At 39.7% G+C, this 144,179-nt stretch overlaps 1 protein-coding gene across 1 annotated transcript; it reads left to right on the forward strand.

Moving 5' to 3' along the window:
• The first annotated feature begins 18,022 nt into the window (after window positions 1–18,022).
• WT1 (WT1 transcription factor) lies at window positions 18,023–71,076 on the forward strand. Its single transcript, XM_032222201.1, has 9 exons — window positions 18,023–18,872; window positions 26,845–26,967; window positions 28,444–28,546; window positions 45,697–45,774; window positions 59,294–59,396; window positions 60,099–60,249; window positions 64,102–64,191; window positions 67,192–67,284; window positions 69,066–71,076. Exons 1-9 carry the CDS (start codon window positions 18,470–18,472, stop codon window positions 69,185–69,187), a joined length of 1,266 nt encoding a protein of 421 aa, XP_032078092.1. The 5' UTR covers window positions 18,023–18,469; the 3' UTR covers window positions 69,188–71,076.
• Window positions 71,077–144,179: the final 73,103 nt, after the last annotated feature.

The following is a 144,179-nucleotide window of genomic DNA, read 5'->3' on the forward strand; positions in this document are numbered from 1 at the left end:
TTCCGGTCTCAATTCAATTTTTTGCTTCATAATTTCTTCTATCCATGTCTTTATTTTGATCCAATATTTCCTGGCTTTTGGGCACGTCCACTACATATGGAAGAATGTACCTTGTTTATATTGGCATTTCCAGCATTCAGTTCAAGATTCTATTGAAGTCAATAATTTCACTAAGACACTTACAACTGAAGATAAGACATTTACCATTCATTTACAACTGGTTGGTGTAATGCTGAAATTAAACAGGGGGGCAGTTTTTTCTTTCTTTCTTACCTATTTGAGAGCTCTTAATCACGAATGCCTTCTCTAAGCACCCTCAGCTAATCTTTGCACAGCTCCAGTTATGCAGCAGAGACTTTTAAAATGTCACAGCGATCTGAACAATGATCCAGTGCTTACTGGTGTATGAACTCTTGTTCACCAGAGTCTGCGGAGGGATATTTTATAGCTTTACACATCCTGGTGATTTATGGTCAGCTTTGCCCTAGCAATATGCTAATAAATTTAACAAGACCTCTCTAAGACCCTCAGCCTTCACGTAAAATGAAGCTCGGTGCAAGGTGAGACGTCGCTATGCTGGGGAGGGGGGAAATTTATCCCCCCCTCCAAAATGGAAAAGCACAATTCACTAAACCGCAATGCAGCCAGTTCATGGTTGATGAAGCAATCACGGGAATTTAGAAAGCTATTCATTTATTGTTGCATGGCCTCATATTCCTACACCGGCTAGATATGTCTTCTGCTGAAATCAAGAGGCTTATGTAATAAACCTCAAGGATATGAAAATTGGTTTGAACAGATCTTCCATCTGTTTATTGGGATCAACCTGAACTGTAGGCCTAAACACATAGACTAGGAGGTAAACTAGTCCTATTCCCATGTCAATTTGATAGAAGTTGAATCCCTGCTGAGCCAAGGTGGAATCGGCTTTCTAGTTAAACAGCACTGGGTCCAGCAAGAGTCCCATTCCAGCAAGTAGACCTGAGACTTACATCCATGGACAAGAACAACACAAATTTGGATAGTTCAGCCATCAAGCCTTATATAGCATGAACACTCTGAGATGCCCAGTTGCATGTGTGGGGAGGCAGTGTGTGGATCACTGCCTCCCCACACAGCAATTAACAGGGATGGGGAGATGTCATAATTAAGAACACCTGAACTCTGAGAGAATTGAGTTTAAGAGAGAGGCTCAGAAATCCTTTCTGTAAAATTCCTTTCTTTCAATATATATGGATAATATAAAGATGTGGAGATAAGCACAGGTAGGTTAATTTCAAGGTGAATAAAGTTATGGGAAAAGAGACATTAGAAAATATTTATTTCCTACAAGTGCAATGTTACTGTAAATAATTTTCTTTTATTCTTCCTTTTCTTCCCAAACTTTTCCTTTCCTTTTCCTTTTTCCTTTCTTTTCCCTTCCCTCTTTTCTTCTTTTCCCTTTTCTTTTCTTTTTTTCCTTTCTCTTTTCTTTTCCCTTCCTCGTTCTTCCCCAAAGTTGAATCTGGGGTCAGAAATTCTCATTGTAACCTCAGACTGGAATTCCAGATGGTGTGCTGAGGACTTGGAGCAAGTCTCAGTTCATCAATTTCATGTACTCAAGTGTCTGTTCTGGCTGTGGCCCCGACTCCATTCCCAACGTGGCATTAATGCAGAACAAATTGAGACATATCCTCTCGATAATTAGTTCCAGGATTGCCCAAGATTTACGGTAACATAATAGAGCAGCAAGTTCCACAAAGCGGGTTTCCCTGTTGGCCGCCTTCCGCCCAACCAGAGGAGGAGGAGGAGAGAGGAGGAGGAGGAGGAGGGGAATCATGGCTAAACGCTGAAGGATGCTCTGCAGTGAGAACACAGAAGCAGAGAGAGGGAGGGGTGGAGGGGATGCTTGGGTTCAGTAGCCCATGGAATGGGGAAGGTAAATATTTGAGAAGGGGGAGAATGAGAAAACCTTTTTGGGGCCAGAGGGGGTCATGAAAGAGATCAGAATCCATTAAATGCCACAGCAGCAAATCGTATAAGAAAGATCTCTATCTATCATATAAGAAAGGTCTCTATTTCATTTAAATGGCTGGTTATTAATGCAAACTCCCTGAGTAGCTTAGGAAAGAGGAGCAAAAGATCACTGTAGAGAAAGGGTTCCTAAAGGTTTTGCCTCCACACCTCTGGTTGTGGTGGTGTAATCTTAAAGTAAACACTTCCTCTAAAATCTAAACATCAAACCGAATAATGAAATAATAGAACGAAACACAGGTTAAGATGAATGTATTAGAATAATATGATTATTATAACAGAGGGATATAATGATGTGGTAACAGAGGGATAAAATCAACATCACTAATCAAGTTCAAGATTAGTACCCCTTGATAAAGCCTTAGTAAGACCATACTTTGAATACTACATTTAGAAATGATATCAAATTATATTTGGGTTTGTGGAAATACCATCCCAAGAAAATGTAAACTGAGATTTGAAAGAGAAACCTATAACAACAGACAAGGAAAGGGAGAAAGGAGGAGAGAATGAGAGGAAGAGGAGGGAAAGAAGAAAGAGGTAAGGAGAGGAGCGGTGAAGGGAGAGAAAGAGGAGAGAGGGTAGGAAGGGGAAGAGGAAGAGTAGGAGTATGGGAGAAATATGGGAAGAAGAAAGGAGAGAGGAAGGAAGAAAGTAGAGAAGGGAGGGAGAAAAGAAAGAGAGAATAAGGTGGTGTTACAACAGGCAGAAGGGATGGTAAATAAAGCAACCCAAACTGCATATTATAACCTATTAAATGAAATAACAAATGTATAAGAATGACAAATTAAAGAAGAATAACAATTATGTGTATGTATACTTACAACGGTATGTAAGAGAATAAAAAATAAACAATTTTGGAACTGAAAAAAAGAATACTACATTTAGTATAATAGAAAAAAAGTAGAGATTCTGGAAAGAGTGCAGAAAAGAGCAATAAAGATGTTTAGGGGCTGGAGGCTAAAACATATGAAGAACAGTTGCAGGAACTGGGTATGTCTAGTCTAGTGTAAAGAAGGATTAGGGGAGACATGATAGCACTGTTCCAATATCTCAACCACAAAGAAGAGAAGATCAACCTATGTTCCAAAGCAATGGAAGGCAAGACAAAAAACAATGTCTGGAAACTAATGAAGGAGAGAAGCAACTGAAATAAGGAAAAATTTCCTAACAGTGAGAACAATTAACCAGTGGAACCGCTTGCCTTCAAAAGTTGTGGGTGCTCCATTACTGGAGGCTTTTAAGAAGAGACTGGCCACTCACTTGTCTTGAAGGGTCTCCTGCTTGAGCAGGGAGTTGAACTTAGAAGACCTCCAAGGTGCCTTTCAACTCTTATTCTGAATAAAAGGTTCTTCAGTTTTCTGCCTACATCTTACTGTTTGGGAATCCCTGTTTCACTAAGAGCCTCAAGTACTGCTGAGGGTACGTTTGTCTTAGCGGACAAAATTGCTCGGTTTCGGTCGGACTTGGACTTCATCTCTGCAGTTCCGGCCGAGGCACAAGAGGATGAAGTAGACCATCTCTGGGTTGAGTTTCAGGATGTTGCCCCCGGGGATGTGGACAAGGCCATGAGGGCTGTAAGTGCCTCCACCTGTGTACTGGACCCGTGTCCCTCATGGCTGGTTACTAACAGCAGTGAGGTGACACGAGGCTGGATCCAGGCGGTTGTTACCGCCTCTCTTCGGGAGGGGAACTTCCCCGCCGCGCTAAAAGCGGCGGTGGTGAGACCCCTCCTGAAGAAGCCATCTCTGGATCCAGCTGTTCTTAATAACTATCGCCCAGTCTCCAACCTTCCCTTTCTTGGGAAGGTTGTTGAGAAGGTGGTGGCCTTCCAGCTCCAGCGGTCCTTGGAGGAAGCAAGCTATCTTGACCCCTTCCAGTCAGGCTTCAGACCCTGTTACAGCACAGAAACCGCTTTGGTCGCATTGACCGATGATCTTTGGAGAGCCAGAGATGGAGGACATCCCTCCATCCTGGTTCTCCTTGACCTCTCAGCGGCTTTCGATACCATCGACCATGGTATCCTTCTGCGACGACTGCGGGAGGTCGGAGTGGGAGGCACCGTGTTGCGGTGGTTCTCCTCCTACCTCTCGGACAGGTCGCAGTCGGTGTTAGTGGGGGGGCAGAGATCGACCCCTAGGCCCCTAATATATGGGGTGCCTCAGGGTTCGGTCTTATCCCCCCTACTATTCAACATCTACATGAAACCGCTGGGAGAGATCATCCGCAGGCACGGGATAAGATGCCATCAATATGCGGACGATACCCAGTTGTATCTGTCCGCCCCGTTCCAACTCAATGAAGCGGCAGACGTGATGAACCGAGGCCTTGAGGCCGTTATGGACTGGATGAGGGCTAACAAGCTTGTACTCAACCCAGAAAAGACCGAGTGGCTGTTGTGCTTCCCTCCCAAAGATTCGACCAATATTCCATCACTCAGGCTGGGGGGTCAAATTTTACACCCCTCAGAGAGGGTTCGCAACTTGGGAGTCCTCCTGGATCCACAGCTATCCTTTGACCACCACCTGACGGCTGTGACCAGGGGGGCATTTGCCCAGGTTCGCCTGGTACGCCAGTTGCGACCCTACCTGAATCGGGAGGCTCTCACAACAGTCACTCGGGCCCTTGTGACCTCTAGGCTGGAATACTGCAATGTGCTCTACATGGGGCTGCCCTTGAAGAGCATCCGGCGACTTCAGCTAGTCCAGAACGCGCGAGTGATCTTGGGTGCACCTCGGTTCACCCACATAACACCTATCCTCCGCGAGCTGCGCTGGCTACCTGTCGATCTCCGGGTGTGCTTCAAGGTGCTACTAGTCACCCATAAAGCCCTTCATGGTAGTGGATCTGTGTACTTGAGAGACCGCCTTCTGCCAATTACCTCCCTGCGACCAATTAGATCTCATAGATTGGGCCTCCTCCGAATTCCATCTGCCAGCCAGTGCCGGCTGGCAACTACAAGGAGGAGGGCCTTTTCAGTAGTAGCTCCGAGCCTTTGGAACGAGCTCCCCATGGAGATTCGTACTCTCACCACCGTCCAGGCCTTCCGCATAGCCCTTAAGACCTGGCTAGCCCGTCAGGCCTGGGGACAAAGATAGCCGCCCCTCCCGAATGATGAATGAATGTTGCTCATTATTTTTACTTTATGTGTGTCTACGTCATTGTTTGTATTCCCCTTTCCTGATTTTATGTGAGCCGCCCTGAGTCCCCTCAGGGAAAAGGGCGGCCTATAAATGTTAATAAACTCTTAAACTCTTACGTTCCAGCTAGGAGACCATCACCAAAACATGATGTTCATCTAGTAATTTTTGACTATTCCTCATTTGGCAAAGCATTCTGGAAAGGACCAATGCTAGAGCATCATAAAATTTGGACACATGCAGAGGAATATAAATCAATATTTAGGGCTGCTGGACTTGGAATTGAGTCCTACTGATCTTATAGGAATGGATTTTAAATAACATTAAATCATAATTCCAGTCATTTGCTTTTAGAAGTGTTTGGGGAAAATAAATGGTAGGAGCTTTGTCTCCTAACAAGATAGCTAAACATCTCCCAAACATGCAACAATCCCCATCTGATTAAACTGTAATGAGGCACCACAGTTGACATGGAGACATTGAATGAAGGACACTTTCATTTTCAGGATGGTAAACATTATTTTTTTGCAAGGAAAGCAGAAAACATAGAACCTTAAAGAACAGACTAACTTATTATGTACACCACACGTCACTGAATCAAGTTCATAGTACAGTGATGCAGAAATGTTGTGTGTGTGTGTATGTGTGTGCACGTGTGTAAATAAGAGAAAAAACAAAGTTGCTTTTGAAATGACAAACATACGTAAATCTAATAAAGTGAACGTTTTCACTTAACATAGTTAACCAGATCAAGTAAATGCCTAATGGCAGTCTATGCATAATCCATTAAATTTGACTAACTTTACTCTTGAATATGCCTTTCTAATGAATTAATACATTGCACAAAGCCTTTTTATTTTGTGGTTCAATGTATTGTGCAAATCCAAATGATAGATTACTTCAATAATCTGCTCAATTTATTTATGTATTAACTCAATTTATGACCATCCATCTCTGGGCAAGTAGCAGAAAATAAAAACAAGATGAAAATATCCAAGAAAAAAAATAAGTAACAAATATAGGGGCCAAGATGAAACATGGTTAAGATATAGGCTGAACTAGATGTCCATTTCCTTCTCCAAACAAAATAGCAGAGCTTGGCTTCTCTGTTTTCTTTGGAATTGGAAGAAAAAAATTGCACTGGAGATGAATTGAGGGAGGAAAAAACCTAGTGGAGGATGGCTAGTGATGTGGGGGGGATCATTTGTGCCTCCCAACATTCCCCGAGGTGGCGCAGTGGTTAGGGTGCAGTATTGCAGGCCACTTCAACTGACTGTTATTTGCAGTTCAGCGGTTCTAATTTCACCGGCTCAAGGTTGACTCAGCCTTCCATCCTTCCAAGGTGGGTGAAATGAGGACTCAGACTGTGGGGGCGATATGCTGACTCTGTAAACCGCTTAGAGAGGGCTGAAAGCCCTATGAAGTGGTATATAGGTCTAATTGCTATTTCTATTGCTATTCCCCACAGATGCTTATATTCTCTAGAGATCAGGTGATTTCACTTCCAAGCTCCTAGGCAGCCTATCCCGTGGCACGACAAAACCGCGCTCATCAAAATCGCAGTGATAAAATCACGGCGCTAAAGCCGCGACGTCATCACCATGCGTCATCACCGCCGTGACAACAGCGTGGCAACAGAAGGGTGCTTTAAAACGGCGCCGCAGCAGAAAGCCGACTTCAATTAAGGTAAGGGTTAGGATTAGGTTTAGGGGTTAGGTTTAGGGTTAGGTTTAGGGTTAAGGTTAGGGTTAGGGTTAGGTTTAGGGTTAGGGTTAGGTTTAGCGTTAGGTTTAGCATTAGGTTTAGCGTTAGGTTTAGCGTTAATAGCAATAGCAGTAGACTTATATACCGCTTCATAGGCCTTTCAGGCCTCTCTAAGCGGTTTACAGAGAGTCAGCATATTGCCCCCAACAATCTGGGTCCTCATTTTACCCACCTCGGAAGGATGGAAGGCTGAGTCAACCCTGAGCCGGTGAGATTTGAACCGCTGACCTGCTGATCTAGCAGTAGCCTGCAGTGCTGCATTTAACCACTGCGCCACCTTGGGTTAGGTGGCAGTTTAGGGTTAGGTTTAGATTTAGGGTTAGGTTTAGGGTTAGGTTTAGGGTACTGAGTGCTTGGGAATGCGCGAATTTGCCCTCCGCGATTATGTCATCGCGGTAGGGTCGCGTTTTTCCTTAGCGCTTAGAACGGCGCGAATTAGTCTTCGCGCTTATGTCTCCGCGGATAAGGCCTTCATGGATTTGTGGTGGAACCGCCTATCCAGGTTGGTGTTAGAGAACTTTTCCCACCAACATCTTATCAAGACCAAACATTCCCATGTCCCATTGTTTTCATCTTATGTAATTTTTTTTATTGATCTACATTCACCTTTATGGTTTTTTACAAATAGTTCAATAGTTAACTCAAACAGCTATTCCCCCCATAAAATAGTAGAACGGGCTGGGCTGAGAGAGAGTGATTGGGCCAAAGTCACCCAGTTGGCTTTCATGACTAAGGCTGGACTTGAACTTTCAAGCTCTCACTTTTTAGCTTAGTGTCTTAATTTCTAGACCAAACTGGTTCTTGTTCCCAGTCCATGCATAAAATGTATTTGAATCATTCTCAGCCATAAAAGCATTCAACAAATATTTCCCCTTGTTCTGCACAATCTGAAAACGCCTATTACTTTGATGGAGGTTAGATGTTTTCAGAGGGGAAAAAGTCAGAATGACAACCATAACCATGTTACCAGAGCTCCAACATATGTGCATGGGCAAAGGTCCCCTGCCATGGTTGTGAGTTTTGGCACACGCATGCCCCCAGTGGGCACCCCTGAATTGCAGTGATATGCAATGGAGGCAGGATAGAACTTCACACTGCTGATTCAAGATTGGATAGAGAGCATTTCAGCTCAGGTGGAACATACTATTTTTAAAGTGGAATAAGGTAGAGTAACATGGAACATACTATTTTTAAAATGTGGCCACTAATGGTGACATAATAGGCTGCATCTGAGCTCAAATTGACTTCTATGGAACAAGGAGAGGACATTTATGTCATAAGCGCACTCTGGTTAAGCACATTGGGGGGGGGGGACATTGCTTGAATTTGCAGCTGTATACATAATTTCTTTCTAATACCTTCCAGATGGGTTAGTAGGGGCCTCATTAATTATCAGGTTCATTATCTTGGCTATGAATGATGGGAGGAGATGGCACCAATTTGGCTATATAGGCTTATGTAGGGGATCTAGTGGGAGTTACTTATGAGTAGCTCTGCAAAGGATTGCATGGTTGGACTGTTATCTTTCTGGATCAATCTGAGAGTCTGGGTGTTTGGGCACTTCTGAACTCTCCCAGTGAGGTGAGTGTGAATCCACACACCTCCTCCATCTTCCTCCCATTTTTAATTGGTCAATATCTAGAGATTGGCAGAGTGCTGCAATCCAATTGCATTCCTGCCCTGGGATCGCATCATACATACTTGGGCGCTGGTTGAGGCCAAAGGGAGGTCACTGGGGCTATTTATTACTTTGTTAAGTTCCAGCACTAAGGAGTTCACGAATCTTGACAGATAACTCGTCTCTTGTCTGTTTTTACAGTTGTACATTGCTGCTGAGGTTACAGAGGAAGCGGGAAGAGACGGCTCAAAGTACTTTTAATTCCCTGGCGAGGATGAGCTAACAGAGCCCCGGCTCTTTTCCCCTCCCCACCTTTCTCCGCTTAGATGTCGATGACAACATGCCAAAAAATTTTAAAAAGGGAGTTTGGAGGGCAGAGGGAATCCCTCTCCCTTCCAGCGCCTTCCTTTTGATCTCCCAATTATATACACAGATCAGCTCGAGTGGTGATTTCAGTTTATCAAACGTTCCTTTTACGCGGCGGTTTCCTGCCTTCGCCAAATTCATTGCAGGAGGGACGTTTTCACCCTCTTCTGCCTTGGAGGATCGCTCTCCCTTTTCTGCCTTAGAGGTTCGCGCGGGCCGCAAGGTTTATATTTAGAGGGCACCGTGCGCCGCGCGTCTGGCAACATTCATTCGGTAGTAGATTTGGCGAAGAGCTTCAGTGTGTGGGTTGGGTGCGCGCGCTCGCGCTGGTTGTTTGACGGAACCATTGTTTTCCAACCAGCGCTGCCAAAACACCGCCGCGCTGGTCGAGGGCGAACTAGAAGGAAGTGCGGGGACTCTTCACCTTGAAATTCATTTAGAGGCAACGGGGCAAACATTCAAACCCCGTTTTGTGGCTTGGGAAAGGAGGAAAAGATAGGTTAGGTACCTCTGTCCTCTGTTCTCAACAGAGTAACTTTAAAGTAGGTTGTTTGAATTACATGTGAAGTGACCAGAAGTAGAGGATCGGAGTTTAGAAACATGATTTGGGGGTATAGAGCTGAGGCGGTGCAGTGGGTAGAGTAAACTGCAGTCTGGCAGTTCAAATCTCACCGGCTAAAGGTTGGCTCAGCCTTCCATCCTTCCGAGGTGGGTATAATGAGGACCCAAATTGTTGGGAGCAATAGGCTGACTCTGTAAACCGCTTAGAGAGGGCTGGAAAGCACTATGTGGTGGTGTATAAGTCTAAGTGCTATTGCTACATCATAAGGACTTCCGCATGCATTCCAGAGATCTGTTGCTTTATTGATTAGTACAAGATAATCCCAATAGTCTGGAGTTAACTCCTCAAGCTTCATTGCTTTTCTATCCTGCATTGCATTTCAAAGCTAAATCTTGTACAGGTAGTCCTCGCGTTACAACAACTGAGCCCAAAATGTCTGTTGTTAAGTGAGACATTTGCTAAGTGACTTCTGCCCCACTTTATGACTTTTCTTGCCACTTAAGTGAATCGCTGTAGTTGATAAGTTAGTAACCTGGTTGTTAAGGAAATCTGGCTTCCCCATTGAATTTGTTGGAAGGCTACCGATCAGTGACCTCCGCACCACAGCTACGGTCATCAATATGAACCCATGGCCAGGCATCTGAATGTTGATCACGTGATCACGGGGGATGCTGCGAAGGTCGTGAGGGTGAAAAACGGCCATAAATCACATTTTTCAGTGCCATGTAACTTTGAATGGTCACTAAATGAACTGTTTTAAGTCAAGGGCTATATGTATTCCCCAACCAGATCGTAATTCACGATCGATCGTGGTGTCTCTGCTTAATGAAGAGATCTGGGTGACCAATAGGTGTGACACACCTGCATTTATTTATTTATTTATTTATTTATTTATTTATTTATGTATGTATGTATGTATGTATGTATGTATGTATGTATGTATTTATTTATTTATTTATTTATTTATTTATTTATTTATTTATTTATTTATTTATTTATTTGGTAATGATTAGAGGAGAATGGGATGGCAAGATATAAAGCAATGCCGATAGGGTAGAGTTTCGCTCTTTCTCTATCTTCTCTTCCTGGAAAAGGCCGCTAAACGTTGCTTTTTGCTGCAAAGCAGTTCTGGGGAAATGGGGATGGGGGAGAGGGGGGCAATAATTTGGGTTCGCTTGGCTGAGTCTGACGTTCTCTCTCGGAAGTTTCCACCCCAACCCTCATCCCGCCCACCACCACCGCTGGCCCAGTTGCTCCTGCCGCTGCCTAGGCGGGCCCTTTCGGAGCAGTTCCCTCCAAGCTCAGTGGGTGACAGTTCACGCCTGGAAACGGGGGGGGGGGGAGGAGTGGGGCTGGAGGTGGCAGGAGGTGAGTGGGGGGTGGTGGGGGCTGCCTGCCAGTGATTGATTTTCTTTCGCTCAGCTCCTGCCTGAGGCTGTTTCGCAGCTTTGTTTCTCCTGGTGCTGGCACTTTAAATAATCAAACTCTGAACGCAGTGAGAGGAGACAGATCTTCCGCTTCTTTCAGAGATTTAGCAGTGATGAATAAAGGATCTGAAAAGAATCCTCTCTGTCTGTCTGTTTGTCTGTCTCTCTCTCTCTCCCCTCCCCCTCTCTCCTCTCCACCCTCATTTCGCTTGCAGGCTGCCCTAGGCCTGGTAGCGAGGCCTTATAAAAGAGGAGTGACTCGCTCCTCAGTGGAAAGGCGATTTCGCCTCTCCGATCAGCTGGTCAGCAGGGCAGGGTCTCAACTCGCCTAGAGAGTGCGGAGGAGAGTTTCAATCGGTCAGCACCTTCTTGCTTCCGTTCCCACGTTCATTAGCGAATGGGTGCTCTTCAGATGGGCGACGCTGAAATCTCTTCTGTCGAAGAAGGCCTATATGCTTGCTGCGACCCCATTCAAGTGGCCTTCCAAAACAAAAGGCGAAGTAGATGCACGAATAAGGGATTTATCCTGATGTTAACACTTCCCTACTTTTGGCAGGAATGGGTGACGGTTCTTGCGGCTGCCGTTCCTAATGCAAAAGTTTCTTTTCCCCCCCTTTTTATTAAAACAAATTCCTTGAAACTCTGGAGGTGGGACAGAATTGAAGATCGCAAGCACCAGAACTGCTATTGCTGTTGGGATTTTAATGTACTCGACTTGTTTCTTCTTTTCAATTCAAAGAGTCCTGAGCACTTCTGACTTCTTCGCTAACCCAACTGGGTGATCAATTTGGGGGAGGAGGAGAATCGGAGTTGTAATGTCACATCCTGAGGACGGTACTCTGTTAGACATGACCCACAACTGAGCCCCACAAGTCATCCTAACTATTTCCTTCCACTGAGTTCTTCTAGCTAGACGGAAGCGGCCAACATGCTTGGTAGTTGGTTGTTTTTGTACCCTGCTCCTTCTTAGGGTTGAGTAAAGAATTGTTCCTCTTTGAAAAACAGAAAAAGAAGAACTGCCATTTTCCAAAATGATAAATGGTAGTCCCCTTTATAAGGGAGATGGGGGAAAGGCAACAGGAAACGCTAACATGGGGTTAAAAGCAACAACAGCTGCAGTTAAACCTTGTTACGATCCTGGGTGAATTTGAGGAAAAGGCAATCTTGAAAATGGGTGGATTGACAATCTGCAACAAATCCCAGCCTTTCCAAATTGTCTAGAAAAGGTCTTTTAATGACGACAATCGAACAAAGTCTAAAACTTATGAAATACTTTGGAAGTGGGAAATTAAAAGACAAGAAACCCACAAAAGTGTCATCCGAAGGTAAAGTCAGTTGTTAAGGCCAACGCTCACATTAGCCAGAGAGAAACAACTAATAAGAGGTCAATACAGGCCATCTCCAGATGGGGCAACAGTGCTATAGCAGCCTGCCCTTCAGATTGAGTGAAGGATGATTCCCTAACATCAGCCCTGAAATAAACCACCGCTAAGTGACAGAGCAGTGGGGTATTTTTCTTTATGGGAAAAAAAGAGGGGTTATGAATATTTTGCTTCTCCAAGCCTACTGCAATGTTTTGGGATACCCCTGTCAGCTGGAATGCCTTACCAAAGTTGCTCACCTCTCTAAATACAAGTGGGATTTCAAGAATCCACTTGATTGTCTATTTGTGTTCAAGGTGATCATATCTGAAGATATTTCATTCTGGACTAGAAAGAGGTTTTTTTGCTTGTCAAGAGAATATTTTAGAGACAGAACCATTGGGCAGTGAAAGGATCTACACTTAAAAAAACATGATCTGAATAGATGAGAATTTGAAGCACAGGTGAAAAGTAAGATGCTTTACTTGTGGTATTTTATTGTTCCGATCTGAATGAAATGTCTGAAACAAACCTACTCAAAAATGAACTGTTGGAAATCAGATGTCTCTTCTTACGTATTTCCAAACTACCCATACAGTTTTATAGAGTCAGAAGCAGACTATGTTATTGATGTTATTACTATTAGATTTACCTATATAATTGGCAATAGGAACATTCTCTACTATTGCTTTCAACTGATCTACCCAAATGTAGCAATTCCTTTCAAAATTAATGTCACCACCACGAGGAAAAATGTGTCCAAAGCGCATCTTAAAAAAAGGCAAAATAGGGGTTTTTTATATAAAAAATTCTATTTTGCAATACTGATAATTGCTTACTTACATTTTCTGAACGACATAGATTTCGCTGGCTACTTTGTTTTATATTAGCAACCTTTCGCAATATTGTTGAGATTTGAAATGAATTTACTGTCTTGCATCAAACAATGGTATCTCATTTATTCTTAATTTTAAAAAGAAAACATCAATGTTATACATTTGACATTACACATTGTGCTATTAAAGAAATACTCTGGCTGAAATTTTAGATGTTGCCCTTTTCATGTACCAAGTAACCTGGCCCCTCTTGGGAGCCCTGCGTTAACTAGGCTCTTTAATACTTGCTGAAAAATTCCAAGTGACATTAGAAGAGTGATTTGCAACGTTTTGCTTCCTCTCCTGTAACATACACCAGCAAGTTTATTGCACTAAATTTCATCTGTTAAGAGCTGTCATCAGAGCCAGATGTCAGAAACATCTCAGGCTGCCATCTTGAGGCTGTGAGAGCATGTACTTAAACTCCATCTGCCTCAATTGGGCTTAATAGATGGAACTTTTAGCACTGGTGTAGTTTGTTGTAGTGTGTGTGTGTGTGTGTGTGTGTGTGTTTGTGTATGGAGTGGGCATATACAACAGCAGTTGTCCATCTGGATCCTTCCTTGGGACCCCAGTCCACAGCGTCAGTCAGCCAAAGGATCTGGAGCATCATCACCCAACATAGGAAGTCTGGCTTACTTGAAGTGTATCCATCCACCCATCCATCCATTGTTCCATCCATCCATTGTTCCATCCATCCATCCATTGTTCCATCCATCCATCCATCCATCCATCCATCCACCCACCCACCCACCCACCCACCCACCCATCCATCCATCCATCCATCCATCCATCCATCCATCCATCTACCTATCTGGCTACATAGCTGCTTGCCTGCCTGCCTACCTGCCTGCCTGCCTACCTACCTACCTACCTACCTACCTACCTACCTACCTACCTACCTATCTATCAGCCCTCCAAGTAAGACAGACTTCCTAGTAAGCCAGACTTCCTATGTTGGGTGACGATGCTCCAGCTCATTTGGCTGACCGATGCTCTGGACTGGGGCCCCAAAGTAGGATCCAGATGGACAACTGCTGCTATATATGCCCAGTTAAAAATAAAAGCTAAGAAATTCAACAGGTTTTACTTCCAGGTAAATTGGTGGTTGCAATCTAACTGTTCCCACTGATGGGATTTATTTGGAGTCAATTTATTCCTTATTTTCTTCACTTGGAAGAAAATCCCAAATTGCCCCAAGGCATTAGCATTTTTGAGAGAAGGTGGGAGGACCCAAACATTCATTGGTTACTCAGGTCAGTTTAATGCAGAGATAGATATGAGCTTAGGGAAATAGAAAAAGCACACGGTAAGATTCAAAGATGTGTTTATCTTATTTCCCAAGGCGCTGATTAAAAATAATCCCCAATCCAGCCCTCCTCAAACTTTTTTAAACATATTTTTTTTAAAAAAGAAAGTGTCCTAGAAGGGCTACTGTTAAATTCTTTTTCGGCTTGTCCTGTTGCAGCGCGGCCGTCCGTTAAAGAGCAAGAGATCACAAATCATATATAAACGATTTTACAAGGAAGACTTAACAGCCGTTGCTACTCGTCCAACACTGGAAACTGAGTCCCCTGGCCCCTCCATCACTCCCCACCCCCACCCCCAGGTGCTCCTCGGAATCGCTACGAATCCGCCTCTTCAGCCGAACAGGCAAGTGGGACTTTAGGAGAAAGTGCTTCCTCCGCAGCCTTTTTCCTTACCCGCCATTGCAGGTTCAGACGAAGCCAAACCGGCGAAACGCAGAGGAATCGCGTGATTTTCTCCTTATCCGCAGGCTTTAGACTCCTACGGTTCTTAAGATTGATAACGCCACCAAATTGGTAGGAATAAAGGCATTCTCTTTCTGCAGAAGGGTTCGCCCAGGACCGCAGAAGGGAAGGGCTGCAAAAGGCTTGGAAGTCACGAAGGAGCGCGGTGCCAGGATTAAAAATCGCGGCTCATGGGAGCTCTGAGCCAGCAATTTCATCCCAGCAATTTCCCTTTAAATCTGACTCAAAAGCTGGCAATTGGAGCGAGCAACAGGTTTATTCTCACACAAGCCTGCCAGAGATCAACACGTGTGTGTGTGTGTGTGTGTGTGTGTAAAATATAGTTCTGCAACACGAAGGTTGCCCTGCAAGCACTTGCGCTGGGGTTAGTAAAGTTTAGGGATTCAACCGTCTGTGCCTGCTCGTTGGATTCCCCTTGCGCCCGGGCAAGAGGAAAGCCGGGTGAGGAATTGCCAGGTGCGCCTGCGGCATCTCTTGCGAGCGAGTCTCTCATTCGCCCCATTCGCTTTCTATCAAGGGGCAGCAAAGCGCCTCTTTTCAAATGCGCGGGGCCTGGGAAATGATTCCTGGAGAGATATGGCTCTTTTACCAGAAAATGGCTGGTGGAGGCTTTAGAGAGGGATGCAGAAAAGAGCAAAAGTGCATTTCAGGATACCAAGGAAGACGTGGAAAGCGTCCCGAGATAGCCGAGACTTTGAGGAGAGTTGAGAAGTTTCGGGTGGATCTTTAAGTTTAGTAACACGTGTGATTAGGGACCGTCTTTCCAGGATCTGCGCACAAGATTAATCCTTGAGCTCTCAGAGGTGGGAGCCGTCCTGGGAGGGTTGCGGACAGAACTGCCTTCTGTGGAAAGCAGTTCAAGGCTAAAGGCTGGAAACGGAAGAGGACAGAAAAAAAGCTTTCCATTGCCTTCCAATTCGTTCAGCCCAGCTGTTCGGGGCAGCGAGTTTACTGTGTGTTGGCGGGGAGCATGAGCACCCGCGAGGGAAAACTCCTGAACTATATTAAACTCTGCTGGAAAGCCCCGAGTATTTCTTTGGGATTTTTGGCCCAAATTCCTTCCTTCAGGCTGAGTTCGCCGTCTGACTGTGGTACGGCGAAGTCAGCTTGAAGGAAAGAATTTGGTTCCTTTCTTAAAACACTTTTTTTCCCTTTAAGTCTCCCCTTCCATCTTTCCTGCGACAAAGGCATAAGATCACCTCTATCTCTCTCCGCCCCCCCCCCCCCCGGTTGGCCAGCTAACGGTTAAACCCATAGATCTCTCCCCCTGTCCATTTAACTAGATGCTGACCGCCAATCTGGAGAGCTTTCCGTTGCCGATGCTACCGAGAGGTAGTTGTGTGTTGCCACCCTCATCGAAGTTTATGTAACAATGCTGGCTAGTGGCCAACCATAAAACCCCTATGAGACTTCTGTAGGCCTGCAGCAGATGGCAGCAGCATCGCCACTCAAAGGCTAAAAAAACGGTCGGACCAGATTAGTCCGCGGATGGGAGACCATCAGGAGTTCTTATAGCTAAGACTAAAGACCAAGCTGGAAAATAAGTAAATAACAAACCACAAAAAATCTTGAAAACATAAATGATAAACCGCTTTCGCGCCAAGCAAAGTGTGTAAATGTTTCCATATAATCACTAGGGATCAAGTTTGATTCCAACTAACACTCCTTTTTTGGGGTGTATGTGGAGAGGGTGAAAGCAGAAGAAAGATGAGATGGAGAAAAAGTGGGACCAAATTGGGTGTGGTTGGTCCGATCCCTCCTGATATTGCAGGGAGTTCACCAAAAGCATTTTGCGAAGTCGGGCCCGACCCATTGGGACCCCATGGTCCTCCAGGCCTTCCATATATAATCCTCTGGAGTCCATTTAAGCTCACGCCTACTGCTTCGGTCCATCCACTCACCTCATTCTCTGTCCTCCTCTTCTTCTTTTGCCCTCAATCGTTCCCAGAATTTGGCTCTTCTCCAGTGAGTCCTTCCTTTCTCATTAGGTGGCCAAAGTATTTGAGTTTCATCTTCAGGATCTGGCCTTCTAAAGAGAAGTCAGGGTTGATCTCCTCTAGGACTGGTTGCAGTCCAAAGGACTGGCACAAGTCTTCTCCAGCACCACAGTTCAAAGGCCCTTAGTTCTAACTAATTCCAGAACTAACCTGTCAGGCTCCCCATTATTGGAGGAAGGTTCCCGTGCGCTCAGGGGCCCGAGCCAAAAAGATTTCGGATCAGCTCAGCCGCTTGGCAGAAGGTGAACCAACCTAGCTCCTTTCTTACCAGCCAGACCTTCACCAACCATCTCGGAACTGAGGTCCATCCGGGCGGCTGAGTTGAAAGCGTTTACGGGGATCCGGATTCTTGTTTCGAGGTGGTGCAGGGAAGTTTGGGAAGCGGTCCTGGCGACTGGCTGGCGGAATTATGTCACATTTCAGAAGGTATTTGGGTGGGGGGAAGGGTTAATCTTTGCCTCCTTATGTAAATCGGGCTACATTTCAAGTAGCCACTGACCAAGTTAGGCACCCCTCTCCAGCCCCTGTAAGCGAAGGAGAGGGGCGGAAAACCCGCCTCTCCTCGCCATAGAAGCCCCTTTTCAGAAGCAGTCACTCCTGGGGAATTCCTTCCCCGCTTTCCCGCTTCATAAGACCAACAAACAAGAAAAAGAAACAATGGCTGGACACTAATCAAGGAGAGAAGCAACATAGAATCAAGGAGAAACTTCCTAACGGTGAGGACAATCAACCAGTGGAACAAATTGCCTTCAGAAATTGTGGGTGTTCCATCACTGGAGACTTTTAAGAAGAGACTGGGCAGTCATTTGTCTGAAATGGTATAGGATCTCCTGCTTGAGCAGGGGGTTGGACTAGAAGACCTCCAGCGTCCCTTCAGTTTTGTTCTGATTGACCCCGAACGAAAAGGGCTTTGCCAGGCGAGGGGTGGGGGGGTCGCGTCTTGGCCTGCGGGGGGGGGGGGAGCTGCGTGTTCCTTGCCCCTCCCGCCCTTAGTCCTCCCTCCACCCCCAAGTCGCCTGAGCCCCGGGCGGCCGCCTTGCTGCGGGAAGTGTGAATGGAGCGGCCGCGCGCGGCTGACTCCTCCTCCGTCTCGCGCCGCCAGTCGCTCTCAATTAGCCCAGCTTCGGGGGCCGGAGGGCAAAGCCGCGGCTGAAGGAAGAAAGTTCAAGTGCGGCTTTTCCGATCGCTCCTACGGAGCCTCCGCCGACCGTCTTTCGGGGAGCCAGCCAAGCCAGTAAGCCAGCGCGTCCAGGAGCGATCGGTCCCTCGGGCTTCTTCCACTCCGGGGCTTCGAGCCTTTTTCTTTTTTTTTCATCCCCGCGCCGGTGGGCGGCCAAAGGGCGACCCTGGAGACCAACCTGGCCCTCTCGCTTCTGCCGGCTGCCGCAGGGCTGGAGGCCTCCGCTTGCCTGCCCCCCGCGGACCCGGTCTCCCCGAAAGGACTGAACTCGACCGCCTGGTGTCTCCAGCCGGACCCGAGCCGGGCTCAGAGTGCCTGGAACAAGTGCAGCGGCGCCGGCGGGGCCCGCGACTGGTTCCCGGCTCCGCGGAGGAAAGTTTGTGCCAGCGACCAGATGGGCTCCGACGTCCGCGACCTCAACGCTCTGCTGCCGCCGTCGGTGCCGCCCCTGCCGGGCAACGGGAACTGCTCCATGCCGGTGAGCAGCGCGACGCAATGGGCTCCGGTGCTGGATTTCCCGCCGGCGGCCTCTTACGGCTCGCTGGCCCCGCCGCCCTCGGCCTTCATCAAGCAGGAGCCCAGCTGGAGCTCCGGCGAGCCCCACGAGGACCAGTGCCTGAGCGCCTTCACCGTCCACTTCTCCGGCCAGTTCACCGGTACGGCCGGCGCTTGCCGCTACGGCCCCTTTGCGCCGCCCCCGCCGCCCAGCCAAGCGCCCTCCGGCCAGGCGCGGATGTTCCCCAACAGCCCTTACCTGCCCAACTGCCTCGAGAGCCAGCAAGCCATCCGCAATCAAGGTAAGACGAAGGGAATTTGAGGGGGGCGCTTTGGGGGCGATCCGCTCGCTTTCACCCAGCCTGGGGTCCCCGCTCGCTTTCCAGGCATCGCCAGCACGAAGGATAGGGAGAGGCTGGAAGACGTTCAAAGAGCCTTTCTGGGACCAAGCGATCCTTGGCAAACTCCCGAACCTGACTTGTGATCAGAGGCAGCAGTGGCAAGCCGAGGGTGGGGGGACCTATGGGCCGATCCTGATAAAACTTTTTAATATTTAAACACAGTAACCAAACAATTATTAAAGGGGAAGGGTTAACTTCCAAAGGCGGCAAATTGGTTTAAAGCCACTGTAATGAACAAAACTAACCACGATTGTTTGGACAAATGCTAGGATGGTTGTTAATAAAGGGTGCAAAAAACTGCGACCGCCTTGACACTAGGAATCAATCAATATCCGTGTAGAAAATCGAACCGGAATTAAAGTTTTTCACTGCATGTGCAGAGGACTGCTAGGGTATAAAATTAGTACATCCGGAATGTTGCTTTTCGGAGTACTGCATGGCTCAATCAGTTTATGGCTTTGAATAGACTGCAAGTCAATGCTTCAGAGTTTGTCTTGGACTAAGCGGGTGTATAGTAGATTAACATACCGTACTTCACGTGCCTTGAAAGCAAAGCTGTGGATTAAAATGTAAAGATGCGAGAATGCCCTGTTAAATTGAATAAACCTAGTTTCCAAATAGATTTATTCAGGGATGTGCCATTCATTTACGATTTATGTTATAGGTTCCTATCGGATAGAGATATACATGTGTTAAACTTTATGCTGATTACCTTGTGTATTATAGTGTTTATGTATTTCAAATGGATTAAATGGGTTTGCTGCTTCTAAACGCAACTCTCCCCACGGAAATCCCTGAGAAAACTATTTGGGAAAAGAGGGCTAAAGATCGAAATAAGCTTTTTCTGTTGATGCAATCCATATCCATCCCAATGAGTGGAACTGTGGGCAAGGATTTACTGTATGGTCTCTCCTATATGGTAACATCCTTTTGTAATATTATGCTTACTGGGTTTTCAAGCATTTAATGAATCATGCAATCGCTCCACCTTCTCCTTTCATAGTGGTATATATTTGCTTCAGAGCGAAATTCAGCCAAGCTTCAGGAAAAGAAACTCTTAACATTTGCAATTCTGAATTAAATCGAACTTGCTTCATTCCAGAATTAAAATCAGGAATGTCGTGCACATACAACTGTTAAAAGTACATTGTCTTCCAACACGAGTATCAACAACTCTAAATTAGCAATCTGATTATTCTCACATCCAAGAAAAGAACCTATTGAGCTACATGTCCCAGATTTCGCCCTTCCTGAGTGGAATTAAGCACTCAGTGGGTTGCTATTACAACTTTAATGTGTATGGAATTTACTTTTAATAATTGTTTCACATATGGGCTTTCCTGTTAGTTTATGTTTATTTGCTAATGTCTTTATGAACTGAACTTGATATTCTCTTGCAGATGTTATTTTAAGCAAACAGGTACTACTGTTTGTTTATAACTGGGCTGGAGATACAAAAAAAGCTTTTTTAATGTATCTAACGGTTCAGTTAATGTTATTGCAACCAACTGTTGGAATGATTTATTTCAACACGATGAAAGAATTGATTCCTGTGGAAATAAAATTTCAAAACTTTATGGTGCATAGGTACTCATATATAGCAAATAGTGCTAAATGGATATTGATGGGGGTAGGGAATATTAATAATATCTAATATGGCTTTTAATGCATCAAATGTACATTGAAGGAGCATAATCAAGACATTTTGTTAACTCATCTATATATTTTAGGAAGCTAAAACTGCACAGAGGGAGTTATATTGAAAGGAGGAAAGGAATGTTGTTCCCTGGATATCATTTTTAACCCACAGCAGTTGCAAAAAAATCACATGCCAAATTTGTTTTTTGAAATACTGTAATTTGGCTCCCTAATCCTATAGAGCTATGGTGCAATCTGAGAATGAATGCCATTGATCTCAGTAAACCTAGGCTGGAGATATACACAAGACTGCACTGCTACATTTTCAGAATGTTGGGTTTCAACAAACCAAAATCCTTTGTGTTTGACACTTGGCATCACCATGCCTTAGGCAAGTCTATGCCAAAACCTACAGATATATGTTGCTTAGGCTGTAATGGGACATTGCGCCCAACAAGTAACACAGTTATCAAATGATAACTCAAGAAGGTCCCAGAGTAGGATCTTCTTGAAGAAATGACCATTGCTTGGTAAATGTATGATGAAATATATTGATCATTCCTACACAATGGAAACAAATTGAGATAGTTGTGTCCTAAAACATTAGTTTTTATCTTGATATTTTTTGTATGAACCAGAAAAGAATATTTTTTGTGAAATTCATGAAACCACAAAATAGCTGATCTTAACAAAAAGATACAAATAAAAAACAAAGGATCTTTTTTGATGGGGCATGTGCAAAAGAATGAGAATATCATTAGAATATAATTCTAGGCAATAGCTTATTACAGCAGATATATACCTAGTATTATTAGGCAGAAAACAGTTAATGATAAATTCCATAATTGTTTACATTTAGTTTGTTGTTAAGCCTGTTGCAGCAGCTACCGGTAGATTATGTACTGCTTTGGAGGGGTGTAATTGTGGTGAACAGTTTACAGCAAGAGAGAGAATAAGTCATTTTAATAGCACATTTATTTTAATTATTCTTAATGCTGCACTTAAATATTCTTTCCATGACTTTAAATTCCATAAAAAGGAGTTTATTAAACTTTAATGAAACAGAACTTTACAGATAACTTTTATTGCATCTAAAATAGTGAAATGGTCAGTGTTTTTCAATACATTGACCTCTCTTACTAAATAAGATGCTAAGTTGTGAAGGCAATTTCTTCTTGGGAACACACTTTCAGAATTTAATTTCATTCACTAAATTGCTTTTTCTCTTCTTAATCCCATTTATTTCTTGCATTTGGTTAATGGTATTATTTTTTTATGCAACACATTATTGGAATTCTGGAATTTAGCTATGGACTCGGCTTATATTTAAAACAATGAAATATCTTTATTCTAGATGATGAGGATACTGAATAAAAATTCACGTGTTTTTATAGTGTGGGACAAGAGGAAGTATCTCAAATCAATGAAATCAGCAAAACTATCAAAAACCTAAATTGCAATTGGAAGATATTTGATATCTTTAACTACTATGCAACTGAGTTTACTATAAAACCCTCAAGAGTTTTTCTCTTATAATATTCATGAAATTGTATGTGTGTGTCTTTCTCCCTCTGTGTAAAACACTCCTCAGCTCTTCCAAAGGTATATGCATGTTGTACGCAAGCAAAGAAAGGACTGACTTATTGAAAATCTCCCATTTTGCATATGTAAGTGGCTACCTTACAGAGTTGGTTTGCATTTATTTTATTCTTAAAACTCTTTTTTGTTTAACTGCATCTCTTGATTGTTCTAGTGATGGAGAAATTAGCAAAAACAAAACAAAAAAACAAAAAAAAAACCCCACCCCGTGAAAAAAGTTTATCTTCTGCATTTTCTTAACACAACGCTTGGCAGTTGTGCTCAAAGTAGAACTTTAATCAGAAAACCTAGAGATTTAGTTGATGCCATGGATGCTGGTGTCATTTAAGAGCTGGGACTTAGCTTGATTTTAAATGTGAAAACTTGGTCTTCCGTTCTTACTCCAAAATCAAAAGAAAACTCCCGTGTTCTTGATTTTTAAACGGATGGACTGAGAAATCTAAACGATTCCTGTTGTACGGACAGGTCTAACCAAACACAAGTGCTTTAGAGTAGGCTGCGATTCCTAAAAAGCGGGAAAAAGATCGTTTTTTTAGTTGCTACTTCGGAAGAATAGCAATGGGTGAGAAACATGTATAATTTTTAAAAGTCGTGAAAAATGCTCTGATGACTCCAAACCAAAAAATGGGCGAGGGGAGGAGAGGAGAGGGAAAATATCGGGTACCATATACAGCACTCACACACACACAACTTTGTTATAAGAAAAAAGAGACAGAATTTGGGGACCTCGATGAGTATGGGTAATGAATAAAAGGTCCTGTGCTTTGAGTCTATCACATTTGAACGTTCCATTGGAGACGGGTGGGGTTTTTTTTCCACCGTGGGAAATAAGTTATCTTGGCGTTTTTGCCAAGTCTTCTTCGAGAGAAGGAAGTCTTCTGCTTTGAACTTTTTGCTAGGCCTCCTGGCCCCGTCTCCGTCTCCTCCCTCTCCCTCCCCGCCAGGCAGCTGGGTCCCCTAACAATTGCACCCCTTTCAGAAGAGTGGCCTTCTCCGCCAGATGTCCACGTTTCAATTATTTTCAGCACATTTTAATCAGCTCAGCCTCTGATAAAGCCCTAATTAAAGAGACCTCGCTATCAGGGGGACGGCTCAGAACTCCAACCTTCTTATCGCATTCTTGAAGCTTTGGGTCATGCAACACCGGAAAATGTGGCCAAAACACCACAATTCTGCTCCGGGCAGCCTTTTGAAGGCCGCCGAACTGCTGGGCAAATAGGAGCTCCGGATCTAGAGCTCCAGTGTTTCGAGGAGCGATGGGAGAGCAAAGAGGAGGAGGAGGAGGGAAGCATTGGCTTTGTGTGTTATGAGCTGAGATAAGGCGGTTCGGAGCGCAGCTGGTGCTTGGGAGTGAAGGGGTTGGGCATCGGCCTGTCATCACTGATCGCGGCCGAATAGACAAGGGACGCTTAAGCACCAGAACGCGCCAGGCGCATGCGGCAGCTTTGAAGGCTCAGGCCTCGCCAGCTCCCAGTTGCCTGCCAAATAGACGACGGGTGGGAGGAAAAGACGGAGGGGAGGGGAAGGGGACGACGACGATCTACTGGGCAAGGTGTTTCTAGCCACCCCTCTCCCCTTTACCTTCAGGTCAATACACTGGTAACTTCACTCCGTGGAGATGGCAAGGTAGAAAAACCTGGAACTTTTCAAAAGACTCTCTTCTGCGGACGCCAAAATAAAGTAGCCCATTCGCCTTTTTTTTTTCTTTGAACGGACCTGTTCTGGCTTGAAGCCCATTTCATCCCCGGCTTTTGGAAAGTTTTGAGTCACAGCAGCCCAGCCTTAGGTACGAGTCCCCTTCGGCACAGCGGCTCGGGTTTTGTAGCAAAGGAAGAGGTTCAGAGATGAAAAGGGCTGATTGATCCCCACTTTCTTGACAGCAGGGTCCCCTGAACACGACAGAGCAGGCAGGCTGAAATAAATTGTTTTCCCCCAAAAAGGTCAGGATAAATACACTTAAGATCAGGGGTGCTGACTTGAAACCTGAATGGTGAAATGTCTATTTAAAAGAGTGAAGCGTGGTGACAAAGGAGGGATCCCTCAGAAGTGCCTTGAAACCGCTATATTCTAGGGACCAATGAAGCTGCACAACGTAGGAGGTGATCTCCAGCTTTTGGATCAGGCTTGCACCAACCCGTAAACTCCATAAATTCCCGAGTCCGGGAACCTTTGGAAGAAGAATTAAAAATTACGATCCAAGCAACTTACCTGGAAAGTAAACCCATCGAAACAGGCAGATTCCTACATTCAATTTTCTTCCTTTTAGAAATATCTACAAATGTGCAGATTGGATTCACTTCCATGTGTTGAAATTCATCTGGAGAGGCCCAGACTTGGGGAAAAGTGATGTAGGCAAAACGGTTTAGAGATTTCAGACAATGGAATTTAGGAGGCTTTACTTTGAAAGTAAAGAAGTTAACTTTGAGACGCCGGTATTTCTCAATAAATAAAGACAAAAGAAAAGCGAGTTTCTGAATTGAGAAGATTCATAGCTTTTTATTTCCGAACCCACGCCTGAGAACCGTCGCCCCATACCAAAACTGAGACTAGATTACAAAACCAGAATAAAGCAGACAGCGAAACGTTTTCCTGCTGTCGCCCATTAAAATATTTGCGCGGGTTTTTTCTCCACAAGTTTTGGTTCATCTAGAAAAGTCCGAAGTAAGAAATTTGCGTCCTCAAGATGAGAGAATTAGGGCTAGTAACATATTAGCAAGAGGAAGAAGGGGGGGTCGTTTGAACTGAACGGGCAGATGATGAATTAAGGAGCGCAAGTCTACTACGTCTTTTAGCAAGGTCTTCTTTAGTCTTGAGTAGCTGGTGAGCTAAATTGCATTTCCTGGGTATTCAGAGATACATTTATGGGAGGGATCCTCAATTCCTCCCCCCACCCCCAATTTCTCTCCTATTTCTTCAGTTTTGTTACAATCCGTTCGCGGTTCTGTGCAAAATCCTATCTCTTTTTCTAAGCACCTAAACGGCTTTTTGGACGGTGGGAGTTTGTCCGCAAAAGCAGGTTGTAGGATTGTTGCAGGGAAAAAAAACACATATGCTGTTGTTTTTTTAAAAAAATCTCCAGCAAAGTTACGACTTATTGTTCCTCTTGAAAAGCAACGTTGGTATTGTACAAACCCTGTTCTCTAAAGAGTCGCGAGTTTAAACGTAACTGCGGAGTTCCAACTAAACGTCCCGGAAGCGAAGCTCCCATAAAGCGATTATTTACTTTAAAACAAGCGGTTTGGTGTGGCATTGGGAAAGCAAGGGAAGATTTCGTAAGGACTACGCTAAACATTTCACGGTCTTAGGGCAAATGCTGATGCGCTGAGAAGCCTTAAAGATAATATTACTTTGTAATTACTTTTTAGCCGAAGTTGTTTAACTGGCTCCACGTAATTAATGAAAGTTGGTGTCTAAACGCCTGATTTACGATTCGGTCTCACCTTGAGGTCACGATAGGCGATTTTTTTCTCCCTCCATCTGAATTCACTCCTTTCTTTTTCTTTTTAAAATAAGCTGTTTATTATTATTATTTGAGCGGGTAATTTTCGGCTAAAGTAGGAGGTTATTTTTTTCATTTAATGGGCTGCCATCTTTGTGGCAGGCTCTTCAGAAAGTTAATCTTACAAAACAAGCGAGAAGCCAGCGAGAACGAGATTAAAGGGTAACTTTAACATGTGGAATGGCAGGCAAGTTTGTTCAGCAGATTGTTTTTTTTTAAAAAAATTCTTGTAGATGGGGGACTAATAATGAAAACGTTGCTCAATGGGGGCGGGGGAGACGGCTGGCACGGGGTTTTAAAAGATAGCCAACCCCCGCGAGGATTCCGAAACTGGGAAAGTCCTTTGAGACTTGTTGCTCCCAACTCTTGCAGGCACCAAAAGTTTTAAACACTGGAATTAACATCTAATGTGCACCAAATTCCTTGTGTGTCCAATCACACTTGGCCAATAAAGAACTCTATTCTATATTCTATATGCTCTGGATCCAGCAGTTTCTGCAGCTGTCATCACTTTATCCAAGGAAGGATACGAGAGACACTCGTACAAACCCCAATTCCACGCTTTGAGTAATACTTTCATTGAGACCAATTGGAAAATGGTGTTTTCGACGTCCCCAGAACTTTTCACCGCTGGATGAAGAGTTTTGGAGAATTGGAAAACTTTTCCCTACCATCTCGGGTTGGTGTAGTTTATTTATTAGTCTTTAAATAAAAGTTATTTATTTACCCTTATATGAATTTTGACTTCACGGCTGGTGGTTGGAAGACGCGTGGCTTGTTCTCTGCTTTGAATGGACATCTATAATCCACTTTTTATCTTTTTAATGGGCAGCAACAGCCTCTTTGCCCAGCCTGAGTTGGATGTAAAGGTAGGAGGCACTGCAGGAAAACAAGACCCTGCCCTCCACCCAGAGCGGAGAGGGTCCTTTCCTTCCTTCTCCGTTTGGGTGATTCTGAGTTCATGGTTTTGGCCCTCTCTCTTGCAGAAAGAAGCCATCTGCTGCTGTACAGAGCAGAGGCTTCCTATTTCTGGCAGCTTTTCGCCTCCTGCTTGTCTTGGAGGGACGTTCTTGCAGGAAGAAAGTTCAAGGCCAGGCGGTTCAGCCCCTGATTCTGACCCTGTTGTTTTCTTGGCAGGTTACGGCACAGTGGCGTTTGATGGAGCTCCAAGTTACGGCCATACTCCCTCTCACCCTGGGGCGCAGTTTACAAACCACTCCTTCAAGCACGAGGACCCCATCGGCCAGCAGACGCCTTTAGGTAATGGTAGCGGAAAGCATCTGTGCGAAGAAGAGAAGAAGAACCGATCCAGTGGGAGAGAGGGAAGTTGTTTGTTACAGACACATCCATCCTCTTTGATACTGTGGCCGTGCCTGTACTAACAATTGAGAGGATTTGGTGTGTCTGTGTGTCTAATTTGGTTCATCCTAATGGCAAAGAGCAGTTGGATAATTGGGAAGCTGGGGACAGATGTCAATAAAAGTGTAAGAATTACAAACCTCTGTCGGAATATTGTAACACTGCTCCCCACCCCTCCATACGAGCCAGCAGAGTAACTTCACTGGCACTGAAGACACTTCGCTCCATCATAAACCAATGATAGTCAAATACAACCTGTGGAGTTGTGTTAGTAATTCTTCATCCACAGATTAGTCCAATTTTCCTCAACCCCTCCAGGTTTTCTATTGGGGCTTTCGGCTCCCAGAATTTCTAGTCAATATTGATAAAGATTGGCTGAAGATGGCAGGAATAGTTGTTCAATATATCTGGAGGACATCAGAGTGGGAAAGGAAGACTTGATTAAATTAAGCCAGTGCAAATGAGCTCTTGTTTACCCAGAACTAAGACGCCAACCATGGTATTCTAAACTTTGCAACCCACTTACCTAATAGTAATCTTTTGTGTCCCTCTCTTTACCACTGGGTGAACCTACTTAAGACTGAGCCCAGTAAGTACATTTCAAAGAAATCAACAATATCTACAAAAAGTATTTAGGGTTTCTAAAGTGTAGATCTAGAAACCTCATAAGTATATCAGAATCTTGTTGGTTTTGATATTGCTACTTTATTATAATTATATTTATGCTCCAGCCTTTCTGCCTTAAGGCAGTAAAATAATGTTATTTCCCATGTGAATGCTAAATCATTTGGGCACAGATCTAAAGATTCAGCATCGGTTTCAAATACTATCAAAAGCAAATGGGACTTCAAAGGTATGTTCACTCACACATTCAGTTAAAGGAGTTTTCTGGTTTGCAGGAGGCTTTGAGCCATGGCCTAACTATACTGGGGATGGCTGTGTTCGCATAGCGCACCAAGTAAAACATGGCCATTTATTATTCAGTGTGTTTTGGAAACCCAGCCATGGGGAATATGGTGCATTTGCTATGCTTGGTGCTCAGGATTTCTAACAAAGGAAAAACTGCAGCTTTACAAAATTGGTTACCAATATCCCTTTCCCCATATTATAAACAGGAAACAAGTGCTTGGGGAAATAATAATACAAAAATGGACTGAAATCTGAAACAAGGCTCACTCATCAGACGGCCCTCCAATAACCTGTTAACGTTTAGTCAAACGTTTTATTATCCCCACAAATGAATGCTACAACTGAAATAAAGAACTCCTTGCTCCAGCTGACCACCCTTTGAAAGTGGCTAGAGAACACTGCCTCCCCACCCCAACATTAATCAGTTATGCAATGGGATTGTGATTTTTTTTAATGGTTTGTCTGCAGGGGACCAACAGTATTCAGTGCCTCCCCCAGTGTACGGCTGCCACACTCCTACAGACAGTTGCTCCAGTAGCCAGGCTCTTCTCCTGAGGAACCCTTACAACAGGTGAGAATCATTACTGTATCCTCCATCTTCTTTTGCCTCCTGAAACTTGGCAAATCAGTTTTTGGGGTTGACCCTAATGCCTTGTTGAAGTAAAGAGCTCCTTTTTCTCTTCTTCCTCCTTCCTTCCACTTGGCTTTATTCTAACTCTGAGAACAGGACAAAGAGCTTACCATGTCACTACCTTTAGTTCTCTTTGAGGAAAAGGAAAGAGAGAGAGAGAGAGAAAGAAAGAAAGAGAGAGAGAGAGTGAAAGAAAGAAAGAAAGAAAGAAAGAAAAAGAAAGAAAGAAAGATAATCAACACCGGGGAGGGAGAATGATCATGATATAACTGGCTTATTAAAGGAGTATTCTTTGTCCCTCCAGGTTGTCCTCCTGACTATAACCAAATATTATTAATCCCATCAGACTAATAGAGGAAACTAAGAAAAAGAGATGTAGTATCCAAACATAAATAGGACTTGATTTTTTTTTTTCTGAATAACTACCAGTTGCAATATAGGCAAGAAATGATGGACTTTAGAGTCCTAATCCCTGCAGGGCACTCAGTTGGAGAACTTCATTGCAAACTTTACTGTCCCCATGAACAGTTCTCTTTGGTGTCAACTTTTATCATTAACAAAGGCTGAAAATCTGCACAATATTCATTTTTTAAAAACTTTCCCAGTGGAATGATTGCCAAAAATAGATGAGGTTTTTTTTTGCCATTCTACTCAATTCTTCTTTTCAAATCTGCTCTTGTACTCTGGTAGAAACATGTGACTTTTTGAAAGAGAGAATGATTTTTTCCAGTGTATTCGCTCTTTAAGTGTTTGCAATATATCATCCTGGTCTGCACTGAAACGCATGAGACTAATCTGGTTTAAGAGAAAAGTATTAGTGATGGAAGTGTGATAGAAAGTTACAGAATACATTCAACGGCCAATTAGTGAGCTGGAGGACTGACTACTTAGTTGCTTCATTTTTCTTCATTCTAGCCAGTGGCAAAAGCCCATCTCCTGACATATGGGAGAAAGGGAACAATCGGGTGTCTTCCTTTCCACTAATACAGAAGGACAGAAAGAAATAGAGGTACTTAAAAAGTGTTAAAGGCAGGAGAAAAAAAATGTCCCAGAATTCTTGAGTTTTAAAATTAATCAGGACAAATGGCCTCTTCCTGCAGTTCTCACCAACTGTGAGACAAGAGAACGTTACTATTTTAAGTTTGTAGGTTGCTAGTTCAGAATGCACCATTCTTCTTTCCTCTTTTGGACTGGGCCCAGCACATTCCTGAAAGCACACATTTCAGAGTTTATATCAGAGAGTTGTGGGGTGCATCTACTCTCCTATAACCACCTGGGTCTTTAAGGTGAATTCTAAAGAGAGTGATGGCAACTGCAGCTGAGAATATGATTGAGAAGACTATTCATTGCGTGTCTATCTACCAAACTGAAGCTATCAAGCAGTTAGCTTCTATCTTCAATAAGCTTTAGTATTTGATTCTCAGACAGTTAAAAAAAAGCAGCAGTGGTTTGTTAGTCCGTCCTTGGGGCCAGCAGCCTTTGCTGTTTTGTTGGATAAGACCATGGGGGAAAGAGCGGGGGCAGCTTTTCATTTATTTTGAGCTTGCTTACCAGCCAGAAATAAATTCTCTTCTCCCCCTCCTCTTTCCCCCACCTATTCTTCAACTTTTGGTGAACTTGGAACAATCCTATGTCTCGGAAGCTGCTGAGAAATATTATGCCCCAAACAAAGGGGAGCTCTTCAAAGAGGAACTATAAAACATAGTTTTATAGGCAGATGCCCTCCATAAGAATGGAGACTGTACTTCCCAGAATTCCTAATCAGCATAGAAGCTGTAAGCACATTGGTACATCCTAGGTGGGAAAGCTGCAACAGGACTTAATTGTACTGTAGAAGAGTATGCCTGGCTGTATAGTTGTGCTGACTAACAAATAGCAAAAAAGTCAGCATCTCTCCTGTTCTCAAAACCTACTCTTCCTGAACTATAGTGATGCCAAGCATAAAAAAATTAACCAATCAACCTTATTTGTATGGAGAACAAAGAAGAGAACAAATATGTTGAGGCAAAAGCCCTAAGGTATGTATAGATCTGGACTTGACAATGGATCTATTAGATGTGTATTTGGTATTTTAATAACTCTGTCAACATTTTCATAGTATCTTTAGATCAAGCATGGTCCGCGTCAAGCTTTTGAGTTCTTTAAAACCTTTAATCGGGAAAATGGTTACAAATAATAAATGATGGGGAAAGAGGATGAGAGTCCAAAAGTTAGATTCAGAACTTTATATCTTATCAGAAGTAAGTCTGAATTAAATGAGCCTGTGCACAAAGCTGAATATCAGGCCAAAGGGAGGCAATTCCTTGTCCTATTATAATCAAGGACAAGCAAGTGAGACCCCAAAAGAAGATAAGAGCACAAAAAACCTGAGATCAAAATGACTGTTTAGGAATTTGCAGGCAGATCCAAGGTCGCACTGGACTTTGCTTCATTAAACTTAATGAGAAACAGCTGAGCTGTAGAGTTATCAGTGGTCAGCTGTGGAATAAACTAGTTTCCCCAGCATCTACAGCTTGATGCTAAACGCAACGCTGCAACAAATAGACTGGGAAAAGATGTTATTTAGGCAAAGATCTGGCCTTGTCAAATTCCACCTTCCCCAAAATGGCATCCTCCAGATGCATTTCAATTGTTGCAATTCCTAATCGCCACCATGTGAACTGAGAATAATGGGAACTGTGTCTCCCAGTGCAGGAAGTCTTTGCTCTGCTCATTTAATGATCTTTAAAATAGACTTTTACTTGCTGGAACCTCATTTTGTCCAAGCAAAGATTTATCTTATTTTAATTAATATTGATTCATTTATAGATATATCTTCCTGAGTATTACTATTTCTTAGCAGCTGGCTTTGCAAACTTATCCAATCGTAACTGGAACCTTTTAATGTATTCACACATTCATTCTAAAATATGTATACTCCCCTTTTCTCCATAAAGGTTTAAGGTGGTCAGTACAGTTACGTTTACTTTTTTAGTCATATATTTTTTAAGTCTGCATTAGTTTTTTTAAATGTCTATTTATAATCTTTAAAACTTCGTTTAAAACAGCCAACAGTTACAAACTTATAGATAGTATAGCTGAAGATAAAGAGAAATAGCAGAGAAACATAATAACATTTTAAACATAATTTATTTTTTAAAAAGCAATATTATATGTGAAAATAAATTATTTCCCCAATTCCCACAAGGTTGCTAAGCACAAATGGCTCCCTTGAAAAGTTGTTCCAGAGGTTTAATATGGTGATTGAAAAGATCCTACAATTTGGTAAATTCCCTGAGCTCAGTGGAATTTATCTCCTACATGTTTATTATCTGAATATTATGGTATTGTTATTCTAATGGTGTGGTGAAGATAACAAAATGTTTAGGCCTTAAGAAGTGTTGTACAGAAATAAATCTGGCTTTTCTATCTAATTATAACCCATTGTAAAAAAAACTTGTGAGGATTTACTGATTTTTTTTCTACGTATTAGCAATAGAATTATAATCTGTAATCCCTATTTAATCTGTGGGTTGACAGAACATTGATTCTGCAGTATATTTAGCTGCTTCTCTTATCTGCTCAGCAACACATAACCAGACTTAAAAATTTTTAAGTCTATAATTTAGAAGCTGATACAAACATGTTTCCTTAGTCTGATTTGCTGCAAAAATATACTGCTACCAACCACTCATAAAAAAGTTACATTTTTGACATTTACTGTACTCTTCTGTGTCTTTCTATTTTAAATTTCTCCTATTTTAAACCTTAGTTTGTAGAAATAAAATTCTAATCTTCAAGTCCCAATGTCAGACTTCTGATAAAGCTGAATTATGTATCTTGTATACATTTTGGCAATCTGGGCTCCAATTGGAACTCTTCAAATCTTAGCTTTTAGTGTTATTTCTTTAAGTATTTGTTTCCTTCATTGCAAAGTAAGAACTTCAAAAGGCACTGATGTCCCAGAATCCTGATTGAATGAATGAGAATTATTTTTTTCAATGTACAGACCTTAAATAACTGACTTTCCAGTAACTGTTGAACCTCCATAGTGCTTACTGACTTGAAGTTACAACTTCAATAATTTCATAATATAGATTTCTAAAGATAATGATACTAGACTATGATACAATAACATTTTGGATTATTTTTCTGAATGCTTTGCTTTTTTATTTAAATTCAAATAAAAAAACAGGATAATTTTTCAGTTTATACAGATTACTACAAAGGACTCCTCAATAAAATTGAATGTGCAAATAAAACTGTATAGATTAGAACAGGGTGGTGAATTATATTGTAAAAATGCTCAAAATACCACCCAAGAAGGTAAAATCATAGCAACCAGACCAAAGTTCATTAAACTTGTGAGAGGTTTCTTTACTCATCCAAGTAACTTCTTCAGTCAAAATAAAAAAAAAGTTAGGCAGAGAATCAGATGCACCAACTCTTGCCATAATAATTGTGGGGGTTTCTCTCTAAAATGTATTGCAAATGTAAATGAAGACTCAATCATTCAGGCCAAAAATGCCCCAAAAGATTACCGTATTTTTTGGAATATAAGATGCACTCCCCTCCTCGAAAAGAGGGTGGAAATGTTGGTGCGTCTTATACACCAAATACAGCCATTTTTGACCTCCCAAAACCCCACCCCACGTGTCTGTTTTTTGTAAAAACAGGGTGTGCAAAGAGTTTGAGAAGCCTACAGAGTGCTTCTGGGGGCTGAGGAGGACCAAAATAGGCAGCATTGGGGTTTGGGATGCATTGGGGGGTTTGGGAGGCCAAAAACAGGCTCATTTTTCACAAAAACAGGGTGTGCAGAGGGTTTGGGAGGCCTGCAGAGTGCTCCTGGTGCCCAGGGAGGGCAGAAACTAATTTTCTTTCTTGTTTTCCTCTTCGAAATCTTGATGGTTTAGGTTTAGGTTTAGGTTTAATTTATTTGTATGCCGCCCTTTTCCCTGAAGGGACTCAGGGCGGCTCACAACTCAAAAAGGGAAGGGGAATACAGACAGAGTAACAAAAACATAAAAACCATACATGATGCGTCTTATACTCTACATTCCAACAATTCTGCCTCTAAGTTTAACTTAAATTTTTCATTTTGACTGAAGAAGTTACTTGGATGTGTAATGAAACATCTTAGTTTAATGAATTTTGGTTCAGTTGCCATGATTTAATTATTTTTGGACGCTTTTGGCTTGGATGATTGAGTCTTCATTTACATTTATGCTCAAAATGCCAGTTTCTTCCATTGATCTGCTCTAACTCTCCCTAAAGATTCTGAGCAAAAGACAAAATTGCCTTTCTCACCATCAGTTCCATATTTCTCAAGACTATTAAGATGTCTTTTCACATTGCCTTTCAGGAAGGAATATTGATCCATGCCCGACTATAAGCTATTCTATGAAAAAGTTTGTTATTGTCTCATTTATTTTATTTTATTTTATTTATTTTATTACTTTTATAGCATTCAGTTCCCAAATGCATTTATCTCTCTCTGATCATGCCACAATTTCCCTTAAAGATCTACTCTGACTTCGAGCGTATCCCTTCAAGTGATACGTATCTTGCTTCCCCACCATTTTCTTGCAGTTATATCCCAATGTAGTTATACTAGATTTTCTTTGTTCACTTTTGCCCCTGGCAGAAGATAATGGGAACTTTGAAGATTCCTCCTTTCTTTCTTGCTACCTTATATTGCTGAATATGGGAAACTCCTTTAATATAAATTACTTCTCTATAGTTAATGTAAAGGGATAAAAAAGCTATCTATAAATTAACAAATTTAAAAAAATTACAACACAAAAGTAAATTGAAATACAAAGTCTTGATTTTGATGCCAGTGAGCATGCTGGAAATATTGGAACTCAGCCAATAGTATTGATTTTTCTAGATTGCATTGACAAAGACTGTGCCTACTGTAGGCATTACTGAGCAGATGGGATCAGGTAGAAGTTATCTGTGCCTTGACTTGATTACATTATTATAATTGATTGTTATTGTGCACTGAAAATCTGCATTAATTGCTGACCATTTAGGTTTATTTTTTTTATGGGATTACTTCATCACATCTTAAATTTACATGCCAAATTATATCAGCAGAATGAAAAGGGCTTCTTCCTCCCCTCTTTTTCAGTCCTCTGTGTACTTTGTGGGATGGGGGAGGGGTTTCACTCCAAAGTCAGACAGTATCAACCTAGAACTAAGGATAAATTTCCTGACAGTTTGAACAATTAATCAGTGGAAGGACTTGCCTCCAGAAGTTGTGGGTGCTCCAACACTGGAGGTTTTTAAGAAGAGATTGGAAAGCCATTTGTCTGAAATGGCATGGGGTTCTGCTTGAGCAGGAGGTTGGACTAGAAGACCTCCAATGTCTCTTCCAGCTCTGTTTTTCTGTTATCTATCATATCCATCTCAATTTCTATTCTTGGACTTTGTTTATAAGGTTCAATCCTTCTTGTTGTCCATGTCTGCATTTGTTTCTGTTTGCTTGATTGATCCTTTAAAGTATGATGCGCAGAACAAGACACACTGCAAACCATTGTAGAATTATTGCTGACACAATAAAATTGTTACTTTCTGTAATTTGAAAAAGAGGCTTTAGTCGGCACAGCCTTTCTCGCAGGAACAAGAAGGCTTTATTTAAGTCTTTAAAGTTTTTTTTGAACATCTTAACTTTCCACGTATATGTTCCTTAATCTCACTTGAAAAGCTTGTTTATTAAAGTCATTAGAATCCAATGTTAAATAAAAATATCTAGGAATGAGATATATAAAACTGAAGCAACATTGGATAATTTCCTCTCTTTTTTCTCTGATCTTTGTCCCTGAAGACATCTGTTTGTTTTTTGTCTTTGAGTGTGGAATGAACATATAGTAGAAGTACTATGGATAAATTGTTGCTATTGCCAAATATTATTATGAAATGAGACAGGCCTTTCCCTGCTTGTTCTTTAGCAGTGGTGATCTCTGTTGTAAGTTCATTAATAATTCAAAACTTTTTTGCCTTGCTGAATGACCAAACATTTATATCCTTAAGATTGCTGTTTTAGACAAATATACTATCACTCATTAAAGTGATTAGAACTGAACCAGATGTAGCCTCTCTTGTTACAGTGAGACAGCAGGGGGCGGGGTAATGTCCATGGTAACTTCTTTCTTACATATGTAAATGAAAGAACAACACTGTAAATTAGTAGAATTGATAAGATGCCTTGTGAAACCATAATTGAATTTGCACAATATGCTTGACAGATCAATAAAAGTTGAGTGTGCTTAGTTGATTTATTAACCCAGATAGATATGAGAGAAAGTCAGCCATTTTTCTAATATTTCAAAAATCTAGTCCGCTAGATTTTCAAGGAAATTAAACAAGGGTGCAGACCCAGCTGAAAATACAATGACTTCTTATTAACACTATTTCCTTTTATTTTATTAAAATGACTTTTACCTGCCAATTCCTAGAAACTAAAATATATCTCTCAAACACTGATTGGTCACAATCCTCAAGTCATGCCTACTGTTGTTTCCTTGCCTAATGAGTAAGGGGTCCAAAGAGAGCCTGTCATTATTCTAGTGCCGTGATGGCGAATCTACAGCACATATGCCACAGGTGGCACACAGAGATGGCTGGCATGCCTCTCTTTAGGCATGCCAGCCATCGCCCCAGCCCAACTCCACCATGCATCCATGGCAGAGACCCAATGACCAGCTGGCCAGCGGGAGGCACGCATGCGGGGGGGCGCATGCATGCCTGGGGCAGGGTAGGGCGCATTCATGGGGGAAGGGTGCATACATGGGGATGGGAAATATGTGCAGGGGTGGGGTGCTCACATTGCATTTGGGGGGCTCATTTGCACGCACACGCGCTTTGAGCACTTGGCACCAAAAAGGTTAACCATCACTGTTCTAGTGTAAGGATCATACTGTATCAGACAGGATTGGAGGAAGTAGCTGGGGACTCTGTTTTTTTTTCAAAATGGTAATTCTTTGCCTAACCTGCCAGATCCATCAAAATAGAGGCATGATTTAGGTATAGCAGCTCATTGAATTAAATTTAAAACATAGTCTTCATTTGGTGGGAATATTACATTGGTGTAAAATGGCCAGGCAGAGGAAAGCAAAGCTGGGTTTAAATATTCATTGGGTATGCTCTATTCAAGTTACAGTGTGAACTTTTCTACATTATGCATTTTGATACTGTAAACATGTTTGAAGATGAAAATTTACTATGAGTCACACTTGCAAAGTCTTTAAGAGTGGAGGAGTTGTAGTTCAGATTATAGCTCTTTCTGCACCAAGGTCAAGAACTCGTAGGCGGCAATACAGGCCAAAACAAACTTTTAGTGATCTACTACTGGCTTCCTTTTTAAGATATTTTCCCTCTCAGTTTTAATTTCCTTTTATTTCACTCCAGCTAACATTAATTCTGCCTGCACAAATGTTTTCCTCTTCCTTATTCTATTTCTTAAAAAAAACCAAGTAGTTAATCTCCAGTGATTTGGAAAATTTACTTCAGACCGTTGCAATAATTTTCTTTTGAATTTAGTTCTTTTGAATTTTGCTTTAAAGCAAATATTTGAAAAAAGGGGCATTGGTCCCAAGAATGTATTTTTCTGTACCGATAAGACAACAAATTATATATGAATAAGTTACATAACAGTTTTTAATTCTTCTGAGATGATATCATAAATAATGTCATGCAGTTATTTTCTGATTCCCTCATGAATTAAAAGGCATAGTAATCTGGATTTTTCAGATTTATATTTCAGTTAATTTTCTTTAATTGCAGTTGAAATATATATATTGACTTCTATGCATGTTTATTCAAAAGTAATTCTACTGCTTTAGATTTATAATGGAAACTCATAGTCCCAGAAAATGTTTTTTTTCCTGTGTAACAAAATACAGCAAATATTTTTTGCTGTTCTTCTAGACATGGGGATTAGATTAGTTTCTCAATTTATCTTTAATAGGTTTTCTTGATTTCCATTTTCATTACACATTATTATTTTTAGAATTTTAGGATTTTTCACACTCATTTAAATGGATTGAGAGATTGTAGTTTATAAGATATTGTGATTGATTTTTATGCCGGGTTGAAAATCTATTTCAGATATTCAGATGTTCTAAAGGAGATTTAACCATGTAATGGCCTCGGAGCGTGGTCTGTTATCTTGTCTAACTCACTCATAGTCAATGTACTATCAGGAGCTGAGAAGTAAAAATAGTCACAATTATGGATTACATTTTTTTAAACTATACACTTATATTTAAAGTGGTTTTCTATCCATCTCCAGAACAGGGTACTGTTTAACTAAACAGATGAACCATCAATGGTTACCATTTTGCCTAGATGGAATTTATTGATCCTCATTCAGTCCATTACTTTATGTAAGCATTTAAGTAATCATAATTTTGATTATGAAAATATAGTATATTGTAATTTAGGATAAATTTTGAGTAAGCAGTTATTTGGAATTCTATTACTCTTTTGAAAAAGGACAAGCATTATCTGCATCTTTCAAAACTGCAGTTGTTCCTGTTCTTAAAACAAGATATTATTTTTTAAAATCAAGTCTGTCCTTATAACAATAACAACATTTTCTGTTCCTGAAAAAAAAAACCACCACAGTCCTAAATTAGTCAATGTATCAACACTTATATTATGTGTTATTTGCAGTTCCTGTATGAAATGTCTCCCTAAAAGTAGAATATAGTTATAGAGACACTGAGCCTATATAATTTTTGTTTTGATGAACTGGCCATGCTTGGAGATTATTAAAATGCAGAAGTTTTTGATAGCTATATCAGAGGTGGTATTCAGCGGGTTCTGACCAATTCTGGAGAAACAGTAGCATAAATTTTAGGTAGTTAGGAGAACCAGTAAATATCACCTCTGACTGGTACCGCCTCCATCTATTCTCTGCCTCCCAAGTCCCAGCTGATTGGAAGGGAATGGATATTTTTCAGTATCCTTCCCCCAGAGTGGGAAGAGAATGGAGATTTTATAGTATCCTTCCCCTGCCACGCCCACCAAGCCATGCCCATAAAACCAGTAGTAAATTTTTTTGAATCCTACCACTGAGCTGTACAGTATCTCCAAAAATGTATTATGCCTCTGAACCCAATGGCCTCCAAGCTTTGGGAGCTGGTGGGCATTTTTGGAATTTTTGCCTGTCTCATTAAATGACTGCTATGATATACCATTCACAAAACATCAATTCTCCAAGCTTGTGGGTTGGTTTCTGAACATTTTGTTACCAGACTAGGTAATATCTTCAGTTCCCCTAAATTTAGTTGAAGATGTTACCGAGCCTCGTAATGAAACTTTTGGAAACTAACCCACAAACTTGCAGAATGAGCCTCCATCCTCATCCTCCACCCAAGCTACAGGTATTTGCCACTGTCACAAACATCCATTTATCTTAAGACATTTTGATGAGATTATTCCCCAACAACTTTTCCAACCTTTCCATGAAGCGCTCTACCTTCTCAAAAATGTAAATTTAATTGAAAATGCAGATTATTTGAAGTTGATGTCTTGAGACCACTAGAGTAGGTAGTAAATAATCAATTTTGAATCAGCAAATTAAAACAAGCACATTACCCATACATTAAAAAAAGGTTTAAAACAGAAAAATGAGTTGGAACATCTCAGGAGTGGGGAGAATAGAGGTGTTATTAGACTTATTGATGTACTTGAACTTAAAGTTGGCATTCAGATTCTAAATAAACAGCTGCTGAAAACATTGTGGGAAATGTGAGCCGAGGTGGTGCAGTGGTTAGAGTGCAGTACTGCAGCCACTTCAGCTGACTGCTAAGCTGCAGTTCAGCGGTTCAAATCTCACCGGCTCAGGGTTGACTCAGTCTTCCATCCTTCCGAGGTGGGTAAAATGAGGACCCAGACTGTGGGGGCAATATGCTGACTCTGTAAACTGCTTAGAGAGGGCTGAAAGCCCTATGAAGTGGTATATAAGTCTAATTGCTTTTGCTATTGCTATTGCTAAATGCTTTTCTACCTCTATCCCCATTGGCACTGCGACTGAGCCGATGTCTGAGGGAGATGGGTGGTTTAGAAATAGGGTAGGTAGGTTAGATAGATAGTTAGGTAAAAGGTAAAGGTAAAGTTTCTCTCACACATATGTGCTAGTCGTTCCTGACTCTAGGGAGCAGTGCTCATCTCCGTTTCAAAGCTGAAGAGCCAGTGCTGTCTGAAGATGTCTCCATGGTCATGTGGCCGGCATGACTAAATGCCAAAGGCACACAGAGTGCTGTTAACTTCCCACCAAAGGTGGTTCCTATTTTTCTACTTGCATTTTTACAGGCTTTTGAACTGCTAGGTTGGCAGAAGCTGGGACAAGTAATGGGAGCTCACTCTGTTACACTGCACTAGGGATTTGAAGATAGGTAGATAGATAGACTTGCCACTGTGGATTGCTGGTTTTGGTCTGATTCAGCAAAGTTCATTTTATGTACAAAGTAAATAATGCTATGTGAAACTTTACTTATGCTGAATTTCATTGGAATTTACTGGGAGCAGATTATTTTATATTTTGAATTATAAATGAAGGATTGACATAATTCTATGTGTATTCTTTAAGATTTAAGCTAAATGTTTTGGTTTTCAGTCAATAATACAAAGTCTAGCTATGCATTTTAGCTGTGTTGGTCTTCTCTTCCTTTGGTTCCATTAATGCTTCCTTGTCCAGTTAGCATTCCAAGACATCCTAGGGAATTGAGGCAGAAAATAGTTACTAATGAAAAGGAAAATAGTTACTATTTTCTCCCCTAAAGGCTTCCCAACATTATCATCCTAGTCTGTGCTCATTGGGTTACTATAGAAGATGCTTTCTTTGTGCTAGAAAAAAACATAGAACATTCATACCCATGTTGAAGCTTGAGGAAAGAAAATGGTATCCACATTATCCTTGATGTTTTGAATGAGAAGGTCTTATTGGCTCACAGGATTTTATAGGTTCTGGAGATAAAAATCTGAAAATAAAATACATTGAAGTTCAAATAAAGGCAAAATAGGAGAAATGAATTGATGAAAATATGTAAGTAGGCTGTAGAGTGTTAAAAGTAAATTCTGAAAATATTCATATATCAAAAAGAATGGATGTTATAAATTCAGGTGCAAAATGTCACAAACAGGAGCAATCACATGCAACAGCATATCCATAGAATTACTGTTTTACACACAAGCCTGCACATTAGGAAACTTCCTTAAAATTTTCTAAAATTCAGACTGATTCAAACATTCATGCATGTAGAATTGGGCTGTCCTATAAATTATATAGCTAAATGAAAAAAAAAACCCAACCCACAATTCATTTACACAAAGATGCATAGTTGTATTTTATACAAAACCTTAAAAAAAGTATTAAATGAATTATCGGTACCAGTTGCATGCAAAGCCAAAATACATACAATTATTTCACATACGAATATTTGCAAAGTATTGCTATAAATACAGTAACTGCAGCAAAACATGACATGGAGGCATGTCCATATATTTGACATATTTCACATACAAATAATTGTATCAAGACTTTGGCCAGATATACAGAATGGTACATCAAACATAAATTTATGGGAAGACAAAGCAGCATTCCGTGTACAGCTCTCTTTGAGGAGAAAACACCCAGCAGCTCTTCATAAATGTGACCGACGAATCACCTTTGTTTCTCCCATATCTCTCTATTGGCTTGCTTGAGGTATCCTGAACATTCCAACAACTGTTTTTCTTTTAAGAAGTAAGTACTGATCTGATTTTGGCATCTTTTGTAATATTTGGCCTTAGGTAAAGGTTAGTAATTAAAATATAAACAATGAATCCCCCCCTAACATAGTACACAGTGGATTTTCAAAAGAATGACAAGAGGCACGTTTCCAGAACTTCCAACAGGATACACTTAAGAAATATTTCGGGCAAGACCCAAAATATTTGTGAACAATGCAAAGTCGGCAGGGTAAAGGAAAAGTTAAAATTAGTATATAACCTTTTGTTTTTCTAATTTCTTAGATTATATCTGTCACCAAATAGTTTCTCGGTGCTGAAATTCATACTGACAGATAATAAAGGAAAGTATTTGTCGCTCAGGGTTGATATGAGGGGGGTCCTTGGTGCCCTCTGAGCTTGCTTGTTTTCTTGCAGACGTTTCATTATCCAAACTAGGTAACATCATCAGTGCTAGTAAACAGCACATCTAGGCTTTTGAATGATTGAATGCTGGGAAAGTTTATAGGTATTACCGTTATTAATACGTAGTATTAGAGACCAGGAAGGTCTGTAGCAGTGATGGCTAACCTTTTGGTGCTGAGTGCCCAAAGCAGTGGTGGGATTCAGCCAGTTCATACCTATTCAGGAGAACTGGTTGTTGAAAGAAATCTCATTTTGTGTTTTTTCCACTTTACAGGCCTAATCCTGTAAGGAAGGCAGGAAGGAAACATTCTGGCGTTGTTTCTAGCCTCATCTTTATTGCCCTGCTTACAGAAACTGCCTCTCTGGTTAACCCTTATTACATTATCACAGCTAAGGCAAAGCGCCCATTGTTCTGAGTGACATTGAGTTGGCCACGGCCACCCGGTCAAATGACCACCGAGCCACGCCTACCCAGTTGGTCATTAGGGCAGAGAACCGGTTGTTAAATTATTTGAATCCCACCACTGCCCAAAGTGTGTGCCCACTCCCATGCATTCACTCTTGTACATGTACCCTGCCCCTGCACATGTTCCTCACCCCCTCACATGTTTGCGTTCCACCTGTGCATGCCCCCTGCCCTCCTCTTCCATTTTTGGCTTCCAGGTTGGTGCAGGAGGTTTTCCAGGCCCAATATGAAGCATGGGGTTCCTTGTGTGGCCCCCAAGCCCCATTTTGGCTTCCAGGTTGGTGCAGAAGGCCTTCCAGGCCCAAAATGGGGCATGGAGGGCACATATACACGCATGAACCCCCAAAATGCAATGCATGCACAGCAGAGACCTGAAGATCAGCTGGCCGACAGGAGGCATGTGCACATGCACGGTGGAGCTAGGGTGGGGCAATGGCTGTGATGCCCACAGAGAGGGCTCTGCATGCCACCTTTGGGGTCTGTTGTAACTTTGAATAGTTGTTTGACTGCTCTTAAGTCAAGGCCTCTCTGTAGTACAATTTATTACTGAATTAAAGATTATTCTGTATTATGAGTAAAAAGTTCTCCCTATAACTGTTCAATTCTAGCTCTCTTCTCAGGCCTGGCAATTTTGTTGATGACAAGATGAGTAAGTATATGACTTGATGAAAAAGCAAATTAAGGAGGAAAAAAAAGAGGTTTTGTGGAGGAAGCTCTTATAAATGAACTGTCAAATGAAGTGAAGTTAAAGGAAAATCTCCTGCTGTAAAATACAAGGTCTGGCTCGTCTAATAAAAATCAAGGCCCTTGAGGAATTAATTACATCAGCATTACGAAAAGAATGCATGGAATTGCAAAATGTGGTGGCACAGACCAGCACGAACTTCTGTTGCAAAAAGAAAACTGCAGGAGCGTCTTAACAATTTCTGAACTGATATGCAGGTCATTGTAGTCACATAATAGTAATTCGGACAGTCTAATGAATAATAGTATGCTGAGGTAATGATAAATGGTATTACACATAACTTGCAATTTAAGTCATCTAACTTTACTTTCTTCAGGTGCATCTGTGTGTGTGTGTTTGTGTGTCTGTGTGATTGTACGTGTGTGTAAAAAGTATTTTGTCGAAATTTAAACTGATTTTTCTAGAGAAAATTATTTAAAAAATATTTTTCTATGTTTTGGTATTGTAATTCAGAAAACAAGCTACATGAATTTGCAATAAATGGATGATTCATGTAAGTATGTTTTTAGAATAAATTAAACACATTAAGGTTTTTACAGAAAGATTTTTTTCCTCATAATTAAGAGCATGATACAAACCAGTAGAGCATATACATCAGTGGTGGGATATGACCAGTTTGCCCCGGTATGAGCGTACCAGTGCTTGCTGGGAGCACCAGGTACCATTCCGGTACAGTGCTCCAGAGGACACACCCGCCCGCTTGCTCTCCTTACCACTATTTGAGTTGATTGGGGCATTTGTGCATGCGCATGGAGCATACGGCACCTGTGCGATGCTCCACCAAGCAGCTGGAACATCGCAGGTGGTAGACATGCATGAGTGCACTGTGCGCATGCTGCATGCATGCACGTGGTGGGCGCCCGACCCCATTGTACCATACCAGTTGCACCGGGATCCGGAACCCACCACTGATATACATATATATACATGTACACATACAGACATGGTATTCTTTTTTATCTAGACAGTGTATTTATTTAGAAGCTTGTAAATACATTTAATTCACTTTTTAGCTAGCAAAACATTTTTTCTAGAAAAACACATCATGGAAAGAGAGATTTTTCAAATGAAAAAAAAATCAAATTTGTCTATTCCAATATTTTTAATGATGCGTTACGAATGTCTATTTGGGTAATTTAAGCATCACTTTCTCAATCTGTCTAAAATGTTGTGATTGAGGGATATGTTCCGTTAGAGATGTAGAAGAGGTCAGGCTGGTGAGAAAGAATGAAAAAAACAAAAAAAGAGACCTCTCAACTGTTGTTATATGGAAAAAGTATTTAAAAAATAAATCTAAATCCTTCTTTCTCCTCTTTGACTAGTATTACTAATTTTCTGATGATATTACATCATAATTATATGATATTGTGTCAGATTAGCTAAATCAGCTAATTACTTATGTAACAGATTTTATACAATACAATAGCAGAGTTGGAAGGGACCTTGGAGGTCTTCTAGTCCAACCCCCTGCCTAGGCAGGGAACCCTATACCGTTTCAGACAGATGGCTATCCAACATCTTCTTAAAAACTTGCAGTGTTGGGGCATTCACAACTTCTGGAGGCAAGCTGTTCCACTGATTAATTGTTCTAACTGTCAGGAAATTTCTCCTTGGTTCTAAGTTGCTTCTCTCCTTGATTTCTACCCATTGCTTCTTTTTTTACCCTCAGGTGCTTTGGAAAATAGTTTGACTCCCTCTTCTGGTTCTTGTGGCTGAGATATTGGAACACTGCTATGATGTCTCCCCCCTAGTCCTTCTTTTGATTAAACTAGACATACCCAGTTCCTGCAACCATTCTTCATAAGTTTTAGTTTCCAGTCCCCTAATCATCTTTGTTGCTCTTCTCTGCATTCTTTCTAGAGTCTCCACATCTTTTCTACATCGTGGTGACCAAAACTGAATGCAGTATTCCAAGTGTGGCCTTACCAAGGCATTATAAAGTGGAATTAACACTTCACATGATCTTGATTCTATCCCTCTGTTTATGCAGCCTAGATTTGTGTTGGCTTTTTTGATAAAGCTTTGAACAATATGTTCTTCTAAAACAAGGAATGATGTTCAGATTTAGAAACAATAAAACTAGTTGGGAGTAAAATTATAGAAATAATTTTACAACCGTATTCAATTTAATAAAAGTAGAAAAATATTCGAATATGTTATCTGCCAAATATAGGGACTTTGTCTCCGGTGTAGAAGCTCTCAGTTTACACACAAAGCAACAGAGTAATAATCATCATCATAATACCAATAAGAGGAGGTAGTAAAGAAAATAAGAATATGGTTTTCTACAACCAGCTGGACTCCCCAAGTGATAATGAAACACTTAATATAACTTCACAATGTTTCAGTAATAATACTTACAAAGAATTGTACAAGTGTAGTATAATCTGTATATCATCATATAAACAAAATACTGGATTTAAACAGGGCTTCCACATATTTTTTTAAAACCAGGCCAATAACTTTGGGTCTATCTATCATCTCTCTATCAATCATTTTGTGCGCCTTTTCAAAACTCCAGTTCTTCATAATAGATCTTCTCTTGATATTTTCTCTTTTTTTCACACTTATCTTGTTTTACTAAAATTTATGAACTATAAATTATTTTTATAAATTTGTCTACGAATTAATAAAGTATAATTACTTTGTTCCTTTAGATTGCTTTTTGTTTTTTTTGTTTTAAAGAAATAATGTTGAACTAATTACTTGAAATAGATTATATAATTTTAGTACTAACTGAAAATATTTTCATAACAGTGATAATATATACCAAATGACTTCTCAGCTTGAATGCATGACATGGAACCAAATGAACTTGGGATCCACACTTAAGGGGTAAGATTGCTATTTTTTAAAATCTTACACCATAAAATTATGAAGAATTATGAATTAATTTTTATAACAAATGAAACAAGGAAATAATAAAATCCTCAAAGAGATTTGTCACTGATTATATTAGGCATTTTCAATTATATAACATATTTTTATTCTCAATATTACTACATTTATTCCATTTTCTAAAGGAAATAATAGGACACAAAAATAATATTTTCTATTGGTTACCAATATCTTCTCTGAAGCACACATTTTTGAGAATGTACCAGAACGCTATATTCCATTTGTTTTTTTAATATCTTACTTATGTTGCTGTCATAATGTAATCATTTTATTGGAGAATAACAAGTTACTGCAATTGATTTTAAGTGGCTGTTGACTTACAATGCAATTTTGTGTATGTTCAGAAATAAAATCCATACTTTTTGTATTTCCAAGGTTTCCTGAGGGAATATAGATTAATAACCTGACCATTTTGTTTTTTTGTAGTTTTCTGGCCATATGTATTCATGACAAGTCATAATGATGGAAAAATTAATATTTGCAAGCTGTGATTTTATTGCACAAACCCATCCTTCAATATATGTATCTTGACATTTGAGCTTTGCATCAAATGCATAGATAAAACAAACAGCTCAGAATAAAAACAGACATTAAAACACTACATGAAATGGTCTTCTCTGTTAGTTTTCCTAAAACAGTGTTTCTTAAACTTTTTTTTCCCTCAGGACCCCTTCTCACTTTTAAAAATTATTTTGTTTGTATGGGTTATATTTATCAATATATAACATATTAAAAATTAAAATTGAAACATTTGCTGTCACTACTGCTTTTCACATTTTAATGGGATTTTAATATTACATTATATTTCAACATGAAAAGTTGATTACCTATTCACATCTGTTTCATTGATCTCTTATGCCACTTTGTATGAAATATTCTTTGTATCATGATTTAGCTTGGTAGCTTTAAAAACTAGATGTTTTTCTAGGCATGGGAATCAGGAATTTAGTTGTACTCCCTGAGAAGTTGTCAATTTATTGTTGATTGGGTTTTAACTATCTGCACTAAATGTTTTTGCATTATTGTTGTCATTTTGCATTCACTTTTTGTGTGTTGTTGCTCTAGTGAGGTGGGGGACCATATAAATCAAATGAATGAATGAATGAATTTCTCCCACTTCCTCATAGTAGGATGAGTCACATAAAAGAAGCACATAATAATAATATTTTATTTCATGCTAAATGATGGCTTTTCTGCGGGATGATACTCAGATATTTTCCTTGAGTACAGCTGTTCAGTTATCACCTTATCAGCACATTTGGAAAATTGGCTTATATTTATTTAATTTATATGCTGCCCCAGTGTGTTATGATTCTAGGTGGCTTACAAATGAAACAAAGCAAAAAACTGAAATCAGTAATGACACTATTAAAAAGGAAGAGCCAGAAAAAAAAACCATTTCAAAAGACAAGAGCATTACCCACAATGCCTTGGGCAGAGGGGTCATTTGCCTGCACTATGGCTATTCACTTGCTTGTTTCCTTCCATTTTTTTATTGGGACTTGGGAAACTATACTGAAAAACTATAATTCAAAGTTAGTATCCTAACTGTAGCACATATTCACTGACTGATCAAGTTCTGAACAATACCTGGTTCAAAGGTTGATCACCTTGAAACACTTTTCTTAGCTGTTTTAAGAGTCAGCACATCCCTAATCCAGCAAGTATTTTTTTTTTAGAAATGAAGGGAAAATAGATATGCTATCCTAAGTATAGTTGTAACAGCAGCATCTTAGAGCCTTAACAGGCAGGGAGGGTAAAATCATGTGAAATTTCATGTGAAAAGTCTAAATTATAGAACCTTAACTTAGTCCTTAATTCTGGTTTGGGTTAAAAACTGAGCTTTCAGGCAGAGATGGTATTCAGCTGGTTCTCTCCGGTTCGGGTGAACTGGTAGCAGTGGCTGCGGGAGGCTCTGCCTACGCAGCCCGACATAATGCACGAGCACTGCACATGTGCAGAAGGTCACATTTGTGCTCACATTTGTGAACTGGTAGGGAAGGTAAGTGAATCCTACTGCTAGTTCCAGGGCTGTCCAGGCCCATCAGTTTAGAATACATCTGGAGGCAACATTTTCATTTTTCTAAAGCGTTGGGAAAATTCTTCCCACTTCCCTCCGGCAACTAACTGATACAGAAATAGGGGAGGCGGGAAATAGAAGTTGAATGGTGCCCAAAGGTTTTTATCTAATCTGGAAAGGTGTTAAGTAGCTCAGTGGGTTTACCCTCTTTTTGGAACAGTCATGATGCTGCAGCTGATATCCTCTACATCCTTCCCAATTTTTGTGCTAATCTTCCTCTAAGTTCTTTATTCTCTTTATACCATTCACATCCTTTTAAAACATTGAATTCTCACCACTCATGTTTTTGGCATATACTTTCCCATTCCCTCCCATTTTCCTCAGCTTCCTCCCTAAAGGACTTTGATCTCTCTCAGATCCCTTCTGTAGGGAGTGGACTTCAGACAAATCATTATTTGTCCAGAAATGTTTCCTGTTACCTTGGAAGCAGGAAGTTCTTTTTGAGGAAGCTGCATGATAGTTGAAATATTTGAGGACAGTATGTGGGAGCTGTTCTGCATAGGATTCTTTCTTCTTTTATGAAGTTTGGTCCAAATGGGAAAATGAAGGTCATTGCAAATATAATTGTCAGCAGAAAGACAATACAATTTTATTTTGGGCAGTGTATTGATATGGAGCAGATTTTTTTGTTTTGAAATATTTTATTTTTATTTTAAAAAGTTAAAATACAAAACTGCAAAAATATTTCAAAATGTTATGGAGCAGATTTTTTTATTTAACAATGGGCAATTCCAAAAGGAAGTTTAATGATAACAAATGCATATTGGCAAATATATTGTAGAAATGATCACTTTTAAAAACAATACTCAGGTTCATATTAGTAATATTTTTATGGCAATGTTTTGTTCACATTTTTTAGTATTTATTCTCAGTAAGAGAAATCTTCCCAGTTATAAAAGTGTTTAGCAAGTTACATGCCTCAACATCACGAGCATGAGCTAACTGTTAGTAAAAATGATGCCATCCCATCCCATTCTGTAATTTGGAATTCTAAATTAGAACAACATTAATTGGTAAAGTTACTATGTTGAAAATATCAGTTGAAGAGAAGAAAGATCGACATTGTAATTTATGAAATCATAAACATTCATATGGACCAAGATTCCAGTCCCAAGAGTTAGGCTTCCTCCTATTGAATTCAATAGCACTGCCGGTTGTCTCTTTCCACTACCTCTGTATTAAATGGCATGGTATTAGTTTGCTTCTTCTGATAGTGCTTGGTTGATTTGTTGATATTCTTTTCAAGGATAGAGAAATTGCTTTAGAATAAACAAATACGCAATAATTGTTAGACATCCTTTAAAAATAAAAAAGAAATAGAAAACGTGGGTGAAAAGAAAACTTACTTCCATGGTTAGTTGTCTCCAAGCAAACAAGCAAGCAATGAGAAAAATCACTCATTCTCAACTTTCAGATGTTTGACTACAATTTCAGATATTTTGGAAACATAAGCAACATTGAGGTAAGCCATGATATGAAAGTATACTCTTTGTAAGTATTCTTCTGAAAGAAGGAATATTTATTTATTTCCCCATTACAAGTTAGTACTCCCTGTAATCAACTGGACTTGTAGCAGCTCAAAACAGTTGTAACTCCACAGTAAATATACATAAAATAGATGATAAATAAAACACTAAAATAAAATAGCAGTAAGAAACATAGATTATCATCATCATCAATGAATCATCATCACCAACCAATGGAATGGAATGGAGTGGAGTGGAATGGAGTAGAATATAATATAATAGAACAGAACAGAACAGAATAGGAAGGAATCTTGGAGGTCTTCTAGCTCAAGCAGAAGAATCTATATCATTTCAGACAAGTGACTGTCTAGTCTCTTCTTAAAAACCTCCAATGATGGTGTGGCCATGATTTCTGAAGGCAAACTGTTCCATTGCTTAATTGTTCTCACTGTTAGGAAGTTTCTCCTTAATTCCAGATTGCTTTTCTCTTTGATTAGTTTCCAACCATTGTTTCTTGTCCTGCTCTCTGGTATTTGGACAATAATTTTACCCCCTCTTCTTTGTGGCAGTCCCTCAAATACTGGACTACTGCTATCAGACATAATTCTTCTTTTCTTTAGGTTTAGAATTGCTAAAGAAATTGCTATAGGTATTCTGAAACAATTTGATTTAACAGCTTTTGGAAAGCCAGCAATGGGAGTGGTGTGTGTGTGTGGTGGCAGTCTGATGTAATTTAAGAGACAGGGCAGAGGGGCGGCCATTGAAAAGAAATGCCTGCAAGCCTCAGCCTTTATGTTGCAGTAGTGAGGGATTATAGACAGTCTATCCTGAATCAGACCATTCAATTCCAGCAGAAAAAGGTTGATTTTTTGCCAACTCATATAGGGATTTATAAATAAAAACATGCCCTCTCAATTATATCTAGAGCCAATAGAAGCCCAGTGTAGGGCCTGAAGTACCAGTGTATCTTGCTAATGGTAACAAATGCTAGTCAACAATAGACTATTCAGACTGGTATTCAGAAACAGTTTCATTTAGAGCATATTATAATATTGTAAACATATAATGATAAAGATATAAATGACTGTTGTGATTAACGTAATTGTAATAAATAATGAGTGTGACTTGTTCCCAATTTAACTTAAAGACTTTTATGAAGTCATCCAATTGCAGCTTATTTGGGAAATCATTGTTAAGCCAACTATGCATTTGGGCAATGTACATATCTAGTTATCTATTGTTTATATAATTAAGTTTTGATGGAGAAAGAAGTGAAGAGGTGGTTGGCTGTTGGCTGTTTCACAATGAACAATTTGCTGAGAACTATGCAAGTCAAATTCTCTTTGTGCTAGATGTTGGCAAGTCTTTTGATACCCTTCATTCAATGTTTTTTGAGTTGTGACCGTGCCACTGGCATTTTCAGGGGGTCAAAATCTGCAAAATGGTAAGTGGAACCATTTTGCTGTACCACTTTCAATCATGGCTTTGATAATAACACTGCATTGCACTTCCCTCCCTCCTCCCTCTGAGCAAATCCATGGATAATATAATGCTGCTGTTCATATATTCTTGCTATCTCTTACAGAGCACATGCACTATGAGGATTTGATTCAGTATCCTTTTAGAACAATTAAATAGGAAGAAAATACTGATAGTTACATATAATCCCTGTATTAGTTCTGCAGGGTACTTAACATTTTTACATTAAAGGATGATTTTTTTTTCAAACATCTGTGTCTCTTGCATTAAATAAAAGAATTTAAATGTAATGGAGAAAATAAATGGTATTCCAGCATTTGTAAATGCTGACCATTAGTGCTAATGACACCTGGTATGCCTGGATAGAAAAGGCAGAGAGAAGATTAAATCAAGATTAATTATCTTTGGAGAAAGAAATTTAAATATTTTGGCATATGTCAAGATTATAGAATCTGTGAAAAATTGGTGGTAGATATGACCTCATTGCCTGTAATATATGCCAAAATAGCTATCTATCCTCTCTGGTGAAGAGAGTTACATTATACAATGTCTTCAATTTCATTTGTCATGGTGATAAGCTAGTTTTCAAAGATATACATCTTTTAAAAGACATTGATGGACTGATTATCAAGGATTCCTGGGAATTTAGTGTTTCACATATTTGTCTTTATTTTTAAAGTAGTTTTTGAACATTGCCATCTTCTTTTATATTAAAATACATAGTTAATTTTTTTCTCTCCAGAAATTATCCTCTCCAGAATTGATATCTTTTTTTCTCATACATAATCTTCCCATGCATACATAAATCATATTTTAAAAGTCTTTCCTACATAGTAGACATTTCGGTCTGCAAATGGCCTACAAAAAAATGGATAGCCATCAGTTGGAAGCAGAAAATATAGTTTTCACTATCTTTTTGCTGCCATAATTTTTGCACTCTATATGCCTCACAAGCCTCTCATAGACCCAAAGGCATCTTTTCTCAGACATTGGTTTTAAAAATGAGCAGCAGTACAATTCTTATCAATTGTTGGGAAGGTGGATGGCCATTGGAACAATACAATTTGCAATGAAGAAATAAATACTTGTGATACATGATGGAGAACATCAGTTCTGTAAAATGCCAACTATTCTGGATGCAAAGTGATGTTTGCAGTTCTCATTTAAATCAGTTGCATGAAACCTCTCTTTTTTACAGAAATATGTGTACGAAACCTCATTATTTTTAATTTATTTAACATATTCTACTAACTATATTAAAAAAAACTCTTTCAAAACAAAATATTTTTGGCTGGTGTCTTAAAATCTAATGGTAACTAAGCAACTTTCTCAGCAGTGGTCAAACAACTGAAAGCAATCTGTTACTCTGATAGAAATTTCCCACCCATCGATTGTTATTCATTATATTTCCCACATATTAATCAACTTCTCCCTTCTGCTGCCCATCAAAAGAAAGTAGGTATAATAAACATCCAGCCGCGAATACATATATATTTATTAATGAATTTCTATTCTTTATAAATGCATTTCTTAATTTTATGAATTTAAAAATATGATAAATTATGGTACTTTTAATAACAGTAAAGTTTTAAGCAAGCTATTCATAAAAATCTGGTGTAGTGCTTAAGACATTAGGCTAGAAAGCAGAAGACTCTGATTTCTGGTCTGCATTAGGGTTCACCAACAAATGCGCGCACGACAAAAGCGTGCCGACAAAACTGCGGCGAGAAAGCGTGCCTTTAACAAACAACGTGAAAACAACGTAATAACCCTAAGCCTACCCTTAACTCTAACCCTAAACCTAACCCTAACCCTAACCCTAACCCTTACCTTAACCCTAATAGCGCTTTTGTGAGCGCGGTTTTGTCGGCGCACTGTTGTGGGCGCGATTTCGACGTTGCGGTTTTCTCACCGTGGTTTTGTCGTGTGCGCATTTGTTGGGTCACGCAGCATTAGGCATTAAGCCAGCTGGGTGATCTTGGGCCAGACACTTTTTCTCAACCCTAAGGAGGAGGCAATGGGAAACTATTTCTGAAATATTCCAAGAAAATGTAGGGGTTCATTCAGAGAGTGGGAAAAATATGATGTAGAAGGAGTATTTAGTAAGTTCTTTGGCTTGAGTTATTTATAAAAGTAATAAAGTCGAAATTAAAGTAAATGAATAAACAAATGAAGAAATGAACAAACAAATGAATGAATAAACGAACGAATGAATGTAGCAGTTGTGCTGGTAGAAGAGAGGAAAAACATGCCTTCCAGGGAACTTCATGTATTGTATTCTGTTCAAAACAATTATTCTTGGAACAGTTGGAAAGAATAAAAAAGTGAAATTGCTGCTCCATTAAGAAAATAGCAACTCAGCAGCCAAGATGAGATGGCCATAGGGCAATGACCAGCCATTGAAGAGAGGGCGATATGCCAGATGCTGTAGCCAGTCAGAGCTGGGTATGTTACAAAACTGGAAGGAATCAGTGAACTAACTGCTTGGAATGTCACAAGTTGATTCAAGATGGAGAATAGTACATTTGAAACAGTTTCAAAGCATAATATATTGCTCTCTGTAAGTTGTCTTTCTGCTTACATAGAAATTACAGTTGCTGAGTATTGTGATGAGTATCCTGCTAGAACCCAGGGTCACCAAAACCATCAGTAGGTAAAACAATGGAATATTCAATTTAATCACAAGTCTGAATATAATTTAAGTTGAATCAGGGCATAGCTGAAGAGCCGGTAAGCTTAAAAGTAACAAATGCTGCAATAACAACGGTTTGCACTCTTAGTTGCATGAAAAGAACTCTGCTCATACAGTAACCACCTTCACCCCCTCCCTCCTTGTCCTTGGGGCCCTTCCTGTCCAGAACTGTCCATGAGGATTAATGAAGGAATGGAAGGAGGATGGAATGGTGATGTAGGTCTTCAACAGGAGAGGGCAACCTGTATCAGCAGAAATGCCACCTCTTCATACAAAACGCCTTGAGTTAACTTGATTTAATTTAATTCACACGCTTAAAACTACCAAAAAATAATGGATATTCTGTAAGAGCATCCTAACCATATGTATGTGTATGTGTATGTGTATGTGTATGTGTATGTGTATGTGTATGTGTATGTGTATGTGTATGTGTATGTGTATGTGTATGTGTATGTGTATGTGTATGTGTATGTGTATGTGTATGTGTATGTGTATGTGTATGTATATGTATATGTATATGTATATATAAAGATGATGGATATTTTCAGTATTCCAATAAGAAATATCTTAAGTAAACTGATAACATTAAACTCCTTTTCATTTGTTTCTAAACGAAAATGGCATTTTTCCTGTGCCTCACATTTTTTGCCTTTTTCTATGTGCAAGCATGCCAATTTCTTCTTTAAAATGTTATAGCTTAATGTAGGGTCTGTACTATGTAAACTCTTCCCACCCACCCCCAACTATTTTTAAAACATTCAAGTCTGATTATGATGAATTGTTCTGTATTCATATTTCATGCTGATGTTTGCTAACTTGTCACTGGGTTCTTCAGAAATGCTTAGTGTAGCTTTATTAACTTGGGAATGTAGGCTATGAATCACACCAAATTTGCCAGTTTAACAAAATAATAGTGGTGTAATGAAGTAATTGAAAGTTTCATACTTTTCAGATCAGAAATTAATCTTTTAAGATTTTTTTTAAAAAAGCACACTAAAGTGATTCTTCAGAGCTGCTCTGTTTTTCATCACACAATACATTCTGCTTTACCATATACACACTATATAACATTATGATTAATTAATAATTTTGATACCTTCTGCCTTGACTTGAAAGGTCTTTAAGGGATTTTCAGATAGCTAAATAGCCTTTATTTGACATTTTTCAGGTATTGTTTTTTTGTTTCCTTGTTGCATATTCATTGATTGCTAGGACATGAAATATATATGTGTGTGTGTGTGTGTGTATGTACACACACACACACACACACACACACATATATATATGAGGTCTCACTCGCCATCTTCAGGCTGGGTTTTGGGCTTAAAACATGGTTAGAGCTGCCGTCTTTCTATAAATCTTGGTGGGGGTGTGTGGAGTGCAGGTTTTAAGCCCAAAACCCAGCCTGAAGATGGCGAGTGATACCTCGACGAAACGTTGCCAAGATAATCTCAATCTTACATGGGAAAAGACCCAAATACAACAAAACCAGCATACCTAAACCCGTGAAAATCTATGAAAACAAACAAATATATAGACCTATATACTAACACCCGCGAAAACCTCAGAAAACAAATACACACACACACACACACACACACACACACACACACACACACACACACACACACACACATATATATATATATATATATATATATATATATATATATATATATATATATATATATATATATATGTTTGTTTCCATAGATTTTCATGGGTGTAGGTATGCTGGTCTTGTTGTATTCGGGTCTTTTCCCATGTAAGATTGAGATTATCTTGGCAATGTTTCGGTGAGGTCTCACTCGCCATCTTCAGGCTGGGTTTTGGGCTTAAAACATGGTTAGAGCTGCCGTCTTTCTATAAATCTTGGTGGGGGTGTGTGGAGTGCAGGCTTTAAGCCCAAAACCCAGCCTGAAGATGGCGAGTGATACCTCGACGAAACGTTGCCAAGATAATCTCAATCTTACATGGGAAAAGACCCAAATACAACAAAACCAGCATACCTAAACCCGTGAAAATCTATGAAAACAAACAAATATATAGACCTATATACTAACACCCGCGAAAACCTCAGAAAACAAATACACACACACACACACACAATATATATATATATATATATTTAATTTTCTTTCTCTCTCCTTCCTTTCTTCCTTCTGTCTTTCCGTCTTTCTCCTTTTTAAAAACTTGATGCTAAATATCAGAACTGGGAGCATGTTATGTTAGCATTATAAAACTAAATTGTCTGGGATCTAATCAGTTTCTTTTTATGAGCCTTTAACCATGACTCAGACATATTTGAATGTACGAGCTGTTTAAATTGGTGATGCCTCTAAAAAGTTTATTTAAAATGGAACACTTAGACTGGTTTAGTGCAAATTATTAATTGTTACTTTCACAGAGAGGCACTGTTCAATTGTTAATTTTCAATCAAGAGTTTGGATCTGGAAATTATTAAATCAACTGATATGTCTAAGACAAATTCAACTCCATAAATCTTATCCAGTTCTGTTTATCTGGAATAGACATCAGTGGTGGATTCTTTCTACCTTGTGAAGGATTATAAGGTCCCCATGTCATTGCTCTGCCCCTCATCCATGCAAGATTTAGACAGTTGTCTGGCTAATATTAAAGATAAAGATAATGGATAAATATGTCCATTCTATTCCCTATAATAGAACTGATTTTAAACATGCTGTAGATAAAAATGTAAAAATAAAATGGTTCTACTTTGTCATTCATGACTGTAAACAATATAATTTGGGGTATATAGTTTAATGCTTTGACAAAATGTAAGGTTTCTCAGTTTAAATTATGGAAAAGTCACATAGTTCCTAGTTAAGGAGGAGCTCTGTGTGACAAAAACCATACACAGAACCAACTTAACTAAGTTGGCTGAATAAAAGTTTAACTCTTCATCTAGTTCTGTAATTTCAACACTATGCCATCCTAAGAGGCTGCAACCCAAATGGAGTCAAACCCCATTTGAACCCAAAATGCCAATCTCATTTTGGGGTAAATACTTCTTATGCTGGGCATACGCATCTATAAGCCCATCTGCGAATAAGCCAAACCCAATATTTAAGGTATATTTTTGGCACTTAACATTCTTGGCTTATTTGTGATTATATAAGGTAAATCATATGAAATTGAAAAGAGATTTTGACTTTTAGTTGAACTAAGAAGTGTACCTCATCTATTTCCAATTCAATTTCATAGAAGAAAAATAAAAGACATATAGGTTAGGAAGTCAATTCCTGAGGGTATGACCATGCCAATGGTATACTAAGTGGTATTCAGGCTCAGATGGAATTCCTAAAAGTGCTTTTCAAAAGGCAATTGGATTTTCTTGCTTCTTTTCTTGAGAACATTTTGCTTCTCATCCAAAAAGCTTCTTCAGTTCTCTGAGCTTCTTCAGCTTCTTCAGTTCACTTCTCATTTACAAAGCTTGAAAAACGTTTTACTTGAAATATTCTCAAAACAAACAAACAAACAGTCCAATAAGGTCAATTTTGAAAACACCTTTGGGACAACCATGACCTGGATGATTAAGAATCTCCATAGAGTCTTAGATGGAAGGTAAATGGCTTGGCATAGGGAAGTTAAGGCATAATGTTTTGCCTTGGGAACTATTACAAGAGAACTATTTTACCATCTCATACAAAAAACAAGCTTGCCCAAGGGACTTCAATATTGCAGGATTCTATGGGATTTCAATATTCTATTCAATATCAATATCCAAGGATATTGAAACACTACTAAAAGGTAAAGGTTCCCCTTGCACATATATGCTAGTCCTTCCCGACTCTAGGGGGCAGTGCTCATCTATAAGCGAAAAAGCCATCGCTGTCCGAAGACGTCTCCATGATAATGTGGCCTGACTAAATGCCTAAGCAACACAGAACAGTTACCTTCCCACCAAAGGTGGTTTCTATTTTTCTATTTGCATTTTTGTATGCTTTAGAACTGCTAGGTTGGCAGAAGCTGGGACAAGTAACGAGAGCTCACTCCATTATGTGACGCTAGGGATTCGAACCGCTGAACTTAGCCATTTAGTGACTTAGCCACTGAGCCACCGCATCCCTTATGAAACACTACTACATGTGTTATTTTACTATGGCATCCACAGGGATATCCACAACATTTACATTTTATTCTTGTTTCCTCTATGAAGAAAACAGATGACTTTCATATGAGTATACTTTTTTCCCCAGACTTCAAATCCCCTCTAATCCAAATTGTAGCAAAATACTAAGCAGCAGCAGGAATGAAAATGAAGCATTAATGCAAAGTGTTCCATAGTTACAAATCTGTTCATCTGTTATCCATCTTGATGCCCTCCAATGTTTTGTTTTATTTTACCATCTGCATTGATGTTTAATATTTCTGGACCTGGGCCATCATAAATTGTTATAATGATCATGATTATTTGAAATTTGGGGAGCATTGCAGAACACTTATTAATAATGTTAAAAAGGTTTCTAGCCTTTGGGATTTAAGATTTCAAAAGTAAAATAAAATAGTTTGGTGTAAGTTGTTGCCACGCTGGAAGGAAAAGAGATCATTGATTTCTACAGGGAATATCTTCCCCTTTGGCTAAAGGTTAAGCCACAATGCATCTTCTAAGCTGATGTATGAATAAAATAGTTAGGGCACTGATTTGTAATCCTATCCTGTGGCTACAACTTCTGCTTGTCTTGTAAAGGCTGTCCTATCTGCTTATATCTGAGTCATGAGGTGCTGACAAAAAACTACCGCACTAAATGTGAAACCTGAGGCATTTTGCTAATTCCAAAGATATTCGTAATTACCAACTTGGCATTTAACTGATAAATAACTTGCACCTATGCAGCATTACTTTTTGTGCCTCTACTATTTTTCTCTATTATTTTTTTTAAAAAAATGTTTCAGTATTCAATTGTTAAAATATAGATTACAGAAGTCATATTTTCTTGGAAAAAATAAAGGGCAAACCTGAAAAGTGGGCAAGGCTGGAAGAGGTTCATAAAGATTAAAAAATAATAATTGTTTGTATCTATAAATTTGCTTAATGAAGGAAAATTTAAAAAAACAAAAACTAATTTTATAAAACCACACATTGTAATAAAAATATCAAAAGAGAATTCAATGTCCACGTTTTTCATATGAATGTGAAAAATGGTGCATTAAGTGTATTTATACAATACAAGTAAAATGACCAAAATAAAAGTGGGTTTTTGAAAAACGAATAAAACTAAAGGACAGCTTTCTGAAATAAAGAACTGTGTTAAGCGTGGAAAATCAGGAAATCCAAGCAGTTCAAATGAACATAAAGGTTTATTGCAAGCTTAAGTGTTCTATAAGAATTTGAATTACTAATGGTCAAATTGATGGTGATAGATAAGAGTCAATGGAATCTAAGGTAGGTGAGACTTGTGAACACAAAGGACTCAAGACTGATGATGCATTTGACCCCACCCTTGGGCTCAGCCGGCTCATCACCCACAGATCATACTTTGTAATAAAGGACATATGATCATTGTAAGTAAAGGTGGCCAAATTTATCTTCTTTCTTTGCAACCCAAGTTTTTGCCAAAATCAGGGTATCTTTCTGCATAGGAAGTTTGAACTTTAAAGCTGCTGAAATGTTTTGAAACCATTTTAGCATAAATGAAGAAATATTGCAAACATTTTTCTTATGAGATTTATAATGAAGCGCTTAACTTCCAACCTTTGACCTTTTTTTATTTTCAGCCATGGAACAGGATATGAAAGTGATAATCACGCAGCCCCAATGTTATACAGTTGTGGGGCACAGTACAGAATACATACCCATGGAGTTTTTAGAGGAATTCAAGTGAGTATATTAAGGAAAGTATATAATTTTGGACTGATTATCTAGCTGCTTTCATAATGCCAAGGAAACACTATATTTTCTTTTTATTAGACTATAGTGTTCACTATATAATAACTAAATGGAAAATGTTTAAGTTATCTATTGCTGACAAATTCTAATTTGCCCCCTTTTGCTGAGAAATCTTCCAGATATATTGAGTTACAACTCCCATGATTGCCAAGCCACATTGGATAAAAATCATGTTGGGACATTTATGGGTGTTGTTGTAGTCCAATACTTGGAGGGCTTTCCTGCAAGCAGAAAATTAACGAGACGGAAAAATGAAGGACCAAGCATTTTTCCTTGTGAAATGCTACTACAGCCTTTGGGATTGTGGAGAAATGTCTTACAATTTCCTTTATGACATGAAACAAATAACAATTTCAGGATTTGATGCTACCTATATTTCAGGGAAACTGAAATGTCTGTAGGAAGTCTACTTGAAGTATAGTGGGGATGGGGGTGGGGAGGGATGAGGCTTTTTCCAACCTTGACATCTTTAAGACTTGTGGACTTCAGCACTCAGAATTCCCCAGCTAGCCATCCTGGGAGTTGAAGTCCACAAGCTGCCAAGGTTGGGCACCCCTGCACTATAACTTTTACAGTTCTCTGATGAGCCCAGAATATATTGTATGTAAAACCCTCCTCTTTATGCCATCATAGGATATGCGGCGGATGTCTGGAGTGGCTCCAACAATTGTTAGATCAGCAAGTGACACAAATGAAAAGCGACCTTTCATGTGCGTGTATCCCGGCTGTAACAAGAGATATTTCAAATTGTCTCATTTGCAGATGCATGGTAGAAAACACACTGGTAAGTATCTTCATGGAGTGCACAACTGCCCTGAAATAATTGCCTTGTCCAGTATCTCATAGTCCTTCCTATGGTAATGGAAGTCTTTCGTGACCTTTCAACGCCAAGCATTCTGGGAGCCCTTGGCAAGAGAATTGTCAACCTATTACTTCAGTGGGGGCCATGTACTCATGAAAATGTGGGGCATACACTTCCTTCCCCAAGAAGATACAGGGATAATTATATATAGGTAGTCCTCAACTTACAACTCATTCATTTAGTGACCATTCAAAGTTACAACAGCACTGAAAAAAAGTTATTTGTGATCATTTTTCTCATGACCGTTGCCCATGGATCCCAAGGTCATGTGATCAAAATTTGGATGCTTATTGATGACATTTGCCGTGTCTTCATGTGTGTCGGTCATGCAGTGTTGGTCATGTGATTACCCTTTATGATGTATGAAGTCAGTGGGGAAGTTGGAGTCACTTAACCATGTTACTACTATAGTAACTTAACCCGGGGTGGGTTCCTGTATTGGTTGGTACCCCTTCGCTTCACACATGCTTTGCTTGCGCATGTGTAGTTGACTGTAATTTGTTCTGCGCATGTACAGAAACATGCCAGTAATGGCAGAAGAGACCAGGAATCAGTTCGGGTATGTGGCCAGTCTGGGTCACTGCCGGTTCTGCAACCCAGGCCAAATCACCACCACCAGTTCAGCCGAACCAGGCAAACTGGGAGCAACCCAACTCTGAACTTAACCACTGCAGTGATTCAGTTAACAACTGTGGCAAGAAAGGTTGTAAAAACAGGGCAAAGCTGACTTAGCAACTATTTAGCTTAGCAATGGAAATTTGGGGTTCACTTGTGGTTGCAATTTGAGGACTACTGGTAGTTTCACATTTGAATGTTACAAAAAGATGTGGCCATAACATCAGGAAAGAACTAATGTATATAAAAAAACTTTACATATTGCAGTGAAGTGAGCTATAATTCACAGAAGTCTGCATCATAATACATCCTCTAGTCTTTTTTTATTTTAAAGGGATTTGTGTATCGTTCTAAATGAGTGAATAATATTTGCTTGTGGTGTTGTCATAGTGTATGGTTCTTGAAATGCAGCTTAAACTTTTATAGGGTAGAGAAATGGAGAAGCTGAATAACAATTAATTTTTAAAAAGAAAAAAAAAGAGTGGGTCAGAAGATTTCCCTTATAAAACAACTGATTCATTACAGTTTCTGAAAATTGTTATTTTGCGTTACTATCTGTGGAACTCTGATGCACAAAGCTGGAATTTGTTTCCGTGCTTATCACTGTTTCAGCAGAAATTTTGCTGATATCTCTGTTACCATTACGGTTGTTTACAGTCCCCTCTTAGTATTAATACTGTTGACCCAGATATAAAAAAGTACTAAAGTACTATTTTCTTGGAACACCTAAAATAGTATATTTTAAAAAATCTTTATAAATAATATTGCACCCACTTTCACCTATCATTAACAAGAAGTAGCAACAATGATTTATTAGTTTGCAAGTGATGTATGACTGGAGGATTTTTTTTCAAACACACAAAATGATACTTAGTTTCAATGAACTTTTTCTTCCCAGCAAAAATGAGTTGCAAGCAAACCGAATACAATAACTCATCACTTTGAAGATAAAGCTTTTGTAGCAGATTATCTGTGGTGAAAATTATAATTTCATTAAGTAACAAGATTTATATTAATGGAGGTTTTTTAAAAAGTTATAACAACTCTTCGAGGAAATAGAAAAATGGCTGTGGAGTATGCAAGTTAAACAATTGTAACTTACTTTCTCATTTCCTTTATACAAAACTAAAATTTGAATCCACTTAAACTCATTTTATACAGACTGCAATTTCTTTGTTTACTACAGAGCTGATTTGCTGCTCTGATTCTCCCACTCAGGTTTCTCCAGATATATTGTAACTACAATTTTAATTAGAACTTGGTTTATATATATATACAGTATTAGTGGATTACATCTCAATATGGCCCACAAAAAAGTTGATGGCATTATACTGCAATTGTTTCTGATTATCCAAGATGGGGAACTAGGTTAAAAGTATAAATGCCTAAGTTAAGTCTAACTACATAAATGGAGTTTTTTTGGCAGTATTATGGAAAGTGCTTAGCCAACAATCCTGAAATTCCCAGGCAGTTTCTTCATCCAAGTCCAACTAGGACTCATCCTGCTTAGCTTCTAAAATCAGCCAAGTTTGTCTGGGTTCACCATCTGCTGAGACCACAGATAGTAACTACTGATGAGCAAAAATAGCAAAACATATAACTCTTGAAAACATGCTGAAACATAAACCCAATGCTCCTTACCTTGCTTGGGTTCTACAGTATTGAGATAATTTGCTAGGGATGCCAATTTTTCAGATGCTGCTAACACTTCCAGAACTATAACTTGAATGCAAAAAACCCCCACATTTTGTAAAAACTTTCTGTTACTGGAACTTAATGCTGCTTCGGATTTTGGATCAGCTAAGCTAATGGAGGAATTCGCTGTGAAGCTGAATTTCATGGAATACATGGGAAATTCATGCATACTTGAATTTTCCATGTATTGATACATAGTAAGGATGAAAAGAGCACATGATCAGGCTGCGGAGACTTCATAACTTCCATAACTTAGCTGGAGACTTATTATGTGATTTTTCTTAATTGGTGTTTATTCTCAGAAGAAGATATAAATAGGACTGAACAATCTGTTGTTTCCTCAAAAACTTACATTAAAAAACCCCCACATAATTAATAAACAAGTGTCCATAAAAATATGTTTCTTTATTATAACCACAAAGCAAATAAACAAGATTCTCATGATTCCCTTTGTAAACAATGTTCAATTCCCTCCTTGAACCTTTCCCTATTTTTTACAGGGCTGATTCTTTGTCACAAGTATTCATTGCTCCATATATGCATTCTAGCAGTGGAATTATTTATGAAGTTGCAAATGCATGGATTTTAATTGTTGCCTGAATGACCTATTCTGTCTCTTACAAATATTTTTTTAAGAAACTCATCTTAGACAATGACTTTGGCTAAGTTAACAATAAGCAGTTAACAATTTAAAACAATTCATTTGTTTATTTAGTATATTTCTATAGCCACTGATTTCAAAAAAATGTGACTCTGGGCAGTATACAATATAACAGTTAAAAGCTCCATAGCAATCTAAAAACTAAATAAAATAAACATAAGACATATAAAAAGGATGTATCAAATAAACCTGTAAAACCCAGGAAGGTGGGAGAACAAACACCACTTGGTCTCATATAGCCACCTTGTGGGCTGCCCCTTGGATCACCATGGATGATTAAAAAAAGAAAGAAGAGAAAATAAGTTTTAAGGGTCTTATGGAAGGCCAATAGAGATGGGGATAATACCAGGTTCCAGAAGGCAGGGGTTACAGCAGAAAAGGCATGCCGGATAGAACTCCTTCGGAGATGGGACTTGCTGCCTTTCCTCCCTGCCTGACTTGGTGGGATAGGCAAATGCAATTGGGAAGAAGATATGCAAGAAGTTGTAAGATACCACAACTACAAAATTTTTACAATAAATAGTAATCCAAACAAATCATACCATTTTCTTTTCACACACTCAGAGCCTAGACCTTGGCACAATAAATTGTTTACACAATTCCAACCATTTATTTTTAAGTTAGAAAGTGGAAACACCATTTTTTTTAAAAAACCCAAACATTTATATTATCTTTTCCCTAAAGATAATCCATTGTGCTATCTCTCTATTACATGGGAGAGTTGTTGTAATGTGTTAATTGAGGTTTCCTTTAATGCCTACAATGCTATTTACTTCCTTCAAATAAACTTGTTTTTTTCTAAGGAGAAAAACCGTATCAGTGTGACTTTAAGGACTGTGAACGAAGATTCTCTCGTTCAGATCAACTCAAAAGGCATCAAAGGCGACACACAGGTATGTTGCATATCTGAGATTTTGACATTTGTTGCAATTCGTGGTTTCCCTTATCAAGGGTATGTGAAATTGAGTTGTAATTTTTTTGCTTTTAAGAGCACTAAAGGCACTTTGTATAACTTTGTATAAGTTCAGAAATATACTACAAAGAAGCCGAGTGCTAAACCTAGGTTGCAATTAATTATATGCCTCTTAAAAATATAATAATGTTAGTACAGATCAGTTAGAGTGTACTTTGGGAAGAGCATTTGTGCCTTAGATGTAGTTAGATATCAGATAATTTGATTATTTATAACTATATATGCTGAGCATAGGCGATCCTGAAAACTAACTTTTTGGCCTGAAACGCTGGGAAGTAATTCTTTCCCTATGCTTAATAAATAATGTGGGAAGCATAGGTGATAGTCAGCAGGTTCTGATCAGTTCTGGAGAACTGGTAATGGAAATTTTGAGTAGTTCAGAGAACCCGTAAATACCGCCCATCTATTCTCTGCCTCCCGAGTCCCAGATGATCAGGAGGAAATGCGGATTTTGCAGTAACCTTCCCTGGAGTTGGGAGGGAATGAAGATTCTACAGTATCCTTCCCCTGCCATGCCCACCAAGCCACACACACTAAGCCATGCCACACCCACCAAGCCACACCCACAAAATTGGTAGTAAATTTTTTTGAATCCCACCACTTGTGGGGAGGTGATTATACTCCTTGATAATTGAAATAATAGCTACTTAATGAGGTTTAATACTTTTTTTTTACAAATGATATGGGTGATCCTTGACTTATGACTATTGCTTTAGCAATCATTCAAAACTATGGCAGTGCTGAATGAATGGACTCACAACCTGTCCCTGATGTTACAGTGCCCCATGGCCATGCAATCAAAATTTGGGTGCTTGGCAGTCCATCTGCACTTACAACCTTAGGGATGCTGCAACTTTTCTCCAGCCACCCATCTTCCGTCCATCTTTGCTCTTTTGGCCCTCTGCTCTCTGTGGCCCATGCCACCCTAGCTGACTTTGAAGTCTTCTTGCTGCTGCTGCTGCTGCTGACGAAGCATATCCAACCTGGTTCTTCACAAGGCAAAGCTGAGCTTCCTGAGGTGGCAGCAAAAGCAACAAGAGAGTGCAAGCAAAAGCATAAAAAAGCCAGCCAATCGTAATTTCTGACATTATTCCTTAAAAGAATATTAGCAATATTGCCCACACCAAAAAAAAAACCATTCAAGTCAAAGCACTAGGGATAGGAAGACTCCCAGAGTTCCTAAAGCATGCAAGCAAATTTGTATCTCAATTTTAATAAATTTCTCCTTACAAAATGAAAGAGTGCTGAGCATATCCCAGTCCTGTCACTCTACACCAGTGCCCCCCAATCTTTTGGGCATCAGGGACTGGTTCCATGAAAAGAGGTTTTTCCATGGACCGGAGGGGGCTTGGTTTCACGTGCTGCCTACATCCTTTGGATGGGAGGACCAGTTTCTGGCATGGTGCTGGTCCATGGACTGGGTTGAGGACTTCTGCTCTATTTCATATACCATAATCCCATCAATGTTTGGAATCTGCAGAGAAGTTGTCAAACTTTATGAATTGGCATCATCAAATCCTTGCAAAAAGTCCTATTCTGGTGCCACCATCTTACAGGATAATTACAAAGGTTGCATCAGTTCCTCCTAGTCCCATCATTACTTTGTGAAGCAACTAGAGTTATTCAACATACTCTAATTCGGGTCATCAATCCTAACCCAAATACATTGGGCAGTATAAACAAACAGCTTACTTTTCAGTACAGTCTAATGAAAGAAAAGCTCTTGTGCATGTGTAGAGGGTATAGAGAGTGACCTTGAGGGGGAGAGGGAAGATCCATTATCAAAGCAACAAAGATGTAGCTTAAGACCAATGCAAAGAGGAATTAATGAATAAGGACTTTCACTTCCCTAATTCTCAAAAAGGGAGGAGGGAAAGAATATTCAGAATTAACATGATTCTGATACTATAGACACTCTAATAAAAATAGGACAAATGGCATCCGTTTCTCACACTAGTCTACCTGATAGGACTGAGAATTTGTTTCAAACAAATATTTTGAAAGTTGTATATAGTTTTAATAAACTATGTATATAGTTGTACATAGTTTTAATAAAGATCACAGCACTAGACAAATATCTAATTGTTCAAACAGAAATAAAATTCATTAAGTTGAATAGGGTTTAGGTAAGTAAATATAACTTCAGCCTTAGTATTTTAAAAAAAGTTAACATTTTAAGAAATAACGAGAAAATATTTCTATGCAATGACATGCTTGCATAGACATCTCCGGATTAGGAATACTTTATGATTTATTTATTTATTTCATAGTATTTATATAGCTGCTCATATTTTAAAATGCCTAATTCAAACAATTAAATTAAATAGTACACTAACAGAGAATTGGAGCCCCTTTATGGACAATTGTAAATAAGCCTAGAAGAAAGGTAAGTGGAATACTGTTATAGATATTATGTGCACAGTTAATTTTTAAAGCATCTTCTAAATACAGGAAATACACTCAGATTCCTTTAAAAAAAATCACATCATGCATATAGTTTTGAAAAAGCACTTGGATATGTGAAAAATGCTATTCTGAATTGAAATGGAAAAATGTGCACATTATTAAAGGACAATTTCAAAAGAATTGAGAAATAACAACCACAATCACGTGATGTTTCTTATTTCCAATTTTTCAAGTTTTCACTCCAAAGTGAATTATTGCTTCCATTTTTTGCCAGTAACCAAGGCATGGTAAAAGCACTAAATGGAGTTAAAAAGGGCAAAGAGACCAAGAAAGGTCAGGTAGTTGAGTTGCCTGATTAATGCGACTAAACATGTGAAAGTTTGTACTTAGGGGCGGAAATGGCAATTGTCAAATAAACGTAATAGTGTATGTTTCTGAAATTCAGAAGAACTGATACTCTTATACCTTTGTAAAGGTACTAGAATCCAAGAATAGATTTATTTTATGTATTTAGGTGTAAAACCATTCCAATGTAAAACCTGTCAGAGAAAGTTCTCCCGATCTGATCATCTGAAGACTCACACTAGGACTCATACAGGTAAAACAAGTGCGTATACTTTTTTCCCATTTATATATTCTTATTTATTTTATTGAAAATTAAATTATGATATTTCTAGGAAATTATTCTGGGCATATGTGATATTGATATGTCTTAGCTATTACAGATAAAATAATGTGTAGGGTGGAGGGAGGGACGACACACAATCAACTTTGGCAACTTTAAGACTGGTGAACTTCAATTTCCAGAATTTCCCAGCCAGCCATGGGGATTCTGAGAGTTGACATCCACAAGTCTTAAAGTTGCCAAGGCTGGATACACCCGTCTTAGAGCAAAATCAAGAGTCATGACTATTATCCTTTGGCAGAAGAATTACGTTCAGGTGACAGTTTACAGTTGCCCTAATCTGTCTTTTTAACTCAACTTAATTTGAGGCTGCAACTTCTAACCAACATTCTAAATAGGACACAGAGACCCAAATCTTACCATGTTTCTCTGAAAATAAGACCCACCCTGAAAACAAGCCTTACCCTGATTTGTTGGGGGTGGGTCTAATATAAGCCCTATCCAAAAAATAAACCGGGGGGTGGGTGGGAGGCCCAGCGCAAGAGGTGGCAAGTGCATGGGGGCTGATGACGTCTGGCAGCAGCCGTGGCCCAGTGGCCTTTTGGTGCAGCACAAGGACTCATGGAAGGCTTGTGGGAGGATTGCATAGCACCACCGGCAGCAGGCAGAGGCAGAGGTGTGGGGGATGGGAAAGTCAGGTGACCCTGATGCCCCACACAGGTGCTTGTTTGGTGTGGCCACAGGCAAGCTGAGAGACATGGAATGGAGTGGGCTCCGCATTAGGATCGCCTCTGCCTCCCCTTGGCTTTGCTGAGCATTTTTTGCCAGAGGGAGGTAAGCTTTGTCTACTTGCAAAGGGGAAACATAGATGCTGTGCTTGTTTGGTACAGATTTAGGGCTGAGACTTTTTGTAACCACCTTCTGGACCACAAGTTCATTCAACTGAGGGATTAAACAGGGAATTGAATCCTGGCTATGAAAATTAGTACCATAAAATGTAATATAAAGCCTTGTTGGCCATTTTTCCTTTAAGCAATCTTGTGAAACTTGACTATTCTCAGTCAAAAAGGGATGTTTATATATTATATTATATCATATTATATTATATTACATTATATTATATTTTACATTACATTGTAATGTATATATATACATTGTATTGTATATAATGTATGAATAATATAACACATAAAATAATATACATGTTCAATCTATGAATAGATATAATACTTAAAAAAATCTTTTTATAAATCTAAAAATAGTGTAAGGTTTAACTGAGAAAATAATTTACTGAGCACCTTCTATACTGGATGCTCTATGAACTCTTCAGAGTACAAAAATGTTCCAAACATATAGAACACATTTTTATTTAAAAGCAATAGAAACTGAGAGATTAACTCAAGTTCTATTGGAAACTTTGGAAAGTTGAATGTGAGCTTAATGAAGCACCCTATTGTCAAAAGATAGGTGTCTACTTCAACTTTAAGCTGTGATGGCACAGTGGTTAGAATGCAGTATTACAGGCTAACTCTGCCCACAGCCAGGAGTTCGATTCTGACCTACTCAAGGTTCCAGCCTTGCAAGTTTGGTAAAACAATGGGGGCAATCTGCTGACATTTGTAAACCACTTAGAGAGTACTGTAAAGCATTATGCAGCAGTAATATAAGTCTAAGTGCTATTGCTGTTTAACCAAAATTCTAGGAGGGCAATAGTATGTATTAGGAATATGATGATAATGTATAATTATTCATTTTGTTAATAGGTGAAAAACCTTTCAGCTGTCGGTGGCCCAGCTGCCAAAAGAAATTTGCTCGTTCTGATGAATTGGTCCGTCATCATAATATGCACAACAGGAACATGACTAAACTTCAGCTTACCCTTTAGATGTTTCATACTTTTTGCACAACCCAGATGGAATACTATGAACTGTTGCAAACATTTTCAGCTATCATCTCTTTGCTCAGAAGGAAATCTTCAGATGCCTTCAGCTTGGACTTTGGAATTTTCCATCGCAGACCTCAAATGGTTTAAATTTGTAACATTATTATATAACTACATTGGCTAGGTTACACTTTAAATTTTGCTATAGACTCTAGTTTATGTATATTTGTTCTTTCCTTCAGAAGATTTTGTACTTATTTTTTACTTGAAATTTGTCACAGTGCTCAGTCATACTCATACATAATGAATGGTATATGCAAACGTCAATTCATACTGCAGTCCTGTACAATATATATCAGATTATCCAAGGCAGGACAATTTTATTCTCTTTGGAGAATTTTTACATAAACAAACTAGTCCAAATCCTCACTTGCAACTCTCAGAACTGTGGATGTAATATTTTTATATAAATAAATAGACATAAACAACACATTTGAGAGGTGAGGGTAAATGCATCTCCCGCTATGCAATGAACTGTTGCATCTCACAATTATTTTGTGATTTTCCCACGTATCTCCACATTGAAGGTAGGGCATGTATAGGGAGAATTGCCTATCCTGCGAGGCCCCTTCAAACTCCATTGAATATTTGTTGCGTGTATGCTTCTGTGCGTCCATGTGTGCATGTGTTTGTGTGTGTATAAGTCAGATTGTGCATGCTGTTAACATCTTGATATATACACTTATTTATCTGCATAGAGATGATAAGCTTATACTATGTATGTGTATTCTTTCTCTGTTTAATTGGGAATTTTGCCTTTGCAGGATTCCCTGTCATATGGGGACAGCCTAATACACATAGTCATGCATTCATATGTTGTGTGCAAATCCTGATTATGCATTACTTGTGACCAATTGCCACGATGATCCTATGTATGTTCAGTAAACATGTTCTAAAAGATCTATATGATGCCAAGACTGATAATGAAACAATGATGAATTTCTAGTTTATCTTATTTTTGGAAAACCTAGGAGCTGAAAGAGATTTTCTAGAACTTGCTTATGGAAGAGAAACAGATATTCATTTCTAAAAGTTAAGGAGGGATCATCCCTATGTCTGTTTTTTTATCTTAACCCATCACATTTGCATTTAGATATACAACCTATCATTCCTTTTTTGCCCTGATTTTTTTTTTAAAAAGCAGAAAGTTACAATGTATGTGAAATCTTGACAATGCAATCCTGTCCTGAAAATCACCACCACTGAACTATTGGACAGATAACCGAGCCAATATACATAAAAGTGCTGTCTATTGCATAGTACTATCATTCTGTGACGTAACAGAATATTGCTTCCAAATTTGGTGATATCAATGGATTCAATATTTTATGTACTAAAAATGAGATTCTTGCACCGAAGTTGACTAATTTTTATCAATAGGTGCCATGTAGAGAAATTGCACGATTTTTTTTGTATTGTGAAGCTGGTATAAATTGAGAATAGGTCCTAGCACAACATATGGTCATATAATTATAGAAATTTAGGATTTCTTTACCATGCAGCCATGCTGGTTATATGGCTGGCAAGTTGTATAAAATTAAAATTGAACTTAAGAGGCTGGTCCAGATTTTCCATTAACATATGGCTCTTAAGCTTAAACAAATAGCTCTTAAGTGACTTAAACCTCATTTACAATTATATGTGCAAGAAACCGAAAAATAAAATTTGAAAATGCCCAGTGTGAGGAAATATATTATTTCAGGATTTGAGGTTTATTATTTACTATGAATTGATTGAAATGGTGTATATATCTCTATCTATAAATATATATATATATATATATCAAGTAATGTATTTGCTTTTAAATAATTAAATTTAGAAAGCAAATAAATGTGAGAATTGTTAGGAATCAGAAATTCCTGAAAACTATGGATGCCACAAAGACTGTACCTGTGTTGTTCACTGAGCTTTTAAATAAAGCCCATTTAAAGAGAAACAAATAAGAGTCCAACAGATGTCTTATTTCATGGCTTATTAGGTTTCAAATTTCTTCAATAGTGTTGACTTCTTTTGTATATAAAAGAAAATCTAGAGTGACCACTAGTTAACCTGTTTAGGTCTTGACCACAATCTATCCTTCTCACTGGGGAATTGTACTGACAACAGAATCACATTTCATATTATGTTGTAGAACTTCAGTAAATTATTTCAGCTATTTTAGTACAGACTTCAACACTTTCGGTACAAACGTAATGTAGCTATGCCAGGGTAGGCATTTCAGTTTATCCCCTTTAAAATCACAACCTCATTCTACAATCCTCACAAAACTGCACTCTATATTGTTAATCATAAATACATTTCTACTACAAAATTCTTCTAGTAAAGCTGTACTGTCACATGAAAAAGGAATGAGTTTTATCATAGTAACATTTCTTAATTATAGTTTGATTTAGTAAGAATGCATAGATCAGTGGTTCCCAAACTTGGCAACTTTAAGACTTGTGGACTTCAACTCCCAGAATTCTCCAGCCAGCAGACTGGAGAATTCTGGGAGTTGAAGTCCACAAGTCTTAAAGTTGCCAAGTTTGGGAACCACTGGCATAGATCAAGATCTCCTAATCATTTTTATGGAGAAAATTCGATTGTCTATTAGATATTAAGATAGATAGGAAGTTGTAACTTCCATTACCCCAAACAACTTTGCCCAATATTCTAACCTACATATTATCTTGATGCAAGTATGTGACAAATACTATAGTAATTTGATGACATGAATATTCTTGCTGTAGGTAGTAAGGTATAAAAATGAGCAGAAAATATATTGGCAACCAAACCATTGGATTTTACCAAGCACTGAAGATATGTTTGGCCATATGGCTTTAATTTGTTTTTATCTTAAATTTAACCTGTATATTTTTTTTCTTAAAAATATGATGACAACATTCAATTTTTCCATATTCAGATATAAAACAAAAAGCAGTAAAGTGAAGTGGCTTAATTCCCTTCATTGAGTACAGCTGTATCTTCTAGGATAACACAACAGTTAATTCTTCAAGTCATCTTTCTTGCTTGGGAATTTAATCACTATTTCAAGGGAACTGTGACTCATTTGTATCAGTCAGTTTTATCTTTTGCTGTCAAAAGACAGCGTGCCTCTGGAGAAACTCATAGCAAGAATGGTAAAAAAAAAGGTTTGGAAAAAGTAGTCTTATGTATGCACACATATTCATTTTTATTATACACCTTTTTATTTAAAGTTATTTTCCCGTACTTTTCAGCCAGCATTATCTATTAAAACTGAATAATCAGATGGTCCCAGTCTTCATGGTCCCTATCTAAAAATTAAAAAAAACCTAAAACAAAAAATAAGATATAAGGAAAGGGATATTGAGAGGAAAAGATTCTCCCATACTAATACAGTTGCTTAGGTAGACAGAAAGCGCTTATGACATTGTTTACATACCTTTACAGTATACAAACACACAACCTAATTACATACTCCAGGTTAAGTACCTATTGCTTCAACATTAAACATCTTAATGAGAAGTTCTGACTTCAAAAGAATTTAGAAATATTCAAAATAATATAGAAGGGGCTTATTTTACAAAGCACCAGAAGGCAAGAGAGGAAACAATGGATGGAAATTAATCAAAGAGCGAAGCAACCTGGAATTAATGAGAAGCTTCCTAACTGTGAGAACAATTAGCCAGTGGAACCTGCTTGACTTCAGTAGTTTTGGATGCTTCATCACTGGAGGTTCTTAAGAAGAGCCTAGACAGTTAAAATACTTGAGTTAATATGAATTATGTTTGATGACTGTGGAAGAGATGCACAAAAACCTTTTGCAACCAACTGATACACTTTCTACAGTATGTAAGGAAGGAAGATTTTATATGTTGTATTTGTTTTGAAAAAAGATTATATATATATATATATATATATATATATATATATATATATATATAATCTTTTTTCAAAACAAATACAACATATAAATATATATATATATATATAGTATTTGTGCTGATAAATAAATAAAGGGAGACTAGTATAGATCTATTTCAAGCTATTTAGCTCTCATCAGCTAGCCATACCATTACTGAGATTCGAACCTGTGCTGTATTGCATCTTAGGCAGATGTCTTAACCATTGAGCCACAGGTCCTCCTCCTTATCAGCTGAAGCCAGGGAGGTAGGTATATATTTAGTATATATATATAAAGAAGAGATTAGACCAGACACTTGTCTTGAATGGTATAGGCGGGGGTGGGTTTCTCGCCCCGTTCCAACCGGTTCAGTTGGAACGGGGCCGGTGGTGTCCTCGTGCACGCGCGCAGTGCACGCATGCGTACTAGCGCCTGTGCGATGCTCCAGCTGCTCCTGGAGGATCGCGCAGCAGCTGTATGCGTTCTGCGCATGCGTGGAAGCGCAGAACTCATCAAAACCGGGTAAGAAACGCGGGCGGGCGGGTGGATCCTTCGGTGTTCCCGGAAGTTACTTACTTCCGGGTTCGCCGACCAACCGGTTCGCAGGGACCGCCGCGAACCGCCTGAAACCAACCCCTGGGCAGAGGTGGTATTTAGCAGGTTCTGACCAGTCCTGGAGAACTGGTGGCAGAAATTTTGAGTGGTTCGGAGAACCAGTAAATACCACCTCTGACTCGCCCCCTACCCCCATCTAATCTCTGCCTCCCAAGTCCCAGCTGATCCGAACAAAATGGGAATTTTGCAGTAATCTTTCCCTGGAGTGGGGAGGGAATGGAGATTTGGCAGTATCCTTCCCCTGCCATGCCACCAAGCCACGCCCACAGAACCGGTAGTAAAAAAAAATAATTCCACCATTCTCCTGCTTTTTTAGAAGACTTCAAGGTCCCTTCCAGCTCTATTCTGACTAAAAATAGTGTCATGTTTAGAACAATGCAAACCTTCACGATTTGTATCCCATAAGAATATTTGAAAACATTTATACAATAAGCCAGACTTATATAAGTAAAGCCCATTTTTCCAATTCAACTTGATTTCCCATCACAAATCAACCACATTTTCAGATCATGTATGAATGCATCCCTTTCTTGAGACACTCGAGACAATTTCAACACATGATCCTCTAGAAGGAAGAACAAAGAAGATCTGTCTTTTCAAAAACAGATGTATGCAAGCATTCACTGCTCCAACACAACACAATTAATATTAAAACTTACTGCATCATTATCATTCGGCACACATTAGATCAGTTTTTGTGTGTGAAATAAACCACTCCATTTGGTGTCAGAAGTTGGCAGTGGTCTTTACTTCATGCCAATTATTTGCAGAGTGGCCATGTGTCCTATTTTACAGAAGATAGTTTTCTATTTGAAGACTGCAGGGTCATCCACAGGGAAGGCAGATTGGGAGTACTGATTGTGCCAAGTCCCTCCCTCTCTCTAATAAGAGATGATATCATACCAAGTCCCTCACATTTTACATGAGTGAAAAGGGATGTGGTTTTAATTAAATAGTTGGAAGTGCCATCTTGATGTTTTTGGTCCACTCTGCAGGTGTGCATGTTAAGTGTAAGAAGTCACAACTTTGTTTGAAGTCAGGTGTTCAATCCATGTCCATTTTAAAGACAAGGAAATATAAGACTGAAGTGCAGGCTCTTTGGAATGGTCTAACAATAATTAATTCATGATTGGCTGAGGCAGCACAGGCAAAACTCACATGGACACAGTGAAAACATCTTATTAATGCTGCATTTTTTATAGTTGCACTGCAAATACAAAATGGGATGTCTGTACTGTATGTTTACTTCCTTGTTCTCTTTTTTTTTCATTATGCATTTCTTTATGATGATCCGTAAGTAGTTCCTTTTTATAGTGTGATATCCTGCAAGGAATAGTTTTCCTTCTGGTACTCCAAGAAAGTGAAAGCTGGACATTGAAGCAACAGCCCAGAAACAATATTGATGATTTTGAACTTTGGCCTTTTGAAGAAGACTCCTGAAAACTCCATAGATCGTTATGAAAACAAAGGATTCACTGAATGAATCAACCCAGAGTTCTCATTTAAGGCATACATGATCATGTTTAAATTGTCATACTTGGACATGCTATGTTGAGACTTCTCTTGTGAAATCTATAGTGCTGTTAAAGGTGGAAGGAAATCGAATAACCAGCAGCAAGACAGATGAACTCAATTAAAACAGAGAAGGAGGCAATGTTGGAAGACCTGAAGAGACAGATTAAAGACCCAGCTTGTTAGAAAACTTTTTAGTTAGGTAATCACTAAGAGCTGAGATTGATTTCATAGCAACAGAAATATGCTTATATACTGCTTCGCAGTGTTTTAAAGCCATCTCTAGGTAGTTTACAGAGTCAGCATATTGCCCCCAACAATCTGGGTTCTCATTTTAATGACTTCAGAAGGATGGAAGGCTGAGTCAATCTTGAACTGTTGAGGATTGAACTACTGGCAGTGAGCTGAGTTAGCCTGCAATACTGCATTCTAACCATTGCACCATCACGGCTCTTTTTGGCTTGATAGCACATAAGCAATCAATCAAAACTTTTTTCATATAGTAATTTTATTAAAGATTATAATTATAGTAATAAAAACTATTGCAAACTGAAAAAAATAGAAGAATAAAATTATTAGCAACTACATATGGTAGCTACTTTCCCCTCACTGAATACTTGGGCCAGCGGTAGCTGCTACTTGCACTGTTCTGCCAAAAAATTATGAAAATGAATGTTGGACCATATAAAAATGTTGGTTCTAGGAGCCCAGTCAGACTTGGATCATATTATGAGAAAAAGAGTTAAATCCTTAGATAAAGCTCATGACATAATTTTACTTCAGCTTAATTCCATGGTATTTAAAAATATACTTGGGTTTTTAAAATGATACATTTCTTTGCTTCCAAAATAAATAACATATTGCAATTTCTTAAGGAACAATGGGAATTACTTCAGCGAAAATAGGGTTACCAGATGTCAAGGAAATGGAGGACATTCCTCCTTTTTGTCCTCATGTCCACTTTGAGCAACCAAATCTTTACATTGTATCAGGGGTGGGTTTCTGCTGGCATTACTGCCAGTTCAGTACATGCGTGATTTTGCATGTGCTCGCTTGACTGAAGCGCACGCCTGACTCATGCTGTGTGAGCGTGCATGGTTGCCTATAAATAGGTCTGCACATGTGCAGAATATTTTAAAAGATCAAAAAAATATGTTGCGTCGACCGGGGAACTGGTTCAGGGGGGAGGGGTGGTGAGCATGTCGTCCCTACTGGTTCAGAGACTCAGTAGCCATTTCTACTACCAGTTCGATGAACCGGTAGGAACCCACCTCTGCATTGCATGGCTCTTAGAGTACATGTATCTTAGGTTTTTTTTTTAGGGGGGACTGTTTTTATAAGAGTCGTCTTTCAAGCGCTCATTTTTGAAAGTAATTGTAAATTATCTGCTTCCTTCTTTCCTTCACCTGTTAATGGACACAATGGTCTATATTTACCTTATTTTCTGACTCCAGCAGTCAGCTCCAATCCAGTCTCTTCAAATCTGCAGCTCACATGACTCATCACACATTTCTGTGGTGAAAGTGTATCATAGTTGTGTAGTAGAAATCACTATTTTCCGGTAATAATTTTTAACCACTAGATGGCTCACTCCCAAAATATTTAATTTAGTTGTACGTTGCTAAAATTGAACAAAAAGGATTGCTTAAATAGTAATATCAGCAAAAGAGTCGATGTTCTCACAAGAACGAAAACATTGAAAAAATGCAAGTGTGCAACTTCACTAAATGAAAAAAAAATGAACAAATTTTAGAGATGGAGTAGCTGGATTATTTGCAAGTATACAAATAGAATAAGGGACACGGTGACTCAGTGGTTAAGACACTGAGCTTGTTAATCAGAAAGCTTGGCAGTTTGAATCCCTAGTGGCGTGTAACAGAGTGAGCTCCCGTTACTTCTCCCAGCTTCTGCCAACCTAGCAGTTCTAAAGCACGTAAAAATGTAAGTAGAAAAAATAGGAACCATCTTTGTTGGGAAGGTAATGGTGTTCCGTGTGCCTTCGGCGTTTAGTCATGTCAGCCACATGACCATAAAAACATCTTCAGACAGCGCTGGCTCTTTGACTTTGAAACGGAGATGTGCACTGCCCTCTAGAGTTGGGAACAACTAGCACATATGTGCGAGGGGAACCTTTACCTTTTATACAAATAGAATTATGACTTGTATTGGATTTTATGCCTGTGATTTCTTGAAATTTAAATAAAAGGGAATGAAAGAGAAATGAATGTTGTTTCTTTCTCCAAGATACCTAACCAATGACCTTAAGTAAAGCCATTTTGGTTTGTATCAATGTTAAGAGAAAGCTTGTTTGAACTTTAGGATTTCTAAAGAAAGAATCAGAAAAAGCAAAATTTGGGCAAAGGCTAAATTGTCATAACTAGACATACAATATAACATTTTCAGAATTCAGTGAAAGTCCTAATGTTATAACAATAGGGCGGGGAGAAACCCGTATTTCTATACAGATTGAGACTCCTGTGAGATATTCTAGGCTGGTTTTCATCTCCTCATCCTCATTATGATTTAGAGTTGAGCTGTGAGCGGTGACTCCATTGAAAAAGATGTCAAATTAATTTGTACATATAAATTATTGATAGGAAGACAAGCAGAAAAAAGATTGAAAGTCTAGATGTAAATCAGTTGTTCTAATTCACTTTGAAACTGGCTACAATGGCAATGGAATGAGTTATATAGTAAATATGAGGGAGTTTTGTTGGCATTTAAAAGTAAGAATTATCCTGATTTAAATAGATAGGGATGTCATTCAGAATATGCTCTATCATATCCATCTATATACAGTAACATTTTATCTATCTATCCATCTATCTATCTATCTATCTATCTATCTATCTATCTATCTATCTATCTATCTATCTATCTATCATCTATCTATCATCAGCATCATCATCTTTCCCCCCTCTCTCTATCCATCCATCCATCCATCAATCCATCCATCCATCCATCTCTATCATTTATCTATCACTTCTCTCTCTGATAGTTCACATAATATGCTAAAACAATGATAGGGAGATCTCAAGAATTCATGTGTCTTTATCCAAGCTTGTAACCAGTGGTGGGATTCAGCCACTTTGCACCACTTTGGGAGAACCGGTTGTTAACTTTCTGAGCAGTTTGGTGAACTGGTTGCTGGAAGAAATCATTAGAACAGAGAACTGGTTGTTAAATTATTGGAATCCCACCACTGCCTCTAACCATGGAGGGACTTAAGCTGTGCCTGACCTCATTATATTTTTTAGTCCTTTTTTATTCTTTTAAAACAAACTCTGACACCTGTTTTTAAAAGAGCAAATAAACTTTCATCTACTTTTTTTGGGAAGTCCTCTTGAATTTTTAAACTGGATACGATTCTCCATCAACTTATTGCCCATTACACAAACCTCTTCAACCATGGGTCACAGAGATCTTTATTATTACTCACATCATCTAAATATATAGTAGGTGCTATTTCCAGTTACTGCGACTACAATTTAAAATCCTAAATGATTTACTTTGCCATCTATAAATCAAGGTAAAAGTAAAGGTGTCCCATGTCCAGTCATTTCTCGCTCTAGGGGACAATGTTCATCTTCGTTGTCAAGGGGGCCAGCATTTTCCAAAGACTTTTCTGTGATCCTATTGCCAGCATAACTATACACTGAGGCACACAGAACACTGGTACATTACCACTGAAATGGTACCTATTTGTCTACTCACATTTGCATCAGTGGTGGATTTCAAAATTTTTACTACCGGTTCTGTGGCTTGGCTTGGTGGGCATGGCTTGGTGGATGTGGCAGGGGACGAATACTGTAAAATCTCCATCCCCCCCCCCTCCAGGGGAAAGTTACTGCAAAATCTCTATTTTCTACTTATTTCCTTCTGATCAGAGGCAGGGAATAGATGGGGGTGGGGCCAGTCAGAGGTGGTATTTACCAGTTCTCCGAACTACTCAAAATTTCCGCTACTGGTTCTCCAGAACTGGTCAAAACTTGCTGAATACCACTTCTGATTTGCATGCTTTCTAAGAGCTAGATGAGCAGGAGCTGGGACAAGGAATGGGAGCTCACCCTGTTGGACGCCACTCAGGTCTCGGACTCGGGTGACTGACAAGCTCAATGTCTTTACCCACTGAACCACCATGTCTCCATCTATAAAAACATGCATAAAAAGCTCAATGTAATCTATACTAAAGCATCATGAGATTTTTGCAATATGGAGAACTTCCTGTCCATCCTTCCTCAACACAGATTTTCCATTTTTTACCCTTCAATGATTGGCTTGATCAGCATTTTTCATTAATTTAAACCTTCTTAGACTTCATTGAGATCGTTGGCGCTCCCTATTGCTAAGGGTTTTTTTCCTTCAAAGGTTAAAACATTCCCCCACTTAAATGTCATGTTAGATATCAATCTAAGTTGAGAGGAAGATAAAAATCATACCACAAGACTAATTACTCCATTGTCTCCTCCAAATGTTTCTGCAAATTGAAATGTTTAATGTGAAAGAAGGGGTATCCTATTAATACATGGGGAGCAATCTCGGCAATGTTCCAAAACTCTTAAGCTCTATTTAGAAACCAGATCTGGTCTTCATATATTCCCCCTTTCACAGAACAACCTGAAACTCACTTTGCCCTGAGTTTCAGGGTATAACCAATATTTCTTTCCCACATAATACAGATAAGTCATTGAGAAGACCGAAATCTTGCTTTGGTTTAAATAGACGGTATCATAAGAAACCCTGAACTCCAGTTTTGGTCTAATTCTCCTTTATTTAGTCCTTGTCAGATGTCTGCAGGAAGGGCAGAAGTACACAGTAATAAGTGCACTGATCTCTTGTCCTGTTTTGATCAAGATGCAGGAGATCCGTGCAACTCTTTTGGAACTATGATCTGTGACACTGCAGGTCAACACCCAGGACAAACAACAGTCTAACTTGCCTGAGTTCTATATACATTCCTGATATCTGTTCCAGGCAGAACTCAAGCTGCATTTGGAAATACTGTACCATGCGCCAAACTGCCATAAATCGCTTGCATGTAAGCTTATTTATCTGAGTTCCATTGCAAGAATCTGTCAGGACAATATGAGATCTGGTGCTGAAAAAGAAGGCTGAGGATTTTCTGGCCAGAGATGAGGAAGTCTAGTCCCTGCTGAACTTTTACAACTGATAAAAGGCGACGTCTGCTGGCAGCATTCATTTTTTAACTAGGCCATCTGCATCCAGTCAAGGATAACTTGACTTTTGGCAAACGCCATTCATCAGAATTGGCTCTGAACAACTTTCTCTTGAGGAGTAAAACAACACAAAAGACACAGAGATGGTTAATATACTTCTCCTGGAGTCGAAGGTCAATGCTGGCATAAACAAACCAGTGTCATAGTAACACACAGAAGCATTGAAGTCCCCCCCCCAAGTGTTTATATGGCTGATGCCCCATCTCTTTTTTTTATCAGTGGTTGTTATCATTTATTTAGCTCTGCTTTAGCTGCTCCATAAATCTTTACAGCAGTGGGCTTTTTATTTTTGTAATTTTGTCATCTTTCTTATCTGCTTTTATCACCTGTTTATGTGCACTACATTTGCTGCTTCTGCTGCTGCTTCTGCTGGTGATTAAAGATCTTGCGTCCCCTGTCACTTGGTCAACTTTAGAAAGCCTTCAGTGAAATGCACAATTAGTGTTTTGCAGGGAAGAAAACGTTTGAATAAATAATTCAGAGGGAAATAATGTTGATGAAAGTGTGCAGAATGTAGGAACATCTATATACAGGAAGAAATCATTCTTTTCTATTCTACATCTATTATGCCTGGACAATTATGGAACATCCAAATAACCATATTGCTTTGTACTAAATTGCAAAGGGGCAGACTTTCGTATCTCAATGCACCAAGGTTAAGCCTGTGAGAGCCTCTCATTCAAGCCCATTGAATTATTCCTATGTAGAGCCTCCCTGAAAATATTGCAATGGTTCTGTTGACTCTTTCCCAGCTTCCCTCCTCCCATCTGTTCCTTCACCTGCTTGTGGCTTTCCTTTTCCCATGTTGAGATTAGCTACTTTTCAGAGCATAGAATATAGAATATTAGAGTTGGAAGAGACCTTGGAGGTCTTCTAGTCCAATCCCTTGCTCAAGTAGGAGACCCTATACCAGTGATGGGCAACCTTTTTGGCATGGTGTGTCAAAAATCGGCAAAAAATCGAGCATAACTCGCGTTGTGTGTCACTTCGACAAAAACATAATTTTGCGCAATTTATAGTTTAAACTACAAAAATATATAATTGCAATATAATTGTATTTAATAAACCAAAAACAAATTATTTAACATAGCTGCTTAGTAACTTCTTTGTTCATCAGTCGATTTCGTATGTTGCCCTTGATATTATTATCAGTATCACTTACCAACGGTCCTGCTTAGCAACCAAAATGTTGGCTCAGAAACTCTGGCATTGAAGCGTGCAAGTCTTAAAGCTGTCAAGTTACAAGAACCTTGCACCCCTAACCCTTTAGGAAAAAAAAACCCAGGGGTCTTCAAACCTGACAGCTTTAAGCCTTGTGGACTTCAACTCTTCAACTAAAAGAGAGACTGATAAATATTAAAAAAAATAAAACCAAAAAGCAGCTACTGCAGTGGCTTAGAATTTTACTCAATTACTGTTGAGCCCATGGAAAGTTCTGCAGCCCCAGGAGCAAAGGAAGGGGGACGGAGAGAGAGAGATTGGCTGTTTGGGGTGCTTGAAACCACCTGGCCCTCCCCAAAGGAAACCCTCATTTGCAGGATGAGCCTCGACTGGCTCTGCCCAGCGGGGTTACCCCAAGCGCCATTGGGCAGCGACGGATGCTTATCCTTTTTCCTTCGGCTGCTTCAGCTGGGACTTCAGACACCCCAAGGGGGGGACTTTATCGGGCCTCCCCCTCCCCACCCTTTGAATGAAGGTGTGATATGGCTCCTCCATCCCTGCTCTTTAACCCAGCCAGAATTACAGGAGGGCTGCCCCCGTTCTGCTTTCCGGGGTGGATCTTAGCCGAGGGACACCAAGACCCCAGAATGGGTGGGGGTGGGTGGGGGAAGGGCTTCTTGACGGAGGCCACGATCGACTTTTGGAAGTTGTGTTTTCGTAAAATAAGATTAACCTTTGGATGTGTTTGTTCCGCTCGGCCAGCGGCGTTTTCTCCCACTTAATCCCGGCGGATCCTGATATCTGAGCTGGAAAACTGCAACCCCCCGGAAATGATGACGCCCCGCTGAGTAGCTGGGACTTGCAGAAAAAGGCTGAAGAGAGAGAAGCGTTCGATCCGTAATCCGTCTGTGGGGGGCGCTGGGGACAGGCCGGGCCCCTTCTTCCCACCTCTATCCCCCCCCACTCTTGAGGGACAAGCCCTTTCCCCTGTCCCAACGGTGGAATTTGAGGCTACCTCTGCTTTCCCTCTCCCTCCCTCAGTTGTGCAGCAGCGGCAGCGGCAGCTCTCAGCCTGGGCGGCAGCGTCACGCAGTCTGTGGAAGGAGGGGGAGGAGGAGGGAACCAAAGAGAGCTTTTACCGAGTCTGCGCCCCACAGCCAGGACCGTCCTGGCGCCTCAAGCCGCGTTTCTTCCTGCAAAGCCCTTCTGGCGTCAAGCGGAACTCTCGGGTTGCCCGAAGGGCTTTGCAGGAAGAAACGCGGCTTGAGGCGCAAGGACGATCCTGGCTGTGGGGCGCAGACCCGGTAAAAGCCTCTCTTTGGTTGGTTCCCTCCTCCTCCTCCTCCTCTTCCTTCCACAGCCTGCGTGACGCTGCCGCCCAGGCTGAGAGCTGCCGCTGAAACAAGTTTGGGGAGCATGTGCGTGTCACCCGAAATGGCTACGCGTGTCAGCACTGACACGCGTGTCATAGGTTCGCCATCACTGCCCTATACCATTTCAGACAAATGATTGTCCAGTTTCTTTTTGACAGCTCCCAGTGATGGAGTATCTACAACCAAGGCAAGCTATTTCATTATTTGATTGCTCTCCCTATTTGGAAATTTGTTCTTAGTTCTAGGTTGCTTCTCTCCTTGTTAATTTCCATCCATTGTTTCTTGTCTTGCCTTTTGGTGCTTTGAAAAATAGTTTGACCCCCTCATCTTTCTAGCAGTCTCTCAAATATGAGAACACTGATATTGTGTCTCCTCCTGTCCTTCTTTTTCATATCCAATTCCTGTAACTGTTCTTCGTATGTTTTAGCCTCCAGCCCCCTGATCATTCTTGTTGCTCTTCTGTGTTATTTTCCATTCTCAATATCTTTTTTATATTGTGATGGCCAGAACTGGATGCAATATTCCAAGTGTGGTCTTATTTAGGTTTTGTAAAGTGGTATTAGAATTTCATTAAAAAATATTTGTTATTAGAATATTTTCTAAAGTAAAAAAAAATAAAACTTCTCCAATGTTTTTCAAAGGCTGGCGACACTTTTGTCTTCTGTATTTTTTAGTGCATATATGATTCTAGGACTGGGGCCCAGTCAGTTTTTCTTTAATAGCAAAAGATAGGACACAACACTTCTCAGCAGTTTTATACATGTCATAATGTTTTTGGCATTACTGAACACTCAATTGTTCATTCGTTTATTGGATTTATGTTCTGTTTTTCTGCTCTGGCAAGCACTCAAGTCAGCTAATTAAATTAAGAAAGAAAAACAGAGGTAGAATGTTTAAAAACATAGATTGAAATCAACAATAAAGTAGGCATTAATGTTAATAATTAAAAGCTTGATAAAAAAGATAAACATCTTCTGAACGTTAAGAGATTCTAAATGCTTATTTAATCTGTAAGCAGAGTAGGAAAATGTGTTCTCCTATATGCCAAAAAAGATGGGTTTTTGACAAGAACATCTTCAAAAGAACTTTCTTGCAGATCTTAACAACTTGACAGGTTTATAGCAGGACAGATGGTCAGATAAAATCAGGCCATAAGCTGTTAAGGCCTTAAAGGTAATATCAGCACCTTAAACTGTGCCTAGCAAATAACTAGTGGCCAAAGCTGATCTTTAGCCGAGTAGCTTATGATTTTTGGAAAGTTTTTTTCTTCAATTTATATGGCAACCCATTTTGCACTAGTAACTGTGAGCAAGAATAAAAGCATCAATGTAATCATAAATGAAAGTGCACATTATTATACAATTGTATCACAGCGGCCAGTTGTTTCATCGGATTTGGCATTGGTTACTAGTCGGGCCCCACCCAGGGGCCTAGGACGTCGTAACGTATTTTCGTAATATGCGTGCAGATCCAAGCAGTGCGGCTTTTTGCATTTGACTGATGGTGATTTTGTCAATTTTTAACTGTTTCAAATGTAATTCCAGTGCTTTTGGAATAGCACCCAGTGTGCCAATTACCACTGGAATTACCACTGCTGGTTTGTGCCATAGTCGTTGAATTTCAATTTTTAAGTCCTGGTATTTTGCAATTTTTTCATGTTCCTTCTCAGCGACCCTGCTGTCACCTGGTATTGCAATGTCTATGATTGTGACCTTATTTTTCTCAACCAGTGTGATGTCTGGTGTATTATGCGCCAGTATTTTGTCGGTTTGTATACGGAAATCCCACAAGATCTTGACCATCTGATTTTCGGTGACTTTTTCAGGCTGATGTTCCCACCAGTTTATTGCTGTTTTAATATTATAATTTTTGCACAAATTCCAATAGATCATTTGTGCTACTGAATTGTGCCGCAATTTATAATCAGTCTGCATGATTTTTTTACAGCAGCTGAGTATGTGATCAACAGTTTCATCAGCTTCTTTGCAAAGTCTGCATTTGGCATCATCAGAGGATTTTTCGATTTTGGCCTTAATGGCATTTGTGCGGATAGCTTGTTCTTGCGCAGCCAGGATTAGTGACTCTGTTTCTTTCTTTAATGTACCTGTTGTTAACCATAACCAAGTTTGTTCACTGTCCACTTTATCTTTTTTTCCCCCAGAAATTGGCCATGCAGTGCTTTGTTCTGCCAACTCTTCATTCTTGATTTTATCACATCTTTTCTGTATTCTTGTTTTGTCTGTTGGACCTTCAGTATATTTTTGTTCTTTACTTCGATTAATAGATGTTCTTGACTTTCTTTTAAATAATCAGCCAGTGCATGTTTTTCTTCTTCAACTGTTTGCTTCACTTGTAATAATGCTCTGCCACCTGATTTTCGGGGCAGATATAGTCTATCAGTATCACCACGTGGATGTAAACTGTAGTGCATTGTCATTAGTTTCCTGGTTTTTCGGTCCAAAATGTCCAAATCAGCTTGTGTCCAGTTAACTATACCAGCTGTGTATCTTATAACTGGTATTGCCCAGGTATTTATGGCCTTGATTGTATTTCCACCATTCAATTTAGATTTCAAAATTGATTAATTGGCCATTGGGCATTTCAATTCCCTCACATGCAGTGATTTTGCCCCTTTTTATGGGTATTTTTATGGATACAGTGGCGCATTTTTCCATGCCAAACTGCATTGAAATATCGGTGAATACCGAATACAGTCTGAATACTCGGACTGTGTTTGTTAATGATTGGATTTCTGTTTCTGACTTTCCATAGAGTTTCAAATCATCCATATATAGTAAATGCGAAATTTTTTCAGCTTCTTTGGCTGTTTGGTATCCTAATTTCATTTTTTTTTAAGATTACTGATAGTGGGATCATTGATTATTATTATTATTGTTGTTGTTATTATTATTATTATTATTATTAATGAAAAGAATTCATTTGTTGTCCCGATTGTAATTGGAGCCCTTGGAGCAATACCTAAAGGGCTACCTCGCTATTGGGAAAATTTAAATTTATCAGACTTGAACATTCTGATTCTACAAAAAAACCACCCTACTTGGAATAGTTTATATCCTCCGACGTTACCTTAACAGTTCCTAGGTCCTTGGTCCTAGGTCCTTCGAGCTGTTGAGTTACCAACCAGCCCGAAAGGCTGTGACTCTCACCGAAGATTAACCAAATAATAATAATAATAATAATGATAATAATAATAATAACTCCGCCATTGCCGGTCCCAAGCCCGGATGAGAAAGGAGGAAGGTTGGGATCAGGTTGGCATCTGGTCCCGTAAAAAACCCCCCGCCAACCCATACAATATGGTGAAAAAAACAAATAAGAATTCCATACCGCATCGGTCGTCGCGCGGGTTAACAAGGGCCGCGGCGGATGTTGGGGTCCCTGGACATCCGTCGACAAGTGGGCTACAAGTGGACCAGCCAACAAAACGACAAAAATATAGTGCAGATGAAAACCGTGCCATAATGGCCTGTTACTACAACTCAGAGCCAGAAAAAAGAGGCTATTTAAAGCGAATGTATGAATTATGGAAACAACAATATCCAGATTCAAATGTTAGTGAACAACGACTAGCAGATCAAAGGCGATTTATTATACGGAATAAAGTGTTTAGTGAAGTTGAACATGAGGAAATTCAGGCAAATTGCAAAACCCAAAAAACAATATCACAAGCGGAAATAACTGATATTCAAGACACAACTAAAGACATTATAGTAGAACTCCCAGAAGAAGCTCTTGGGGAGGAAATAACACCACCACCACTAGAACCAGTTATCACTGAACCAACTGATGAACTAACTCAAAAACAAAAAGAATTGAAGGATAAGATCATGGAGCATTTTCTGCTTAATGAGGAAAGGCAACGTTTACCATCACTAAAAACTGTGCCTAAGAAAATTTTGGCCCCTATCATGAAAATGGTTAATGCAGTGTTTTGAACAATTGAACCGGGATCCATCTTGGAAACAAACCAGTTAATGTACAGCGCAGCTGTAATAGTCACTAATGAACTAGGCATTAAAATTAAAGTACCTAGTCATACAACAGAAAAAGCATCAAAGCCAAAGTGGAAAATCCGTTTAGAACAAAAAATAAAAAAATTAAGGGCAGATGCTAGTAACTTAAAGAACATGCATGAGCAACGGCTTAAAAACAACAAAATCATAGATCGGCTAATCAGGAGATATAGATTGGATACAAGAAACATCAATGAAGCGGTAGAGATTGTAAAACAGCAGATAACAGCAACAGCTAGAAAAATTGAAAGATATGAGGCACGAATCATCCAATATAAACAAAATCAGCAATTTCGATCAGATCAACGGCGTTTTTATCAAAGTCTTAATGTAAATGGTGACACCAAAAGTGAAAAACCAGAAAAACAGGCCACATTTGAATTCTGGAAAGAATTGTGGGAAAATGCAAAGGACTACAACAAGGAAGCAAAGTGGATACATGACTTTGAGAAAAGCATTGGCAACAAACAAATGCAAGTATTAGAAATAACAACTGAGATGGTCAAAAATCGAGTTAAAAAGGTAAAGAATTGGACATCACCTGGAAAGGACCAATTACATGGTTTCTGGCTCAAATATCTGACCAGTTTACATGCAATATTGGCCAGGCAACTGAATGAAATTTTACAAAAGGGCCAAATTGATGAATGGTTGACAACTGGAAAAACATACTTGATTCAGAAAGATGCAACTAAAGGAACAACACCTGAAAATTACAGACCAATAACATGCTTGCCAACAACCTTCAAATTACTCACAGGCATTATTGCAGATAACATGATGGATTATTTGGAAACAAGCAACATCTTGCCAGTAGAGCAAAAAGGCAGCAAAAGAAGGAGCAGGGGCACAAAAGATCAGCTTCTAATTGATAAAATGATATTAGAAAATTGTAAGAACAGAAAAACGAACTTGAATATGGTCTGGATTGATTACAAAAAGGCATTTGACTCACTGCCACATAGTTGGATCATAAAATGCTTAGAAACAACTGGCATTAGCAAAAATATTACATCCTTTACTGAAAAGGCGATGAAACAATGGAGAACTGAGTTGGCAGTAGGGAATGAGATCTACGGAATGGTTAATATCAAGCGAGGAATTTTCCAGGGTGATTCACTTTCACCTCTTCTCTTCATCATCGCAATGATCCCACTATCAGTAATCTTAAAAAAAATGAAATTAGGCTACCAAACAGCCAAAGAAGCTGAAAAAATTTCGCATTTACTATATATGGATGATTTTAAACTCTATGGAAAGTCAGAAATAGAAATCCAATCATTGACAAACACAGTCCGAGTATTCAGCACCGATATTTCAATGCACTTTGGCATGGAAAAATGCGCCACTGTATCCATAAAAAGGGGCAAAATCACTGCATGTGAGGGAATTGAAATGCCCAATGGTCAATTAATTAAATGCAAAGAAAATGAAGCCTACAAATACTTAGGCATTCTGCAGTTGGATAACATCAAGCATGGAGAAGTAAAAACTGTTGTCAGGCGAGAGTACACCAACAGAGTTAGGAAAATTTTGAAATCTAAATTGAATGGTGGAAATACAATCAAGGCCATAAATACCTGGGCAATACCAGTTATAAGATACACAGCTGGTATAGTTAACTGGACACAAGCTGATTTGGACATTTTGGACCGAAAAACCAGGAAACTAATGACAATGCACTACAGTTTACATCCACGTGGTGATACTGATAGACTATATCTGCCCCGAAAATCAGGTGGCAGAGCATTATTACAAGTGAAGCAAACAGTTGAAGAAGAAAAACATGCACTGGCTGATTATTTAAAAGAAAGTCAAGAACATCTATTAATAGAAGTAAAGAACAAAAATCTACTGAACGCCCAACAAACGAAACAAGAATACAGAAAAGATGTGATAAAATCAAGAATGGAGAGTTGGCAGAACAAAGCACTGCATGGCCAATTTCTGGAAAAAATAAAAGATAAAGTGGACAGTGAACAAACTTGGTTATGGTTAACAGCAGGTACATTAAAGAAAGAAACAGAGTCACTAATCCTGGCTGCGCAAGTACAAGCTATCCGCACAAATGCCATTAAGGCCAAAATCGAAAAATCCTCTGAAGAGCCAAGGTGGCGCAGTGGTTAAATGCAGCACTGCAGGCTACTGCTAGATCAGCAGGTCAGCGGTTCAAATCTCACCGGCTCAGGGTTGACTCAGCCTTCCATCCTTCCGAGGTGGGTAAAATGAGGACCCAGATTGTTGGGGGCAATATGCTGACTCTCTGTAAACCGCTTAGAGAGGCCTGAAAGGCCTATGAAGCGGTATATAAGTCTACTGCTATATTGCTATTATGCCAAATGCAGACTTTGCAAAGAAGCTGATGAAACTGTTGATCACATACTCAGCTGCTGTAAAAAAATCATGCAGACTGATTATAAATTGCGGCACAATTCAGTAGCACAAATGATCTATTGGAATTTGTGCAAAAATTATAATATTAAAACAGCAATAAACTGGTGGGAAATCAGCCTGAAAAAGTCACCGAAAATCAGATGGTCAAGATCTTGTGGGATTTCCGTATACAAACCGACAAAATACTGGCGCATAATACACCAGACATCACACTGGTTGAGAAAAATAAGGTCACAATCATAGACATTGCAATACCAGGTGATAGCAGGGTCGCTGAGAAGGAACATGAAAAAATTGCAAAATACCAGGACTTAAAAATTGAAATTCAACGACTATGGCACAAACCAGCAGTGGTAATTCCAGTGGTAATTGGCACACTGGGTGCTATTCCAAAAGCACTGGAATTACATTTGAAACAGTTAAAAATTGACAAAATCACCATCAGTCAAATGCAAAAAGCCGCACTGCTTGGATCTGCACGCATATTACGAAAATACGTTACGACGTCCTAGGCCCCTGGGTGGGGCCCGACTAGTAACCAATGCCAAATCCGGCGAAACAACTGGCCGCTGTGATACAATTGTATAATAATAATAACAACAATAATAATATAATTAATTAATTTAATAATAAATTAATCCACTGGTCATTAAGTAAAAATATGATTTACTGTATATACTCGAGTATAAGCCTAGTTTTTCAGCCCACTTTTTGGGCTGAAAAAAGCCGCATTGGCTTATACTCGAGTCAGTGAAAAATTTGCCCGAAATGGAGGAGAAAAAGGGGCGGGGCCATGCCGCTGGGTGACACTCGTGAATGGCCCAGTGCCCCTGTGAGTTTCCCCTCCCTCTGTGTCAGTTTGCCGCGCAGCGCGCACCACACCATCCCCCCTCCTCACGTTCTAATGTAATGCAGGGCTGTCTTACGATTCCCCTTCCTCCCCCTCCTGCCGCTCTGCAACGATGTCCCACCTCCTCCTTGTTATGGCAAGCAGCCACATAGCGATGTCCCACCTCCTCTGGTACAGTGATCCAATGATATGAATCACTGTGCCGTGTGTCATAGGAGGCGGGACATCGCTCCCGCGGCTGCACGGGACATCATCATCACAGCGGGACATCAGCATCATGAGGTGAGTGAAGTATTTCATTGAATACACCGCTAGTTTACTGTTTTTCTTTGAAATAAATATTCAAAAACATTATTGGTATCTATTTTTATTTTTGAAATTTACCGGTAGCTGCTGCATTTCCCACCCTAGGCTTATACTCGAGTCAATAACTTTTCCAGTTTTTTGTGGTAAAATTAGGTGCCTCGGCTTATATTCGGGTCGGCCTATACTCGAGTATATACGGTACCTGTAACCAGAAAGTCATGGGAATATAAAGTGGAAAAAGTTATTGAAAATGAGAAGGTGAAGATCTTGTGGGACTTTTGAATACAAATGGATCGTCATTTGGAGCACAACATGCCAGATATCATGTTTGTAGAGGGCCAAAGTGTACAGTTTATTGATATCACTGTTCCTGGAGATGCCAGAGTAGAAGAAAAAGAACTAGAAAAAATCATGAAATATTGCAACCTGGCCGTTAAAACTACACGGCTATGGATGAAGCATGTAACAGTAATACCCATTGTCATCACGGCACTTGGCACCATGTGCAAGAATTTCACAAGATATATCAACAAATTGCAGCTTCCTGCAATAACACCAATGGAATTGCAAAAAACTGCTCTACTCGGAACATCTTATATTTTAAGAAGGTACTTGGTTGATACCTAGGATTCTGGCAGCCAACCGTATCTACCATTAGCACCAGTTCACTGGTATTTGTAATGCATTTTTGAATGTTCAGTTGGCTGAGTTTCATGTTTAATGAATAAAGTATATAATAATAATTGCAAGATGGTTTAATTTGAACATTCTGCAACAATATCTTTAACACCCTCAAACAACAACATCTGGCTTATTCCAGGTCCTTGGGATGGATAAAATGTCAAATCCAGTCTAAGCCTGACTATGCAAGCAACCATAAACAAATAATAATAATTAAAAAAAACATGGTACCTAAGACCATCCCTGTGCCTTCAACCATTTAGTGGCTTAATTGCTGCAGTATATTTTGCTAAGTGCAATTTCCATATGCTTTTCAAGGTAGCCTCACATGTAGCAAATTGACATGGTCAAGATTCAGTGACCGAGATCAATGCACAGAGTTAGGACTTCTCTACACAAGAGTTTTTCAGCAATTCAGAACATCATTATTCCTGTTCAGTCATAAGATGCTGGCTGATTACAGTACCCGGGCTGCAAAAATCCAAAGATTACTAGATGGCAACAAAGAGCTACAGAAACTTCTACCCCACTCAGCAGTCTGGAAACTCTGGTAAAAAATACAACCAAACATCGCAGGCATGATGTATGTGTCTGAGTGAGACGGGGGAGTAAGCAAACAATGATAGTGTATGAGGAAAATATGTACAATAGATATTTTAGATAGAATATTCTTAGAATAGAGCAGGAAGGGACCCTGGAATTCTTCTATGCCAACCCTCTGCTCAAGCAGGAGACCTCATTCCATTTCATACAAGTGGCTGTCCAGACTCTTCTTAAAAACCTCCAGTGATGGAGCACCCACAACTTCTGAAGGCAAGCTGTTCCACTGGTTAATTGCCCTCACTGTTAGGAAGGTTCTTCTTTAGTTCCAGGTTGATTAATTTCCATTCATTACTTCTTCTTTTTTTTGCCTTCAGGTGTTTTGGAAAATGTTGAACCCCCTCTTCTTTATGTCTGCTTCTTAAATACTGGACTACTGCTATACTCTGTGTGTATATATACTGTGTGTAAATAGAACTGTGATCTCAGAATTAAGATAAAGAAAAGGGTGCATTGTAGTATTTTGACAAGAGCGTTCCTTAGAAACAGCACTGGTTAGCTAACTTATCCAAAATGCCTTAAATAAAGTCTAGCTTCCTGTCATCCTCATCACTACCATTACCACTACCATCCCGCTCTAGTTTTTCTGCTGTGGGACAAGCAGCACATCAGAGGTTGCTCTCCTTTAACCATATATTTGCTTGCTGTTATTGTAGAAAGGGAAAGAGGAAAGAAAATATATGCATTATTTGACAATTATTGGACAATGTATATATGGTATATTTGTTCTTAAGAAAAAGTCCCTCACCAAAAGCTGTTGAGGAAGCTCAAGATATTTGAATTTATAGATATGTCCACTACTGTTTAAATTAATTGACTAAAAGACAGGAAACATTGTAAAAATAAACATATGCCAATATATTATTTTTAGAAGCAAGAAGATTCTGTCAAAGTATTGGACTTCTTGTTCTGCATCTGAAACATAACTGATCAGTTAAGTAGAAGAATACAGGACAGAAAGCACAGAAAATAGGATTTAAAAGCTAATCAGTTGAAAGAAGACTGTCTTTTTAAGTAAAAGTAACATTTGGATTTTATGAAACTTGTGGGGTGTGTACGTACTGTTATAACTACAGCAGATTAAATTATTCTGGCAGGACAAACTGCTGGTATTAGATCTAAATAGAGAACAAACTCTGCTCTTTTCTAATACTGAAGATGTTATTTAGCCAGGTAATGAAATGTCTGCAAGAAAACAACCAAGTTTAGAGAGCACCAGGGACGCCTCATTTCAAACCTGAGCTACAAATATTCCCTTCTGCTCCTTTACGTTAATATTTATTATAGGAATTTTTCTTATAAAAATAGGAAATAATAATATATTTATGAAAATCCTTCAGTGCTTTCAAGGTAAAGCATTTCTGTGGTCTAATAATTAACCGTGCTTTTTGAAAAACAATATTCAGTAAAATTTCCTTGATGGCTAACTACTTTTAAAGGTATTAAACACTTTACACAATTACTTTATAGCTAAATCTCACCGCATTGAGATGCTCACAAAAGGCTTAACAGCTGTCTGGGAAAAGACACACTGGTGATTCAATTGCTTTTCCTTTCTCCTGAAATGTCATAGTAATTTGTGGGAATTAGACTCTAGATAAGATAACAGTAGTGGACATAATGCAAGAAAGTCTATCAAGTACAATTTGCCATATTGTTGATTCTTTGAGATGTTGTGATGCAAATTACCTTTAAGGGATAAGAGCTTTACTGGATGAGTGGTTGTATAGAATTGTCTTACTAAATCACTGGAATACTAGGTCATTATCACTGAGAGTGGAGACAGTCAACATCTGCGTCCAAATGCTTAGCCAGTGAACTGAAAGAAAGCATGTATGTGCCAGAGAGGAACAAAAACAGTGAAGCAATGCTTTCTAAGTTCTCCAACTTCCGGGTCATATTCCCTCTTCCCTCCAGCCTGCTTTTTGACATTAAAAAAATCTATTCTGTGCTTAGTATCAGTATATTTGGGATGATGTAATCTATTTCTACTTCCTTTTCTGCTTGCAAAGTCTATTAATTTTAAATGTACTTGCAAACTATGTTAGTGTTGGCAAACTGAGATTAAAAATAACAACACAAAGATTCCCAAGTGTACTAAACAATTTGCCTTCCAGTTAAAGAGTTTATGTATAAAAAAAAAAGGTTAGGTTTTTTTAAGGCCTTCAAGTCGAGCTCAGCTTTATGATGTCTTCATGGACTTATCGATGTATTGTTTTTCCAGCTACAAAATGGAAGTGGCTTCCATTGGCTTCCAGGATGCTTTTTCAACTTCCTAGTCTAGCCAGGATTTTTTTTTCCTGATTGTATGCTCTCTAAGAACTATTCAGTCCATCTCTATTTTGGAATTTTGAGAACACTAAGATTAATAACCTTTTGATAGATTTTCCATTTATTTGGGGAAAAATGACATTGAAGAAACCTTATTTTATATAAAAGCTTTGCATAACTTGGGGTTTGTTCTTGATCTCATCTCTCTTGGCCCTAGGAAGCAGACAATGCAGGCCATTCCTGAAAAGCCTTACCAAGAAAACTGCAAGAACCTGTCCAAGTAATTGCCACATGAAGTCACATGCATAGAAAAGAATTAATAATACATACATATCTTGAGTTGTGTTAAATGTCTAACACAAACTAAAGCAGCTGGATTAGTTCCCATGTTTGTCTGCTGACACCTAGTCATGATATGATGATTAGAAATGTTTTTGATCATGGAAATATTATTTTTCCATAGCACAGTAAAATGGAGTTAACAGGATAGATTAGAGATAGATAGATTATATATATATATATATATATATATATATATATATATATATGTATGTATGTAGGTAGGTAGGTAGGTAGGTAGGTAGGTAGGTAGGTAGGTAGGTAGGTAGGTAGGTAGGTAGGTAGGTAGAACCAGAGGTGGGTTCCTACCAGTTCGCACCTATTCGGTAGAACCAGTTCGTCAAATCTACCGAACTGGTTAGAAAAGGTTCCACCAATGGACCCGGAAAGCAGGAAACCTACAGAAGAGGTTCCAAATTTTTTTGAAACCCACCACTGGTCCTTGGATATGATTATTCTACACTATCATGCTCATATTTATAAAACTCAGTGCCTCTGTGAAAGGTAAGGATGACTACTGCATTTGTGGTGCAATCAGAACATTGCGTGTGTTGAAGTTGTTTTAACGCAAACCAAAGATACCTTTTAAAAAACAAGTATACATCATATTCTTATGCATGCCAGTGCTTGTGTGAGGTAATTTAAGGTGGTTCTGACAAGTGTCGTCGGTATCTTCATATCCGGTCACATGGGCGGCAAGCCATTCCCATCTGGTCACATGGGCGGCAAGCCACTCCCACAAAAGAGGCCATACCCACAGAGTAGGTTCGAACAATTTTTGAAACCCACCACTGGATAGAACCTTCAAATGTTGACCCCCTAGATCAATCCCTGCATTTTTCCTGGCAGATTTTTTGCCATTGCTTCCTTCCTAGGACTGAAAGTAAGTGACTGGTCCAAAGCCAGCCAGCTGGCTTCTTACGTAAGGCACAATTAGAATTCCCAATTTCTAAGCTGTTACCTTAACCATTCCACCAATTGGTTCTTACAACTTTATATTACTTGCTTTTAACCTGTTTATAAATGACTTAGGGTTCAAAGTCAGCAGTGAGGTATATAGAAAGAAAATAATGTAATTCAGTATAAGGAATGATCTGGACTGTAAGGAATGCAGTGTACCGTAAGTGATGCACATCAGAAAAACAGATTCGATTTTCATTTATATGAGGTTTAAGGTGGCAGTGAACTGATCAGGAAAAGATTTGGGGATTGCTAAATGAAAATATACTCATTGTGTGGCAGCAGTAAAAAAGCAAATTCTGTAATCAGAATAATTAAGAAAAGGAATGAAAATGGTTGCTGAAATGAAAATTGGGTATATCTGGTCTAATGAAAAGAAGGACTAGGGGTGACATGACAACCCTGTTCCAATATCTAAGGGGTTGCCACAAAGAAGAGTGAATGAACCTATTGTTCAAGACCCCCTGAAGATAGAACAAGAAACAATTGATGGAAACGAATTAAGAAGAGACGCAACTAGAACTAAGGAGACATTTCCTGACAGTTAGAACAATTAGCCAATGGAACACCTTGCCCCCAGATGTTGTGAATGTTCTAACACTGGAAGTTTTTAAGAAGAAATTGGACAACCATTTGTCTGAAATGATATAGGATTTCTAGCCTGAGCAGGGGATTGGATTAGAAGGCTTCTAAAGTCCCTTTCAACTCTGTTATTCTGTTATTCTTAAAATAAAAATGCCAAAATAGTTGTGATCTTATGTACTTTAATAATGCATGTGGCATATTTTTGTTACTGAATTTTGAAGGGGATCTAGTATGACTGAAAAAGATATAGAAGACGGTAACAGAAATGATTAGGGATTGCAGCAGCTCCCATATGAGAAAAGGTAAAGGTGTGAGAGATTGAGAAAAAAGTAGATTAGAGGAAAGATTTAATGCATTCGTATAAAACTAGGCATGGCATAGGAAATGTGAATAGCATTGGTTCTTCTTCTTCTTCTCTTGCTATATAATATAATCCAGAGCTACCTACTGAAGCTTATGTGGAGAGATTCCAGACTAATAAAAGGATCTTATTTACACAATGCATAAATAAACTTTTATCTGATGTGGAGATGACCACCCACTCTATTGTTTTAAACTAGACAAATTCATGGTAGGTGTAGCTATCAATTTATTTTAGTCTTGATAGCTGTTAATTGTCATCTGGTTCAAAGGTAGCATATCTTAAATATCACCAGATCCGCAGGATGCAACGATAGAAGAAGGCTGTCACCCTAATGTCTTATGAGCTTCCAGACTATCTGTTGAACACAAGACAACACAAAATGTTTGATTAGATAGGTCTTTGGCCTCATCCAGTAGGCTTTTTCTCGTGTTCCTATGATCCAAGCAACGCAACCCTAGTAAATTTAGAATATATGTGGAGAATACCAGAAGCATAATGGTAGTGCCATTCTTTTCTGGTGTTGTTAATTATCTTTTTGCAATCTGGAAGAAAGACATGTTTTACATAAATATTGTAAGATTTTAGTATCTTCTGTTTTGGTCACCACACTATAAAAAAGATGTTGAGACTCTAAAAAGGGGGCAGAGAAGAGCAACCAGGATGATTAGGGGACTGTAGACTAAGACATATGAAGAACAGTTACAGGAACTGGGCATGGCTAGTATAGTGAAGGGAAGGACCAGGGGAGACATGATAGCAGTGTTTCAATATTTGAGAGACTGCCACTGAGAGAAGGGGGTCAAGCTATTTTCCAAAGCACCCAAAGATTGGACAAGGAATAATGGATGGAAACTGACCAAGGAGAGATTCAACCTAGAAATAAGGAGGAACTTTCTGACAGTGAGAACAATCAACCAATAGAAGGCTTGTCTTCAGAAGTTGTTGGGGGTTTGTCACTTGAGACTTTCAAGAAGAGATTGGACTGCCATTTGTCAGAAATGGTGTAGGGTCTCCTGATTGAACGGGGGAAGGGGTTGGACTAGATGACCTATAAGGTCCCTTCCAACTCTGTTAATCTGTTATCTGTTAAATAGGTTTCAGTCATGTTTAGGAGTGCTGAATTGTAGTGAGCGTAATTCATAGAATCCTGAGCTCAGGAGCCTTCCCATCCATGCTGTATATAATCACACTTTGATTAAGAAGACTAGCTGATCCATAAATTCAGTGCTAAAATTAAATTAATATGGAGCTTTAGCTGTACGTTATGGTATATATGGAAGTGTCTCCCTTCTTGTTTAGAGTAGAGTTTCTACTTCTGGAATGAGAAAATGCACCAGCAAGTACCATACAATGATTTCACCTCTTGACAGAAACCAAAGAGATTGAACGGAGACATGATACATCTGCTTTACGACTTTTAATTGCTTTTGTGTGACCCAGTTCATACCAAGCTCTCTCAAAGCAGAGGCCCTTGCTATGCCCCACTGGAATAAATCTCGATCAGAGATGCTCTGCTTAAGAAAACACCACCACCTAAAATAGCAGCACTATTTCTTCTTCACATAAATCTTGAAGTGCTTATGGGTGACCTGAGAAAGTGAGACGGTGAGAATTCCGCTGCCTGGTCAATGGTTTGTTAAAGTTTTTTGGGGAAAGAAGAAACCTATTACTAGACACAAGATTCCTTCAGTAATAAATTACAGGAACTTCCATCTACAAATAGCTTTGGGGGCACTATTCTCATTCACTTCAACAGATTAAGTCAACTGAAGATAGGGTTGCAGATGGCCATTTATTGCAATCTGCCAGATTGGTTCCCAGAGTGTATATCTTGATAAACTTGATAAATGAAGTCTTTAATAGTTTTCTAACCAGAGGAAAATGTAGTACTGGGTGTGTATCCCTAAATTTTATATCAATACCGAGTGTCAGGTAGCATTCATATATTACATGGCTTTGCATGTTGTAATTATTGTTTGAAAGGAAATGATTGTAGATTGTATTTGTGATAATTAAGGTTTGCCACTTGGTTTATTTAAATTTGGTAAGCTGGTAAAGAAAATGTTGGTAATGAAGCAAAATTAATAGCAGTTCATAGGGCTCAACAGGAGGTTTATTTAGGGTCCTTAAAATAAAAAGCTTCTCTTTAAAAATAGGAAGCCTTGTCAAAATTTACTCAGTTTTACCAGTTGAGAAGAAAGGCTGCAGTTCAAGAAACTCAAGATGGGCATTTGATTGAGCACACAACTCAATGAGAATTTCATTCGATCTCAACTTCTCTTCTTAAACAGAACCTCTTTCTCTTCCTTTGCACTGATTTAGGATTACTATCACCCCAAAGTAGAATAATGCATCAGCCTGAGATGATACCTGATGCTGGGACTGTCAATTCAAGTTATTTTTTTGACACATAGGGAACAGAATGTAGGAAGCTAATTTAGTTTATCCTTGATTGAAAATACTCCATGAAGTTTTGCCTGTAATACTTAGTTCTTGATGTGTATAAAAAGGATCTTTGCTGTTTAAGTGCCTATCTGAGTGACAAAGCTCTCAAAAACAACTGAATGATTTTAATTTTAGCTCATTTTAGCTGATAAAGTGTAGCCTGAGCATGCATGTGGTAAAACTGGAGTGATGTTGCATTTGTAGCATATTGGTACAACAGATTGATACTGTTCATTCCATTAGCTGGGAATGCTGCACATAGCATGGGGATTTATACTGGGAATAATATAGTCCTATATCTTGTGGAAAGACATTTTTTATCGCTATCTATGAGCCCTCCAGTGATGAGCATGGCATATGGAATATTACAACTAATAATATAAAATATGTAAATGCTGAGGAGTGTGAATTGACACATGAAACAAAAGCATAAACACATGAAAGAAAAATGCATGAAATGCAAAAAAGATATGCCCTGTGCCTGTGAAACTATGATAAAAGAAACTAAAATTTAAAAAGTTAGTTTTAATCATATATGACATTTTAAAGAATAAATCAGAAATTTACAAATTGGAGTCCATAGGTTTATGCATGTTATGCTTATGATAATGGAAGAATTAGAAATGAATTTTGACAAAAATTGAACAATATTCTGAATGAATGCGTTCCAATATGTTTTTTTAAACGTGTGTGTTAGCTAATGAATGAAGGATAGAAACAAAGAGTGTAATTTGTTAAGCCTGGAAAATATTCATAAAAGGCGGTGAGTGGACTACAGAGAATAATGAATGTTCGTTGAAAGAACAGGAAATGGCTGTATATAAAAGCATGCTTCTGTCCATTTGCCAATATGATAGGATAAGAATAGAGCAAAACAGAATGGAATGAAACAGAATAGAACAGAACAGAACAGTATAGCTTAATTGGTCAAGTGTGATTGGACACACAAGGAATTTGTCTCCTGTGCATAAGGTCTCAGTGTATATGCAAACAACAAAGTAATATAATTGTAAGGTACCCATAGGAGAAGGTAGTAGAAAAGATGAGAAGGATAATAGTAATACAGCCATACTATAGGGGTAAATATCCTTAGACATAAGACAATATTATGGTGTTCAGGAGAGGACATTGGCTATGTAGAAGTGAGAGTTGGCCATGTCTAAAAAGCCTAAAAGTTGAATGTAGAGGGAATGGGTAACTGAGGAGAGTGCATGGCAAAACAAGGAGAGACAGATCAAGAATGACCTGAGGGAATGTGGATTGAATACAAAAATTAGTAACCAATAATAAGGAAATACATTGAACTGTTTGGTCCGATAAAGAAGGAATGTGAGTCAAATAAAAAAAGAAATATAGGAAGGAAGGAAGTTAAGAGAAAATGCTGAGAATATTATGGTGGAATGCAGTTGATGAGTCCTTCAAAAAGTGAGAAATTAGTTTAAAGAACAAGAGACTGTGCATATCCATCAGTGGTGGGTTTCAAAAAAAGTTCGAACCTACTCTGTGGGTGTGGCCTCCTTTGTGGGAGTGGCTTGCCGACCATATGACCTGGTGGGAGTGGCTTGCCGGCCATGTGTTTTCTCTCTCTCTCTCTCTCTCTCTTTCCTTCCTTTTGTCTCTCTGTCCCTTTTTCTTTCTTTTTTTATCTCTCTCTCACTTTTTCTTTCCTTTTTTCTTTTTTCTTTCTTTCTTCTTTCCTTTCTTTCTCTTTCTCTTCTCTGTGTGAGTCTGTGTGTGTGTGTGAGTATGTGTGTGTGTGTGTGTCAATGGTGGGTTTCAAAATTTTTTGGAACCTCTTCTGTAGGTGTGGCCTGTTTTCTGGGTCCACTGGTGAAACCTCTTCTAACCGGTTCGGTAGATTTGACGAACCGGTTCTACCGAACTGGTGCGAACTGGTAGGAACCCACCTCTGATATCCATGCTAGAAACAAGGATAGATAGAAAAAGAGGTATAATCAAAGGCTAGGGGCAATGTATATTTCATTCTATTTTTCTTACATCAATTCTTACTTTCCTTAAACTAACTGTTTCTTAGGCCTTTTCTACACTTTGCAGAAGGGAACAGTGTGCTGGGAAAGTATTTATGCATGATGCCAATTACCCTGAGGCTACCCTTGGAGCAAAATTGTCAAGTTTCTGCAGCATGATTTTTAGCTTTTGATGAACAGGTGAATTGAAACTAAAGATATGAGAAGCACAACACATCCATTTCCACCTTAAAAATACCCTTTCCCCCAACCCTGAAATAAATCTACACATACATACATACACCCACCACACCCACACCCACACACACACACACACACACACACACACAAGTGCTTACATTTTCTCCTTAGTTGGTCTTAGTTTGATATAACTCATTGGCCTCAGGAGTGGCTATTTTTTTAACCGGTTAAAACCATAAATACATTAATTACATGTATTTCTCTTCTTTTTGTGTTTTGTAGCTCAGTAAGCTACAAGGGAGTGTGCAAGTTAGTATATTAGGCAATATCATTGGAGAGTTTGGAAGGATACGGATCAGACAAATTGCTCTGGTGAGGAATTCCTGAGAACTTTGAGAATGTTATACAAGTAATCTATTTGTGAACAAGTGGTTGCAATGATTTAAAAAAAGCTTGTTTGGAAACCTCTGCACAGAATTCGCCACTGAATTTCCCAGGAAATGTCATCCTGTTCTTTACAAGTCCGTCATGCCTTTATGAGAGAAAGCACGTTTTGTTCTGCACATGTAACAATTAGCATATTTTTCGGAGTATAAGACACACCGGAGTATAAGACAATCCAAGGTTTTTGAAGAGGCAAATTTTTAAAAAAGTTTTTGAACTTTCAAACCTGCTAAAAGTGGCCCATTTTTTTGTGAAAATGGGCCTGTTTTTTTTTTTTAAAGGGCATGAATAGCCCTTACAAGGCTTGTAGAGTGTTCCTGGAGGGGGGCAAAAACGAGCAAAAACCAGCCTGTTTTTCATGAAAAGGGCCTGTTTTTTGTCACAAAGGGGGCATTAGGAAGCTTATAGAGTGCTCCTGGAAGCTGGGGGGGGGGGGGAAGGTGAGCAAAATACACTATGTTTTTTGTTCATTTCTGCCCCCTCCAGCCCCCAGAAGCTGTCTGGAAGCATCCTACAAGCTATTCAAAGCCATTTTTGCAAAGGGGGCGGGGTTTCAGGAGGCAAAAAAAAAAGCTGTATTCAGTGTGTAAGATGCACCCAGATTTTCAGCCTCTTTTTTGAGGGAAAAAGGTGGGTCTTATATTCTGAAAAATACGGTAAATTGTAACAGAATTTTGGCTGAAATGAACTTGTATCATCTCAGTTGTTCTGTTCAGAAAAAGAAGAAGGGGACGACAGAGAATGAGCTGGCTGGGTGGAGTCACCAAAGCAGTAAGAGTGAGCTTAGATGGACTCCAGAAGATGGTAGAGGATAGGAAGGCCTGGAGGAAAATTGTCCTTGGGGTTGCAATGGGTCGGACATGACTTCACAACTAACAACAACAACATAATAACATAATCTTGCATGTCTGATTGTTCTGTATTCCTTCCTTCTTCTTATAGTTTAGCAATTTCAGAAGGTGTTTGTTTATTTATTTATTTGTTTATTTATTTATTTTGTCACTCATGTAAAAGATAACAGGTATAAGAATAAAAATGAATAGGAACACAGGAAATGGGTACAAATAAATGGGGACAGTAGGACAGTTGAGTCACCACATACATGGGAAGCGACTTTCAGAACTTTGTAAAATTGTTTGTAAAATTCATCAGGAAATACTTGTAAATTTCCTTTAAACAAAACACTGGAGCGTCTTCTAAGACATTCTATCACACATGCTGTTTTTCTCATTTGGGGAATGTAATTTATACGATAGGAGATAGCAATGGACAAGAAACTAAGTGTGATATTAGGTTGGTTTTGCTAAAATATGATTGATAGTAACTGAAGCGTCTTAAAAAGAACTGTTTCCATTTCTCCTAAATACTTCCTTAATGTCATTTGCTATCTTAGGAGATATGATTAAAAATGTAATGTGTTTATCCAAAGAAATAAAGTTTTTTTTCTCCCCAATGTTATCTTTGGTGAATAAAAGCTATTCATTCCCTTCTATATAAAGGGATCAAGCATGATTCAACTATCAAATATGTACTACAAGGCAATAGAAAAATATGTATATTTTAATGAAAGCCTGCAGTAATCTTTCATCACAACATTTGCTCTTTTTCCTGTTATGATATGTACAATGTGTTCTCAGTTTTAGTGGTGACTCTTCTACCTTTTTTAATTTTTTTAATTAATTACTGTACATACTTACAAACCTACCAAACTTTTAGGATCAGACTTTATTTTGTGTACTGTTGTTTTGAAGTGCTACCTTCAAAAAGAGGAAAATGAAAGATCCAGCAAACTACACTGATGTCTGTACCTGGAAAATTATACAGATGTACTTGTATATCTTGGCTTCAGCAACAGATTTGACAGAATATTCCATGACATCGAATTGAATTGAATTTATTGCACTTATATGCCGCCCTTTTCCCCAAAGGGGACTCAGGGCGGCTCACAATCCAAGTCAGAAAAGGGGATACAGATAAGGGATAAAAAAGACGAACAAAACAATACACAATTTAAAAGCACACAACAATCATACCATTTGAGGAGGAAGGCAAAAGCTCTTTAGCCCCAGGCCTGTCGGAACAGCCAGGTTTTAAGGGCTTTGCGGAAGGCCTGGAGGGTGGTGAGGGTTCGAATCTCCATGGGGAGCTCGTTCCAGAGGGTCGGAGCAGCCACAGAGAAGGCTCTCCTCCAGGTAGTCGCCAGCCGGCATTGGCCGGTGGATGGAATTCGGAGGAGGCCTAATCTGTGGGATCTAATCGGTCTATTGGAGGTAATTGGCAGCAGGCGGTCTCTCAAGTACCCAGGTCCAATACCATGAAGGGCTTTATAAGTGACAACTAGCGCCTTGAAGCGTATCCGAAGACCAATAGGCAGCCAGTGCAGCTCACGGAGGATAGGTGTTACGTGGGTTAACCGAGGTGCACCCACGATCGCTCGCGCGGCTGCATTCTGGACAAGCTGAAGTCTCCGAATGCTCTTCAAGGGCTGCCCCATGTAGAGCACGTTGCAGTAGTCATCAATATAGATTGGATGGCAGGACGCATAAGTGGATATATGACTGACTTGAAAATTATGATTGAAGAATATTAATCAATGGCTTCTCATTTAATTGGAGAAATGTGTCAAATGAGTGTCACAATTATTACTCCTGGATCTTCTAATGTACAAGATGGCATTAATGGTTTGGATGATGGGATTAGGTGAGCACTGAGGCTAGACGAACACAATGTTCTTCCCTAGGAAACAAAAATCAAACACATTGCTTTTAGAAAGCAATGCTACTTGAGGCATGATTAGATTGCTTTATTCATGGTCAGAGACCAACAGTCTTTTATACACTATCTACCATTAAAGTACAAGAAAAGGTAGACAGGAAGGATAGACAATAGTTAAAAAAAACCTGGATGATGTACTACAATTAGTGACATAGGTCCAAAGGATATATGCAGAACATTCTGTGTCAGGATATTAGGCCACCTTTCCCATTTTCTGTATCTGCCATTTATTGAAATTATTTCCCTTTAAACAAGAATTTGATATTAGGTTTTTGTCTATCCACTGCTTTTGGCTTGTAAATATATTTTTTATAATTTTAAATGCTTTGGTTTCTGAACCACAGAACATTAAAGTACTATAACGAAATTCTGAATTTAGTTTTGTTATTAAATTTTACTCCAGTGTTGATGTTCAGAGAATATACTCAGCACATTGGGGCAATCAGCTATTTTTAGGTACACATTGTTGATTTAAGTTGACTTGGCTATGGTCCAAATCCAACATTATGTGGGCAGACATCCACTCATATAATTGGAGTTTCTCTTCTTTCTTGCACCCTTTGGGAATCACAACTTTTGAAGCAGAGAAGGGGAAGGCAGGAAGAAATGACATGCAATTTGAGTATTTCATTGCTACAACGTTCTTTGCTAGAATGGTTGGGTTTTCCTATCCAGTGCGATGGGTTGATTCTTACAAGGAAGCGGGGTGTGTGTCTCATCTCCAAAGCACCTGAGGGCAGGACAAGAAACAGGTAGAAGATCATTAAAGAAAGAACCAACCTAGAACTAAGGAAAAACTTCCTGGCAGTGAGAACAATTAATCAGTGGAACAACTTTCCCACAGAAATTGTGGGCACTCTAACACTGGAAATTTTCAAGAAGATATTGGACAACCATTTTTCCAGAATGGTATATAAGCAGGGGGTTGGATTTGAGGAAACCCAAGTTCCTTCCAACCTTGTTATTCTATGTTCAGCATGGGTGCAAAATTTACTCTATGGAAATCAGCTGTTCTGAATCTAAGATTATTCTTGAGGCAAGTTTGTTTTACTTAAGTATTTACAGATGCAACAATACAAATTGTAGTACAAAGAAACCTCAAGGACAAATGAAAACTGGGGTTTTAGTACTACTCCTTGGAGTGCTTAGTCAAAAGAGTGTGAGGAAATGTCCTGCAGTTTCCTAGGGGTTCATGAAAGAATGAACATTATGGTATGTACAATTCAAACCCAACTGAATTTGTAATTTAGTAAATTACAGTATAAAATATTTTGGCCACAATTTGATCTAGAAAACCAGGCTGTGGCTATTTCCCCCATTAAATAATAAATTAAAAGAAACCCATCACTTAGGTTTTGAAACTCAGTGTTCAATGAAGTGAAGCCAGAGTCAGTTCCAGGAAGGATATACTCTTGTTATTAGGATATAAATCACATGTTTAATGTATGTGCCTGTTATTTTTTCCAATGCTATTGCAAAATACAGTAAAAAGCTGATGCTTCAGAACAGGGTGGATATTCATAATGAATAGAAAATCATACTTCAAGACAAGCTTCTTTACCTTACTGTACCTCCAATGGATTGTATTGCACCCTGATCATGCACAGCATTTTGAGAATTTTCTCAAAACCAGTGTCCAACAGATTTAGAGGGCAATTGGGTTATTACTTCATTGAGTTATATCTTGGATAAGTGAATATGAGGAAGACATAAAAGATGAAGGTAGCTAGCATTTTTATTATAGAGTTTAGCTGTATAGAAGGCAGCAGACCCTTGGCTGACTCTACAGTTGCAGAGTATTGAAAGGGAAAACTTTTATTCAATTCCAGAAGTTGCTTTGAAGGAGGTGGGAGAGGCAGAGAAAGGTAATTAAAAAGTCTTTTCAGGAAACAACAAACCCATATTGTCTGAAGGAGTTGTGCTATGCAAACGTGAGTGCCACCTGCTGGTATTATAATACCTATTTACTGGAGATGTTCCCAGATCCTTATAACAAATTTCTTTTCCCAGAAATTGGATTGGATTGTCTGAGAGCTTTCTCTGTGATTTATGAAAGTGCTCAAATTGTTTTTTATTACTCTTATTCAGATCAAAACTCTTACTAAAACAGCCTAAAATACAAAAGAGTTCACTGAAAATATTTTAAGTTACTCCCATTGATTTAGTTTCAAATTTATCCCATTCTTCATTATATTTTCCCATAAATCAATGTAATGTAATTTAAACAAAATTAAAGCAAAAGAATATTACAAGCCACTCAAATACATATTACAGTACATAGTTGGAATGAAAATTAATATAAAAAATATAAAAGGGTTTCCAGTGTTGTAAAATGTTGTGTCCTCATAATTTTATTTAAAACCATTAAAATGCCTGAAGAAATGACCTGCCAACTTTCTGAAACTGGCCAGCCAGTCAGATCCTTTTCCATTATTCAGGGGCCCTCTTTCTTCTAAAGCAGGCATCCAATGTTCATTGCAATAATCCTGATTCTTTTTTTCAATGTTGTAGTAGTTGTAGTTGTAGTTGAGTTTATTTATAGGCCGCCCTTTTCCCTGAGGGGACTCAGGGCGGCTAACAACTTGTATGGGAGGGGGAAACATACAATAACATATAACACAATGTATAATTAAAATCGAGCAACATTCATTCAACATTCGGGTGGGGGCGGATTATACTCTTTACCCCCAGGCCTGACGGGATAGCCAGATCTTAAGGGCTGTGCGGAAGGTCTGAAGGGTGGTGAGGGTACGAATCTCCACGGGGAGATCGGTCCAGAGGGTCGGAGCTGCTACTGAAAAGGCTCTCCTCCGCGTAGTTGCCAGCCGGCACTGGCTGGCAGATGGCACTCGGAGGAGGCCTAATCTGTGAGATCTTATGGGTCGAGAGGAGGTAATTGGCAGGAGGCGGTCTCCCAAGTACGCAGATCCACTACCATGAAGGGCTTTATAGGTGGTAAGAAGCACCTTGAAGCGCACACGGAGATCAACAGGTAGCCAGTGCAGCTCGCGGAGGATAGGTGTTATGTGGGTGAACCGAGGTGCACCCACGATCACTCGCGCGGCCGCATTCTGGACTAGCTGAAGCCGCCGGATGCTCTTCAAGGGCAGCCCCATGTAGAGCACGTTGCAGTATTCCAGCCTAGAGGTCACGAGGGCGCGAGTGACTGTTGTGAGAGCCTCCCGATTCAGGTAGGGTCGCAACTGGCGCACCAGGTGAACCTGGGCAAATGCCCCCCTGGTCACAGCCGACAGGTGGTAGTCAAAGGTCAGCTGTGGATCCAGGAGGACTCCCAAGTTGCGAACCCTGTCTGAGGGGTGCAAAAATGTTGCGCTTATTTCTTTGGGAAAATCTTACATCTTTATTACCTTCCAATTTGGTAGTTCTAAAGGAACTCAGAATTGTATTTCTGTTTTAATGCTGCTTTATATTGACAAGACTCTACTAAGAAAATTAATCCATCAGTGTTATGCTATTGGGCTACACTGTTCATAATATATAACCTTGATGATGTCCAACTCCTATTTCTTTTTCATGTATATATACCAAAAAGGTATGGCATTCCTAAAAGGGGAATGAAGAAAATAAGATTAGCTGCAACTTAAGGTAAATTGGATGAGCATAGTGTAGGGAGACAAGTATAGCTAATTGGAGCAGTGCGTGTGGCAAGACGCAGATAATCTGTAGAGTATTTGGATTGTGGTCTGATGCTGTCTGTGAAAGTAAAGCAGAAGTGATGGTTAGGATATCTTTTAGCAGTTCAGAATCAGCAGTATTTTTCTGCCCTAATTGGATTGTCAAGACGTCATATAGCAGCACTATTTAAAGTGCATTACACTTGTGATGTATTTGGACAATTTTTTGTTAATATATTCCCTTAAATATTCCTGAGTAATGACTTGGTGAGGCTGATGGGGATAGGGACAATGTCACCACACTCTGGACAAATGAATAAATAAAGCAGATATGTTGCTTTCTACCATTTGTGGCTTGGACTCACATCAGACTTGGCTTCTTCAGAGAGCTCTCCGTAGGTGTGTGTGTTTGTGCGTGAGAGGTGGGGGAGAGAAAGGAGAGAGAGCATATGAGTAAATAAGTGCCTGGATCTGGAAATGGTCAGTGTTTTCTTGAAATAATGGGTTAAAGCAAGTCCTCCAGTGGAGGCACTGATGCAGACCCTCATGATGGGACCTTCCTTGAATCCAGCTGTTTTGAACAACTGCAGACCTGTGTCCAACCTTCCCTTCTGAGGAAAAATTCCCTTCCCTTCTGCAAAGAACACACTAGGCTCCATTTTCATGGTGTCCTGACAAACTGGATTATTGGCATCCCTTTCTGTCAGAATTCAGACCTGACGTAGGATGGAAGTGACTTTGGTTGAGCTTTATTTTGGAGGGGGTTGGGTTTCTGTGTCTCCTTGTCTTCCTTCTCAGCACTGTATGATCATACTTCCCTCACAGGGGTGGCTTCCTACCGGTTCGGCCCGGTTAGGCCTGGTTCAGCTGAATCGGTAGTGGTTTGGCGGCTTGGGTTGCTGGAATTGGCAGCGACCCAGGTCTGCCATGCCCCCGAATCAGTTCTCCTATGGGGCTGCCATCTTGATTTTCAGTTTTGCGCATGCACAAAACAATTGTAATTGCACAAACTTATTTTTTCTCTTTTTAAAAACATGTGCAGACCTATTTTTGTGCAAATGTGCATATGTGCAAATGCGCGCATTGAACCGGCAGTAATGCCAGGAGCAACCCACCCCTGTGTATGATGCCATCAACCATAATATCTTTCTGGACTTTCTGCAAGATTTGGGAATAGAGCTACTGTTTCTACTCAGTTTTAAGTGGGCAGTGCTATGTTTTATGTTGATGAGGGATGAGAAGCCATTCCTTGTAGGGTATCACAGGGTTTGATGTTTTTACCTCCTTTTTAGTATCTATACAAATCTGCTTGGGAAAATCATTCATCAATTTAGGACGACGAGACTGCTCTCAAGGTGAATAGGCCTCGAGTGATATAAAATGAAGCAACATGGCTGCTCTGTTTTATAAGAAGCGGACATATGACTTCATGAAGGGGTGTGAAGGGATGCTTTGCACAGACCTCTGTTCCAAAGAAGCATTCCTTCAAAGCTTTAAAACTTTTGAATTTTGCAACTCTTTCAATTGGTTTTTACTTTCAAATCAGATTTTTAAATTATCTGAACTTATGAATTTGTATGGCATTTTTTGGCCTGGTTAATTGCCCTGGTATCTTGACAAAAACTGAGAGAACAGAATGCCAGCCCCCTTTGCTCTTTGTCCCATGCTTCGGTGCAAGATCTTGGAATCCATGACTGCCTGAATGCAAATTTACTATTGCTGGTACTCTATGTGGATGCAGTTTAAAGCCAGAGGATCTCAATAGTAGTATTAAGAACAGAGCATTGACCAGAAGACACCTGGTTATATTTTCTTCCATTTAATGAATTTCTGGACAGAGAATGAGTTTGGGCTTTAAGTCTTTTTCGCTTGCACTCTTCGGAGAAAGAACTGTAATTCATATCTTTATCTACAGCTTGAAAATGAACATCCTTCTATTCTTATCATAATGTTTCTGTTTTGTAAAACATTTTTGATCCTCAGCCATATCCCGCTTGGCAATTGCAGCCCTGTTTGGTTGTATGCTGCAATGGATTACCTTTGGACGTCTCCTTCTTTTCATGATTACATGGCAGAGGTTCTCTTAGCTCGCAGAAAGCCCTGCATGTTCTCTTCCAGCTTAATTGATAGCAAAGGAAAATTCTGGTAAGTCGGCTTTAAAAATAACACGAAAATCTGGTCAAAATATTATGTTCGCCCATTCAGATATAAACCTAGGAAACGATGCATCAAAGGAAGCAAGGGCTAGCCTACACACTCTACTGACAAGCTTGATGAAGCTGTGGTTGAAGAGGTCCAAATCCGTCCTGCAGCACAGGAAAAAACACAGCTGGCAGTACATTGCTACTTTCTTTACAAAGGATGCAACAGCTCACATATATAGAAATATATAATCCATCTCTATATGCAGTTGGTTGTAGCTCAGAAAATCTGAGAGCTAAGAATAATCGATCACTTATTCTGAATAGGGGGAAAGTGATGCTAACCCTTTGAGAAACACCCCAAATAGCTTTTGGCAAGAACTGTGTGTTCCTTGCAAGGCATGCTTGTTTGTATTTGTATCTCTATGCTATCTTGCCTGGAAACTTCAATCAATGACTGCAAGAGGGGCTGTTAAGTGCATGCATATCAGAGGTGGTGTCCAGCAGGTTCTGACCAGTTCTGAAGAAACGGTAGTGGAAACTTTGAGTAGTTCCGAGAACTTATAAATACCACCTCTGACTGGCCCCACCCCATCTATTCTCTGCATCCTGAGTCCCAGCTGATCGGGAGGTAATGGGGATTTTGCAGTAACCTTCCCCTGGAGTGAGGAGAGAATGGAGATTTTATAGTATCCTTCCCCTGCCATACCCACCAAGCCAATCTAAAGAACCTATAGTAATTTTTTTTTAATCCCACCACCAATGCATATATTATATAGCTGGGTTCATGTTACACACTTAAATCATACTGGTTGAATATATTGTGACCACATTTGCACAACATGCTATGTTGTGTCAGTTTTAACTATATTGTGGCTCAGTACATTGTACAAATTCATGCCATTTGGTTAGAGGATTGACTATAGTATTTGACCTAGAAAATGGATGAATTCTGCAACCAGAGTGTATTGTGTGAAGGAATCTTGCTACTCCAAGCAAATATCTACTTAGTGTAACATTCTGCTTCTTGAATAACAAATCCAAATCTTCCTGAAAACCCTGTCTCAATAAACATTGATGGAGTTAGTTTTCCATGAATTAGTTTAAGATTCTATATCCTTCAACAGGTTGTCAATAAATCTTAGCTCATCTTTTATTTTTTCCCCGGGTGGTCTTTAGGTATTCAACGTTTGAGATTTCTAATTCAGACCAACACATTGCAAAGGAGATTCTCAACAGTGTTAGATCATGCTAAGTCTGTCTTTGAGCACAAATTCTCTAAACTTAGTACTTCAGAGTGATCTGCTACATGTGTTATGGTTTCCAGTGGTGGAGGTCAGAATTCTTCACAAAACATGTTTTGTTTATGTTGGACAACAAATACAAAATAATTCAAAATTTGGGGGTGGGGTGAAAATTAGAGCCAATTCAAAAATAAATGTAAGGTTTATCTGAGCTGGATGAAATAAGCTTGCTGGCCCATCAGTAGAAAGTGAAGTTATTGGCAAGCTGGACTTTCTCAAAGCTTTCCTCAAAACTTTGAAGAGTCGATAGCTTTGCACTGAAGATCTTAAATCTTCAGACTTCTTTGTGTAAGCCATGAAAAATAGCGAAATATAAAATATTTCATATGGAAGGTGGCTTACGATAATCTATAATAATAAACTTCAAAGGTCATAACTAAATCAGCAGTTTGGAGCTGCAGTTATTGGAGAAGAACATTTCCTTGTTAAAGTTACATGACTTGGAACATTGGTTTCTTTCCCTGTTTTGACTGCACATTCATATATCTTTTGACAAGATGCCACGGTAAACTATCAAAAAGTACATCCCTCATGCTCTCCTTAGTTTAGTTTGTGAAACCATTTATAAAGAAATATAGACAAGCCACACATTTAAATTAACTCGAATCCCAAGAATTGTAAAGGGGAAAAATGCCTATATTTAATTTTGGAGGATTTCTCTGTTCCCCATGTTCCAGGCCTGCCCAGTCTCTAACCTTTCAGAAAAGTTTCTTGTGATATGATATTATTGGGGATGGGGATAATATGATTCCTTCCCGTGAACTTCTTACTACTCATCATTCCCACTGGCTAAAATCTAAGGGTGAAGCCTAATAAATTCAATAGCATGAATTCATGCTTTCTTTTAGCTCAGCATGAGCTATTAAGGGAAGGACAATTTGAAGGAAATTACAGTTACAATATTTGCTACAAACCACTAGGAGGCACCACATGGCCAGTTTCATTCTTATTGGAGTTTATCAGGCCTAAATAGGCCTCATATGTTAGGCCTTTCATATTGCATGTTCAGCCAGTAATGGTTGGTTGTTTCTCCTCAGTTCTATACTCTCTTCTGAATTTTCCATGACACCTCTGCTTTTTGTTTTCAAGTTCGGCTATCTCTGTATACAGGGTAGTCATTAGGAAAAGCTATTTGAGATTTTTTTTCTTACAGCAGCTCAGAGCAGGGCTGCTGGTTATTACTATTTATTTACCAAGATTTAAAAAATAGGAATACCAGGAAGATTTCCTCAGAGGTTTCCCATTGAACCAGTTCATATATCTTAATTCCAAGCATTTCTATATTGCCCAGATCAAACAACTTTTGGTGCTGTAGGAATTGAGTTTGAGTTTTTGAGTTTTATTAGAATTTGTAGGCCGCCCTTTTCCCTGAGGGGACTCAGGGCGGCTCACATAAAACTGGGAAGGGGGGAACACAAACATCAAGATAGAAGACATGTAATAAAATGGTAGGCAACATACATTCATCATTTGGGAGGGGTAACTATCCTTATCCCCAGGCCTGACGGGCGAGCCAGTTCTTCAAGGCTATGCGGAAGGCTTGGACGGTGGAGAGGGTACGAATCTCCACGGGGAGCTCGTTCCAAAGGGCCGGGGCTACTGCTGAGAAGGCCCTCCTCCTTGTGGTTGCCAGCCGACACTGGCTGGCCGATGGAATACGGAGGAGGCCTAGTCTATGGGATCTTATTGGTCGCAGGGAGGTAATTGGCAGAAGGCGGTCTCTCAAGTATCCAGATCCACTGCCATGTAGGGCTTTATGGGTGATTAATAGCACCTTGAAGCGCATCCGGAGATCGACAGGCAGCCAGCGCAGCTCGCGGAGGATGGGTGTTATGCGGGTGAATCGAGGTGCACCCGCAATCACTCGCGCGGCTGCGTTCTGAACTAGCTGAAGCCGCCGGATGCTCTTCAAGGGCAGCCCCATGTAGAGCACATTGCAGTATTCCAGCCTAGAGATCACAAGGGCCCGAGTGACTGTTGTGAGAGCCTCCCGATTCAGGTAGGGTCGCAACTGGCGCACCAGGCGAACCTGGGCGAATGCCCCCCTGGTCACAGCCGTTAGGTGGTGGTCAAATGACAGCTGTGGATCCAGGAGGACTCCCAAGTTGCGAACCCTCTCTGAGGGGTGCAAAATTTGACCCCCCAGCCTGAGTGTTGGAATATTAGTCAAATCTTTGGGAGGAAAACACAACAGCCACTCGGTCTTTTCTGGGTTGAGCACAAGCTTGTTAACCCTCATCCAGTCCATAACGGCCTCAAGACCCCGGCTCATCACATCTGCCGCTTCATTGAGTTGGCACGGGGCGGACAGATACAATTGAGTATCGTCCGCATATTGATGGTATCTAATCCCGTGCCTGCGGATGATCTCTCCCAGCGGTTTCATGTAGATGTTGAATAGCAGGGGGGATAAGACCGAACCCTGAGGCACCCCATAATTTAGGGGCCTAGGGGACGATCTCTGCCCCCCCACTAACACCGACTGCGACCTGTCCGAGAGGTAGGAGGAGAACCACCGTAGTACGGTGCCTCCCACTCCCACCCCCCGCAGTCGTCGCAGAAGGATACCATGGTCGATGGTATCGAAAGCCGCTGAGAGGTCAAGGAGGACCAGGATGGAGGAATGTCCTTCATCTCTGGCTCTCCAGAGATCATCAATCAATGCGACCAAAGCGGTTTCTGTGCTGTAACCGGGTCTGAAGCCTGACTGGAAGGGGTCTAGGTAGTTTGCTTCCTCCAAGGACCGTTGGAGCTGAAAGGCCACCACCTTCTCAACAACCTTCCCCAAAAAGGGAAGGTTGGAGACAGGACGATAGCTATTAAGAACAGCTGGATCCAAAGATGGTTTCTTCAGGAGGGGTCTCACCACCGCCGCTTTCAGTGCGGCAGGGAAGTTCCCCTCCCGAAGGGAGGCGGTCACGACCGCCTGGATCCAGCCTCGTGTCACCTCACTGCAGTTCGTAACCAGCCATGAGGGACACGGATCCAGAACACAGGTGGAGGTACTTACAGCTCTCATGGCCTTGTCCACATCCCCGGGGGTAACGTCCTGAAACTCAACCCAGAGCTGTTCTACTTGGTCCCCCTGTGCCTCGGCTGGAACTGCGGGGGTGGAGTCCAAGTCCGACCGAAACCGAGCAATTTTGTCCGCTAAGAATTGGGCATACTCTTCAGCCCTGCCCTGCAAGGGTTCCCCCGCCTCCCTTTTGTTCAATAGGGAGCGGGTTATCCTAAACAGGGCGGCTGGACGGGACTCAGCGGATGCAACCAGGGTAGCTATGTGCGATCTTTTTGCTGCCCTAAGTGCTCTGGTGTATTCCCTGGTGCAGGTGGTTACCATTGCTCGGTTCGATTCGGACTTATCGGACCTCCAACGGTGCTCTAGGCATCTCCTCCGGCGCTTCATCTCCCGGAGTTCCTCGGTAAACCAAGGGGGTCTCCGGGATCCGCTGCCTCGGAGGAGCCGCAGTGGCGCAATCCGGTCGAGGGCCTCCGACGCTGGCGAGTGCCACGCAGCAGCCAGAGTCTCCACCGGACTGTGGGCGAGAGTGTCAGGAATAACCCTAAGCTCTGTCTGGAACCTTGACGGCTCCATAAGGCGCCTGGGGCGGAACCACCTGGTCAGTTCCTCCTCCCTACAGTGGGGGTTTGGCCTCCGGAAGTCGAGCCTCAGTAGGCAGTGGTCTGACCACGACAGGGGTATGATGTCGCTCCCCCTCAGACCAAGATCACAAATCCACTGCTCCGAGAGAAATACAAGGTCAAGCATGTGTCCCGCTGAGTGGGTTGGGCCTCGAATTACTTGGGTCAAGCCCATGGCTGTCATGGAGGCCATGAACTCCTGCGCCCCATCAGAGTTTTCACCGAGCGACGGCAAATTGAAGTCCCCCAGGACCATCAACCTAGGGAACTCAATTGCCAGCTCGGCTACCGACTCGAGGAGCGAGGGGAGGGCTGCTGCAACGCTGTTGGGAGGCAGGTACGTTAGCAGCAGACCCACTTGACCCTTGAGGTCCAACTTTAACAGCAAAGACTCACACCCGACAATCTCCGGAGCAGGGACCCTACGAGGGACTAACGACTCCCGGATAACGGCGGCCACACCCCCACCCCTTCCCTGGGCTCTCGGCTGATGCAGCACCTGAAATCCTTCTGGGCACAGCTCTACAAGGGGGACTCCTCCCTCTGGGCCCAGCCAGGTTTCAGTAATACATGCCAGGTCTGCCCTCTCGTCTAAAATTAAGTCCCGGACGAGAGGAGCTTTATGAACAACAGACCTGGCATTTAGCGACAACAGCCTGAGACCAGGGTCCTGACTACTTCCGCCATCTGGTCTTGGAGTGGGACTCCTAGGGCCGGAAGGAGGGATCTCTGCAATGTAGCGAACCCTCCTTCCCCGGTAATGGCCTGCCCTAAAGTCCCCGCCGTATCTGCCCCTCCCTGTTACGACCGCAATACCCCGACCCTCTCCCGTGTCTCTGGTCCCCTCAGCCACCCCCATAGCCCCCGCAACTCCCGGCAGGTCCTCCGAATCATACATACTCAAACACTCCCCCAAACAGTCCCCACGTGAAAGTTAAAAAAAAAAAAAAAAAAAAAAAAAAGTTATCACCCAGCCCTCTCCCAGAAAAAATGAAATATCCTAGGAAATATTGAAAAGGCAGAATATTTCTCTGGATGTGAAAAGGAAGAAACATGTTTTAAAAGACAGAATAGCTGCCTGCAGCTTCCTGCCCATCCCCCTTTGTCAATGAGCCATTAAAGCCTGAGCTAGTCCACTTTACATAGTAAAGAGTTCTCCCCTTCATCTCCAGAGTGTTGGGATTAAGGCATGATAATGTTGGCCCTTTACCCAACTCGCCACATGGCATCTGAGAACTCAACCAAACCTGGATTCAAAACGCAGCCTAGAGAGTTGCCCCTGCATAGGCCCATGGGAGTCTGACAACCAATCAGAATACAAGCTCAACATCAAAGGCCAGAGAGGGCATAAAACCAGGGATTCAGCTTCTCTTCCTCCCTTCTCTTCTCTTCTCCACCAACATTGAAGCATGTGATCACCTTTTCTGTTCAGGACTCAAGCTATGTGGTCCTGTCCATCATTAAAACCATCTTTCCAATCAGCCTCCATGTCTCCAGTGTCTTTTTCCCCACTTGAAGCCGAACCCAGAAGGACATTTCTTCCAACAGTGCTTTACAATAAACCTTCAGCAATCAACCTCTTGTTGCCCAGTCAGAAAATGCCATTTAAACCACTATATCTTACAAAAGCCCAATTGAGAAGGTAGAATGGTTGGATGCTAATACCCATTATACATGATGATTTATTTAGCACATTTATAAAGCTTCTAGCCCATCTTCTAACCAACTCTGGACAGCTCTCAATCAAAAGTTAAAACAACATGTAAAACCAGTTTAAAACTAAAAACTAAACAGATTAAAACATTAGAAACTAAAAAGACTCGGTGCCCAGTCAAACTTCTAATGGATAATTATCCAATTCTATTTCAGTCCTTGAAGGAAAAGCCAGCTTCTCAAAGAGCTTAAAGGCCTGCTGAATTTAGGGGAAGTGTTCCATGAGGCAGAGATTGCCATTGAAAAGGCAGGTTTCCTAGCTCCCATCAGATGATAGTATAGATAAACTTATTTCCCTTTTGAAGTGAAGTGATATAGCATGGGTTTTTTTCCCCTGAGAATAATATCTAAGGAGCTGAAAGAGGCCTATTCTGCTTACGGCTGCCAACTAGATTTTTGCTGGTTGCTTTTACTTTGCAGAGATGCACAGTATACTTTGTATTTGTACCACATAATAAATCATGTTAATATATTGAATTAATTTAATATATTTTAAAAAGTGTTTGATTCTTCTGAAACTGACACTTCTTATCATTTTAAATGGGCTTAAATCTGAAGAAAAGAACTCTGAGAAGTTTACATGCCACTCCAATTTATATTTGTTACACTTAATTGGTTTGGCCTATGCTGTATTTAAATAAAAACATTTGGAGAACTTTGGGTAGCTTACATACAGTAGCTTAATTAAAATGAAGGGGCCATTTTCATGGTTCATTCACTTCAAGTAGCTTTCAATATTTTTCTTGTTAAATATATTTTAATATGAATTCTGGGCTGCCTCTTCTACCCCCACATCGTTGTACCGAAACCGAACTATTCAATTCAATGGGGCATCGGTGCTTTTTAATGACAACTCATAAAATTTACAACCACTTTTGCTCAAGTGATGTTTCATGTTTCTGAACTGTATTCAGAGACTGAATGTCAAACACCAAATGGAAAATGCAGATAAGGAAAGATAAGAAGCTGGAAGATTAAACTAATGCAGGGGCTACCATTTATAGAAGGAGATATAAATTTAGAAATATACTTTAGGGAGAAACTCTTAAACAATACAAATAATCCTAGGTTTAACAGTTTCAAAATATTCAAGTTTTTTCTACAATGATTTAGTCACTGTTATGCCATATAAAGAATGGTTGCTGGAATTGGGTATGTCTAGTTTAATGAAAATAAGGACTAGGGGAGACATGATAGTAGTGTTCCGATATCTCAGGATCTGCCACAAAGAAGAGGGAGTCAATATATTCTCCAAAGCACCTGAGGGCAGGACAAGAAGCAATGGGTATAATCAAGGAGAGAAGCAACCTAGAACTAAGGAGAAATTTCCTGACAGTTAGAACAATTAATCGGTGGAACAACTTGCCTTCAGAAGTTGTAAATGCTCCAACATTGGAAGAGATTTTAAAGAAGAGATTGGACAACCATTTGTCTGAAATGGTATAGGGTTTCCTGCCTGAACAGTGGAAGACCTCTAAGGTCCCTTCCAACTCTTATTCTGTCCTGTTCTATTGCTCTAACTATATTTACTTTGAAATTATAATTCTTAATTACACTGTTGCTACTCTTATCATTATCATCAACTTGCTGTTCATGTTACGTAGAATAACACAAGGAAAGCAAATCCTTATTCCGAGTGCTGAAAGTTTTGACCTAGGCATATAAAAGTCAAGTCACCTTCAAGCCAAGCCTGACACTTAGTAACTTTATGAACCCAGATAACAGTTTTCTTGACACAAAACAAACTTACAGCTGTTGGATTTCCTGGAGTTCTTTTATCCTTGTAACAACCAGTTCCAACACTAGATCAGCCAAAATTAGTTAGGTACTGTTATTTAGCATAACCTTTGAAACTGTTCCATTAGAGTTGCGACCAGAGAAACTTCTTCTGCTCAGAAGAACAATTTCTGGAACAGTCTTAATAATGGAATTCTGCTGTGGAAATTCCAGTAACATCAGTATTAATTGCTGCCAGGTTTCATTTCCACAATCCCAAGGTCTTCTGCAAGATTAATAGAACAAGGGTTTGGGACTCACTTGTGGCTTGCAGGCCAGAGCTTGGTTGTTTTTTAGGGTACCATATCTAGGCTGCAAAATCTCGACTGCCATGAGATGACAGCCAATATATTTGTGATCCCATCTGGTAGTCATCTAGATTCTGGCAGGCCAGGTTAGGTATGCCTACCTCCCTGTGCATTATGGCTTAAAGAACTGGGAGGTTTCAACAGTTTGAAAAAAAACAAGACTATAGGCAAATGTAGTCACACACACATTCCAATGAGTTTAGCTTTAGCAAGGAAGAAAGATCAAAACCACTGTAGGAAAGCCAGAGATTCTGTGAAAAAGATGAGCTGGAGTTTGACAGATAAAATAATATTTATTCAGTTATTTAGGGAGAAAGTGTCAAGTATAAAGTTTAGCACCAAAAAAAGAAAGCCCCTAATAAGTTCATAAATCTTGAGAAATCCTTACTGTTCTTGTGCAAGGGCCAGATAAAGGCCAATTTGTGCCTTAAACACAGCCCAACAATGGTGCCTATAGGTGGTATTCTGCTGTTTCAGACTAGTTCAGGTGAACGGGTAGCTCTGATGATCAGTTGGCCCCACCCACCCACCCAGCCCCATCCTATCCTGTCCTTTATTTCCTGTTTTCTAGCTCATGTCAATCACGTGGCACAGCTGATTCCCTCTTTCTCGCTGTTCTACTTACCGTTGCTGACTTGGAAGGTAAGGTAAGCTGCTGAGCTTCTAAATGCTCCATTTTCAGCGCTGTGCGCAAGTGCTTTAAAACCAGTTGTTAAATCAGTAGCATCCCACACCAGAGGTGGGTTCCTACCGGTTCAGTAGGACTGCCACGCCCCCGAATTGATTGTCTTATGGTGCCGCCATCTTGTTTTTTAGTACTCTGCATACGTAATGCATATCAAGCGTGTGTGTGCATGCAGCGCATCCCTGAGCGAACCAGCAGTAGCAGCAGCTGGAACCCACCCCTGTCCCACACTGATGGTGCCCCCTTGATGGAAGGAAACTCTCATAAGATTAAAGGAAATGTTATACTTGATGCCATTTTGAAACCAAACGTTAGCCACTCACCATGCCAAAGAAAACTTCTAAAGCAATACAGGTTAAAATTGAAGGTCTGACATACAAGGTCAGTTGGGGGGAAAATCAATTAAAGTTGACTATGGCAGTGCAAGAGTTAAAGGCATGATAAATGGGAGGAAACCCCCTGTTCTCTGGTGCCTCTTTTTCCTTGGTGCCCTAAGCATGTGTTTATTTTACTTAATGGCTAATCCAGGGCTGTTAATCCAGGGCAGTAGGAGCTGAAAATGAAACAAACAAAAAACCCTAATTCTCCTTGCAACTGAATTCAGGTCAGTGCAGTTCGTTGGATATTTGCCACAGTAAGTTCTTCTCCTTATGCTTCCATCATTATTCAAGTCTGAGGTTGAAAGAGTTTCAATAGATTTGATACACCCCCCTCAAAAGAAAACCCATTCCACACAAATCATCTCTTTGGTGACCGAAGAGACAAATGGTGATGATAATGTGGTATTAGTGGTAAAAAGCTAAAGTTCTTTTGTGTTACTTTGGTAAAAGTGACTGGTCTGGAGGTCAAGTTATTAACTTTAATGAATCAGCTTTAATGGCTGTATGGATGCTATAATGCCTTCCTAACAAACCAGACTGACAGATAAAAACAATCCACACAAAATAGAGCATATAATTTCTGAGAATTGGAAGCTGATTTAACTTTTGCCTCCCTTTAAAATGCAATGTTCCTTATGTGGTAGTAACAAAAATAATGCAATCTTCTAGGCTTATAGCAGGTTGGCACATGTTATTATCAAAAGGAAATACATTGCTATTATCCAAGGAAGAAATATTTGACAGGTTTCTCAAACACATGACTAGAAAACAATTCAGACTGACCAATTGTCTTGTTTTGGTTGTAGTTGAATGAGAGAAGAAGGAATACATAAAACTTCTATATGCTAGTAGACTAGTAGACTTTGATGGATTTCCTGCCCACTGCAGGACTTTACCAGCCATATCTAGAGACACTAATGACTTTTTAATGTCCAAACCCAAGTCCCCTCTTTAATCTCCTTGCCCCAGTGGAGAAAACTGGTATTGTACATGGTCATCACAAATCTATACCAACAAAATGAATAGGCAAAAGTCTTAGGCTAGTAAGACTCCATCAGACAAGAGTGAGAGGAGGCATGAGGCATAATAACCACCACATCATCCTCCTCCTCCTCCTCCTCCTCCTCCTCCTCCTCCTCCTCCTCCTCCTCCTCCTCCTCCTCCTCCTCCTCCTCCTCCTCCTCTTCTTCTTCTTCTTCTTCTTCTTCTTCTTCTTCTTCTTCTTCTCATATTTCTACAAGTGCAGGGTCTGCTTTTCAGATCATTAAATGCCACTTTGCATGGTCAGCTGAATCTCCAGGGCGCACGTCCACAACTTCCATATCTTTGTTGATGGTGTCTTACCATCTCTTTTGGATGCCCGTGAGGTCGCCAGCCATTAACTTCTAGTTGGTAGGAAATCTTGGCCATGGTGGAAGGTGCTGCTTTCTGGACATGGCATGATAACCATATCCAGGTATCTAGAAGCTAGAACAAAGAGAACGACAATTCTTTGATTCTATTTTTAGTCCTATCATGAATAAACCATTAAAAAAAATTGAAAACTACTCCAAGTTAGTGAAACAAGCACATCATTCTAAAACTTTGAACCGAGGTCAACTGTGGCCACACTAATGAAATATAAGAAGTATAATCTTCTAGCAGGGGGAAGGAAGTGATAAGACAACCAGGAAGCTATCCTAGAAAGTTAACACAGACTTTTCAGATTTGAAAGAAGTCATGTGCTTCTAAATTACTTCTCTGGCACTTGCCATTTGCAGCCTTGAAAAGATGTACTTGGGGAGTAGCTATATAAGTAGATTTCCTCCTGCTCGACCCTTATCAGTAACTGAATGTCTTAAAGCAATATTTGTGTTCTCCTTAGATGTAATTTTCAGTTTTGTCTCTTTGTGTTCTTTCCCCCATTGCTGGAGAGATTTATATGTGGAAGCCAGGATGCCTGCAAGTTCACTTGTCCTCATACAGATTTCTCAGGGACTGCTACTTTTGTTTTACAGAACCATAAAACATATGGGGAGACACTTGGGAATAAACAAATGTGAGATCATTTGAAGTTGAAAAAAAAGACATGACAAATAGGTAAGACGAAGCTTTTCCGCTCATGAGAAATGAAGGAAAAAACAAGAAAAAAATAAAAGAACTTTATATATGAAATGTGTACATCTACAATATTGATTTCTAGTTCAGAACAGAATGAATTAAAAATAGTTCTCACATTTATTTGCCTTTTGTTCAGGTAATGTTTTAATTATTCCCCTGTCTTAGATATGTTTACTCTGATAATTAAAATTTTGGACAAGGAATTAACCTGGGATTTCCATGGAAAATCTAGCAATTATATAAATAAATATAGTGACTTAAGTGCCTCCATTTTTGTGACAAAGATTAATTTTATCTACCTCTCCAATGTGGGTAAAGGGCTTATACTAGCATGCCTTGATTCCATCACCCTGGAGTTGAAGGGGAGGGGTCTTTGTTATGTGAATAGACTGGATTGGCATCTTAATGGCCCATTGACAAAAGGGGGAGACAGGAAGCTGCAAGAAGTTTCCCTTTCAAACGTTTCTCCTTTTTCACATCCAGGGAAACATAATATTCTGCCTTTTCAATATTTCCTAGGATATTTCATTTTTCTGGGAGAGGGATGGGTGATAACTTCCTACAATGGTATTAAAGATATAATTGCAGGATGTAAACTGTTCCAAGTAAATCTGCTTTTTGCAATTGACTGGTGATGATTTTGTCTATGCCTATGAGGTTCAAGTGGTGCTCCAGATGGTTTGGGATTGTACCCAATGTGCTATTAATATTGGAACAGTTGGTACTATCTTTATGGTTTTTTTTTTTGCCAGAGTTGTCTTTGTATTTTATGATTTTCTCCAATTCTTTCTCTTCTCTTCTGCCATGTCTCTGTGTGTGTGTGTGTTTATTTGTTTATTTAATAAAGTTTATACAGCTGCCCTGTGACTCTGGGCAGCTTACAAAAATATTGCCAGATCCACTATCCAGCCTTTTTTGTTTTTCTTATTGACAATTTTTAAATTTGGGTGTTATGTGGCAGGTGCTTGTCTGTTTGAACTCTAAGGTCTCAGACCACTTCCGTTTCATCATTTTCTATTCTTTTATCTGTTTTGTGGTCCCACCGGTGCTTTCTTGCAGGAAAAGTATATTTCTCACAGATATTCCATTGCACCACTCTAGCTACTTTGTCATGTCTTGTGACTGGGCTGCTTTCATAACCCAGTAAAATATAATAGAATTTAAAATAACAATACAATACTACTACTACAAATAAATACTACTACTAAGAATACCACTACAAATAACACCCACACCTACACGCAAATTGATATTACAAATATAGGAGGAACATCTGCTTTGGGTCTTTTTTAACAGGCATGTGATTTGTCATACAATCTGGATTTTAAATCCAGATTAATATGAAAATTGGATGAAGTCATGAATCTTCCTAGATTACTGGATCTAGCAATTTCAGAGAAAGCAAAGAAAGAATCTGTTGTAGGCTGATTTTGAGGGGGAACTTTTAAATTCAAATTGCAGAAAAGTGCACCCTCTGGTGTTCATTTGAGAAAATACATACGGATTAAATCTCAACTGTTTTATTAATACAAATTTAAATTGGCATTCGTCAATGGAGGAATAGACAAAAATAAAATTCTAATCATAGACAAATTACCAGATGCTCTATCTGTTAACTGCAGGGTATCCAACTCTAGCTGAAATCAGTCTTAGAGATTTTCCCCAACTACTCAATAAACATACCTGACTCACTAGCATGTGTCACATATATGTGCATCTATCTATATACAATTAACAGAAACACCCTCCCCAAAGTACAAGGCAGGGCACAAATGTCCAATTTTTAGTTGAACTAATAACAATTTATAAAAATGTTTGTTGGGATATATGATGAATTATTTTTATTTATTTTCCATTATAACCAATTTCGTTGTATTTATTTTTTACAATGACAATAAAGACTGCTATTATCCAACCATTTTCTTTCATACATAAACAAACTGTGCACAGAGACAGACAGATAGATGCAGTCTCTCTCTCTCTCTCTCTCTCTCCCCCCTCCCTCTCTCTCTCTCTCTCTCCCCCCCTCCCTCTCTCTCTCTCTCTCTCTCTCCCCCCCTCCCTCCCTCTCTCTCTCTCTCTCTCTCTCTCTCTCGTGTGTGGAGGAGAGGGGAGAAGTACCAGTTTCCAGATAAGGTTAGTCTGACTGTCTCTATGATCCACGTCCATATCCATATCTATATCCATATCCATATCTTATCCAAATCCGTATCCATCCATCCATCCATCCATCCATCTATCCATCTATCCATCTATCCATCTATCCATCCAATCATCTATCATCTATCATCTATCTACATATCTATCCATCCATCCATCCATCCATCCATCCATCATCTATCTATCATCTATCTATCTATCTATCTATCTATCTATCTATCTATCTATCTATCTATCTATCTATCTAATCATATCTATCTACTACCTATTTGCCATGGTAGCCCATTCAGCCTGTGACTCTGGGTGGTTTATAACCAGTTAAAATTATGGATAATAACAAAAATGACAAACCAAAACTGTGCAAGCTTCTGTATGAATAATTAATAAATCCTGCAGTCAACTGAATACATAACCCACAGAAAATGAGCTCCCTTAACCACCTGGTCCGATGTCTGGGAGACTAGCCAGGTCTTCATAGCCTTATGAAAGACCAGGGTAGGGACTAGCTGTATCTTGGGAGATAGGCTGTTCGGCAGGGCAGGCACAGTGAGAGGGAAGGCATGATTCCTGGATCTCACCAGATGGCACTGTTTAATAGAAGGGATTTAAAATAATCCTGACCCTATCAGATCTTATGGGATGAGTGGAAGGAACAGACAGACAGTTCCACAAATAACCAGCCTCTTAGGTAACAATTAAAATATTGAATTGCTCCTGGAAATCAGTGCAGCTTGCAAAAAAAAAAATGTATTACACGAGTGTGTCGCTGCATTAACATTTCTGGTAGAAAGAGTTGGTATACAGCTAGCTAACTGGTTTCACATTCTCTTCCTTCACTTTTCTTGTCACCAATCACTTTTCTTTGGGAATGTAGACATAGTAATAACCAATAAAGGAGAATATTTGTAGCTCAGGGTTGAAATGGTGGCTCTTTGGTGCTCTCTGAGCTTACTTTTTTTCTTGCAGATGTTTCATTACCCAAACTATCATTGATGATGTTACCTAGTGTGGGTAACGAAACATCTGCAAGAAAACAACCAAGCTTATTAGAGAGCACCAAGAACTGTGGTAAGCTTCTGAGACAGTTTAATGGGAAAATATTTCTTTTGTCTATCACAATAGTTCTTCAGGATTTCAATTCACCAATGGCATGACAGATGCACAAAACAGGCCACATAGAAAATATTTAGTATTTTGGACTAGTTAGAATTAGCAACAGACATTTGAACCAAATTACTGGGTATTTAAAATCGTAACTTTTGAATTTCCCTTAAATTCTGTTTTGCATATTTAGGATGGAGTAGATTTTAAAGGTATGATTTAATGAGAAGGGAGTGTGATTTCAGAAGTTCTTGAAACTTCAGAAAGTTCTCATATTCAATTCACTAACACCTTTTATTGCCATTTTGTTTTATCCAAATAGTTTAAAATTAGATTAAATATTGGCTTATATGGGGGAAAACATTTCAAACAATATGCAAGACTGTTCACTCTTTTCTCTGGAGTTGCCCCATTTAGCCAGAGTCCTTTTAAGGATAAGTGGGATGCATATTACAGCTTTTGTTTGTGAAAGGGGCAGCCTGTTAAAAGAACATAACAGTATCCTGTTTCAAACTGACATCCATTCTAAAGCCAGCTGTCATTGACAGAGTGTTTTGTGGTGGATACATCAATGTTTTTCTAGCAGAAAGGGTAATGAGCAGGCTGTTAATTCATTCTTAATAGCATGGAATGTGAAGGTGAACAATTAATCCCAAGGAAGTGACATCAAACCCAAGAGAAGGGTGAGCGCTGTAGGTGGAACTAAAAAAATATTTCAGGGGCAAAGGTAAATTTCAGTTGGAATCTTTTGTGTGAGAACTCTAATCTGAAGATATATTTTTAAAAAACTAAAAATGGCTTTTTTTATAAACACCTACCACAGAATTACATTTTTCTCTACTATTTTAGCAATTTTGAGTCTCTCATAAAACCAAAAAGAGTAAGTAGCTACAGTAAAAGTGAATTGGTGATAATCGAATGCTGTGTAGACCAAAGCATTATGGGCAAGAAAATCCTTAGAATGTAGTAAACATCCATCAGATTGAAAAGAATCTCGGTTACATGTATTAAGGTTTGGGCAAACTGAATAGGAAATTTTCTTTTTCTTTACATTTTACTATATTTTTTAATCATCCCAGTCTATCTAGAGTTTTATGAACGTAAATATTTGAAGTATTGCAAATTAAAACAAGAGAGATAAAAATAAAAAAAGTAAAATGGTGGGATCCATAAATTCATTGGGGAAAAACCATTAAATCTTAAGACTATCTAATAAAATGCTTGAGAGACCAGTCTGAGATAAACATTTGAAAGTGTGTTTATTCATTTCAGAGGCCTTTTTTAAACAAAAAAATATGGCCTCGAACAATTGAATTTATTTGACCAGACATTTCTGCATATTGATGATCACACTTGAAAAAGAGATTTGAGTAGAGGCACGAGAGAATGTAACATTCAGGCAAATCCGATGCAAGTCCTTTGGGTTCTAAAGCTTCGGTCCAACTTTAAAATGAGGTTGGACAGCTCACAGCTCTATGGCTGCAAGTAGTTCCAAAAACTTGTATTTATTAATTTAGAAAATTTACATAGCTGCCTACAGTACTTGCTCACAGGGACTCTAGGCAGTTTATAAGCAACAAAACACAGTATAGAATTTTTTTTTTTTTTTAAACCATTTTTCCTTAAAGTGTTCTGATGGCACAGTAGTTAGAATGCAGTATTGCAAACTCACTCTGCTTACTGCTAGGAGTTTGATTCCTTCGATCCTGACCAGTTCAAGTTTGACTCTGCCTTCCATTCTTCCAAGGCTGGTAAAATGAGGACCGAGATTGTTGGGGGCAATATGCTGACTCTGTAAAGTGATTCAAGAGTGCTATAAAGCACTGTGAAGCTGTGTAAATGTGTGTAAATCTAAATGCTATTGCTAATGCTACTTGTTCCCCCTGAAGCCTCCTTGGGAAGGTAGGAAAAAAATTATTAAAGGACATAGAGGAGAAAGGAATCAGAAGTTAAGGAGGTATTTGGAAAAGAGGGATACAGTCCTAAAACTGAAGCAAATGTGAGAAAAACACTCAAGATAACCTGTCTTGATTTTGTTTAGTATAAGATGTGACAGAGGAAAACTTGTTATACTTCCCTACAACAAGTATTTCTGGAATCTCTGCAATGTCTGCTTCTTGACCTATCTTATCTCAAAAGGGTAATTCAATGATGCATTGCTTAAAATTGTAGCAAAGTTTATACAAACATTGTATTGTAAGTATTATATACATGTATATAAAGTAAGCAAAAAGAAAAAAAAAAACAGGAAATCCTACCATCACCGATGAAGGTCCCATGGCCCATACAGATTTCTCCCTGCTGTTTTCCTTTTCTGTATTCCTTACATAATTACAAGACAAATAATGAACTAGATTTTATATGATTAGGGTACTTCTGAAGTACATTTTCTGCCTCCCAAATTTTTTATTTCCAACTTAAAACAATAGTTCCTGGGATGATTGAATGGTAGGCAGTTGAAATAAAAATATTTATTAAAACTCTCAAAACTTATTATATGCTCAATGGTTTTTTGGTGAAAAGTTAATGTAGGCATCACCGAGGACAATGGTAGGATGAGCCAGGAAGGATTTCAGAGCTCTACCTGATGTTGCATGAGTTGTAAAAATAGATAATTGGGCTGGAAGAGATGAGAGATCTAGATCACATCTCTGCTGGCTAGACCATTCCTCTGTACCAGAAATGTCAAACTGGTGGCCTGCAGGCGGATATGTCACACACAGGCCACGCCCACCCCAGCTTTGTGAAGGGAAAAACATTGTGAAATGTTGCATGATGGCAACATGATGCTGTGAGTTTGACACCCCTGCTCTATCAAATTGGCACATATCTGGTGAAACCCAGGCCCCTTGGGTTTCACCTAATTAAAAGTTTTTCCCTCAATCCCAAACAATCAGTCACACATGGTCCAATGAAAGCTGTGTCTGCTGGTCTGGTAACATCAGTCCTCCTCCCTCCAGCCAGGTGTGAGAATATCCTTGGTTCCCAGGGAAAGTATTTTATTTTGGCACCACAGACAGAATCAGCAAAATCCTCCGCAAACACAACATCAAGACAGCATTCTGCACAAACCGAAAAATATCCACCATCCTAAAAAACCACAAAGACAAAATTGAGTTAGAAAATCAAGGAGTATATGAAATCCCATGCCCCACCTGCCCCACCACATACATCGGACAAACCAACAGAAGAATAAGTGCACGCATTGAAGAACACAAAAACGCAATCAGAAAAGAGGAACCAACTTCTTCCCTGGTCCAACACCTTAAAGCCACAGGACATAAAATTGACTTTAAAAAGATCAGAACTATTGCCAAGGCTGAACATTTTAACAGCAGAATAATCAGAGAAGCCATCGAGATAGAAAAATGCCCACACAGCATGAACAGGCGGGACGATACCTCCCACCTGCCAGCCATTTGGAAGCCTGCCCTTATTGATAGACGAGTCCCTAACATGATGAATGACACCAGGCCCACACTCAGAAGGACCAGAAGCCAGACTGCAACTGCACCATTAGCCACTTTAAACCCCTCCTATCCTTACATGAAACACAAACCCCCAACCAATCAGAACACACCTCCACCCAATCAGAACACAGCCAAGCTCCCACCCAATCAGCTCAAACCCCCACTGGCAGTTAAAAGGAAGAAACAGCCGAGATCTCACATTGCTCCTGGAAGCACGAAGCCTGAAGATGACAAATGAGACTTTGTTGAAACGTCGCCAAGACACCTCCAATTTTACGTGGGAGAAAACACGAATAACCAAAGACACACACACATACACACACACGTGTGTGTGTGTGTGTGTGTTGCATTTTGTGCTGATAAATAAATAAATAAAGGGCACAAAATGCAACACAAATGTAACAAAGGCAACAGTAAAAATAATGGCTTTCTGTCGTGATGGTCTCTTGTGACAAGCCGATAGACAGAGAAAGGAAGCAGTCTGCTTCCTCCCATATTTGGGCATACCAGGGGTTGTGGCACTAAATAAATAAATACATACATACATACATACATACATACATACATACAAAGGAGACTTGGGGGTTCTGCAGCAGAGATAGTATTTTGCTGGTTCACCAGGTTTGGGTGAACCAGTAGTGGCGGCAGCAGGAGGCTCTGCCCATCACCCAGAGTCATCATGGATGCTCTGCACATGTGCAGAAGTTTCCCGTGTGAGTGAAGCAAACATGCACACGTGCAGACTCCCAGTTCTGAACCAGTAGCAAAGGTAAGCTGTTCTGCGGCTTATCTTGATTACAGCCACAGAGGTGCAGATCTTCCCTTTCTCATGTAGAGAGACCAAAGACCCAATGTAGCAATAGGAAAACTCACCAATTTAGGAACAGAGCATTCCAGAGTGTTTTTGGAATGTCCCCGTTTTAAACTCAAGAGGTTTGCCTATGCCTAATCGGTGTTTATCTTTCCTGCTCAGCAAATTCAAGGTCAGCAGCAAACAAGCCAAAGGAAAGGAGGTCAAAAAAGAACGAAGAAAGAATGGAGGAAATAATAGGTCTTACATTGAATAGCCCCCCTGCCCTGAAAAGTGAACTAATTAGTTGGTTCTCATTTGCTACCGCTGGACAACACTGCTTTTACACAAGGCACAGAAATCAATTTCCCTGAGAAATATCAGGGCAGATTAATTCCCCTTCAGTGGAATCATTCCACTGTAGACGATGTAGGTCACAGATGTATGCCTGAATTGTTATTTCTAGAATGAACATCTGAAGAAATAATAATGGTAGCCAGAAATAAAAGTACCCAAATGGTCCTTTTGGAACCTGGGTGAGCATTTCAGTTAATCAAGCCCTGTTGTTATTCAGCTCATTTTATACTCAATCATTTCTTTGATTCATTTGCTCCCATATGTTCTCCTACTAATAATTTACAGTTATTCCCAAAGGGCTTCCTATCCAGATTTCTCCCAATCAATATTTCTCTGCTTCAGTTCCAAGAAAGGGTGTGGAGTTGAATTTTTAGATGTCTACCAATGAGCTGTATGGCAGAAATTTTCTTTATAGAGTCTCTAAGAAGAACTAGTAGAAAGGTGGGGAAAGGGCTTTTTTTTTAAAAAAAAAAAAACTAGTTGGATCTACCATCCACAGTGGTGCCACCTGGACCTGATCACGGAAGCTCTCTGCTGGAGGAGCCTCAACTTCAGAAACACTCACAATATTGTTTCTTTTTTAAAAAATTAATGGAGATGCTGTTTTGGTCCACTTTTTGTTTCTCTCTCTTTAGATTATGAGCTGGTTGTGATTAGTTTTCTCTCCCATCTTAGCGTTGAGTAGTTGCATTGCCTTGAATCTCTTTTCTCCTAATAGATGGGGTTGCTTAAAAGCCTTGGGTTGACTGGTAAGATGAGACATAAAGAATGACCAAAGAAGAAGAAGAAAGAAAATGTCTAGGAAGGTACACTTGATGCTGTAATGTTTGTTGTCTATATATGCTCTTTATCCAATAATCCTATTCATATGTGATCTACAGAAAAAAATGTTCTCGATAACAACACATTTGTTCTTAAACATCAAGTATAAATCCAGGAAACCAATATATCATCCACATACTTTGTCATATTGGATCCTGCTTTCCAACCTTAATAGAAAACTGTGGTTACTTCCACTCTGCACGACTGATGGTCATCTTCATTGCTGCTCATCTTGGAGCATGGAGAACAAACAATGAATCATTCTGTGATCTCCCCTAGCTGACCAGAAAGAGCTTGCAAAAAAACATAATTTGAAAAGCACTTTGGAGAATTCTTTTTTTTTAAAGTCACCTATACCTTCAAACCACAACAGAATACAGATAGTCCTCGACATATGATCACATTTGAGCTCCATATTTCTGTTGTTAAGTGAGACATTTCTTAAGTGAGTTTTGCCCCACTTTATGACATTTCTTGCCACAGTTGTTAAGTGAATCACTGCAGTTGATAAGTTAGTAACCCAGTTGTTAAATGAATCTGGCTTCCCCATTGACTTTGCTTGTCGGAAGGTCACAAAAGGGGCTCAACATGATCTTGGGAACATAGCAATGGTCATAAATATGAACCAGTTGCCAAGCAGATGAGTTTTGATCACATGATCATGGGGATATTCAAAAAGTTGTAAGTGTGAAAAATGGTCATAAATCACATTTTCAGTGTGTTGTAACTTTTAACAGTCATTAAGCAAATTGTTGTACGTCAAGAACTGCCTGTAACAGAGTTGGAAGGGACCTTGTAATCCCCTGCTCAGGCAGGATGCCCTATACCAGTGATGGTTAACTTTTTCTACACTAAATGCCAAAAGCAAGTGCATGTACCCATAATGCAATATGCGTGTGACCTCCCCGTGTGCCCCCCACATGTGTGCACCCCCACATGTGTGTGCAACTCCCCACGTGTGCCCCATCCCCATACATGCACTTGCATCTCCCACATGTGCCCCCCCAAGAACCACAGAGACCTGAAAACCACCTGGCAATGGGAGGCGTGCATGCATGTGTGGTGGAGCTGAGCTGGGGCAACGGCTCACATGCCCGCAGAGAGGGCTCTGCATGCCACACGTGGCACATGTGCCATTCGTTCGCTAACCCTCTACCATTTCAGACAAATAACTGTCCAATCTCTACTTAAAAACTTCTAGTGATGGAGCCCCCACAACTTCTGAAGGCAAGTCATCCCACTGATTAATTCTTCTACCAGGTTGTAACAATCGTTCTATCTGTATTCAAAAGTACATTTGGCATGTAGGGTGGCATTGTAACATACTATCAGTTTTGTATTCAGGTGCCTTTCTCTAAAATCTCTTAAATACGCAGCAGCAGAAGTGGAGGAGAGTGGGCAACATAAGTTCCAAATTAAATCTATACTTTTTAGCTGTATCTACCTAAATTGATACATAAGCTGTTTGGCTTCTGCACTGTTGCTAGCAGGTGGTTTAAGTAAGCAAAACTACTCCAGATAAAGATGAAAAATGGCAGAAATATATTCCTGCTGTACAGAATCACAACTACTATGGTATTTTGACAGTCTGACACTATTGCTCTTTGCAAATTATTACGAGCCCATCAGTGAAAATAATAAACCAAACAGCCTCTGTCTTCCATCTTTTACTATAAAGATAGTAAAATCTGATGCATAAAGCTCTGGAACTAACTCTTCTAGTTGACAGTTCCAAAAAAAGGCTGATTTAGATTGTTAAAAAGTAATTGTTGTAGCTGTGCTTCCTATCAAAGAAGTAAAACAATTAATTTTTCTAGAGAAGAAAGAGTGTGTAATGATCTGAGAGAAGGTTATTTTTTGATCTCACTGAAAATGTAGATGAAAGAAAATGGATTTAAGGAATTATTATATGAATTATTTTTGAAAAGGACATTTTACCTATCGGGGAGTTCCATTTTTACAGGATATTTTTTTTTTGATAATAGCTTACAGCTGCACATAAATTTCCCCAAAGTCAAAGATTTTAGAATCCTCACATTGCAATACTTCATAGGGAGATATAAACAGACTTTGTTCTGCCAAATTAATTTGTATGTCAGTCATGACAAGAATATTTGGACTGTGGGAATGAGCACCTTTTTAGATCCAAAGTAGGAAAGGTGTTTCAGATCTGAGCAAATGTACTTACTAGACATCTCTATTACTTAATGAAACCCTTTTAATGGACATCATGCTCGTACAAAACCAATAAGCATACAGCAATTTCTTCCTTAAAGAGGGTATTTGAAACGATCATATATTTAATCTGCAGTGCAGAATGCTACATGTATGAGTTAGGTAGTAGTTGTAGTAGTTTATTAGTCTTGTATGCCGCCCACTCTTGGAGGAATCCAGGTGGCTTACAATAAAAAGGGGAACAGGAATAAATAAGACAAAGAACAATTTAAAAATACAACAACATTGATAGTTACTGTGGGGCTGGATACTTCAACAGCCCCCTGCCTGCCGGAGCAGCCAGGACTTAATGGCTTTACGGAAGGCCAGGAGGGTCGTAAGGGTCCGGATCTCCACGGGGAGCTCGTTCCAGAGGGCTGGAGCTGCAACAGAGAAAGCTCTCCCCCGGGGGGTCGCAAACCGACATTGGCTGGCAGATGGGATCCGGAGAAGGCCTAATCTGTGCGATTGAATCGGTCTTTGGGAGGTAATTGGCAGGAGGCAGTCTCTCAGGTACCCAGGTCTGATGCTATGAAGGGTTTAATAAGTAACGACTAGCACCTTAAAGCTTGTCCGGAGAACAATGGGTAGCCAGTGCAGCTCGCGGAGAATAGGTGTAACGTGGGTGTACCTAAGTGCACCCACAATCGCTCGCACGGCTGCGTTCTGGACTAACTGAAGTCTTCGAACACTCTTCAAGGGCTGCCCATGTAGAGCGTGTTACAGTAATCCAGTCTTGAGGCCACGAGGGCGTGAGTGACTATCCGAAGGGCCTCCCGGTCCAGGTACTGTAGGGGACAGCCACATTAGTTTTTCTATCCAAAAATTAGAAGGAATCTGGTAGCATTTTTTTCAGACTAGAAAATTGTATTTAAAAAGGTAAAGGTAAAGGTTCACTTTGCACATATGTGCTAGTCATTCCCGAATCTAGGGGGCAGTGCTCATCTCCGTTTCAAAGCCAAAGATGAGCACTGCCCCCTGTCTGAAGATTTCTCCGTGGTCATGTGGCCAGCATGACTAAGCGCCAAAGGTGCATGGTGGTTCCTATTTTTCTACTTGCATTTTTACATGCTTTCAAACTGCTAGGTTGGCAGAATCTGGGACAAGTAACAAGAGCTCACTCCGTTACGTGGTGCTAGGGATTGGAACCGCCAAATTGCTGACCTTTCTGATTGAAAAGCTCAGTGTCTTAGCCACTGAGCCACTGCGTCCCTAAAATTGTATTTAAAGCATATAAATTTTCATGAGTTGAACCTCACTTCAGCAAATGTAACCCGGGGTGGCTAAATGTATGTAGGAATTAAATTGGGATGAGGTGTGGGTGGAGAGTTTGACTGGTTATGCAGATGTAGATTATCAATTAACCAATGTAATGTGTTCAAAATCTGTTGCGTTTGTGGAGATTTTCAAAGAGTGCCTGACATCTTTTAATGTATGTGAGTTCAGCAATCTCTTTCTCAGTGCTGGTGCTGAAGTCCCCTCCCCCCAAATGCTTGCTAAAATAGGGTACGACAGCTATTTTTAATTCATAGTTCCCCAATTCTTTAAGAGATGAGACATTTGTAGATGAGTACTATGCATACCGGTAGCCCTTGATTTACAACCATTTGTTTAGCAAACATTTGAAGTCAGAATACACTCAAATAAGTTACTTACAATTGGTCATTGAACTTATGACCATGGCGGCATGCCCAGGGTCACCTGATCAAAATTTGAGTGCTTGGCAACTGGCCTATATTTACAAGAGTTGCAGAATCTGGGGCTCATGTGGCACTATTTGCAACCGTTCCAATCAGCTTATGATAAGCAAGTCATAAGAGAAGCTAGATTTGCCAGCAGTGTGTGGCAGCAGCCAAAAAAACTAATACAATGCTTGGTTGTTATAAACAGAGGCACAGAATCAAAATCATGTGAAGTATTAATACTGCTTTATAAAGCCTTAGTAAGGCCACACCTGGAATATTGCATCCAATTTTGGTCACCACATTACAAAAAAAATACGTTCAGAAATTGGGAAAAAGTGCAAGAAGAGCAACTAAGATGATTAAAGGCCTGGAGACAAAAACATACAAAGAAACAATTGCAAAATTTGGGTTTGGCTAGTCTAGAGAAAAGGGCTAGTGAGGCACATGATGGCAATATTCCAGTATTTGAGAGGTTGCTACAAAGAGGAGGGAGATTAACTTATTTTTCAAAGCACCCAAGGGCAGGACAAGAAATAATGGATGGAAACTAATCAAGGAGAGAAGCAATGTGGAATTAAGGAGAAACTTCCTAACAGTGAGGACAATTAACCAGTGGAACAGCTTGCCTTCCGAAGTTGTAGGTGCTCCATCACTAGAGGTTTTAAGAAGGCACTGGACTTGTCTGAAATGGTATATAGGGTCTCCTGCTTGAGCAGGGGGTTGGACTAGAACACTTCAAAGGTCCCTTCCACTCTATTCTGATTGATTGATTGATTGATTGATTGATTGTCTTAGCTTTAGTGATTTGCTTAACTGTGACAAAAATAGATTGTAAAATTGGGCAAGACTCACTTAAGCCTTGCTTAGTAATGGAAATTCTGGTTGTAATTCTGGTTGTAAGATAAGGATTGCCTATAATGACACAATGCACATAGGTCAATAAATCATGCAAATGGGGGAAAAATGGACCCAGTTTCACCCCTATTCCAGGTACCTATGGAGAGTGTTCCAGAAAATGTTCAAGCTATAACACAAACATAAGCTACTATCACCAAAGGGCAGGATATTTGTGGCCTGATATTTCTGAAATTGGCCAGTTTGAATAAATTTGGTTCATGCCACTTGGGCACATGAATAGGATTTTCTCCCCTCCTTGCTGTGCTGGACAGGCAGATACAAATGTGAACCAAGAGTTTCAGTCTGACCCAGGAAAAGCAAATAAAAATTTTTGGGGGATCATTTAGTCCATTTTATTTTACTCACCTACAGCTTCTTGATTTTTCTTAACCAAATCCACATCATCTGAAGAGGGCCAAAGTTATATACTTAGTCTCAGTCCTTTGCAGGAAGAAAGGCATATAAATGGAATAAATATTACCTTTATAAAGTAATAGGCTCCTTAAAAAAAACAGGGGTGGGTTCTGGCCGGCGCCGGCCAGAGAACCGGTTCAGGGGTTGGCAGGCCTGCGTCACTGCCTGTTCCAGTGACCCATGCCACCATACCACTACCAGTTCGGCCGAATTGGGCCAAACCGGTAGGAACCCACCTCTGAAAAAAACAGATACAAAATAGTTTCGCCTACTACACACCATAGTTAGGATTGATTGGGGCTGAAAGAAAGTTTTAATACTGCATACGTCAGTTATGATTTATTTATGTTAGTGATAATTGCATTAAAAATTGCACTACCTGCTGGGGAGCAGAGCTATGCTTTCAATGCTCCCCCTCCCACCAAAATCAGGTAGTTAAAACTATACATGATTAATATTTCAAGAATAAGAAAGAGCAAGCCATTTAGCAATGTCCATTTATTCTACACTCTGGTACTACCAAGAAGAGTGATGCTTGTTAATTCTGTATTTACACTTAAAACTGCCTTTTGAGAAAAGAAATTAAATAGTTCTGCATGGCATTTCCACAGGTCAGAAGGATGTTTTTCACTGAAGCAGTAAATTAGTCTCTGGCCATAAGTCCCCATTTATATCAAGACCTGGCTTTTTAAAACAGGCTTTCATTTTTTGGATTTGAAAAGGGAACATTTTAGAGAAGCTCATATAAAGTGATGGTTTTCGATTGCTAGCTAAGAGCTGACATGTTTTCCTTTAATTTAAACTCCCTGGAATGTTGCCAAAGTGCACTTTCTGCATGCAGTTTTAGGAATTTCCACTTGGTGGAGCTTTATGATTGAATTTTTAATATTTTATTAAATTTAAATATTTGCAATGCATATCGATGAATAAACAAGAAAGAAAAGCTGTTTGTGAACATGTAATGGCCAATTGCCTGGATTTGTTTAGAACTCCTAGTCAGAGATGAAATAATCTGATCTGGTTAAGTGAAAATGTTTTATTTTAAAATATGACAACTAAGCCTGGAAGGCCACCCTTCTCCCAGTATACATTATTTCTGATCTTCCATTGAGAGAGAAAGACTAACACTTTCCAAAATGCTCTGTGGTTTCTAACATGACTCAAGTTCTTTGTGTTTGGTGAACTTTATGTGATGGCTCAGGATGTGATGGCTCAGTGGCTAAGACGTTGGGCTTGTTGAGCAGAAAGATCCGCAGTTTGGTGGTTCGAATCTCTAGCGCCACATAACGGAGTGAGCTCCCATTACTTGTGCTAGCTTTTGCCAACCTAGCAGTTCGAAAACATGTAAAAATGCAAGTAGAAACATAGGAACCACCTTTAGTGGGAAGGTAATAGCATTCCGTGCACCTTCAGCTTTTAGTGCCAGCCACATGACCACAGAGATGTCTTCGGACAGTGCTGGCTCTTCGCTTTGAAACGGAGATGAGCACTGCCCCCTAGAGTCAGTAACGACTAGCATATATGTGCAAGGGGAACCTTTACCTTTAGTTTTATTAAACCTTCAGAAGAAAATAACAAAACCGTCTCCAGCTTCCCACTTCCACTTTAAATGTTAACTGTAATGCATTTCAAACATGACCATATCATATAATTTAAAAAGTAGTAACTATTTTGGACAGGAATTATAATTCTGGAAATGACCAAAGTCAAATTTAGTCTACACTTCCATCCCCTCAATAGGGGTTTATGAGAAAACCCAAACCAGGTCATAAGATTGTTATTCTTCCCCATTTGATTCACTGGAGAGAAAGATTATCTCTGATAGGTTTAGAGCATATTTATCATAAGTGCTGAGGTTTATGTATATCTGTTCCATATGCTAAGCTTCATGTTTTCTATTTTGAAACAAGTATGATCCAATTCTTCCTTGGACATGTTGAGGAGGCTTCAATAAGAGACTAATGCATCCCATCAATTTGCCCCAAACAGACTGAGTCAGTTTCCTGAACCAATTCTGTAATCATTTTGGGAGGAAATTGCTTTTTGGGGGTCAATTGTACAATCCTCTGGTTACATATTTTTATTAGGAAAGTAACAGTTTCCAATAAAATTCTTTAAGGGCACTCTTGAAAGATTTTATCTGAACCCTGGTGAGCAACCAGAGACACACCAGCTAAGGTGATGATCTTGGATTGGGCAAAGCCAGGAACAATCTGTTATTTTGCTTCAAAATTCACTGGATTGTTATTTTGAAACCCATTCTATCTCTTTCAGCCTAACCTGCCTCATGGGATTATTACAACACTTTGCTGCTCACCGTTTCTCAGACAAACCCACATCGTAATGATTGGAACGGAACCAAAATTATATACAGGTAGTTCTCGGCATATGACCACAAGAGAGCCCAAAATTTCTATTAAGTGAGACCTTTGTTAACTGAATTTTGCCCCATTGTACGATTTGGTTGTTAAGTGAATCTCTGCAGTTGATAACATGATTGTTAAGTGAATCCAGCTTGACTTTGCTTGTCAGAAGGTCGCAAAAGCTGATGATGTGAACTTGGGACACAGCAATAGTCATAAACATGAACCAGCTGCCAAGTATCTGAATTTTGAGCACATTATCATGCTGGACAGGTTGTAACTGAAAACAGTCATAAGTCACTTTTTTCAGTGCCAATGTAACTTTCAACAGTCACTAAATGAACTGTTGTAAGTCAAGGACTACCTATACTTTGCCTATTCTTCTCCCTAGTTACTTCTATCCCCAGGGCTCCTGTTCTAAAGTATTTTTCATGACATCATCATATAAAATTATATACATGTTCCGATTCCAAATCAACATATTTTTCCATTTACCACAAGCATTGACTATAGTACATTTCTCCATAAACATATTAAAGAAGGAATGAGCCATCACACATTCTTGAAATAGCCCCTGCTTTACTAAGCATTCCATTTATTCTCATGTATGGTTTGCTTCCATCATATGCTGCTCTTACCACAAGCAGCAACTAACGCTCAACTTTTTATTTCTGCAAAAAACATTCCCTAATTCAACCTTATTTATGTTCACTATGCCAACACACATACAGTAAAGAAATGTACAGTAAATCTGGTGTGTGCGCATCCACTTTTGGGCATGAAGCAACTCCGTATTTCCCAGAGTTTGCTTGCTGTCACCTCTAATTCCTTTCAACCAGAACTCTTCCAAAATTCTTCTCAAGCATACTTAACTAATCCCCTTGGACTTTTTGCGTTTATTCTTGCTACCTTGCCTTTTGTACAGGGGAACAATAACAGCATTCTTTCCATTGTCAGCAGATTCAGCCTTCACACAGCATAAACAACACACATCTATTATTTTAACATTTCTCCAATTGCACTACTCACATAGAGTTTTTATGTATAGGTAGTACTCAGATTGTTGCAAATTAATAACACTATAGTATGAATTTTTTCACCATTTTGGCATCAGTAATTACTTCTTTTTTCACTATTTGTTGTCTTCAATGCTAGCATTGATAGCTTTTGTTTCAAGTTTGTCTTTATTCCCATACGATTCTGTAAAACATTCTTTCTGGTATTTTCTGATTCCAGTTCTGCTGAAGGATCGCTATTTAATTGCCTTCACCTACTTACACAATACTTTAATTCTGTAAACACCACTCTGTGTTTTCCTCACTTTAAATAATGTATTTTTATAATGCTCTTTTCTTGTGTTATTCTTTGTACAAGATCTTTGTCTCATCCTAATTTTTACAGAAATCATTCCCATATGGTTTTTTACTCATAGTTTCCTTTTCTTCATTATTCTACTTAGTTTCTCTTACTTCCTACTAGTGTAACCGTACATTCTACTGAGTTAATTATAACTTAATTCTTTTCTTTTGTTTCCTACAGCTTCTACATTCCTTAAATGTACTTTTGTTTATTTTGTTATGAGATTAGTTTGTTTTATACATTTACCTTATATAAACACATACTTTTTTACTTTATGCAGGTGATCATTCTGTTTTTTTTCTCCCTTTCCCTTCCCTTCCCTTTTACTATGCATATTTCCCCTAAGATCTAATCTTGCATTACTGAATATTGGTCAGTTCCAAATTCAGAATCTCTCATCACCCACTACCCTTAACTAGTACTCTTAAGCTTTCATCATCAACCATCAAAGCCATCATGATTTTGATCCATTTATTTTGAAGGAATAGATTTGCTCTCAGTAATATTCAAAGACATTTTCTGCTTTCATTAGAATGACCCCAAATCAGCAGGGTTTTTGGGGGTGGTGGTTCTATATTGCTGATTTTTAAATGTTTGGTTCACCACTCAAAGTTTCACTTGAAAAATGGACAGCGTTATAATATGATAGATCAGTGTTTTCTAAATATTTTGCTCTGAGGTTCACTTATCATTTTAAAATTAAGGGGGACTCCAAATGAACCTTATTTACATATTAATTTTTTAAAATTTATTTACATATTATAATTAAAAATGAGGCAGAATTGTAGAATATTTTCTTATTGTGTCAGGTAAAAGTAACAATCTAATACCCATTGGATATTAATAAAATATTTTAACAAATTAAAAATAATGGGAAAGAGTGACATTATTTTAATTTTTTGCAAATATATTCAATATCTGGCAAATAATTTTCATTCACGGATCATTAAGAAGGTCTTAATGCCTTTATGAGTTGACACTTAGTGGACCACAGAAGTACGTGGACCACACTTTAAGAAATACTGTGATAAATGCAAATATTGTATTGCATGTTCTGCCCCTTTGAGTCATGTGTTCGATGTTGCAACAAAGATTAAAAGGGGGTAGGGATTGCATCGAGATGATACAATGTTGCTGACATCAGTCTCACCTCCTTGATCCTATAGATTCTTCTCATTTTGCATAAACCATAAAAAAACAGACATAAATAAATTTTCAGTAAGCCATCACAATTCTTATTCATTCTTGGGTATCCAGTTAGTCCAATATTTTTTCTGTATCCTCTCATCTTGCTGTCTACTCAGGTCACTTAACGGAATAACTTTCAAATTGTATTCATTTAGAGTGTTGCACAGTTCTTCACAATTCATAACCCTGATTCTTCCATTATCATCATGAACAGGAGCATTATGAGGGTCAGTCACCAGTCTATGGCTTATTACTTTCATACGTCTAACAAGAACCTAGATTAGATGGTTTCATTTATAATTACACGTACTGTCATTTCTCTTAGTTCCATACATACACAACTTGATTTAATAACTTAAGTTTTAATTCTTTCATTTCATTTGTTAATTCATGCTCTTTATTCCTTACTCTTCTTCTTTTTTTAAAAAAAAGTTTATTTATTTTTATGTTTTACAAATATATCAATGTTTGAACAGTGTGGCACCTGGGTATCATGCATTCTAATACAAATAAAATTAATAACATTAGTCATAGTTATTACTTTCAACCAACTTATATATTTCTAATAGTAATACATATTTATATAAAATTGCAACCTGTCATTATTCAATTATTCCATGTTTTCTCTTATTATTGCTCCTATTTTATTATATAAAGGTGTAAACACTAATATTTCCCCTTTCTCTTATTTCTATTTTTTAGTCTAACCTTTAATCATGTCATCCTTTATTTAAAAAAAACATTTTCTTTCTATCCTATCTAACTTCTAATCATGTCACCTACCTACAAAAAGAAAGAAAGAAGAAAGAAAGAAGAGAGAGAGGAGAAGAATTTATACTTGGAACTCAACTCTCTGATGTGGAATTGCCCGCCACGATTACAATCTCCGCTGTGCCGCTGGCTTACTGTTGCCGACCTGAAAACGCCGCGGCTTGTGAGCGCCGCGGTTTAGCCCAGCTGTTTGAGACTTGTGGCCGAGCTTCCAGGGGAACTTTGATCTCCCCCGAATATTGTTGGCTGTGCGGCCCCCGTCGTCTGTTAGTTTGCTGGCTCGCTGGCTGTAGGAACGCTGTGAGTACGCCGCGGCTAGCGACTTAGCGGGTTGGAAGATTGCTCGACCTAACTGCCTTTGGGGGGAGCCTGTTTTTAACTTTTCGGTTTGCTGAGGCCCCTTGAGAACGCCTGGGCCCAATCACTGAATGGGGCATCCCCCCTTCTTCTTCCATCTGGGACGAGCTTTCTTTTTTTTTCTCCATCTCTGGACTTAAATTACTAAGGGGGTTGTTGCTGTGAACGGACTCACACATTAGGCCTTGTCCACCATGATCGGCCTTCCGGCTCTTGTTGCTGCTGTCGATATCCGGACTTATCCCATTTTTCAACCACCCTCCCCTTTGGACTGTATCGAACTTTCTGGAGGGGGTGACCGATATGACAGGTCGCTTGATGAGATCTGGAAGCTGGCTTGCCGCCATTGCGACCTGTCTAGATCCCCCCCCTCCCGCTCCATCTAACCTAGCCTTCCTCAAGGTGTGGCCTCTCCCCTGTCAGTTGTGTTTTAGAACTTGGAGAAAAGGAGAGGGGCGGAACACCCCTTTTGGACTATATATTTTCTACCTTATATTATATCGGACTCTCTACTGGTCTTGGCAGAAGACATAAGCCTAGTACAGACTTCGCGCGCCTGCGCAATTTTTAATCTGGTATGCTGAGTGCATGGGATTGTATGTGATTGCGTGAATGATCCCACTTTTTATTGTCATTACCGCTGTATTTTCTGTGTTTTTAATTATTATGTGGGGGACTGCTTGTGTGAGCGATTGAGTATGTTTGATTCGGAGGACCTGCCGGGGAATGCGGGGGTCGCCGAGGTGGTTGGGGGGACCACGCCCACGGGAGTGGGTCGGAGCATCACGGTCGTAACAGGGAGGGGCAGATATGGCGGGGACTTTAGGGCTGGCCATTACCGGGGAAGGAGGGCTCGCTACATCACAGAGATCCCTCCTTCCGGCCCTATGAGTCCCACTCTGAGGCCAGATGGCGCGAGTAATCAGGACCCTGGTCTCAGGCTGTTGTCGCTAAATGCCAGGTCTGTTGTTCACAAGGCTCCCCTCATCCGGGACTTAATTTTAGACGAGAGGGCAGATCTGGCATGTATTACTGAAACTTGGCTGGGCACGGAGGGAGGAGGCCCCTCGTAGAGATGTGCCCAGACGGATTTCAGGTGCTTCATCAGCCAAGAGCCCAGGGAAGGGGTGGGGGTGTGGCTATTGTTATCCGGGAGTCTTTAGCACCTCGTAGGATCCCTGCTCCGGAGCTTGTCAGGTGTGAGTCCCTGCTGGTGAGGTTGGACCTCAAGGGTCAAGTGGGTCTGCTGCTAACGTACCTGCCTCCCAACAGCATTGCAGCAGCCCTCCCCTCGCTCCTCGAGTCGGTAGCCGAGCTAGCAATTGAGTTCCCCAGGCTTATGGTCCTGGGGGACTTCAATTTGCCTTCGCTCGGTGAACACTCTGATGGGGCGCAGGAGTTCATGGCTTCCATGACAGCCATGGGCTTGACCCAGGTAATTCAGGGCCCAACCCACTCAGCGGGTCACATGCTCGACCTCGTATTCCTCTCGGAGCAGTGGACTTGTGATCTTGGTCTGAGGGGTAATGAGATCATACCCCTGTCATGGTCAGACCACTGCCTACTGAGGCTTGACTTTCGGAGGCCAAACCCCCACTGTAGGGAGGAGGAACCGACCCGGTGGTTCCGCCCCAGGCGACTTATGGACCCCTTGAGGTTCCAGACGGAGCTTGGGGTTATTCCTGATACTCTCGCCCACAGTCCGGTGGAGACTCTGGTTGCTGCCTGGCACTCAGCAGCATCGGAGTTCCTTGACCGGATTGCGCCACTACGGCCCCTCCGGGTCGGCGGATCCCGGAGGCCTCCTTGGTTTACTGAGGAGCTCCGGGAGAGGAAGCGCCGGAGGAGACGCCTAGAGCACCTATGGAGGTCTGATAAATCCGAATCGAACTGAGCACTCTTAACAACTTGCACCAAGGAGTACATCAAGGCACTGAGGACAGCAAAAAGAACGTATATTGCCAACTTGGTTGCGTCCGCTGAGTCCCGCCCAGCCGCCCTGTTTAGGATAACCCGCTCCCTCCTAAATAGGAGGGATACGGGGGACCCCTTGCAGGGTAGGGCTGAGGATTATGTCCAGTTCTTAGCGGACAAAGTTGCTCGGTTTCGGTCGGATTTGGACTCCACCTTTGCAGATCCAGCCGAGGCACAAGGGAATAAATTGGCAGACCATCTCTGGGTTGAGTTTCAGGATGTTGCCCCTGGGGATGTGGACAAGGCCATGAGAGCTGTGAGCGCCTCCACTTGCGTACTGGACCCGTGTCCCTCCTGGCTGGTTGCCAACAGCAGTGAGGTGACACGAGGCTGGATCCAGGCGGTTGTTG

This window comes from Thamnophis elegans, chromosome 1 (genome assembly GCF_009769535.1).
Source record: "Thamnophis elegans isolate rThaEle1 chromosome 1, rThaEle1.pri, whole genome shotgun sequence".
In the NCBI taxonomy this organism is placed as follows: domain Eukaryota; kingdom Metazoa; phylum Chordata; class Lepidosauria; order Squamata; family Colubridae; genus Thamnophis; species Thamnophis elegans.

What these genes read in the sequence shown, in the direction of transcription:
- WT1 (XM_032222201.1), top strand. Translation starts at nt 18,470, where the DNA reads ATGGGCTCCGACGTCCGCGACCTCAACGCTCTGCTGCCGCCGTCGGTG. An exon ending in CTGAGGAACCCTTACAACAG is followed by an intron (nt 28,547 to 45,696) that starts GTGAGAATCATT and finishes TTTTCATAACAG; the next exon opens with TGATAATATATACCAAATGA. An exon ending in GCATGGTAGAAAACACACTG is followed by an intron (nt 60,250 to 64,101) that starts GTAAGTATCTTC and finishes TTTTTTTCTAAG; the next exon opens with GAGAAAAACCGTATCAGTGT.